The 144,179-nt window shown below is 40.7% G+C and overlaps 3 protein-coding genes and 1 long non-coding RNA gene across 8 annotated transcripts; 1 reads left to right on the plus strand and 3 right to left on the minus strand.

Annotated features, from left to right (window-relative positions):
• Positions 1-6,255: 6,255 nt before the first annotated feature.
• Positions 6,256-84,599, minus strand: LOC133835098 (trissin receptor). Of its 5 annotated transcripts, XM_062264972.1 has the most exons (10): positions 83,245-84,599; positions 50,483-51,086; positions 39,964-40,108; positions 13,382-13,541; positions 12,611-12,811; positions 12,089-12,412; positions 9,649-9,663; positions 9,307-9,557; positions 6,523-6,742; positions 6,256-6,447 (listed from the first exon to the last, which is right to left on the minus strand). In XM_062264972.1, the coding sequence occupies exons 2-10, from the start codon at positions 51,063-51,065 to the stop codon at positions 6,397-6,399; spliced, it is 1,950 nt and encodes a 649-aa protein (XP_062120956.1). In that variant the 5' UTR covers positions 51,066-51,086; positions 83,245-84,599; the 3' UTR covers positions 6,256-6,396. The 5 variants fall into 5 exon arrangements, with proteins under 5 accessions (XP_062120956.1, XP_062120957.1, XP_062120959.1 ...); XM_062264973.1 differs by lacking the exon at positions 9,649-9,663 and having other exon boundaries at positions 83,245-84,587; XM_062264975.1 differs by lacking the exons at positions 39,964-40,108; positions 83,245-84,599 and adding an exon at positions 12,895-13,300 and having other exon boundaries at positions 50,483-50,601.
• Positions 26,609-27,537, minus strand: LOC133850450 (uncharacterized). The gene has a single exon (XM_062286554.1). It carries the CDS (start codon positions 27,315-27,317, stop codon positions 26,721-26,723), a length of 597 nt encoding a protein of 198 aa, XP_062142538.1. The 5' UTR covers positions 27,318-27,537; the 3' UTR covers positions 26,609-26,720.
• Positions 34,300-35,086, minus strand: LOC133835103 (uncharacterized). The gene is made up of 3 exons (XR_009893514.1): positions 34,692-35,086; positions 34,455-34,624; positions 34,300-34,372 (listed from the first exon to the last, which is right to left on the minus strand). It is a non-coding gene; the product is annotated as an uncharacterized LOC133835103 (long non-coding RNA).
• Positions 84,600-89,601: 5,002 nt separating the features above from the next.
• On the plus strand, positions 89,602-94,323 carry LOC133836179 (uncharacterized). The gene is made up of 4 exons (XM_062266513.1): positions 89,602-90,423; positions 90,617-92,082; positions 92,163-93,574; positions 93,653-94,323. The coding sequence occupies exons 1-4, from the start codon at positions 89,602-89,604 to the stop codon at positions 94,321-94,323; spliced, it is 4,371 nt and encodes a 1,456-aa protein (XP_062122497.1).
• Positions 94,324-144,179: the final 49,856 nt, after the last annotated feature.

Raw genomic sequence — 144,179 nt, forward strand, 5'->3', positions numbered from 1 at the left:
TCTTTCCGCATTCTTTATATGGATGTATGCATCTGTTTCTTGATAAAAAAGGGCGTCATTCGATTTTGCGAGCACGTTAGATCGTCCGCCCCTTTAACATATGATGAACAGCATCCTTTCATCCTCCAATTGAACTGGGTGATTTCTCACCTCCTCTTTTCCATCCCGCACCATGTCTCCCTTCATGGAGTAAACAAACTGGTGATGACTTTCACTAGTCTCTGCAAGATTACGAAGGGTTATATGTATGATTTTGTGTGCTTTAACATCAAGGCAATTGTTTAAGACAGCGAAAAGGTTTTTGGAATCTTTTTTCCAGTTCCTGGCGCGGTAACGGAAAATCGTTCATCGGACTCTCTAGATGAGAATGTTGAGTGACTGGCAATTCTTATTCTTTTGCTGACATATAATGCACTCACACACATACGAAGCACTATAAGCTCCAGTGCACTATATTGAATTTGACCCGTTTTCGTGGCCAAAATTAAAATTTTTGAAATTAACAAGATTTTTGAATTAATTTGTATGATGATTTGTATAATGAAGGTTATTACTATAGTAAGATATTTAAACAAAAAAAATGGGAGTGTCAACGCCGCCCTCCGCCCACAGAAATCGAAAAAAACGAATATCTAAATTTGGTACAGATCGGATAATAAATATGGATTATTCAAGAAAAAAAATTTTTTTTTTATATTATTCTATGTATTCATTTTCAACTTCATCATTGTCATCAACTTCATTATTATTATAAAAAAAATATACATTGTCGTCTTCCCTTGCGTCGATATCATTTGCAGACTTATCTACAGATTCAACTTCACAAGCCAACAGCTGGATGACTTCTACTGGCAAAGGAAGTCTCTTGTGTTTTTGGATCCGCCTTTTCAAATTTTAGGATGAGATTATGGGGTCAGAAGTATCCATTGCTCTGTGGAAAACATCTGTAAGGTTGTTAATTCGGGTGTTTTTCCTTGCATGGTGGAGTCTGTCGGTTATATATGTATATATTATTTCTGGATTCAGCTGCTTCCACCAGAATAACCGACTGTAAGAACAGTGCTTTCCAATATAACTTTTGAGTGGACAAGAATCTGACCGTCGCTCTCATTGGCAGCCATGGATATTTGTCAATTATTAGGTGACCAGTTTGATGGCAAAGTTCTTCAAATTTTTCGGCATTTATTGGCAGCTGACAGGATAATGATATAAGTATATTCCTCATGCTAAAAATAAGTTGTGTATCGACGCTAGTTATTTCTGCGAAAGCTTCATGTTTCCTGAATGCACGGCATGCAGTTTCCCAACATTTGTGCTTCCGAATCCTCCCTGTTTAGGTTGGTCAACTTTTAGGGACAGCATTTCCCAAAACATTCGCTGAATATATTTTTTTTGTGCAACACAATGCTTTTATTGTCTTGGCTTGATATACGCCATTTTTTCACATCCATTTTATACCCAGCATGAAGTACGAATTCAGAAAACCTAATCCAATAATGTAATGGAATTAAACCGTGTTTTAGATTGTGGATAATAGGAACAAATTTCATGCACTTAAAATGTTTGTTACCAAGAAAATCTTTAGGTGTCGCAGTGCAGATTGGGTAAGCTTGGTAAGATTTCGTAGTTGTTAGGGCATTTAGCACTTTCCATCAATTACAGTCAAATACAAGCTAAACCTCACATTGTATACACATTGCCTTTCATTGAAATTTACTTTAATAGAATTTAATGCACTGATTTCCCTTTCCATACGTATGTTCTCATCTTTAATAACTTTTGTGGATTCTTTAAGAAACTGCAGTTTTAAGGGTCTGCAATATGCCAATTTGTCTGAGATATGCCAATTTGAAATTGCACCGCACGTGGTGTCCGCTTGCAACAGCTGTTATTTCAACACTAAACTATTAAGTTAACAATTTAGGTATACAATGTAGCAATTTGATCATTTCTCAATATGGTAACATTGAAAAAACGGAAATTTGCATACTCGCGAAAAAGGAGTTTTGGCCACGGAAACGGGTCAAATTCAACATAGTGCAGTGGTTTCAATGTCTTCTAAAAGTCTCCGCTGCCAAGCCGAGCGCCTCACAAGACTCGGCTCTAGGTGAGCGAGACGTCTTGTACTGTGTTTTTATTTAAAGCTATCGATAAACGAATTATTTTTAAAATTTAAATCTTTAGAACGCAATGCGTGGTAACATAGCCATGTACTATAGAAAAATGTTTTGGGATGCTTGCGCCACACAACCATGCACTAATAATAATGGGATATATAAATATATAATATATATATTTTTCACATTTATACTAAATTCAAATGCTTTATTAATTTAAGAAGATGATATATGCATATATGTATGATGTATATGCAAATGTGTATATAGGTTTAGGTTTAGGTAGGACCGGCTGCCCCTGTACGGGGCAAAGCATAGACCAGTGGAGGTCCGTAGCTGTACCGGTAGCTTATCTACGTCTCAGAAATCGCGCAGTATGGATGCATTTTTGGCAAAATCCAGCAGAATTCTAGGAGGTAGCCGTGAAACGTCCCGAAGATCGTTGTGGCACGGCGAATTAAGGTATTTCAACCGGAGTCGGGATAACGCTGGGCATCTACAGAGAAGATGCTCGAGTGTTTCCTTAACCCCGGGTTCGTTGCATTTCCTGCACTGATCACTGTTCGTGATGCCCAGCTTTACAGCATGGACAGCTGACAGACAGTGACCAGTTAAAATGCCTAGCATTAGCCTGCAGTCTTTCCTTGAATGCTGCATGACGAATTTGGTTAAGTTTTTGTTAGTAGAGGCACACATCAGCCTTGCAGTTTTGCACGAGTTGGCATTACGCCAGCTCGCGTCCCACTGAAGTCTAGAGCGCACCTCAATTTCACTGCCTAGAGTTCGCAGGGATGTCGGAACATTGCACATGTTACCGACATCGAGCCCCACTCCCTCTTTGGCGAGAGTGTCTGCGATCTCGTTGCCATCGATGCCCTGGTGGCTTGGGATCCAATAGATACGCACGACCGCAGATGCGTTCAGTGACTCTATTGCTCTTCTGCTGTCCAGGACAACTTTGGACTTGACCACATCAGAGTGCATTGATCTTATTGCAGCCTGGCTGTCAACAAAGATGTTAATAGAGGTGTGATTACGCTGTAAACCCCGAGCCAATTCGGCAGCCTTGCCAATGGCAAAAACTTCCGCCTGGAAGATGCTGCAATGGTCTGGGAGTTTATAAGATTGTTTGGAGACCGGGTCTGGGCAGTATACGGCCGCTCCGACAATATCATCCATCTTCGACCCGTCGGTGAAGAGGTTGAGGGCTTCGGGAATGCATAACCCTTCCCGCCAGCACTCCGGTTCCAAGAATATTGTGTTAATATGGTCAGTACTGGTAAGGGGGATAGTATAGTCCAAGTCTCTACTTGTCTCCCTACCAATGGCGCTGTGACCATAGCCTAGCAGACCCAGATTGCCAGTTGCGGCAATCCGTAGGGTTGGGCATTTCCCAGTTATCAAAATGCTTATGTCGTCAGCATAGGCAATTAACTTGGAGGCCCGTCTAGTAAATTTTAGAAATAGTAGGCTATTTCCGACCAAATTCCAAAGGAGAGGCGAGAGAACCCCGCCCTGGGGAGTGCCACCTCGCACTACCTTTGTAATGGCCGCATCGCCCCACGTAGCCACCACCCGCCTGTCGCAAAGAAGGCGGTTGACCCACCTGTGGATCGCTGGTGCCGTGTTTACTAAGGTAAGGCCCTTCATAATAGCGTCAGTAGTGACGTTATTGAAGGCGCCTGAAATGTCTAGAAATGCACCCAAGGCATATTCTTTAAAGTGGTCTGCTTTTTCGATGGAGCCTACTAGAGCCTCCTAGACTGGAGAGCAGACTGGAGAGACTGGAGAGCAGTCTCAATGGACTTGCCCTTTGTGTACGCATGCTGATTTGGGGACAACAGATGCATTGAGTTGGTTCTGATGTGCAAATCAAGTAGCTTTTCCAATGTTTTTAGCAGGAAAGAGGTTAGGCTGATAGGCCGGAAGTCATTAGGAACCACATGACTGCATTTGCCCGCCTTGGGCAGAAAAATGACTTTCGAGGTCCTCTAAAGTGTGGGGATATGACCCCATGCGAGGCACGCCGAATAGATTCCCGATAGCCATGGAAAAATCGTAGGCTTGCTGGCTTGCAGCATTGCTGGCAAAAGTCCATCATGAGCTGAGAGCAATGCTTCAAGAATTTTAGCACTGTTCTCCGTCCAAACTCTATCGCCCGACTTGAGCAGACTAGGACTGGAAGCCTGCTTGGACAGCAGCTTCCTCAGTCTGGAGGTGTCTTTAATATTGTCCAGGTCTGAGCAATAGGTTCTCCATGAAGACCTTTTAGAAGATAGGATCATCTTCTTGTAGGACTTCAGGAGAGACCTGTACTCGTCCCAGACATATTCGTTGTCCGCCTTCTTAGCAAGTTGAAACATGCTAGTAAGCTCTCCACGTAGCGATGAGAGATCTGGGCTCCACCAGGGTGGCTTCGATCTTCTCGTCGGTCTTGAGAGCCTACAAGATTGACGAAACGCTGAAAGTAGTTCTGCTGAGAGGACATTGACAGTAGTTCCTAGGTCTTGTACCGAGTTGATGTTACCCGGCGGACCAAGAGACTTGGAAACAAGGCTAGAGAATTTCGCCCAGTTCGTGTTACGGGGATTTCTGAACGGCTGAGCCGCAGGTACCCTGTTAAAAGGAATGGTAAATTGAATGTACTTATGGTCCGAGAAGGAGGGTCTTTCCAGGACCCTCCACTCTTCTACATTGGTACACTCAGTTGCAATCGTTAAGTCCAGCACATTACTGGAGGTGGGACCTACATAGGTAGATACCTCACCTCTGTTGGCTAGTCTAAGCTTATGGTTAAGGATAAAATCAAGAACTGACTCACCCCTGTCGTTGATGTCGGGACTTCCCCAGACGCTATGGTGGGCGTTGGCGTCCGTTCCGATTATAATATGCTTGTTGGAGGAGCAGACCATGTCCACCAACCTCCGCAGCTCGTCAGGTGGAGCCGGCTTGTCGTGGGCCATATAACAGGATGCCAGCAGCAAACATCCTTCACGGCTCTCCAGCACCACCACGGTTAGATCGTCATTGCTGTAATTAGGTAGTAGATGAGCTTTTAGCCCCTTCTTTACAAGGATGGCAGTTCTCGATCTGCTTACCAATGTCGGGACGTATAAGTCATAGTTATGCGACTTCAGCCCAGCCACCGTGTTGCCCGACGCTATCCACGGTTCTTGGACCTGGGCAAGGAGTAGCTCCGCCGAAGCCGTTTTGGATTTATGGAGGTTGAGTTGCAGCACACTCATTAGAGGTTAGCAAACTCGCGGGGGGCCCATCTGCATGGACAGTTCCTCTCCCACCTCCTCCGTCTTGTCAGTCAAGCTGAGGTGCTGGGTGGCGTCGGTCACGCTCTCAAGACCGAGATCTGCCTCAACCTCCCCTGACCTCAGCGTGTGTGTGTCCTGGTCGTGCCCCGCTGCGCAACCTTGGAGGTGCTGGCGATAGGCAGGGGTGACTGAAGGGGGAAGACGTTCCCCCTCCACCGTAGAAGTTGGCGCAGCGCTCTTTTGGTCCGTGTCGGTTAAGACCACAGCACCCGCGCGCACCAACCTCGAATTTTTGGTGGCAGTGTTGTTACAACTGCTACGGCCTGCTCCCGCCGCCTCAGAGGTGTGACCGCTGGCGAAACGCAGAGAGGATCTCTCCCCCCCGTGCCCGCCGGTGGTAGCAGTCACGCCTTCCACCGACGTTTGGGCTGACATCCCAGCCCGGGTTGAATGTTTAAATGTGTCCATTCTGAGACCATTTTGGCTAATTTTATTCTTGGGAGCCCCCCCATAGCGTTTTCAGTCTGACCGCCAGACACCTCGTACCATGGATTTTGCTACTTATCTCCGGACAGATGCCCGAAAGATAAGGAACAGAGTCCTCAGCTAGGATCTCCAGTTCCTGAAATATCGACGTATAGTAGAGATCTGCTACCCGTTGACAATGAGGTAATACAGATCCTACCCAGCCAGCACCCTCGGGGAGGGTTCAGCAGAGGATTTTTGCCAGCCAAATGTGTATATATGTGTGTATGTGTATGTGTATGTGTAATACTCACATATAATATTTTGCATGTTTCAACAATTGTGACTTTCAAAAATTTGTTTATTCGTAGTACACGTATCAATGATGGTAATATATACTAATGATTAAATTTAAAATTTATTAATCTTATCACGATGAAATTACGTCTAGTATATAAACTCTAAAATTCTACTTCTAATACTTCGAATGTGCGAATTTATTGCCGACGTCCAAATATTCTGATGTTCGTGGTCCAGCAGTTTGGCCATCATAGTTGGTCATTGCCGATGTTCGTGGTATCAGTGGGCAATGAATGGGTCTGTTAGAAGAGCACAAGTGAGATATGATTTTAATATGCGACTTAAAAAGGGAAGTGAACGAGAGACACGCTCACCTGTAATGCCTTACGCTTGTGATGCATCGATGAATTTGAGGATGACTTCCCTTTGCCCTTCTTCCATGAGCATAGCAGTAGCTCCTTCATCCCCTTTCGAAAATTGCGGCTGAGAAATGCATATAGTAGGGGATTAACACCCGAATTGAAATACGTGACCAGAAAAGTCAGCGGTGTTAACAGCGCATTAAAATTGGAATCACCGCGGTAGGAACGTGACCTGCAAAAATGTTAACATTTTAGCAAGCGGCTTATATTCATGCGCAAGTATGTAAATAAGACAATAATACGTTTTTCTAAAGACAATATAATCGAAATTTTGTAAATTTAATTTCATTCTGTTTTGGGAACACAAAAGAAAGTTTGATGTCCTTTTTGTCTCCATGGACTATAAACTTAAAAGATTTTCCTCAGATTTCATACTGATAAATCCCTGACGATGGCAAGAGAGTAATCAGCACAAAACAGCAATGTGAATTAGGTTGAAAGCGAGATACTCAGATTGTTTATTTGTTATATAAAATTATTTTAAAAATTTGTTTGCGACCCCCTTTATCGTCATTTCGATTGAAAAATTATTTTTAACCAACACATAATGAGAAGCTATACTCCCGTTATAAAAGATATCCTTTCGTTAGGCGTCTGCCTGTTTTATAAGATGATTCACCATTTTTCGGTTACTCTCGCAGATCCGTACCTCATAACTAATTAAATCCATATTGTGCTAATATTATTAAAATTATTTAACCGAACCACCACTCGCGTGAACATTACTAGGGGTCACCACTGAAAAATCCCTGACGAAGACAAGAATGTGAAATTGAAATACGATTAAAGATATTGGATCTGTTGAAACGTTTACGTTTAAATAAAAAATGTAATTCACATGCAATAATATTTTAATCTCGACCGGGATTGTTTATACCCTACAGAAATATATGCAATATTTAAAAATATTAAAGATCAATTTATTATTATAACGAAAATAAGAACAACTTTTAAATTAATTAGTAAGGTGGACTTTTAATCGCTTACATTAAAATTACTTTACGCTACTGGACAAGCTGCTAAAAGATTAAGTGCTGTAGGTTGGTGTCCTTAGCATTTTATTTTATTTACAATATACATAGTTAATAAATTAAGCTCTTATTACGAGTGATTTTTTAAAGAATTTTGTTGGTATTCATATTGCCTATTAACGCTTTTCAGAAGATTAAGATGAGAGAAACTGAAGAATGCAATTTTTGTAGGCTACATTATTAAACATTGCAAGAATAATATAGTTTGGTTTATGTACAACAATATAACAATGGTCAATGGTATTTCAACTAATAATAAAAGCGTATCGTGCTAAAAAGACAATTGGCCAATATGTAAGAATACATACATATGTAGTACATATTATGTACATATACATATGATATATGTAGGTACATACATATATGTTAAATAAGTAAGAAAGCTACAGTCGAGTGTGCTCGTCTGTGAGACACGCAATACCCATTTTGAATAAACGCAAAACAGTGCGGCATCGTTCTTGAAATAATACATATATAGTCAAACAAGTAAGAAAGCTACAGTCGAGTGTGAGATACCCATTACCCATTTTGAATAAAAACAAAATATTGCGGTAATATCTCAAAATAAAATATTAAAATTAAATATACATGTATTCTCGATCGGAATTTGAACTCGAGCACCACCGACCGGGTGGTTAAAAAAAGTTTGTATCCCGAGCGGGCTCGAACTTGAGCACCACAATATGTTCGGCTAGCAGTGCAAGTCTTTCACTCTACCACAACAGCTATCGCAGTGCCTCTATGCATACAGATACAAATATAGAGGCGAACATGTATATACGTATACACATACATAAAAATTATCGCTTTATCTCTTATAGTCTCTGAGATCCAGACTTTCATTGGTTGTGATCAGATAAAAATTGTCGAAGTTTTAGTGAAATACTTGGTATATACAATAATAACAATGGTGTTAGTGATTCCTGAAAATTTGATTGCGATCAGATAAAAATTGTTAAAGTTATTAAAGAAATATTTTTTATGGGCAAAAACGCCTTCTATGTATGTATGTGTTGTATGTATGCGTATACGTATATGCATGCTAGCCTCTGTATTTGTATCTGTATGCATAGTAGACAGAGGTAGAGTGCAAGCATATTCGTGATGTGGTACTCGGGGAACTCGGGTTCGAGCCCGCTCGGGGTACAAACTTTTTTAATCGTATTTACAACAATTATAAATAAAAATTGTGGATTTTATTAAAGAAATACTTTTGTATGGGCAAAACCGCATCGAGAATACATGCATATTTATTTTTAATATTTTGAGATTATTACCGTAATATTTTGCTTTTATTCAAAATGGGTAGCGGGTATCTCACAGTCGAGCACACTGTAGTTTTCTTAGTTGTTTTTTCATAATTTTGTGGTTAAAGGTTGTTTGCAATCTGAGCACCTGAGACACTTAAAATTGATCGTGGAAGCAGCAAAACAGAACTCGTTCAAATGTGAAAATACGTTATTAGTGGGCCCTCGCAATTTGACTTTAAAATAACAATCTATGACAATAAATGATTTAAGATGGAAGGGTGAGACATGGACATTAAATTTTAACAATATGGTTATATTGTTAAATTTTAATATCGTTGTAATATTCTTAGTTAAAGGTTCCCCTGAGTATAGAAATACATGTGAACTTAGTACAAAAGATAATAGCATTATATGATAATAATGTCGACGGGGTAGTTAATAGTAACTTAGCTCACCAGTATTGCCACATTTTCCGCGCATGATAGGGTAAATTGCACAGCGCAAATGTCAGCACAAAAATAATCAGCATACGAACGACTCCCCTTCGTGCTCGTAGGACATTATTTGAAGAATGCGACAAATGTGTTCCACCTCCTCCTCCTCCACTATTTGCACCAGTACAACGAGCAGTATACGAGTTCGATGGACGAGAAAAGCTGGACTTGTGGCAGGCAGTTACTATCGTCCGATCCGCTTCCAGTGACACCTGTATGAGTTACAGATGTGATATAATATTAGACTTTTCACCAAGCGGCACATACAGCTTGTAAGACTGATTGAATAATCAACATACCCACCTTGTAATTATCAAGCTTATTTTTGGGGTGTTTTTGTTGTTGTGTTAATAAGTAAAGAAATTGAGTTGTTAAAATATAATTAGGAAAGAATACAAAAAAATTAAATCACCAAGAAATAATTTAGTGCATTTATATTAATATGTTTACACTTTGCCCACGCTTCAGTGCAAAACAAGTAAGAAAGTGAGATACCCGCTACCCATTTTTTAATAAAGGCAATTTATTGCGGTATTATTTTCAAAATATACCGAATATACTGCAAAAATACTAAAAATATACCAAATGGTATATTTGGTATATCGATATAGTACACCATTCAAAATATACCATAGACGGCACAATATCCCAGATTGTCAGCCAAAGCAACTCAGACCCTAGAAGGTAGGCGCTTTTCCCCATACAAAAGTATTTCTTTAATAACTTCCACAATTTTTATCTGATCGCAACCAAATTTTCAGGAATTATAACTACTACAGTAGTTATTGTATATACCCATAGGGTAGAAGTTTATTATAACTTTGTGCCGACAGGAAATGTATGTAACAGGTAGAAGGAGGCATCCCCGATCCTATAAAGTATATATATTCTTGATCAGCGTCAACAGCCGAGACGATGTAGCCATGTCCGTCTGTCCGTCTGTGTGTCTGTCCGTCCGTCCGTATGAACACCTAGATCTCAGAGACTATAAGAGATAGAGCTATAATTTTTTTTCGACAGCATTTGTTATGTATGCACGCAGATCAAGTTTGTTTCACATTTTTGCCACGCCCACTTCCGCCCCCGCAAATCAAAAAAATCGAATAACAAGCGTAATTTTAAAGCTAGTTGCAAATATTGGTATATATAATAATAGCTATAGTAGTTATGATTCGCGAAAATTTGGTAGCAATCAGATAAAAATTGTCGAAATTATTAAAGAAATACTTTTGTATGGGCAAAAACGTCTACTTACTAGGGGTCTGAGTTGCTTTGGCTGACAATCTGGTATATTGAGCCGTCCATGGTATATTTTGAATGCGGTACTATATCGATATACCACATATACTATTTGGTATATTTTCATTATATTTGCAGTATATTCGGTATATTTTGAGAATAATACCGCAAAATATATTGCTTTTAATCAAATTGGGTAGCGGGTATCTCACAGTCGAGTACACTCGACTGCAGCTTTCTTACTTGTTTTATATATTTTTGCGTCTGTGGAACAGCCGATTTGATATTAACAATATGTATGTACATGTCAGTATCGGACTATGGATACGCTTTATTTATGTTGTACTAGTCTTTTTTTATTGATTTAATAAAAATTGTAAAAGTTTGAAAAAAAAATTTTACATGGAAAAAAACTACTGCTGCAATCTGGTATAAGCAGCTTCTATATAGCTTTCGATATATTTATTATTGGTGACTCCATTCTGACGTCAATTTTGTACGGTAGCAGCAAATTCAAATTGTATTGTTTTGAATGGTACTTACGAAATTATGTATTCAAAAAATGTTTTCATCCCAATGTTTTGGGAAATTTTATCAGATTTCCGGAACAGGATTAATTTTTATAACATTGTACCTTTAGCAAATAGAGGCAACAGACATTTTTGATCAGCATCAACAGAACTATAGAAGTAAGAGATTCATTTTTTCCACAGCATTTGCTATATACATCTCACATAACAGGTTACATATTTCCGAGTTAGAGGAAAGCTCGATGCAAAGTGAGGGAGATTTCTTAAATTCGGTCATGCGGCACCTTAAATCTCTCAAAGTTTGTTTTCATTTGGTTATCAGCGGCATATATATACATATAATCTTTTAATGTTCGATTTCGGTTGGAATTTGATTGGATTTAAATTACAGTATAATCCGGGTATAACGACTCCGTTTATAGTGTCCGACCGGTTACTACGACGAAAACTCGATGGCTTGGTTGGTCCCCATACAAACTTATATGAAAACGTCTCCGCTTTTAGCGAATAACCGCTTATACCGACGAAATTTTTCAGAATTCAACCGGATATTGTGACGAAAAAAAAAATCAGCGAAATAATGCCAACAAAATTTAAGCATCAAACGACGATGTTCGAAATGTATGTATTTAACAGTGATCGGCACTCTTGCTTGTGTTCGTAGGAGCGACAGGAAGGTTCTTATATTCTCACTACTCTCTGTTAGTTTTGGCTGACGCCTTAGCTTATGCTAAGGAACATGCAGGTATATGATTTATTATGTAAAAACGATGATATTAAATGAAATTTATAAATTTTTTTTGTTTTGTTTAAAAATTAATTTGTTTTATCTTAAAACCCTGTTACGAACATGGCAACCATAAAAAAAAACTAAAACTTGTTTTGCTCGTGCATTTTACTCTATTGTTTCGTTTTTAGGTTAGGTGTGAAAAGGAAAAAGAACATGCAGCTAAGCTGCTGGCTGGCTGACTCACCTGACTTTCAGCGATGCTGACGTCACGCTTTTCATATTTAGCACTATTTTGAAGTGACAAACACTGGGAATTGCTAGTGGAAGCGAGTGATGCTTCGCCAGCTGCCATTGTGGGTCCAACTCCCGTCGGCAGATTATGAAGTTCATGAAGGTGAGAGTGTGAATGATAATGAGTAGAATGGTAATTATGGGTATTTCGATGGTACATGCTGTTATGTAGACTCATGCTATTTTCTTCACTAGATAGTTGGTGCTGCTGGGACATATGAGGGGTGAGGCCACGTGAACTGCGCCACAATGCGATGGCTATTTTACTATACAACACCTGTCAAATACGAAAAAAAATTAAGTAATTCTCAATAACGAAAAACAAAAATGTTCCTTTAGGTAATCGGTAAATTGGTAAAATGCACATTTCTATGTATTGCAGTACATAGCGCCACATTTTAAGCATAAATCATCCTCAATTTGTTTTTACGTTAAATGTATACCAACTTATTTTCAATTTATTACGATTACTCACAGTCATTACAAGCAAGGGCATTACGTAGAGAAGTACAAAGTTAATCATATCCAGTAATTTGGAATTAAACATTTCACGATCTAACACACAAATCTCCTCCTCCTGACCATCCTCAGTGTGAATATTTTTTATAGTTTTGCTGAATACAAATTTCGGCGTAGAATACACCGCCGATGTAATCCATACACTGACAATAACCATCTGAAAAGAATGAAAAAATTTGTAGCGTCAAATGACAACACAAGTAAATACATTTAAATTGATAAGGCAATTGGTAAACTGACTATTCCTTATTTGCTCTAGTGTAATAAGAGTTCTAAGCGCCATTGACAATTAATAGCACGACTTGAATATCTTCTAAATTCCTATTCCTAAAATATTTATGTATGGTGTATGATGGTTATTTGATACAGGCCACGGCATCCCGAAAAACTTTTTCTTTTATTCTTATCAAACTTTCTTTCTTCAATGCTAATTAGGCCATTAGGGTTGGTCCGTATGCTTCAACTTTTTGACGTTAATTTAATAAGTTCCATTACAGTGAAAATCGAAATAAACTTTGGAAGCTATAGAAACAAACACATTTATAAAAAACTGGCAAATAAATATATATTCTAGATTAGCGTTAATTGTCGAAGCGATAACATCATGTCGCCCGTCCGTCTGCATGATTTCAAAGACCGCAAAAATCTACAAGGCTACAATATTCGTGTACGTAAATTAAAAAATCTTATTAAAATGTCGACTAAATTTAAAATTTATTGTACTTACTCTTAATCGTGTCGCAGTTAAAATTTGCCTGCAGGTTATTGGATGGACTATGGCAAAATAGCGTTCCATACATATGACAACGAGAATAAATATGGACGCAGTGTAGCTCAAGGAGTGGACAAATTGATACATACGACAAAGAAACTCTCCAAAAACCCAGCTGAAAGCATATAAAAAATATGAAAATCGTTTTATTTTATAAATCATATTTATATGTCGGAGAGTAAGTAATGCAGATTCGACACACTGACGTCACTGCGCAGCTGTGCGTGCGTCTCGGCACATTGCTGCGTAGTTATAGGTGCACTTTGGCATTTTGGCAATGCGTAGTTGCTTGTGCGTTTCGGCACATTGTCAATGCGTAATTAAGAGTGTGCATGTTAGATTGCATCATTCTTCATTTGCGCTTTGTCGGTTGTCCACATTTTGTCGCTTTGCCAAGTACAGTTATTGCGGGGCGACAGCGTTGAGACGCTGTCGCTGAGTGTGGTTCGATGGCTATGGCGTAGGCAGTAAAAGGATCGAGCGGTCAGTGTGCTCGTAGAATCGCCTGTGAGAGCATCGAAACTCGCTTCGCGATAATGAGTAAACAGACTTCGGTAGAACAGACTCCGACATCAGAAGTGGGATTCGGCCTTGATCAAAGTACTTCAAGGGATGTCTTTACGTTAATAGAGCAACAAAAATCGAAATTTTTTGGCATTGATTAAGATGCCGGCGAGCGAGTTGTAATAGAATAGTGAGATCTGTTTGCCGAATGTAGTCCAGACATTGCTGGTGTGGATGCCATGCAGTAGTCTGCAGCGGTCAACATAAATTTGCGAGAAAAAGTTATTAAGTGACAGTGCTCTTATAGTGGTGTTGAGTGAAGCTTTGGAGGGCTGGGCGGTGGTTGTGTCAAATATGTTACCCTGGAATAACCTGGCAACAGTTTCGGCAATCGTTTGTGCAGCGCACATTGGGATGAAAGGCCTTTATTTTGGCAAAAACCTAAAAAGTTCATGTTAATATATCAATAATGTTGCAATTATTTCAAGCTTAGAAATGTCCCTAGACATCGAAAATATTTAATTTGAATTTTATTGCGCAGCCCTCGTCTTGCACCAGCTGTTTAAAGTCAGCTGTTCTTGCCACGTGGTGCGTGCAAGCTTGCTGACTAGTCAAATTTCTTAATTTTGGCGTTGTCGTATTTTTAAACAGTTTGACTTATTAAAATACCTTAAATTGGAAAATGTGCTTCATGGTATGTAGAAAATATTTGTATAAGTTTTTAATTATATTTGTTTTTGTGTTGTCATGTTTTTAATGAAATACGTAAGCATTAGTTTTGTTGGTTCTAACCTTAAAATATTTGTGTTTCGTGGAGCATATCTAGCAAGATACAACAGAATTCAAATAACAACTTATGTGGTAGTATGAGTTATTATGTGTATATTCAGGTAGCATTTAATTAATTTGCGGGAATTTGCGGGGGGGTTAAATATTTCAATAGATACAAGCAAGGTTTCTCTTCGTCGGGGTGACTAACTAAAAATTTGGCTGGATTCAAATCGCAATGTCAAGGCCTCTTTTGACTGGGTAATTCCAAATGATTTTCCGGAAAACGATTTAGAGGTGATTAAAACCAAAAAAAATAAAAAATAAAAACTAAAAAAAACAAAAAAATAAAAAATAAAAAAATCCGAAATTCACAAATAATATAAGCAGCAAATTCTCCAAGTTTCAACTTTCTAGCTTTAAAATTACGGTTATGGCCAAAATAAAGGCATTTCATCCCAATGTGCAGCGGTATGAGACATCTGATACGCCAGCCGCCGTCATTGTGAATCTTTGAACAGTCGTCCAAGCAATAGTGAAAGTTAGCCTGTTCTTATGAGTTGTTGTGTGACAATACTGTGCACAAAGCTGCGAAATTTAAATTCCGATCAAATTACCATCGTGTTGGTTCTTGGACAGATGGCTAATTTCGATCGGCGTCTGCAGCGAATGGTACATACAACGCATGTAACCATTCGACGTGAATTGCAAGCGGAGTTGCAAGTGTTCTCAGCGCTAAGAGAACGTCGTTTTATATCAAACGGGGAACTAAAGGCCAAGCGTGCTAAAATTGTGGAAATTAAATGTTATCAGTGTGGAAGGCTTGGTCATGAAAAGCAAGACTGTAAAACTGGAATGAGTGTCCAGGTACCGGCAACTGAGAGGGTGTGGCGTTCGGAGCGGCCTCGTCATAGAAGGACAAATGTGGCTTGCTACAGATGTCGGGAGTTGAGCTGATTGTCCAGACGAGGTGGGAGTGCGATCGGAGGATAGAGTGGAGCTGTGAGCTATGGTGTAGCCTCAATCGAGTATGCGGGTGAGAGATTTCCAATTAAATTTCATTTGGAGCTGAGCGCTCATTATTTGAAGAAAGCGTTTTTTATAAGTTAGTTGGTAAGAGGCGTTATTCCTTGATAGAGGATGGGTAGCGCCAGTACTTACAGTGCCGCACAGGCTGAAATGGTGTCATGTTGGTTGTTTTGTTTCATATAGTACCAGTGGAAAAAAGTAAAATGATACTAGTATGAAAAATAATATTGTAATTGGTAGAGAAATATTGAATCAAGGATTATTAGTGGAAGTTTCTTAAGATTGTTAAGACTAAAGTTGTGAACGTGTGTGAAACCGTTCTACATGCTAATTCTGATCAGATTGAAACAGAAATGCTCGAAAATTTAAACAAAAAAAAAAAAAATAATAAAAAAGAAGTCTCAATTTTACTAAAGCAATAGTCAATATTTTATATCGAAGGATGACGCATATTAGCGGTTGCAACTTGTATTAGACGTTCTAGTCAAGGCAGATTCTCATTTAACATTCAAAATGTTTTTTTTCTTGAGATTGCATTGGTTATGGGATGAAGGCAGAGGAGATGCATTCAAGGTTGGAGAAGGTAGAGTTGCTAGTGTCGTTGATCGTAGGAACATGGTAGAGGTCGCTAGATGCGAGAAGACAGAGTTTGATAAGGGTAAGACTAAGATAATTTGCTTCTGTGTGGGTGACTTTGTGTTGCTTAAAAACAGTGGTAGACAGCAAACAAAATTAGACCCACAGTTCAGAGCACCCTTTTTTTTTGGTGGTCGAGGTATTGGACGGAGACCGATACATTTTAAAGTCTACACAGAACAATAGACGTTACAAGTACCTACACGAAAGTTTGCGAAAGCTACCGGATGTGCAAATCCCAGAAGAATTAGATGTAAATCATAAAGAGAAAAGTCTGTTGGAAAAGTCAATTGGAAAAATCTATTGGAAAAGTCTGTTGAAACAAAAGAGAATTCGTGAAGTCATGTGATTGGCGATGGACGAGAGTTGTTATAGCAATGCGATTGTTGATTTCGTGAAGCCAAGAGTTGGGCGATGGACGAGAAATATGGTTGATGAATTCGTGAAGCCAAGTATTGGGCGATGTACGAGAAATATGGTTGATGAATTCGTGAAGTCAAGTATTGGGCGATGGACGAGAAATATGGTTGATGAATTTGAGAAGCCAAGAGTTGGGCGATGTACGAGAAATATGGTTGATGAATTCGTGAAGCCAAGAGTTGGGCGATGTACGAGAAATATGGTTGATGAATTCGTGAAGCCAAGTGTTGGGCGATGGACGAACAGGGAACTTAATAAAATGAGTGAAGTCAAAGTTTTTTTTTTTTAATTTGTTTGAAGATGCGTTTGGCATTAGATTGAAGTGTTTTTTGAGGACTTTGCTTTTATTTATTGAATCTTCTAGATTTTGAGACTAACAATAAGTTTACGAATCTTAACATTAAAATTTAGCTAACAGTGTGTTAAAACTGCATTCTGGCTGCGCGTCCCTCAGGTCGGTCGCTGGGTAGGTAAGTCATTACGACGAAGACGTGATTGGTTGCTCAACCTTGTTAGACCTCTCGCCAGGTGGTTAGGGTGCAACAGTAGCTTGGTAAAGTACTTTTCCTTCTGTTCTGCGATCACTTCTTTGACTGGTAGGATGTTTAAGTCGCGTTGTATGTTTTCGTTGCGAACGTACCACGGTGCCCCGGTGATGGTTCTCAAGATCTTCGACTGAGCTCGCTGGACTATGTCAATATTACTATTGCTGGCACTCCCCCATAATTGGGAGCCGTACATCCATATAGGTTTTAGTACCGAGTTATACAGCAGGACTTTATATTCAAGGCTAAGGGGAGACCGAGCGTTGATAAGCCAATGAAGGCTGCTGGCTTTTAGCTTTAGGTGTGTTCTTTTGGCTTCAATGTGCCGGCGCCATGTGAGTCTTCTGTCGAGGTGTACTCCTAGATATGTCACTTCGTTTGCTTGCGGGAGTGGAGTGTTGTTTAACGTTAGCGGCGGGCAGTTTTGTCTGTTCAGGGTGAATGTAACGTGCTTGCATTTTTGTTCGTTCACTCTAATTCGCCAATCTGATAGCCATTTTTCAACATCGACCATATGAAGAGCTAGCTGCGCAGTTGCTTGCCTCGGGCATTTTGAGCGGCTAAGAATAGCTGTATCATCAGCAAACGTAGATGTTGTTATTCGTGTGCTTGTCGGGATGTCTGCTGTGTAGAGGACGTATAGTGTTGGCCCTAGCACACTACCTTGAGGAACTCCAGCTCCAACAGTGAAAACATCAGATATAGCAGAGTTGCATCTCACAACAAATTTTCTGTCGTAAAGGTAAGACTCTAAAAGCTTATGGGTGTTGCTGGGGAGCATTGTCTTGATCTTGTACATTAGACCTTCTAGCCAGACTCTGTCAAATGCTTGAGAGACATCTAAAAATATGGCAGTACAGTACTCTCGTTTTTCGAACGCGTTCCGAATTTCTGATGTTATCCGGTTGACCTGCTCAATTGTTCCGTGCTTTTCACGAAACCCAAATTGATGTGACGGGATTCCTTCCTGGAGTCTTAGGTACGTGTTTATCCGAATTAAAACGCATTTTTCAAAGAGTTTAGATAAGCATGAAAGTAGGCTTATAGGTCTATACGACGTGGGGACTGAGTGGTCTTTTCCCGGCTTTGCTATCATTATTATAATTGACTTCTTCCATCTCATTGGATAGTAGCCAAGTTTTGCGATGGTGTTGAAAAGCTGGGTGATAGTGCAAACGGCGCAATATGGGAGCTCGATGACCATTTTGGGAGTTATGAGGTCGCATCCCGGGATTTTTCGGATTCAGTTGATTTTGATGATGCTAACGATTTCATTTGGGCGAAATTCGATTGGCTCACGTTGAAGCTGAGGCTCATTTGATAAAGTCGGCAGAGTAAACGCACTCGTGGCAGGATTTGGTTGGAATACATTTTTAAGGTGGTTGGCAAACGTGCTGGCTCTGTCTGCATCGCTACGCGCCCAGCCTCCTGTGGGATTTCTTATAGGCATCACGGCTTCTTTCGGTGAGCTCAGAGTAGGGTGAGCTCTCCATAGTGAGTTTTTCGTACTAGAAGTACACAATTGCTCTATGTATTGGCGTTGGACATATGCTTCTTCTTGCTGTAGAGCTTTAGTAAGTTCACGTGAGGCATGTCTTAAACGTTGCTTAGAAGATGGCGATCTGTGGAATTGCCACTCTCGACGTAAGCGTCGCTTTTCGAGGACGAGCTGCTCGATTTGTAGATTTGTCTTCTTTCGATTGCTTTGTGTATTTATGGTTTGAGGTGTTGAAGCTTGGGCTGCAGAGACAAGTACAGACTCCAGTGAATTAACAAAGCTGTCTACGTCGGCTTCATTATTGAGATGAGGACTTAGCTCAATGTGTGAGCTTATATACTTTCTGTACTTAATCCAATTAGTTTTCTGTGAGGTCAATTTTAGTGATTGTTCCAATGTTCCTGGATGCCGGAGTAGAATAAACAGTATAGGCGAGTGGTCAGATGAAAGATCCGAAAGGCATTCGGCGCTTATCAGATTTTTTGGAATGTTTTTGGTAATCGCAAAGTCTATTAAATCGGGCAGTTTCTTTGAGTCTGCCGGCCAGTATGTTGGTGTGCCAGGAGAAACATAGTCGAGCTTGTTCTTGGCGTTGATAATGGCATTGTAGAGCTGCTTTCCTTTGGAGTCACGAGACGAGATCCCCAGTGTGTGTGCTTGGCATTGTAGTCTCCTGCTGCTATGAAGTGGTCTCCTAGTGAGTTGAAAAACTGCATAAACTCATCTTCAGCTATATTGAAGCGAGGGGGGCAGTATACGGCGGCTAGTGTAAGTTCGTTGCCGGTATTTAGTTTTATATTTATAGATGTGGCCTGTAGGTAGTTTTAGCAAATTTGTTATGATAATAGTGCTTAATACGGCTTCTGATTAGAATTCCAGTCCCACCATGTGCTTTACCGTCTGGATGATTTGTTCCGTAGAAAGTATATCCTCGAAGATGAAAATTGTATTTGTTTGTAAGGTGTGTTTCTGAAAGCAGCATTACGTCGATTTGATTGTCGAGTAGGAATTGAGCTAACTCAGTTTATGCTGTGAAACGCCGTTAGCGTTCCACGTAGAGATCCGTAGGGGAGTCATTATTTGGATTGTTGTGAAACCAGCATTTCAATCAATAGATTTTGGTTTCGCATTAAATCTTGCATAGTTGTGCGCATAAATGACATAAATTCTGTAAGGCTTTGTTGTAAGCTGCATATCATAGCTTCGAAGTTGCTTTTGACTGCTCCGGCGTTTGATGTTGCTGAGCCATGTTCGGTTCTTGGTATGGCTGATTGCAGAAATGAACTTTTTGAGGCAGGGATAGCCGGTCCTGATTTTAAAGCGCTTGCGTATGTCACACTTTTGTCAGAGTTAATAGGTCCTAGTGAGGATCTGGCTGCAGTCGAGAAGAAGACTTCAGGGTTTGATCTGGAGACTTTCAACGTTTTATTTTGGGTGCGGGCGATAATTCCTTTTGATGAATGCGGCTTTTCAGATCCTTATAAACTGGGCAACCTCTATAGTTAGCAGTGTGATTGCCACCGCAGTTGCCGCACTTTTTCGAGTTGCAGTCATCTTTGCTCGCTGGGCAGTGTGCGGAGTCATGAAGCTTCCACAAACTACACACACCGGGCGCAGTTTACAGTATGACCTTGTATGACCATATTCTTGGCAGTTCGCACATTGTACCGGACCATTGCGTTTGTGCGGTTCCTCAACTGTAATTCGGCGATGCAGCAGGAACTGAAGATTGTATATAGGGTGCACTTCGTATTTCTTCAGGGGCTTATTGTCTGGCTCGAGCTCAACCTTAAAGAGTGGCTGCGGCTTTCTATCCCTGTTAAGGATATTGAAGACTGTCTTTGCGCTAAATCCCTTCTCTTGTAGTGCCTTTGTTATCTCTGCAGGCGTTACTTCAGATTCTATACCCTTGAGTACGACTTGCAAACCCTTGCTGCTTTTAAGCTGATACGTGTAAAAGTTCTTTTTATTATCGGTAAGATATTTCGATAATACTCTGTAATTATCTTCAGACTTCATTTGAACTTTTGTTTCGTGAATGTTGCCCTTTACAAGGGGTATTATGTGGAAGTTATCCTTGCCAATAAGCTCAATAATTTTGTTGACGAGAACATTGGAACTTTTTTCTCGTATATAAATAGGCGGAGGCTTTGGCTTCCTTTTCTCGACTTCAGTAGATTCGGCCGCCTCAACCTCATAGGCGTCTGCCAAGATTTTGAATCGGTTCGAGTTCATGTCCGTTTCTATTGCAGCTAGGCTAGCATTGCCACGGGTTATTTTGCGTTGAGAATTTAGAGGGCTCATCTTTCTTTTAATTTGAATGTAGCGATCCATACCAGTCTGCACAGCCGGCTTAATAGGTTCATTGTTTTTGTTCTTTTTTTCGGGCAGCGCAGCGACATACTTAGGAATTGAAATTGGAAAGTGAGATTGAAATTGAGATAGTTATTATAGACACGAGGACGTGTATATGTCAGAATGGCCGTGTCGGAGAGTAAGTAATGCAGATTCGACACACTGACGTCACTGCGCAGCTGTGCGTGCGTCTCGGCACATTGCTGCGTAGTTATAGGTGCACTTTGGCATTTTGGCAATGCGTAGTTGCTTGTGCGTTTCGGCACATTGTCAATGCGTAATTAAGAGTGTGCATGTTAGATTGCATCATTCTTCATTTGCGCTTTGTCGGTTGTCCGCATTTTGTCGCTTTGCCAAGTACAGTTATTGCGGGGCGACAGCGTTGAGACGCTGTCGCTGAGTGTGGTTCGATGGCTATGGCGTAGGCAGTAAAAGGATCGAGCGGTCAGTGTGCTCGTAGAATCGCCTGTGAGAGCATCGAAACTCGCTTCGCGATAATGAGTAAACAGACTTCGGTAGAACAGACTCCGACATATAATTTAAATAACAATCTTGAATGATTGCTGCTACAAGCCTACAAGAACGGTAACTGAGACAGGACACAATACTTATCTTTCAGCTCAGATCTTTATTTTTTTTTATTGCCTTTGGTTTTTATTCGTACAAAACGTATTTATTAGTACAAAAATATTTTAACGTGTGGAAAAGCAATATATGTACATACATATTTCATAAATTCCACAAATTTTACAGCGACTGTTTTTGGCAACCATTATGACCATAAATTTGTCGAAGAAATGGTAAAAGCAAAAATTTATAGGTGTGCCTATAGCCTCAAGCATTTGCAAAATAAATAAATGCAATTATAAAAAAAAAATAAAACAAATGAAATCACGTCAATTGACTATTTCTATGGCGACCATATCCCAAGCACAAATTGTTGCATCTTGATTGCAATGTATTTTTTATTTTACATTTCATATATAGTCTTGCGACTCTATAATATTATTTAATATACTCTGCACGAGAAAATCCCTCCGACGTTTTCTTTCTTATTTTTTATTATTCATCGTAATGCTTCTCGTCACTTACATACTTACATTCCATTATTGGAGTATAAATACGCTTTTATGCTGGAAACTTCGGGGCAAAATATCATAGAAAACTAGTAAGAAAGCTACAGTCGAGTGTGCTCGACTGTGAGATACCCACTACCCATTTTTAATAAAGGCAATTTATTGTGGTATTATTTTCAAAATATACCGAATATACTGCAAAAATACTAAAAATATACCAAATGGTATATTTGGTATATCGATATAGTACACCATTCAAAATATACCATAGACGGCACAATATCCCAGATTGTCAGCCAAAGCAACTCAGACCCTAGTAAGTAGGCGCTTTTCCCCATACAAAAGTATTTCTTTAATAACTTCCACAATTTTTATCTGATCGCAACCAAATTTTCAGGAATCATAACTACTATAGTATTTATTGTATATAAATTCGCAACTGTAGCTTTAAAATTACGTTTGTTTTCGATTTTTTTGATTTGCGGGGGCGGAAGTGGGCGTGGCAAAAATTTGAAACAAATTTGATCTGCGTGCAAACATAACAAATGCTGTCGAAAAAAATTATAGCTCTATCTCTTATAGTCTCTGAGATCTAGGTGGTCATACGGACAGACACACAGACGGACATGGCTAGATCGTCTCGGCTGTTGATGCTAATCAAGAATATATATACTTTATAGGGACGGAGATGCCTCCTTCTACTTGTTACATACATTTCCTGCTGGCACAAAGTTATAATACCCTTCTACCCTATGGGTTGCGGGTATAAAAATCGAAAACCAAACGTAATTTTAAAGCTAGGTCTGGTGTATACAATAATAACTATAGTATTTATGATTCCTGAAAATGTTATTGCGATTAGATCAAAATTGTGGAAGTTATTGAAGAAAGACTTTTGTATGGGCAAAAACGCCTACTTACTAGGGGTCTTAGTTACTTTGATGGAGAATCTGGTATATTGTGCCGTCTATGGTATATTTTGAATGTGGTACTGCATCGATATAACAAATATACCGTCCGGTATATTTTTAGTATTTTGCACTATTTTTGGTATATTTTGAAAATAATATAATATATTTTGCTTTTACTCAAAATGAGTAGCGGGTATGTCACAGTCGAGCACACTCAACTCTCCTACTTGTTTTATATGTATGTATTTTTTTTCGCGCATTTGGGAACAGAACCTAAGGAATAATTTTAGGGCCATGTTGTTGCACCTCACGCATAATGACATACATTATAAATTATTACTCTGCGTGTGCGTTGAATTCGAATCCATTTTGGTATTTCATTTAATAAGTTGCGAATATATGTATAAAGTTTTGAGAACTACAAAATACAGCGGCTGATTATCAAATTAACACTAGAAAAATGTTGCGGACTGGTTGTCTTCCCTGGGGCCGCTCCGGCTGGCTCATCGGTACTCAGGTGGAGTTCCATCCCTGGCCCGCAGTCCGCACAATCGATAATACCACCGATATTAACAGCTGTTTTACACAACAGAAAAAAACACATCACTAACAAAACAAAACAGCTGCCGCGCAATTGAAAACTGCACTAAACAAACGAAAATCCAAAAAAAAAAACTTTTGACGACGGTAAGTACAAGGAAAAACAATAATAAATACACTCACTGATCCATTTATTATTTGAATAGGGCTACAGCTGGACCCCGGCGTACCCACCCTGCCTGAGATGGCCACATCAGCGCCATCTCCCTTGCGTTGGCCACTATATTAGTGGCTGCTCCTCATCCGGCGTAGCGCTGTCGAATTCTCCTCCCCCCCCCCTTAAATGGGCAACTCACACAACCATGTTCATCGTAATTACTATTGTATTATTCATGAAATTTTCTTAATAACTAACATTTCATTTATTTATTTTTTTATTTACAGATATCATACAAATATTTGGACAAAATGGCAAACGAGCAAGATCAAACAAAATCACGCAGTAGGACGAGCGAAACAACAAATAGCCACAACGGCGTAAAGGACAACTTCTTTTACATTCGGGCGGTTCGTATATATTTATTTACCAATTTATATACGTATGTTTTTAGAGAAGTATATATATATATATTTATCTGAGTCGCTTTATTGTCAACCTTAACCTACCTAAGAGCTCTTAGGATTGGTAAAGGGGCGATATGGGTGATGATAGAGAAAATGTGTGTATATATATATATAAATAAGTAAACATAAACATATAATCCCGCAGCAAGTAGATTTTTAAGAATGTATGTATGTATGTATGAAAGTGTTTGTCGTCCCTACTCTGTCATCTATTTACAAGAAAATAAATTTGAATTTACTTTAATTTATATCGTATTTCGAACTTTAGTTTGCTTTAATTTATTTTACTTTAATATAATTTTAATTTACTTCACAAAATTTATAATTCGCTGTTTATGCTTACGCAACGTGACGACAGTTGCGAGTATTTGGACGACTATGAAGATCCAAGCGTGCCCACGTTTGGATCGTGGATATTTCCCCAAAAAGTCTATATACAACTTTTGGAATGGGCGATCGGTGAGCATTTCCTTTCCAATGCTGGCCTCTGTAGAGTAATTCAATGCTTTCGTCTCCTTGCAGGTAGCACATCCTCGATCAATCCCGCCGTTAGTGAATCGGGTATCCACAGCTTCCAGCTCGCCTGGGTCGTCCCATCGTCAACCGACTCCTCCGTTACTCTCTTAAACAGCATGCCACTCTGTACTTTTACGTCTGGCAACCGATGTTGTTGGCTGGTGACCTCGTTGACCAGCTGTTTATAGTCAGTTGACTCGAACTCCGTCGTCTCCATCGCAAGAAGATCCTCCGGCGTCACACCCAACCCCTCTACGCTTCTCGACAATGTACCCGCAACGACATTCTCAGTCCCCTTTCTGAACTGCATCGTGAACGGAAAAGCCTGGAGTTCCAGTGACCATCTGGCCAGTCTCCCTGTCAAGTCTTTGAGACTCATGAGCCATTGGAGGCTTGCGTGGTCGGTGATCACGGTGAATGGCATCATTTCAACATACGGCCTAAATCGATGAATGGCCAACTTCGCGGCCAACCACTCATTTTCAGTCACGGTATAGTTGATTTGGTGCCGGTTCAGTTTGGCCGAAAAGAACGCGATCGGCCTCTCCTGCTGTTCATCGTCCAGTTGGAACAAAACAGCTCCGACTCCGAAGTTCGATGCATCACACTGGATGTAGAACGGCTTTTTAAAATTGGCGTGCACCAACACGGGCGCCGTGGTAAGTGCCTTCTTCAATTTGTCCACAGCGTCAACGGCCTCCCTACTCAGCTGAAACTTCCCGCTCCTTTTCTTAAGAGCATCCGTCAGTGGTACCGAGATCTCTGCGAAGTTCTTAATGAATCTCCGATACCAGCCAGCCGTACCCAAGAAGCTACGCAGTTCCTTGACCGTTCTTGGAGCAGGGATGTTATTGATGGCCTCTACTCTGCTCGGGTCCATCCGTAAAGTGCCTCCACCTATGATGAAACCTAAATAGTTGAGGTTCCTAAAGCAGAATTTGGATTTAACCATGCCAATGGTGAGATTCGCCTTCTTTAAACATTCCGCCACTAATTTTAAATATTTCAGGTGTGTGTCGAAATCCGCCGAGATGATTAAAAAATCGTCCAAGTACACGAATACATTGGACCTCAGGGACGTCGGGATTACTTTGTTCATGAGTCGGCAAAGTTGCTGTGCTGCATTGCATAACCCGAAGGGCATGTGGCGGAATTGGTACAGCGGTCGTCCCGGAACTGTGAAAGCTGTATAGGCTCTACTGCTTTTCTCCAGCTCGATTTGCCAGAAAGCAAACTTCAAATCTACACTTGAGATGAAGTGCGTCTCGTCGATCCGCGAGAGAATGCCTTTGATGCATGGAAGGGGGTACGCATCTTTCACCGTCACGCTGTTCAGCTTCCGAGCGTCCAAGCAAAATCGATTTTTGCCGGGTTTCATGACGACCGTCGTCCTATTGCTTCATGGACTGTTGCTCTCTTCAATGATGCCCAACTGAAGCATCTTATCAATCTCCTTCCACACGATCTCCTGTTTTGCTGGGGATAGAGGGAAATGTCGGTCCTTCACGGGTTCGGTTCCTTCAACTAACTGTATCCGATGCTGCAACAGGTGAGTCTTACCAATCCATGAATTTCAAATTGAAGAAATTCGCTTTTCACGGCTTCCAACTGACTCCTCTGCATCTCTTCCAGGTCCCACATCTCCAGATCAGACTCGATAACATTCTCGCCTCGGTAATAATCCACTTCCACAGTGGCTACTTCCGACACATCTCGGGGTGACTCTCGGTGGTCCAATCCTCCAAACAAATTCGGAGCGATGTTAAACGCTCTCCAGAAATCGATGCCCAAATAAATCTCCTGTTTTAAATCGGGGCACATGAAGAAAGCTATTTGCTCCGACTTGTCGCCTTATGACACCGGCAGATTAACTCATCCTAGGATCGGTCGGCTGGCTCCTGCAGCAGTGGTGACCTTGGACGCGTACGGCTGAACATTCCAGTTCATCTTACTGACCAGCTCTCGGCATCCTCGCCCCATAAGACTAACGCATGCGCCGGAGTCCAGAAGGCCTTTAAAAACTTGTCCACCGATGACGACGTCTACAAAAACTCGGGGATCGGTGTTCTCCACTCTCCGAACTGTTTCCACGATTTGCCTCCTCGTTATCCTTCGTGGACGAAAACGAGCGCCTGCCTTTATGACGCGTTTCGTGGCCAGTGTCATCCCTTCACACTGCCGCTCACCAAAAATTCTATTTCGGGCCGACATGTATGCCCGAACACGTTCTCCATATGGCAAGCCTCTTAGTGTTCTTCCTTTCACTAAGGTGTTCGTTTCTTCTTCATCCACTAAGTTTCTCCTTAACCTACTTGTTACACTACTAAACTTATGTTCTCCATTCGCAGTCTCATCCTCTACTTGCTCCTGTTTGCACGCCACTCCGGCTTCTGGTCGGGTCTCGCCTCCGAACGCGTCTGCCCCGGCTTCATCGCGTTCGCCCAGGTGTTTCCCGGATAATTTACGCATTGCGGGCTAAAAGTGTCAGGTTTGCCGCACCTAAAGCAAAAATGCTTCTCGTCCCGGACATACAGTCCCGGAAACCATGACCAGGTTTCCGGCAGTTCCAGCAGATCCGCTAACTCGTCTCGCGGGTCTTCGCTGCCACCTCTTCCACTTCCGGGGATGGACTCTCGTCGCGCTGAGGTGGGACTTCAACCTCATAAACTGACGGTTTGACTCCCCTGCGGATATCTGGTTTGTTGTCCTTGTGACGAGCGCCCTCGACGGCTCATGTATCGCTCCACTTCGATACATTCTTGGCGCAACTCGTCTACCGTAAGAATATCCATCGCATACACATATCGTGCAAAGCCTTCCTTTAACCCGCACTTTATTATATTCACCAGTTCCCGGTCTCGAAGAGGTGTCTGGAAGCGTGAAGCTAGCCGCCGCATGTGGTGGATGTAGTCGTCTACACCTTCGCTAGACTGCTGTTCCCTCTGCAGTAGCTCCTGCATGACGTCATGCTCGGTTTGGTAGCCCCGAAACCGGTCCAACATTGCTTGACGCAACTGAATCCAGCTGTCTACTCTGGAGTGCCTCACGTGCATCCAGTACCATTCCCTGGCTCTGCCCTCCAATAGAACATGGAAGTCGCGTAGCACTTCCCTCCATGGGCATTGGTATTGTCTCTGCAAGAACTCGATGCGGAAGACAAAATCCTCCACAGCGTGAGTGGAATCGGCACCATCGAATCGCACGTTCCAGCTTCAGGTAAGTGCGGTCCCCTCGACGACCTCGACGACTAATTCAGTCCTTCCGCCTCCAGCATCTGACCGCATGTTGTCGTGGGGATTCCGCCAGTTCCTTGCGTGCGGATCGTACACTTCTTCAGGGCTCGTTAAATAATCTAGACGCGGCAACGGTCCTCGCATGGTCTGCACTGGCGGCTCTGGCTCATGTTTGTGGACCTTCGGGATTGCTCCTGTCTCTGCCATCGACTTTAGCTGCGTAGAGGCAGGTCGGCTGCCACCACTGCCGTCACTCTGCGGTCGGGTGGTCTCCTGCATCAGCTTCATCAACTCCAGGGAGCCTGCGCGAATCTCATCGCGTATCGATGCTGCAATACCCTCCTGTAGTGAACTCCTGTAGGTCGCGTGGGCCTGTGCGAGAGCTGCAATCACCGTCGACTTGAGGACTGAATCCGTCGACTCCGGAGGATAGATATGTCGGCCCGTATCCGCCGAGTTGCTGGCAGTTGTGGTTCCCATGCCGGATGTTACTGCTGGTGGTTGAGTTCCCGGTTGCAAAGCCTCTTGCTCCAATCCTGCAAGTGCCTCAGCCGATGCAAACTGTACTTCCGGGAATCCACGAAAGTTCATCGGAGTCCTCGCCATACCTCCCACTAAATGCGGCAGGTTCCCCGGTGCCCCATCTGTTTCCCGACCCTCTGACATTTACAATTTCCTATCAATCTACTGCTAAATAAGAAAAACGACAACTACAAAAATAAACTCCTATAATAAATAAATAAACACCATAAATAAATACGTACCCTAATAAATAAATAAATAACTCAAACAACAACAAATTTTTTCCTTTCTATAAGATTAACAAACGGAAGGGAGAGAAAAACTTCACACTACGACCTAACCAACGCTTTCCTACACAAATGGAACAATGGAAAAACACTTAAGCACTAATCAGATGATCTATCCATCACTCTCGTGATGGATGGCATCCAAGGAGCGCTACCTGAGATCTATTTTGAATCCATCTCGCTTTTGACCACGATTGGTGTCCGCTGTGTGGCAGGTGCGGCGCAGAATCGATCCTGTATCTTTCTGGGTCACCTGTCGCCTATGCTGATAGCATCAGGCCAGCACACATCTAACGCCACTCAAAATGAGACGGAACAAATAGTGAACAAAAACAACAAAGAGAATCTACCTATACAACAATTCTAACCTAATATCACAATTCTATCACAGTATTTGTTCGTTGCTGCCGCCAGGCTACGATGACACGTTGCAAACTCTCTACAAACAAATCCTGCTACAAAAAAATGACATTAAGATTTGAATCCTGTCACCAAATGAAATCCTGATCAGAGCTGCGCATTTGTGGGTTACTACATCGTACCACATAAGACATCAGATGATCACAATTTCACTCGACAAAAGGACATACACTACATCGATGGAACTGTCTTTTTTATTTTTTTGAATTCAAATTTCATATAGGGCGCCATATTGTTGCGGACTGGTTGTCTTCCCTGGGGCGGCGCCGGCTGGCTCATCGGTACTCAGGTGGAGTTCCATCCCTGGCCCGCAGTCCGCACAATCGATATACCACCGATATTAACAGCTGTTTTACACAACAGAAAAAAACACATCACTAACAAAACAAAACAGCTGCCGCGCAATTGAAAACTGCACTAAACAAAAGAAAATCCAAAAAAAACTTTTGACGACGGTAAGTACAAGGAAAAACAATAATAAATACACTCACTGATCAATTTAATATTTGAATAGGGCCACAGCTGGACCCCGGCGTACCCACCCTGCCTGAGATGGCCACATCAGCGCCATCTCCCTTGCGTTGGCCACTATATTAGTGGCTGCTCCTCATCCGGCGTAGCGCTGTCGAATTCCCTTCCCCCCCTTAGATGGGAAACTCACACAACCATGTTCATCGTAATTACTATTGTATTATTCATGAATTTTTCTTAATAACTAACATTTAATTTATTTATTTTTTTATTTACAGATATACAAATATTTGGACAAAATGGCAAAGGAGCAAGATCAAACAAAATCACGCAGTAGGACGAGCGAAACAACAAATAGCCACAACGGCGTAAAGGACAACTTCTTTTACATGTAACGCATTCGGGCGGTTCGTATATATTTATTTATCAATTTATATACGTATGTTTTTATAGAAGTATATATATATATATTTATCTGAGTCGCTTTATTGTCAACCTTAACCTACCTAAGAGCTCTTGGGATTGGTAAAGGGGCGATATGGGTGATGATAGAGAAAATGTGTGTATATATATATAAATAAGTAAACATAAACATATAATCCCGCAGCAAGTAGATTTTTAAGAATTTATGTATGAAGGTGTTTGTCGTCCCTACTCTGTCATCTATTTACAAGAAAATAAATTTGAATTTACTTTAATTTATATCGTATTTCGAACTTTAATTTGCTTTAATTTATTTTACTTTAATATAATTTTAATTTACTTCACAAAATTTATAATTCGCTGATTAACAAAAAAGGTCGGCGGAAAAAAAATATATATCGAGGACTCGAAACCAAAGAATTAATTGCTGTTTATGCTTACGCAACGTGACGACAGTTGCGAGTATTTGGACGTACCGCACTGGCGATCGGGAATGGGGCGGGCTTGGAACTGACTCACCAGTCGGTTTCCTTCTCCTGCCTCAGTGTTGGCGGCGTTGTCTCGCCCACTATCCCACGTCGTGGATGCTGCTCAACGTCGTTGAAGCGCCGTGTGTCTTCTCGCGGCGACGGTTGCCCGCAGTTATCCAGCGGTGATTGTGGCCGCTGGTGTTGCTCGCCGTTGCTCTGGTTGTTGCTTTGGTTGCTCTCTGCTGGAGTTGACGTAGTTGTTGTTGCCACCGCCGCTGTTAAATCCTCATGATTGGCAATCTTCTTGCTTGCAACGTTATTGTTGGTATTCTTAATGTTGTTGGCAATGAGCGCAGCTGCAATCGAGCTACGCGATGCTGCAAGTCGTTGCTGCAGCTGCTGCTGTTGCTTCTGTAGTTGTTGTTGCTGCTGCTTCTTTTGTTGTTGTTTTTGTAGTGGTTGTTGCCGCTGCTGCAAATCTTTGTGCAGTTGCTTGTGTTGTTGATATGGCTGCTGTTATCGCCTTCTTCGCAATTTTCGCACAGACACCAATTTTTCCGACCTCTTTTTTTTCTCGGTGGACCGTCTCCAACCTCGATCGCAAAACAACTCCTCGCCCCAGCAAAATCCACATGCTCACCTCCCGTGAAAAAAACTGACGTTCCTTTTCATCTCCTATTTAACAGGAGGAGCAATTTTCAAATTTCCCTCCCCTGGAGTTGCCATTTCCTGCTTCCGATACATCGATTCGCGATATATCGATAACCCCCTAACATTGCTGGCACAAACGACATCCAAATAATATGTACCCTGAACTGTTCACGTCTTGCTTCTCGCAAACTTGTTTAAAATTTTATATTTTCAGATTACATGTTACACGCTCGAGGTAAATAAATCAACATTCAAACGGAAAAAAAAACAGAATAGCGAATAAAAATTGTTCACATATTTCTGAAATAATGCAATCGAAATCAACTTAAAAGAATAAAAGTGTTTCTTAAATAACTTATGCAATATTCATATAAACTGAACCAAATTTTTAGGAATCATAAATACTGTAGGTATTACTCGTGTTATTCGATTTTAGTCGATTTGTGGGGCGGAAGTGGGAGTGGTTCATATAATATAACTATAGTCTTTATGATTTTGATAACAATCAGAAAAAATAGAAGTTATATCGTTATTTATTTCGCTTTGAAAACGAAAACGAAAAAATTGGTGCTCCCGCTTTAACTTTCATAAGATTTTTTAGATTTACAAAACGAGCAAATTTGTCTTACCGAAATTAAATTAATTAATCTAAATTAAATCGGATTTTATTTGCAAAGGGGAAAATAAATAGTTGACTCATTGGTTTATTGTTGCTCTTTAAAGACAGCCAGAAGGTCAATTAGGCATGTCATTATTTGTAAAACAACTTATTTCTGACACCACCTCAAATTTGGAAATAACATTTTAAAAATCGGCTACAACAATTTGCAATTTGTTGAGCGACCATACTTTTCATAGAATGAAAAAGCAAGTTAAAAATACTTGTATAATGAAACGGGTGGCTTTAAATTTGTTGAAGTTTGTTAAAATGTTTTTTTTTATACACGCTACCCATAGGGTAGAAGGGTATTATAACTTTGTGCCGGCAGAAAATGTATGTAACAGGTAGAACGAGGCATCTCCGACCCTATAAAGTATATATATTCTTGATCAGCGTCAACAGCCGAGACGATCCAGCCATGCCCGTCTGTCCGTCTGTGTGTCTGTCCGTCTGTGTGTCTGTCCGTATGAAACACTGGATCTCAGAGACTATAAGAGTTAGAGCTATAATTTTTTTTCGACAGCATTTGTTATGTTTGCACGCAGATCAAGTTTGTTTCAAATTTTTGCCACGCCCACTTCCGCCCCCGCAAATCAAAAAAATCGAATAACAAGCGTGATTTTAAAGCTAGAGTTGCGAAATTTGGTATATACAATAATAACTATAGTAGTTATGAAAATTTGGTTGCGATCAGATAAAAATTGTCGAAGTTATTAAAGAAATACTTTTGTATGGGCAAAAACGACAGCTTACTAGGGCTCTTAGTTGCTTTGGCCGACAATCTGGCATATTGTGCCTTCTATGGTATATTTTGAATGCGGTAATATATAATAATTTAATATATTTTTAGCATTTGTGTAGTATATTTGGTATATTTTGAGAATAATACCGCAAAATATATTGCTTTTATTTAAAATGGGTACTTAGGGGGTATCTCACAGTCGAGTACACTCGAGTACACTCGACTGCAGCTTTCTTACTTGTTTTTTTTTTTAAGAAATGAATTTGTTTAATTTAATAACTTAAAATTGCATAAAAAAGTTGTCTAAATCATCGGAATGAAACCGGTTAAAAAGGTGACATCCTCATTTTTTTGTGGGAAACCGTTGATTGCCGTTTCACGGTTTTTTTTTAATGTAAGTTTTAAATCTTTATTTAAAAAAAAGGCAAATATGTTTCTTCCAGGCGAAAGCATAAATTATCTATGCAGGATGAAATCATACTTCTGCGAGTTCTATCCACGCCGGATGCTGTTTCTGCAGTAACGTTCAAATAGCAAAACGATGACCAAAAACTTTCGAAAACCACAGTTCGGATAATGAAAATCTTGGTTGAATACCGAAGAACGCATGTTAGTTAAATTTTTTTATTCAGGTGCCACAGAAATCACCAAACGTCAAACCACTAACTATATAATATATACCTAGATACTTCGCGGGGGGATCTTCCAACCAAACATCGCGAATTTTTTGTTTATACATTTGAGTCCTTTTTTTCGCAAATGATCACCGTACAAACAAACTTAGCTCAATAATAAGTTAATTTGAATGCAGAGATGGTAGCATTCCGATCGCTAAACGATCGCCAAACACTACCAAGAGTAAATAGTATTTTAGTATTTAAAATACAAAATTCGATTACGCTGGGCGGTGTGTAGTACACACCATGTCTCTATTGCCAATATTAGAGCATTATTGTTGGAGCATTAAATTTTTTTTATTTTTAGTCGACTTTAAATAAATATTTATTTACATGTTAATTATTATACAAAATAATATAATAACTAAAAGAAGGAAGTGCTAGCAACTAATGAAATCGGTTTTTAAATAAATATATAAAATAGAGTACTACAAACTATTTAAAATAGAACAAATAGAATAATTTTTTTTGTGTAATAGCCAACGTAAATAATAGCCCCCCTGCAGTTCTGAGCGCTAGTTCGTTGCTGGTGAAATAAGCGCTTACCAGGAGCCAGTCACTACTTACAAAGTGGCGTCTAGCCATGCGTTTTTTAATTTCCGTTTTTGTATGAAATGTCCACAAATAGGGTCAATCGCCACGGCCTCGATTACCACGAACTAGTGAAATAGTGCAACATATTAGGGTCAGTAAAATAAGTGCTTACATTAGACCCCATGGAACCGGTAAAATAAGTGCTTACATGGGACCCCATTGAAGGGTCAGTAAAATAAGTGCTTACATGGGACCCCATGAAGGGGTCGGCCATTATAAATTAAAAAAAATTTACAATTACAATTTTTATTTTTTTTCTTTATTTTAATAAGTCGCATACTTTTATTACTTTAAGGCACCTTGAGTTTTAAAATATCGTTTTTTTTTTTTTGGAGCTGCAAGGCCTTTCTCAACTGGTCCTCAGTTATTGAATCTGGAAATAAAAAGGATTCAAAAAGTTTTAATAGATTAAAGTGGATAATGATTTTTAAATAATTATCTTTTAAAATACTCACCGATCATAACACCAAAGAAATTGTCTTCTTTTTTTGGGCTGCATTCCCCTGTCATTATTTCCATAACGTAGATTTTCTGTCATAATTTCCACTTCCTCTTAATTAGGCACATTGTCGCTTTCCACTGTAGAACTATGCATTATACTAACTGCTTGATATTATTTTATTATCTGTTTATTTAATATTTTACACATTAAACATATAATGCATACATAAATTATTTTTTAAGTAACTCACCTAATAATTGATCGCGGATCCGCTTTGCACTTCTCAACTCAAATGCTTGCAATAATTTCATCATCTAGGAAACACAGCTGCGTTTAAGTAAAAGAGTAGCACAAAATAAAACAAAGACTCGTAAACAAACAGCGATGTAAAGCATAATTGAAGTTTTGTCTTTAAACTTGTGTATGCTTTTTCCACAAAATAACAAAAACAAAAGCGATGCTTGCCGTTATTTTGTACTTATGCTTTAATGCGCATATATTTCTTAACTAGGTGGTTCGACGTTCGATTACTATAGGGTTAATCTAGTAAGTACCCAGGTAGTGATCGACGAGGTAAGCACTTATCCAGGGCCAATCGCAAACTCGAGTCGACTCGGTGGTTCGACGTTCGATTACTATAGGGTCACTTTAGTAAGTACCCATGTAGTGATCAGCGAGGTAAGCACTTACCCATGGCCAATCGACACCAGACATCGTCACGGGTGGCAAATTTCGACACTCGACTCACACCCGTACTTTTAAGAGTGCGAGTGCTACTCGTGCACTCGCAAAACGAGTGAGAGATACACACTTATTCAAAATCATGCGAGTGCTGCGAGTATGAGTCATTGTCATACTCGAGCCTTTCTTGCACTCGGCTCGTACACACTCCTGTCTCGCGGGTGGTTGCTCTTCGTGCAACCGATCATTTTAGACACTCTTGACCATGATACAATAACACAAGGTAGTCTCGTCGCGTGCCTTAACGTTCGGCTTCGAGCCACTATCGTCAGTGCGCTCGTGCTTGTTGAAGCGAAAGGTTGTGCGCGGACGATTTTTTGTGAAGATTAACCCTTGTGTTAAAATGACATATTGCAATTTATGCCGAAAGCGCGTGGACGGTGTAAAATTTATAAATGTACCAAAATGTTTGAAGAGGAGGACACTGTGGCAGCAAATCCTTGGCTGCAAACTTGGTGAACAATTGTTATTAGCTGCTAGAGATATAAATATTAATTTAGTCATAAAACAATTTTACTTTAAGATGCGCATATATTTTAAAATTAAGTACCTCAACAAAAAATAAGTATACAAAAACAAAAACAACGATTACTATCGAATTCCAAACTATTAAAAATTAAATTATAAAAACATTTCAACTCTTTTTAATATAGTGGAACAATTAAACCCTATGCGCCATTGAAGGGTTAATCACAAAGCTCTACTGTCGATTCTTTCGCACTCACTAGACGCAGTCGTTTCACTCGCACTTATGCATGTGATAGATAAGGGGCAGCTTTTCCGACGAGACTACCTTGTGTTATTGTATCATGCTCTTGACGAAATGCTCTGACACTCGCGAGTGTTTTGCTCAGACACTCGCGAGTGTTTGATCAGACACTCGCGAGTGTCTGAGCAAATACTCGGGTGTTTTTCCCCACCTATTGATGCTTGCGTGTCGCGGCTCGCGGGTAGATTTTATGACTTTTGACTTCTTTGAATGATTTTTGGGTGTTTTTTTACTTTGACAAATGGTCAAATAAAATATCAGGTGGTTTTTCCTGAAATTTATGGAAATTGCACAAATTTGCAAAATACCCTTTTGTAATTATATAGGCATTTACAATAGTGTTATAAACAGGTAATAAAATTTCTGATTTTCCGGTTATTGATGAATATAAAAACCCAAAACTCATAAAACAGGTAAAATTTCACTTTACAAACCCCGGATTTTCCACATTTCCTATTGAATTATAATATTAATTAGGTATGAATGGGCGTTACATTTTGTCGGGTCAGGTCAGGTTGGTAAATTTTCAAGAAATAAAATGAGTGCAAGAACAGCGCACCAGCAATAACAAGAACAATACAAAAAGCCGACGGCATTTCTTGCATCTCAATATACATACACACAAACGTACATATGTATGTACATACATACAATCGTGCCGGTCCACTCATAATTTTTTACCCATAACCACCGGCACCGGCTTTACCCGAGTGCATAGAATCACCGATCGCAAATTGCCGAGTATGCCTCGGCACTCGCACACGCGAGTGTAAGGCTCGCGAGTGGCGAGTATGTCTCGGCGCTCGCACTCGCGAGTGTAAGGCTCGCGAGTGGCGAGTATGTCTCGGCACTCGCACTCGCGAGTGTAAGGCTCGCGATACACTTATTGCTCATGAGTATAAGGCTCGCGAGTGTGTGTATTTTTGGCCACTCGCACTCGCGAGTGTAAGGCTACCGAAAGGCACATGAGTAACGGGTGCACCGTTGAGTGTGTATACCCGTGCCGTTCTCTGATCGACACCTCCAGTTCTGCAGGGCTATAAATATCAAAATAGCCAAATCTGGCTAGAAATAGCTAAGTTGGTAACGATGCATTCGTTTGTATGTATCCGTCTATGTATCTAGTAGAGGTGGAGAACTATCGATAGCGAGCGATTGTTTTTCTCAAGCAATCGATAGTGTTATACAAATTAATAAAACATTTAATATAAGCTATTTTGGACACAATAACATTTTATTCTCCTTCAGTCGAGTTCGGCGATCGGAGACTATTTGTCCGGCATTGCTAAACAAAATCAAAAACTAATTTTTTTTCTATTGAAGTTGTAGCTTCCAATTCCACAATTTGTTTCGAGATTTGCTGAGATGCAATGAGAAGCTCACTTTCTAAAAGACCGAATGCCTGCTCAGCGAAATCCCATTTTTTTGAACCTCGGATTCAAAAGAGTTTCAATTCTGGTAATGCTTCTTTCTTTATATTTAAAAAGAATTTTTTTTATTGACTCCAACAAACATTCTTGCAGCATTTTCCATTCGGTCGTGTTTAACGATGGTGTCAGTTGGTCACCTTTTTGCGGTATAATCCGTTAACTATTGATATTATTAGAGAAAACGTGATGTTACATATATCAATATGTTGCGTATGTCCGCGAAAATAATAATTTCATTGGCAGAGGTGCATTTGCTGTGACCAATAAAACTTTTGATATTGCTTTGTTTGCTTTTATTATTCTCTCTATTCTAAAGTAGAGTCTGTTTCACCTAGTTGGCATTTCATGTAACAAGCTAAGCGATGTTTCGGATTCTTGGGCTTTTTTAAAGTTTACGTATGTAATAGTGCTTTGCTTAAAAAATTTAACGGTGGTCTTACATTTCGCAAACACAAATTGTTGTTTTCAATTTTTAAACCGTCTTGCACAACAAGATTCAAGCTGTGTGCAACACATGGCAAGTTACGAATCTTTAAAATCGCACAAATATTGAATTGCTCCAAGAAACCTTACAAAGTTTCAGCAATATTTTGTGCCGAATGATTCGTCGCATCTCGTAAATTTTTTTTGGGTTGAGTGACGCTGGCTAATGCACGGTCAATGTCCCCCTTCCGTCTAGAGTTGGTATCCCAAGAAATGACTCGTTTGAAGTAGGAAAAGATTGAGTGCATGCTCGATCTTGTGCTGCTGCTTGACAATGCAGGTAAATTTGATTCATCGATTCCCGGATTAAATCGTTTTAGGTGATCTCTCAAATTTGTCGTGTTGCCACTCGTCTTACATTTCTTTTTGCAATTCAGACACTTCACCATTTTCTTATCGTCAGATCGCTTTAAGAACTTCCATAACTTCGATATGATTTTCTTACGTTTGAGGGCTTCTTGATGTGTGCTGCTTGCGGCCGAGTCAGCGCAGCTGCATTCACATGCTACTTCAACGTCACTGCTAGGAGTAGTTGAGCTGCGTCGTTTTGCTTTAATTGAACATACATAAACGGTTTAAACACCTAAAATAAAACATACAAATACACTTGCATTTATCTTATTCCACTATTGTTAGGAACTTTTCTATGCTTTAAGTTTATTTCTTTTATTGCTTTCCACTTTCAAATATACGATTTTTATTTTGTGATGCGTAAAGAGTTGTGCAAAACTATCGATAGTGTAGGGCTACCATCGATGGTGGCTGGATAGCACCAAACCATCGATAGTGTCGATAGAGCCAGCTAGTATCTACATATGCGAGTCTTTCGTCGCGACAAAACAAAATTGACGTACGCTAGCTGTTTGTCTGCGAGTCCGTATCTGCTATTTGCTTTCGTTCATAATCTGGTATATTTTAGCTTTGTGCCGGCAGACAATGTATGTAACAGGTAGAAGGAGGCATCTCCGACTATATATGTTCTTGATCAGCGTCAACAGCTGAGACGATCTAGCCATGTCCGTCTGTCTGTCTATGTGTCTGTCCGTATGAAACACTGGATCTCAGAGACCATAAAAGATAGAGCTATACATTTTTTCGACAGCATTTGTTAAGTTTGCACGCAGATCAAGTTTGTTTCTGTTTTTGACACGCCCACTTCCGCCCCTGCAAATCCATAAAATCGAATAACAACCGTAATTTTAATGTTGCAGTACTATATCAATATATCGAATATACCATTTGGTATATTTTTAGGCTTTTGTAGTATTTCGGTATATTTTGAAAATAATACCGGAATATTTTGCTTTTATTCAAACTGTCACAGTCTAGCATACTCGACTGTAGCTTTCTTGTTTACTCTGTGATAAATTTTCAATGTAGTACACCGATAAAATAAATTTACATTTGGTATAATTAAATGATAATATGTATTGCTTTGTTTTTATTGATAACAGGTAGCGTTTAACTTACAGCCGAGGAAACTCAACTGAATCTTGGTAAATAGTAAATTTGATAAATCAAATTTATTAATAAATGTAAACTTAGGAGTCCTCACAATTAAATAAGACTCACAATTATCAAGACTGTATTGAGCTGGCGCCGAAATTATTTCTAATATTTCTTATCGTACTTCTAATCGTGCTAGGCATAACCCAATTCGTATTCTTTGTGAATATTGCAATTTATTTGTTATAGCATTAATTTTGGATTGCAAGTCAAGAGTAAATTTTATGATCGGTCGACGTAAATAATTTAAATATATAATATAAATATTATTATTTTAAGAATGGAATGTAATAAAAGTAATGAAAAATGTAATAGGTAATACATATTAAAATATTAATGCTGTATTTAAAATTAAACCATTAGAAAAACTACCCATCAGCTGTTTCAATAAAGATATTTATGTATGTATGTCTGAACAAATCGCTTATATCAAATAGTCCTATTAGGATAAAGAAGAAATAAAATTATTCTTATAATAATATTATTAATAAGAGTTATGGAGTCATTAAAAAATAGGCCCTAAGTAATATAATATAATAAACAATTATAATCAATGAATATTTTACTTTTATTTAAAGTTTGTATTCACTCACCTGTCTATTAGGTAGATTGACAGATTTTGCATAACGCAAAAGAGACCTACGCAAAAATCGGCGAATGCTAAGTTGGCCAGGAAAAAGTTAGTTATAGATCGCAGGCGACGGGAAAGCGTTACTACCAATATCACAAGTAAATTGCCTGAAAACAAAAGTTTACATCATTAGCAATAGATTCGAAAATTCTTGACATACATAGGTTCGATAAAAAAAATACAGAATGCTTAAGTTCTCACGTCAAGCACATTCGATAATCATTGCGAATACACCCAAATCGACCAATAACACTGTAAAGAATTAAGGAAGCTTGTGTGCTCGACTGTGATATACCCGTTACCCATTTTGATTAAACACAAAATATTGCGGTATTATTCTCAAAATGTAAATACTAAATACTAAAAATACACCGAATGGTAAATATATATATACTACTATAGTATCTGATCGCAACAAAATTTTCAGGAATCAATAGAAGAACTTTGCTTCTTCTTAATTTTGAGACTAACAATAAGTTTACGAATCTTAACATTTAAATTTAACTAACAGTGTGCTAAGACTGCATTCTGGTTGCGTGTCCTTCAAGTCGGTCGCTGGGTAGGTAAGTCATTACGACGAAGACGTGATTGGTTGCTCAACCTTGTTAGACCTCTCGCCAGGTGGTTAGGGTGCAACAAAAGCTTGGTAAAGTACTTTTCCTTCTGTTCTGCGATCACTTCTTTAACTGGTAGAATGTTTAAGTCCCTACGTATGTTTTCGTTGCGAACGTACCACGGTGCCCCAGTGAAAGTTCTCAAGATCTTCGACTGAGCTCGCTGAACTATGTCAATATTGCTATTGCTGGCATTCCCCTGAGAGCCGTGCATCCAAATAGGTTTTAGTACCGAGTTATACAGCAGGACAACATCAAGGCTAATGGGACCCCGACCGTTTATAAGCCAATGACTTTTAGCTTTAGGTGTGTTCTTTTGGCTTCAATGTCACTTTCTTGCGAGAGTAGTGTTGTTTAACGTTAGCGGCGGGCAGTTTTGAATGCTCAGGGTGAATGTAACGTGCTTGCATTTTTGTTCGTTTACTTTAATTCGCCAATCTGATAGCCATTTTTCAACATCGACCATATGAAGAGCTATCTGCGCAGTTGCTTGCCTCAGGCATTTTGAGCGGCTAAGAATAGCTGTATCATCAGCAAACGTAGATGTTGTTATTCGTGTGCTTGTCGGACGTCTCTTGTGTAGAGGACGTATAGTGTTGGTCCTAGCACGCTAACTTGAGGAGCTCCAGCTCCAACAGTGAAATCTTCAGATATAGCAGTGTTGCATCTCACAACACAGTTTCTGTCGTAAAGGTAAGACCCTAAAATTTGTGGGTGTTGTTGGGGTGCATTGTCTTGATTTTGTACATTAGATTTTCTAGCCAGACTCCATCCAAATGCTTGAAAGACATCTAAAAATATGGCAGTACGGTACTCTCGTTTTTCGAACGCGTTCCGAATCTCTGATGTTATTCGATTGACCTGCTCAATTGTTCCGTGCTTTTCACGAAACCCAAATTGGTGTGACGGAGTTCCTTCTTGGAGTCTTAGGTATGTGTTTATCCGAGTCAAAACGCACTTTTAAAAGAGTTTAGATAAGCATGAAAGTAGGCTTATAGGTCTATACGACTTGGGGATTGTGTGGTCCTTTCCCGGCTTTGCTATAATTATTATAATTGACTTTTTCTATCTGACTGGGAGCTTGATGATCATTTTGGGAGTTATGTGGTCGCAGCCCGGAGATTTTTCGGATTCAGTTGATTTTTGATGATGCTAACGATTTGTTTTGGGCGTAATTCAATTGGTTCATGTTGAAGCTCAGGCTCATATGGGAAAGTCGGCAAAGTAAACGCACTCGTGGCAGGATTTGGTTGTAAGACATTTTCAAGGTGGTTGGCAAACGTGCTGGCTCTGTCTGCATCGCTGCGCGAGTTATGTAAGATATGTAGTTGTTAACAAAATGTGTGTGAAAAAAAAAGAAAGAAAGAAAAAGAAACTATGTGCAAAAGAGGAATGTATACATAACATAATAATGAAGTAAAAATGTTGGACAGTGAGTACGGAAATATCAAGTTGTAATAAATGCCAAACAGTGAACTCTAAACAAAAATAAGTGAAACAAAAGTTGTTTATGTATGTGTAAAGTGTAATTTAGTTACAACGTCAATCGAGAAAATTGTGAGTGAGCCGACGCATTAGCCGCCGCACGAACGTTGTGCCAACAATTTGGTTTGATCATTTAGTGCAAATGTTCGAATCAAACTTCTTGTTGGATCCGATACGGTCTGACGCAGGTTCAGGGCGAACATGTGTCGACAGTTGGTGTGATACAACACGTTGTGAGGTTGGTGTTGGCTCAAATCACAACAAGTGCACAGCCATTTAGGGCAAATGGTTTGGAACTACTCGATGTCGTGTGTTGGGGTTGCTACTGCAGGTTCAGGGCGAACATGTATTACGCCGCTCCAACGCAACGACTGCGGAAAAGTTATTCAGTGCGAATATGCTATTTCTGTATGATGTTACATGTTCAGTGCGAACATAAGGGAACACAAGGTTTAATACAAAAGATAGGAAAACTCGATCGTGTGTAACACGTATGTTGATTTGTTCTAACCCGATACTCGACGTGTTTGAAGCCAGATGGTCTGTAGGCAAATCAAACATGCCCGCTGGTCTGTCGCTGCGTTGTTGGTATGCTGTGAATCATGTTTGATTAGCAATGTACACACATATGCACTTATGCGTTGGCGACAGATGAGCGGTTATTAAAAAAAAAAAATTTCAAAATTTTACCACCACTGCTTCTTCTCCTACCTCTGTCTCGCCTCCGCCCAACAAACCGCTACGAGCGACCCATATGGGTCACTCGGTATGTTAACATTGTTGCAACATTGTTGACATCCGCTGGATATGCTGATCCACGTCTGGACTATTTTGCCGACTAAGCGAAATAGCCCAACGGCAGCGATCAAGCCAGCTGCCTTTCGAAATCTGCCGACAATGCAGATTTCGATTCCATTCCATATTCCATGTACCATAGAACCTAAGCATTTTTATAATAAAGAATTATTCTCAACAAGCAATTCAAACGAGAAGGTTATCATATCTTGGGACTAAATCTCATAATTTTATTATAACTTGGACTCAAGACTCATAACTTGCGCCCTGCCAACTGTGGGATTTCTAATAGGCATCACGGTTTCTTTCGGTGGGTGAGCTGTCTATAATGAGTGTTTTGTAGTAGAAGTACACAATTGCTCTATGCAATGGCGGTGGACATATGCTTCTTCTTGCTGTAGAGCTTTAGTAAGTTCACGTGAGACATGTCTTTAACTTTGCTTAGCAGATGGCGATCTGTGGAGTTGCCACTTTCGACGTAAGCGTCGCTTTTCGAGGACGAGCTGCTCGATTTGTAGATTTGTCTTTTGATTACGTTATCTATTTATAGTTTGAGGTGTTGAAGCTCGAGCTGCAGAGACAAGTACAGACTCCAGTGAATTAACAAAGCTGTCTACGTCGGCTTCATTGTTGAGATGAGGACTTAGCTCAATGTGTGAGCTAATATACTTTCTGTACTTAACCCAATTGATTTTCTGTGCGGTCAATTAATAGTGATTGTTCCAATGTTCCTGGATGACGGAGAATAGAGTAAACAGAATAGGCGAGTGATAAGATGAAAGATCCGAAAGGCATTCGGCGCTTATCAGATTTTTTGGAATGTTTTTGGTAATCGCAAAGTCTATTAAATCGGGTACTTTCTTTGGGTCTGCCGGCCAGTATATTGGTGTGCCAAAAGAAACATAGTCGCGATTGTTCTTGGCGTTGATAATTGCATTATAGAGCTGCTTTTCTTTTGGAGTCACGAGACGAGATCCCCAGTGTGTGGGCTTGGTCTTCTATTGAGTTAAAAAACTGCATAAACTCATCTTCAGCTATAGTGAAGCGAGGGGCAGTAATTGTATATTTATAGATGTGGCCTGTAGGTAGTTTTTAGCAACGATTTGATTGTCGAGTAGGAATTGAGCTAACTCAAGTTTATGCTGCGAAACGCCGTTAGCGTTCCACGTATATATCCGTAGGGAAGTCTTTATTTGAATTGTTGTGAAACCAGCATTTGAATCAATAGATTTTGGTTTCACAACTTGCATAGTTGTGGGCATAAATGACATAAATTATGTAAGGTTTTGTTGTAGGCTGCGTATCATAGCTTCGAAGTTGCTTTTTGGCTGCTCCGGTGATTGATGCTACTGAGCCATGTTCGGTTCTTAGTATGCTGATTGCAGAAATTAACTTTTTGAAGCAGGGGTAGCCGGTCTTGATTTTAAAGGATTAAGGATCTAGCTGCAGTCGAGAAGAAGACTTCAGGGTTTGTGCACGAACGTCGTTTTGACTCATTGTAGTCGAGATTGATTTAGGTAGAGTTTTAATTGTTATGTTTTATATTAATTAATTAATCAATTGTAATTGTCAGGTTTTTATATTTTTTAATTTCGGTTTATTTCACAACTTGTTCTTTCTCTGCCTAACGTTCTCTACCTAGTGATCGCACTGTCGTCTCTCTATCGATAGATATTTAATCGATTAATTCTTAATGTTACCTTATGCTATATTTAAATCTAGTATTTACAATATTTACATTCGGCCGACCTGACTACAGATCGACCACGATCTACACACAAAGGGCAATTGTATCATTAACATCAGTGATCCAAGGCTTAAGGCGAGCAGGCTCTAAAATGCCTCTAAAGGGCAATTGAGTTAACTGACAGTCATCAATATCAACTACTTCATATCTGTCATGATCAAAAACACGGTTTATCTTGCCCCCAGTACTTTGGGGCAAATTTCTTATTAACTCCTGCTGTAGTATCTACATTCCGAATGGCTACATAGTCACCGACGTTATATTCTCTAGGAGCTCTATGTCTCTTACCATAAAACTGTTCATTTCTTTTCTGGGAATTTTGAATGTTGACAGATGCCTGCTCACGGAGTTTTACAATATCTGTATTTATTATTTATTATCCAAATATTCAGAAAGCTCATCAACTATAGGTCCCTTTTGTATTACTCCAAACAATAGAATACTAGGAGCTACTTGGGTGCTACTGTGTACTGCATTATTAATTGCTAATTCAGCTTTATTGAGTAATTTATACCAGTCGGACTGGCTCAAAGGTTCTGCTAATTTTCCTAGCATTGGTGTCCTTTTCCAGCTCCAGTGGCCACCTTTATATGTTCTATATCACGTTCTTGACAAAAGGTGGTGAACTCAAACGACGTAAAACAAGTACCGCGATCAGATATAATCCTTTAAGGTCGGCTATAAAAGTCAAAATATTTACTTAACGCATCTCTCGCTTCTCTAGTGCTAGTTGTATTTACAGGAAAGAGTTTCACAAACTTAGTAAAGGCGTCAATAACAACTAAAAGGTGCTTTCTCTTTGAAATTAAACTCGGTGGGGGGCCTAAATGGTCTATATGGAGTGTATGAAATGGGACACATGGCTTCGGGATACTGTGCAAGGTTCTATCATGAATAGATCTTGTCACTGAACGCAAAATGCACGAAAGGCAGTTTCTTATAAAACGCTCCACCTTAGTTCTCATATCTGGGAACCAATAAGTCCGTCTCAAATCCTTAACGCACTTGTCCGCTGCTAGGTGTCCTAATTTTTCGTGCGATATCCTAATAATCTGCTCTTCCATGCAAACGGGTACATACAAACAATAAGAATTATTTCCATTCTTTCTGCATACTAGTCCATCTCTCAACTCAAAGCTACGCAAGGTTCCATTTTTTAGTTTCTGTCTCAATCGAACTATTTCCTTATCCCTCATTTGTTCCGTTTGTAAAATCAAGTCTACATCCTCAGGTGTTGCCCCCACTACTCCAACTAAAGGTATTGATTTCAAAAACGCGTCCTCACGAAACTCATATTTATCAACTTTATCATCTCCCCAGGCTCTTTTACCACCGTCCATGTAATCTCTATTCACATCCTCGCAATTAACTCCACCGTTATCTAAAGAATCTTCACTAAGGTTCTCTTCCATTATAACTCGTAGTCTCTCTAAAGGAACTTCACAAAGGCTATCTAACAACGCACTATCCCCTGGTGTGTCTCTACGGATTTCTAAAAGGCTTTCTATAAGGTTGTCACTACTGATTCCCACAAGGTTGTCTCTACGGTTCTCAACTAAGTTTTCTCCATGGTTCTCTCTACGGTTCTCTATGCGTTCTTCCTCAAAGTTTTCTAACAAGTCATCGTCGCCACTAAACTCACTATTTTTTAGGGTCTTAACAACTTCTACCTGTCTGCTTAAAGCATCCACATGGGCCATATCAACACCGGGTCTGTGCATAATTGAATAATCATAATTTTCCAACTCAAGGGACCACCTAGCTATCCTAGGATTAATAGCTTTCCTACTAAGAGTTTGCACTAGCGAATTGCAATCCGCAATTATTCTAAACGGCCTATGCTCTAGGTATACTCTAAAACGGCGTAACGCATTAATTATCGCAAGCGTTTCCAACTCAAAACTATGGTATCTCGACTCTGCCGCTGTAGTTTTACCGGACTGAAAATCGTTAAAACGGGTGGGTTAGCTAAAGCACTTTTCAAATTTTCAAACGCCCTCAATTGCTCATCATTGAGTGGAAAAGGACCACCTTTCTTTAATAACTCAGTCAAGGGTCTAGCTATTCTCGCAAACGACAGGACAAAACGTCTAAAATACGAAAAAAAAAATCCTAAACATGAGTGAAGGGTATGGACATTCTGTGGCACAGGGAAATTTCTCAAGGCTACCAAATGTGTTTCGCTCGGCTTAATCCCATATTTACTAACATTGTACCCTAGGAACTCGCATTCTTTCTTAAGAAATACACACTTCTTCTTATTTATTTCCAAATTATTTTCGCTGGATCGAATCCAAAAGTTTTCCCAACATCTCCAACATCTCTCTCTACAGTCTTAGTGGCAATAACTATATCGTCCATATAAATAACTACTCTTTTTCCTCGAATAAAGTCTGAAAATGTTTCCGAGATAAATCTTTGAAACACTGCAGAACCATTCTTCAAACCAAAAGGCATCCTCAGGTACTCGTATTGTCCTTGAGGGGTAAAAAACGCTGTATACGGTACGGATTTTTCTTCGACCTCTATTTGATGAAATCCGCTTTTGAAATCAATCACAGAAAAACAACATTTCCCTTCCAAATACTCAAGGCAGTCTTCAATAAGAGGCAAAGGGAAATTATCTTTGACGGTACGTTTGTTCAAGCCACGGTAGTCAACGCACATTCGAGTTTCACCAGACTTTTTCTTCACAAGAACTAAAGGTGACGCATTGGGTGAAGCACTAGGACGTATAACGTTTTTCTTTAGCAAATCATCGACAATTTCTGCAACTTTCTCTCTCTTAAAGTAAGACAAACGCCTAGGGGAACAATAAAAGGGAGTGGTATCGATTAATCTGATGGACAGACGACACCTTCCCGCTATTTCAAGTCCAAACTCCGTTCCTATCTCAAAAGAGTCCTCTCTAAATGGTTCTATACACGCCAAGAATTTGCCCGCGGTATCGTCAACATCCAAAGATTCTCCAGAATTTATGTTATTTAAGCCTATGTTATGATTAGAATGATTATTATCCAACTTATGATTACTATTATGTATTTTATGTGTAGCATTTGCATTTACGGTGAAAAGAGAAGCACAGTTTGACTGATTAGTATTGATTTTTAATGAACTTAAGGGTGAATGATACTCAGCATTAATGTTTTTCTTATGAACTAATTGAACTTAAATGATCTTAAGTGAATCTCGCCCTAATAATACAGGTAATGGCATAATATTATCATCGACTATATTTAAAGATATTGAATAGGTTTTTTTAACAAAATTTAACAAAGCACTTCCATGTGTCCCAAACTGATATGGGATGTCCTCCTAGTCCATAATACTTCGATCTTTTCAAACTTAAAACAACATTATTCGGAATCAACGACTTATGAATAAAGCTTACGGGGCTACCGGTATCAAGCAAACTTACAATACGTATATATTTTCCCTTTTCACCTAGCAATCCTCATATTTCCAAAGCTTGGACCGCTGCCAATTCCTCCGAGCCAGATCCCTCATCGTCCTGCACTGCTGTTACCATAGTCGTCGTCTTTCGCCTGGGGCACTGCTGGTACTTGTGATCCACACTGTAACACTGGAAACAGGCTCCATCCGGTCTCTTAGGTTGTCGGCAATCCCCCTCGCCAAATGGCCCATTCCTCGACAATTATAGCAGCGAATAGCTTCAGGATCCTGCATATAATTGGCACGAGCTTGAGGCTTCATCATCTTAGGCTGCTCCTCTCCTTTCGACGGGCACCTTCTTTATTTTGTCATAAATCGTAATTTTTGTGCGCAGCTCATCCAACGATTCGCAATAAGCCATTGCAGACGCAGCTCCCGAATTGTCTCCTAAGCCTTCAACGACGAATCAAATTATATCCTCCGTTGCCACCTCGACTTCTCATTCTTCGACTTCTTTCTGGCTTCTAATTGCTTGAAGACGTCGAACACGGTGACCCTGAGATCGAACACAGCTATCAACTCCGCTCGCAGTACCGGCCAAGTGAGAGCAGCCGTCTCAATCATGAATGATCTGGCCGATCCTGTCAACAAACTTTTGGCGAAAATAAAACGTTTTTTCTCCGACACGCAGTATGTATCCATTATTTTTACAAAATCATCGATCCAGCGCGTCACAGGGTATCCAGTATCCCCCGAAAAAGGTTGGATTAGGGCATTTAAGTCATTCATGTCGATGTCTTCTCCTCGAGTTGGTTTATTCTGGTTCAACGCATTTTCCAAATCAGCGATACGTTTACGCGCAGCGTACAGCATCTCGACTTGTTGCAAATGTTGAATTTCTGCCTCTACGTTCGCCGCCACTTGATCACGATGCTGCATGTTCACGACCGCAATGTTCGAAACTTCCAGAACCTCGCCAGATGCCGCCGCACTGCCGCCATTTCTCGGAACACTATCGCTGTCTCTCTCACTCTCATGCCCAATAGGGGCAATTTCACCACCACCGACGCCAACGTGGTCCTCCGGACTTGAGAATGCCGCTCCTACAGGCGAGCCGTTGCTCAGCTCCCGCTCCTCCAGATGCAGCTCCTCCACTTTTCCTTCTTCCATATTTGCCATAACAACTCTCGCAGCCGCCCGCAATCGATAAATGGTAGCGTCTTCCTCGAAACGCACGTGTTTTCTCTCCAAAATCGCAACTAGCTCAGGTCTTGATTTTCTCAATATATCTTTATATCGCATCACACGGAGTTTCTCGTTTTTCGGGCCTTTACCCCACACCTGATATATAATTGTCAGCTTTTTATATTTTTTAATTTCGGTTTATTTCACAACTTGTTCTTTCTCTGCCTAACGTTCTCTACCTAGTGATCGCACTTTCGTTTCGATACACCTATCGATCGGGCTTCTAACTATCGATAAATATTTAATCGATTAATTCTTAATGTTACCTTATGCTATATTTAAATCTAGTATTTACAATATTTACACTATCAATTTAAACATTATCGATTTCATCGCAGAGAGCGTCTTTTCGCGATATTGTAGATTTATTGAACCAGTCACTGCACTTTTGTGATTTTATTGAATATATTTTCCCGGAAATAGTGTCAAAAAAAAAATATGATCTGCGTGCAGACATAACAAATGCTGACGAAAAATTATATCCCTATCTCTTACAGTCTCTGACATCTATGTAGGTGTTCATACGGACAGACGGATATGGCTAGATCGTCTCGGCTGTTGACGCTGATCAAGAATATATATATTTTATAGGGTCGGAGATGTCTCCTTCTACCTGTTACATACATTTCCTGTCGGCACAAAGTTATAATACCCTTCTACCCTATGGGTAGCGGGTATAAACAGAAAATTGTAAGATTAAGTTTCAGTTTAATGAGCTGTTTAACTTTTCTTGTTGTTTCTTGTTTTTATGTTTCGTAAAAGAATATTTAAAATAATATTAAAAAATAAACAACAATCTTGGGTTAATTGGCTTTACAAATGACAATCAATAATTGCAAACATGTACTCACACTTGCACGCGACACTAAACTCAAGTGAGTGTAGGAATAAAGGTTTTTAATGCAATGATCGCAACTAAATTTCAGGACTCATAAATGTTGTAGTTATTATTGTATGTGCCGTAAATAGACTATAGACTACTAGCTTTTGAATTATGTTTGCAATAGGGCTTTTCAATTCGAAAGAACGGAAGTGGCCGTCTCAAAAATCCAAAACAATCTAGAACTTGCAGAAAAAAATTATAGCTCTAACTAGTATATACTCTGAAATAACGTGTTTCATCATCACTATATGTATAACTTCGAAGATGTCACCTTCTGAAAAAAGGAGAAAATCCTAGTAAACATTATCTTTTCACTTACCAAAAAAGCAACAACAAAATACAAGGGTATAAAGGATGATGAATATAATCCGAATATCGGTGCGATCAAAGATATATTCACTGGTATAATCGCCGTCGGCAGTCTCGAATTCGTTGTTGTTCTTTTCGATCAACGACGATGCAGTAGTCGCTGGTTCATTTGAAAAGTTTCTTGTCTGATTAACGCGAAATAAGAGTTCCGTTCTGCTAATATTGAAAGTGAGGTGGTTGTTAACAGCCGCTGCTTTAGAGGAATCCACTAAGTTGATCAGCAGTATCAGGAGTGAGCAAGGAAGAGAGAATAGCAATGTGTGGGTGAGGGTGGTTATATATTTAACAGTTTCTTGTTGCTCCCACTCAGAAAAGGGTGTAGGTAAAAACTGAATTTTCCTTTTGCTGTGATTATATCGAGCGCTGTCGCTATCGTTAATATCATCATCATCTTCAGTTTCTGATATGTTTGTGCCCACACTATGAAGCAGTTGAATTGCTCGTCCTTTCATTTCCTGCCTTTTATGCCACCTTTGTCGACACTGCTTCTTCCATAATGTTACAGGCCGCAATTGCATAAGCCGGACGCACATAATGTTAAATTCTCGTTGCCGCTGCGAAAACAACAAAGAGAAATAAAAGTTAAGGATTTTCAGCTGGCTTCATAATAATAATTTATAGTAATTACTAAAGTTAGCAAAGTAAAGTAATAGTTAAACTTAACAAGTAAAACTAGAGGAAAGTGTGCTCGACTGCGAAAAAAAAACCAACGCTTAAACATATCAATATACTAGTCCGTTCCCATCTTTAATTGAATTTAAGAGGGGTGGGTCAAGAGTAAAAATGTAAAATATAAAGTATATTTTTCCTTAATAAGCTAAATTATTGTAATATTATAAATGTTCAGTCTTAAGTACCACGCGTTGTCTGCTATATTAATATGTATATACGTACATATGTATATACATATAGTGGCTTAACTACTACCACAATCATTTCTCGTATGTGACACATTCTCGTAATTATTCCCCTATCTTCCAAAAGGTCATATTGCATTCACATAAAGATCATATTCTACACATAAACTCGTCGCGACGGCGACCAATCGTCACAAACAAAAAGATCCACTTCACGCCACTTTCAAAGTTCAAAAATCAATTAAAATTTTCCATTGCAATTTGACGACTCAGCATTAAAACACTAAGACATACACAAAACATTACACATACATACATATGTTAGCTCTAAGTCGCAAAAAGAAGTTTCTTGTTCAAACTCAACATATTGTAAAGTTAGTTTTTAAAGACACTTTTCTCAGACAAGACGCGTATCCCGCTTTCTTGCAATCTCCATAAAAGTAAATTAAAATAAAATCGTTTGTTTTATTTTTTATTTACCCTTCGTGTAGCGCGAAAAACATAAACATATCATATGTATACATAAACATATCATATGTATACATAAACATATCATATGTATACATAAACATATCATATGTATACCGTGGCGAGCACATGTTTGTCACTTTTGACTTCAAGCTTTTTAAAAATTATCCTTTTTCAATAATCTTTATTTAAATATGTCTATAAATAAGGGCCTAAAAAATGTAATAGATAGATAGCTTATATTTTTAATATATTTATCAAATAACAATTAAGGAAGCGACAGTCGAGTGTGATCTATTGTGAGATACCCGTTACTCATTTTGAATTAAAGAAAAATAGTGTTGTATTATTCTTAAAAATATAAGAAATCAATATACCTGAAAAACTAAAATATAGCAACCGCAATTTTGATTATATGAATATAAACCTTTTTTCAAAATATACCAGAGTGCAAAAATATACCAGAGTGCAAAATATACCAGATTGCCAACCAAATCAATTATGACACGAAGTAGGCGTTTTTTTTTATTACAAAAGTATTTCTTAAAAAAAAACCTTTTACAATTTTTATCTATTCACAATCAAATTTAAGGAATCATATAACTAAGTAACAAAAATTAAGACTAGCCTCAAAATTACGCCTGTCATTCGTGTTTTTGTCGATTTGCAAGGTCGGAACGTGCGTGTGGCAAAAATTTGAAATAAAATTGATTTGCGTGCAAACATAACAGGTGCTGTGCTTTATCTCTTATAGTCTCTACGGACAGACAGACGGACGGACATACGAGCATGTCTATATCATCTCGGATGTTGACGCTGATCTTTCTATCTGTTACAGATATTTCCTGCAGGCACAAAGTTATGATACCCTTCTACCCTCTGTAGCGGGTAAATCTAAGAGTCTTCTAGAGATAGAGATCAAGTATTTTTTGACACGCAGATAAAGATTGTTTCGAATTTTGTCCACGCCCATTTTCGCCCATATAAATCGATAAAACTTGAAAAGCAATATTAATTTTGAAGCTAGAGTCGCGATTCCTGGTAGGTTATAACTATTTAACTATAGTCCGTCTGACTTCTGAAAATTTGATTGCTATCAGATCAAATTTTGTATGGGAAAATGCCTATTACTATATTTTGAATGTAGTACTATATCAATAAATGTACTTTAAAAAGTCTTTGGTATATTGCATTTTTTGTATTTGCTGTATATCAATTTGGTGTATTTAAAAATTATTACCGCACTTTTACCACACTAATTAATGTTTATTCCCTAGTCTTGGCTTGGCGGTGTGTCCGATCTAAAAGCTAGTCCCTAACCACTTTTTGTTGAACACTCATGGGATCAAAAATCGAAAATTTTAAAGTTAATTCAGGGTCTCGCTGCAGAAACTACCGAGAACCACTTCAATGACCGGCTATAAATTGCAGTGTGCAAGCTCAAAATAGGTAGCCCAACAGGGGTTAGGAATTGCTTTGCCGTATCATCCCAAGTCACTGCACTACGAACTAGCCACCAAAAAACGGAACGGACCGTGGTGCCTAAAAAGTAGGCGTACCTACCCTAGCGCTGGCAGTCGTGTTCAATGGTCAAGTGGACTGGAACATGCCCGCAATAGGTCAAATCAAGAGCACTGACACTGCCAAACGACACTACGAAAAGGTTGCGAGACAAAAGGTAAATGCCAGCAATAGAGGATTGTTCTTTCTCAGCGCACACTGCATCATCTACCATCAAACGCGAGTAAGGTGAAAGCCGTCTTGTTACCTTCGGATTAGACATCACCCTTCTCAGGTGGTGTTTTAAACCATATTTAAACGATTGACACATATCCATATAAAACTAGTACGAATAATACAACGATCTGAAATCCGAAATTCTAAACTTGAAATCAATAAAAATACCAAAAGCCGCCTGACCTACTACAATAAATCTCCTCACAAAAGCAAAGCAGAAAAACTATCGTGATATTGGAATAAGTAATACCTTACGAAACAAATTCCAAATACAGTAACAGAACATCAAAGAACTATCCCAATTTCAACCAACAAAAAATGATTGACCACAGGGGGACATTGTCTTCACTCCTCTAGTGTTTGTAGTAGTTATTATAAGAACAAGATGCAAATTCAAATAAAAGTCATTTATTTAAAAATAACGAGTAACTGGTTGGTTGGTTGGTTTAAACCTTAACTGGCATATTAAGGCCATTATCGTTAGCTTTATCAAAAGAGAATTTAAAGAGAATGAAACATATAACCAACAACAACATGAATGGTCTGTGTACGTATGACAGATGCAACGTAGACACTACATGGAAATCCCGATGAATACTACGAATACCTATAGACATACTGTTGAATATTTCAAATAGAATTATGCATAAAGGAATAAAAGCGAACTTCAACTTTAAACTTAATTATCGAAATAGGGATATAGCTATTTTAATAGATAGTGAAATTAGCACTTAATGCACACATGAATTGATGGAAAAACTAGCAAAACTAAGAGCATAGTCTTTGATTCGGCATATACCGATATTGTGAATCTGACATAGAACCTTCAGTTGTAGAATGCCATGGCTAGGTTAGAGAATTAAACAATAACTTAAGAACACATGTTCGGTGAAAAGGTAGTATATACAGAAGTGCCACAGAAAAAACTTCTACTCGAATATTACTTCAGTTTCACTTGTAAGTGCCACTGACCCACTTTTACAGTGGTTACAAAAACACTAATTATTTTGCCAGTGCATTTGCTAAAACAGTACAAAAAAAAACTCCACTTGGAAACAAACTTTATGAAAATACCAAATGCTGTAAAAAAAAAAATTGTTCTATTTTTTATAGTCTCTGAGATAAAAGTGCTTGTTTTCATACAGACAGACGGAAATGGCAATATCGTTTCGGCTGTCTATGCTGATCAAGAATAGATATACTTTATAGGGTCGGATATGCCTTCTTCTGCCTGTTACATACATTTCCTGCCGGTTTAAAGTTATAGTATCCTTCTATTCTATGGGTAGTGGATATAATAATTATTTATATTTTTTGTTTTATAGTAAATTTCAGAATCCCACAGTCGGCAACAGCGGTATTTGCTATATAAAATTATTTATTCTTAAAAGATTCTTCTTTCGAAACCAAATTTTGTTGACACTCAAACCCGATCATAACCAAAAAAAAGTGCCGCAATTATTTCAATATGAAACACCTAGAAAGAGTCTCAAAAATCCTCTACTGAACCCTCCTCTAGGATGCTGGCTGGGTCAGAGATACATAACCTCATTGTCATTGGGTAACATATCTCTACTATGCGCCGTTGCACGTACTGCCGATCATAGCTGAGGGATGTGTTCCTTGTTTTTCGGGTTCTTGTGGTCTGGACTCCCATGAATAAAAATTTACAATATGCCTCTGAATGGACCACAAAAACAATTCACTCGGGCTGGGATGTCAGTACAAACGTCGGTGGAATGCATGACTGCTGCAAAAATGCTGTCACAAACAACAATCCGAGGTTGATGCGCTCGGGTGCTGAGGCCTTAGCCGACTCGGACTAAGAGAGCGTATTATTTCTACGGCGGAGAGGGAATGTCTCTTTCGGTCTCCGTGGCCTATTGCCAGTACGTCTAAGGGGCAGCGGGGCACGGTGGGACTAAAGCAGAAGGCCAAAAATAAGGCGGCTGCACGCATTTATCTCGGGTTTATGCGCGGCGCGGTGGCGTAGCTTACCTGCCTACCCAAGACAAGGAGAAGCTCGCCTGGCCAACGTTCGGCTGTGTGTGAGAGTTCGAAGCAAGAGGCTCCAGTGAGCAAGACGCAGCGAGCACCTGGATTCACCAACAGCCCAAAAACGGATAGGAACAGAGGACAAAGACAGCGCACAGCGGTTGCTGAAACTGCCAGGCAACATCTCTCCGGATGAAGAACGCCCCAGATAGCCCAATGGCCATCTTCGAAGAATGAGGGCTGGATAAATGGTGTCAAGATCATGACATGCAAGATTGACCCAACATTGCTTTGGCTGAAAGTGACCGTCCCCAAGCTGGACGTCTTATGGGAGGGGCCGAGCTGTACAGGAATAATATTCCGTCCAATCCGCAGGCAAAGATCCTATTCCCCATAGTCGTTCAGGGGGGCACTTCAGTTGCTTACGAAGCAGAAGGTTGATGAACTTCTGCCCAATAATGGTGGGCAGCTCATGGCAAGCTTTCTGAATAAACCTAGACATCGTAAAAGATACCTCCAGACTGAGGAAGCTGGTGTCTAAGCAGGTTTCTAGTCCCAGTCTGCTAAAGACGAGCGACGAAGTGTGGACTGAGAGCAGTGCTGAAACAGTAAACTCTTAAAGCGCAGCTCAAATTTAATTTCCCAGGATATAGTGGAACAGAAAACAATACAGCTCAATGCATCTGCGGTCCTGCGCATCAATTGATCTCTAGCCAGCAGGGCATCGATGGCAACGAAATCGGAGATACCCTTGCCAAAGAGGGGTAGGGCTCGAAGTCAGCAAAATGCATGTGTCGATATCCCTGAGATCTCTAGAAAGAAAAATTTAAGTACTCTCCAGACTTTAGTGGGTCGTGATGTGGAGCACTACCAGCTCATGAAAAACTGGAAGGTAGATAAGTGTTTCAACAAACATTAACTTAGCCTTTCAAGGAAAGACTGCAGGATAATGCTGGGAATTTTAACTTTGTCGGCTGTTCATACGGAAAGCTGGGCATTACGCGGCTACCAGCCAGGATGCTGCTGGCTTTTGTCAAAATTGCATCCATATTGTGCGACTTCTGAAAAGAAGATACCTAATATATGCTCCCCCTCGTAGAGACAGCTGGTCGTCTGATTTTGATAAACAAAGGGACATATATTGTTAAAATACATATATACGTATACATAACTTTTGAGATTGGAGTGCTTCTGCGTTTTAATAATACCATTTAAAGCAATTTGAGAAAAGGGTGAGATAAATTAGCGAAGGCTTATGGAATCAAGTGGAAATATCTGCATAAAGTTGAAATATCTGCATAAATTTGAACCCTAAAGGGAAGCTGACTTTTGATAACTGACTTATTTTAAAGTAAAATAACTAGGCGTTAGCATATGCCATTATTCAGCCAGTGATTCCGTTTCTGGCAGAGTAAATTTTTACCAATTGGTATATAAGGTTTGGCCTTTGCAAATAAGCTCCTTAAAGACATAATTCCTAACCTAGATAAACCTTGGCCATGTTCTTGGATTTGATAGTGCTCTTAAAGAATAACTTTCTGAATCAACTGTCAAGTTTGCTATCCGTCTGCGAAAGTTGCAAAAATTACATGACGTGGACAGTTCAATATGACACTCAACTTAATGATGGGCGTTCAGTTGGTTTAATAATGAAAAAACATTTTAGTTTAGATGTCCCTGATGACTTTCAATATTATTATTATGTTTTGCGAAAAGATGAGCTATATTTAATATGCCATCACAGCCGAGTAAGTGAAGTAACGGTGTGGGGTGACTATGACAAATGCCTTATTTCAAATCCGAAAGTTAATATCTTGATATGGCTAACATATGCTCCAGATCTTAATGTAATTGAAAATTGTTGTGTCTGGTTGAAACAGATTGAAGATAAGGAAATATGGACTGAAGCTTTTAATGTGTCCGGATAACTGGGAAATGCCCAACCACCCTCATTTCTGTAATGGAACTTACTTTACGGGAAGTTAAAGCATGGGGCGAATCAGCCGGGCTCAGCATTAACGCGGACAAAACGGACCTTATCCTCTTCACGAAGAAGTATAAGGTACCTGCGCGGTCCCCCAAAAATAGGCTGCACTATGCTAAAGCCGAGCCAAGCAGTAAAATACCTATGTAGGTGTGGTCCTGGACAGCAAGCTGTCATGGAAGCTCAACGTGTTAGAAAGGGTGAAGAAGGCCACCGGAGCCTTGTACGTGGTGAAAAAGATGCTTATCTGCACTTGGGGCCTCTCTCCTAATCTTATGCGGTGGATATACATCTCTGTTGCTCGCCCTATCCTCACCTATGGTATTCTAGTGTAGTGGCAGGCTACGGAAAAAAGAACGTACCTATCCATCATGGAAAGGACACAGCGTCAAGCGCTACTGTGCGCTCCGTGCAATCTATAGCGGCAAAATTGGCCATTAGGATTGCTGCAACAGGCAATCTGGGTCTACTAGGTCATACTGGTCACAGCGCCATTGGTAGGAAGATTATACTATACTATCCCCCTTACCAGTATTGACCACATAAACGCAATATATGTATATGGAACCGGACTGCTGGCGGGAAGGGCAATGCATTCCCGAAGCCCTCAACCTCTTCACCGACGGGTCGAAGATGGACGAAGAAGTCGGTGCGGCCGTATACTGCTCAGATCCGGTCTCAGAATTACAATTCGATTAAGATCTTTGTTGACAGCTAGGCTGCCATAAGATCAATGCACTCTGATGTGGTCAAGTCCAAAGTTGTCCTGGACAGCAGAAGAGCAATAGAGTCACTGAACGCATCTGTGGTCGTGCGTATCTACTGGATCCCAAGCCACCAGGGCATCGATGGCAACGAAATCGCAGACACTCTCGCCAAAGAGGGGATTGGGCTCGATGTTGGTAATATGTACCGATATCCCTGCAAACTCTAGGCCGAGAAATTGAAGTACACTCAAGACTTCAGTGGGACGCGAGCTGGCGCAATACCAACTAAATAAAAATAACCTAACCAATTTCGTCATGCAGCTTTCAAGGAAAGACTGCAGACTAATGCTCAGCATTTTAAATGGCTACTGTCTGTCGGCTGTCCATGCTGTCAAGATGGCCATCACGAACAGTGACCAGTGCAGGAATTGCAACGAGTCCGGAGTCAAGGAAACACTTGAGCATTTTCTCTGTAGATCTCCAGGCTCCGAATGAAATATCTTGTTTCGCCGTTTCATAACGAACTTCGTGATGTTTCTCGGCTATCACCTAGGATGCTGCTGGCCTTTGCCAAAACGAATCCATACTGTTCGACTTCTGATACGAAGACACCCTCCACCGGTACAGCTATGGACATCTACTAGTCTATGCTTCGCCCCTAGCATGGGCGGCCGGTCTAGCCTAACCTAACGTAATGTGCTCGGAGTGAGTTTTCCTTGAACTACATAGAGTCCTTGTGTCATTCAATGAAGGTTATTACAGAAATTATTATTTTTTTATATTTAGTGAATCAAATTTTAACACCAACTAAAATTTTAAATTTTAAAAAATTACCTTATTTTAAGTAGGTTTAGGAAAATTTTTGTAAAACACAATTATATTTAAATTATCTTTAAATATCATATGTTTTTGCATATCTACTTCAACTATGCGTGCATCTAACCTAAAACCAGCAGTGTACAACAGGTATCAGTAGAATCAACCAGATCAGCTTTTTATGATGAATACGAGCCGAATGCATCAGAATGGAATTAGAAATTTGTGATGGATTATAGGGCGCTATGTAAAAATCAAACTTGGAAAATTGTTGGGCGTCATGTCGAGTAGCATTGGAAATATTCCCCAGTAATTAGAATTGGATCGATAAAAGCAACCATTGCTCTCACGATCAAGTTCACATTCCTGAATGTTGACATTGATGAGGAACTTTACATCAGAGTTTTATCAAATATTGAGCAGCAAAGAAAAACTAAATATCGCAACGGACCTGTTTGCAAGTTAAAAAGGCAATATAGGGTTTATAGCAAAGCGGTCGTTAATGTTATAAAAAATGCTATAAAAAAACTAGGCATCAAATCAGGAAAAAGCCTCCATGCGTGTACCTAAAGAAAGAAACGGCGCTCTACGTGAATGACCTGATCGTTGAAGCAATAAATAAGCAAATGGTAAATCAATTGAAGTCTGAATTGTCTAACAATTTTGGTGTATTGTCTAGTAATCAAGTTTTCTCAGAGCAAAGAAAATAATAGTTTTGCGATTTGCCAAGCATATACATAACGGACAGGCTGAAGAAGTTCAACATGGAAGAGTTAGAAATTATCAACCGAAATGTATCCAAAACAGAAGAAGAGAAATCAGAAGGATCGAAGGTCACCTAGCAGAGCTCAGTTGGTGCCTTAATGGGGTTGTCGGCTTCGAAGCGTCCTGATACTCCGCACGTAGTTAGTGTCTTGAGCTTAAAGGTTTAATTTTTAAATTGGCAAATGCATCAATCTCTTGGGAATGCAGAAAGCAGCGTACAGTTGCATTGTCTAGCACGAATGCAGAATACATGTGTAATGCTCGGGTAACAGAAGCTGTTACCAATATAACTTTTACAGTGCCACATGCGCCCTGCAGTGAGTGCTACGGTATCGTTTATCGTTTATCGATATCGTACGATATGCGGTGACTAGAAAAGAAGCGAAAAAGGAAATCACGCGAAAGCGAGATCTTTTTTTAAAAAGTGTACCTAATTATAATTTAATCGAATTTCAATATTAAAATAAATATCCATAATTACAAATACAAGCCTACACAAAGCCATCCCTTCACACATGGCTGTGTGACTCGTCAAAAGAAGCGAAACCCCTACGAAGTCTTCTACAAGAGAAATTGGATAAACTGTCCACCACTCTGTACTCTATAGCACCACTATCAAAGTCAAAACATTACTTCATGTACTACATACAACACTAGGCATTAATAACATTAATTAGTAGGGTGCCATCTGAGGGGATTTGTTACATATGCATCTGGTTATCCTACAATAAATATCGATAGTGCAATACAAATGTGTTAAGAACTGAGTCTCTTTTAAGTGTTGACCATAACACAACAACTTGCAACTACTTTCAATAAGTCTCTAAATAAATCAGATTACATCAACAATGTTCCAATTGAGTATAATCTTATGGATGTGTGCGTTCGTTTACGTATTAGTCGAACAATAATTTTAACAACCAAATATGACTGAGTAACCGGATGTATTCCAATTAATTCGAAAATCTAAAAACATGATTAAGCAACTCAAAAAGCTATGGTTGAGATAGCTGCTACCCATTTTGATCAAAGTAAAACAGTGCCGTTTCATTATTTAATATTCTAAATGTACCATAGAACACAAAATATACTAGATTGTTAGTCAAAGCGACAATGTCTCGACTGCACCAGGTTTTTGGTTTTTTGAAATACAAAAATATTTCTTAAATAACTCAAACACCTTTTATCCGATAGCTACCAAATTTTCAGGGATCATTAATACTGCAGTTCTTATAAAAATCTCGATCTTCAAAATTAAGCTTGTTACTCGATGCTTTCAATTTTCGAAGCTAAAAATGAACGTGACAAAAATTTGAAATAAACTTGATCTGTGTGCAAAAAATTGTAGCTCTACCTCTCGTAGTCTCGAAGATCTAAATGTTGCAGGTACAAAGTCATAATACCCTTCTAACCTAGCGGGTGGCGGGTATAGGTTTACAAACTATTTTAAATTTTTATCGAGCCTGAAATGTGTCTCGTAAATAGTTGAAATATTACGGGAAATCGTGGGTGTATGAAGAATTAATTTATTGATGTCCACATTTGGGCCAAATGTTGCAATGTAAAAAATTTCACTTTGCTTTAGACAATAATTCCCTCGAACCTTTTATTGGAGCAGCAACAACGAGTTTCACCCCGCAGCCAAGGTATACCCTGCAGGTACCTGTTGCTTGATGCTTGTTTTATACATTTACTCCTCCCGCTGGCCACCCCATCGAGCATATCCGATTACGCATGATCCAATAAGAATTGTTTTGCATAATCCCATTAGAGTGCGAATACGCACTAACACAATCACACACAAAGCAGTGTACATAGGTCCGTGTCAAAACCCTCCCTTTCGCTAAACGTTTGTTCATCTTCGTCGCGTCTTTCGTGTTCTTTCTTTTCGCACAACGCACAGAATTCTTACGTTAGCTGGAGTAGTGTGACTACAAACTATTACAGTCAACGCTGGAATAGTGAGTACAGTGTGACTGTGCCAGCATTCGTTTCACTTACACCGTTCATCTCGTTTTCTAGCGCTTGTGCAAAGCACATAATTTTCCCGTTAGCTGTAGAAGTGTGACTACAAACTACTACAGTCGACGCTAAAATAGTGTGTACAGTGTGATTGCGCTAGTGTGATTACACACTAGCAACCGTTTCATCTACGCCGCGCGTCTCGTTTTCCTATCATCCGCGCAAAGTACAGAATTCTTCCGTTAGCTGTAGTAGTATGACTACAAACTACTACAGTCAACGCTGGAACAGTGTGTACAGTATGACTGTGCCGGTGTGCTTACACGCCAGCAACCGTTTCACCCACGCCGCGTGCCTCGTTTTTTTTATCGTTCGCGCGATACACAGCATTTTCCCGTGAGCTGTAGTAGTGTGACTACAAACTATTACAGTCAAAACCGGAATAGTGTGTACAGTGCAACGTTACCAGTGTGATTACCCGCTGACAGCCATGGCATCCGCGCCGTACTCCTCGTGCTTCTTCGCCAAATAACTATAGCCAAACCCAACAACAACAATTAAACAACATCTTCTGCGTTTTTCATAGTATGAATAATACAACGATCTGAAATCCGAAATTCTAAACTTGAAATCAATAAAAATACCAAAAGCCGCCTGACCTACTACAATAAATCTCCTCACAAAAGCAAAGCAGAAAAACTATCGTGATATTGGAATAAGTAATACCTTACGAAACAAATTCCAAATACAGTAACAGAACATCAAAGAACTATCCCAATTTCAACCAACAAAAAATGATTGACCACAGGGGGACATTGTCTTCACTCCTCTAGTGTTTGTAGTAGTTATTATAAGAACAAGATGCAAATTCAAATAAAAGTCATTTATTTAAAAATAACGAGTAACTGGTGGTTGGTTGGTTGGTTTAAACCTTAACTGGCATATTAAGGCCATTATCGTTAGCTTTATCAAAAGAGAATTTAAAGAGAATGAAACATATAACCAACAACAACATGAATGGTCTGTGTACGTATGACAGATGCAACGTAGACACTACATGGAAATCCCGATGAATACTACGAATACCTATAGACATACTGTTGAATATTTCAAATAGAATTATGCATAAAGGAATAAAAGCGAACTTCAACTTTAAACTTAATTATCGAAATAGGGATATAGCTATTTTAATAGATAGTGAAATTAGCACTTAATGCACACATGAATTGATGGAAAAACTAGCAAAACTAAGAGCATAGTCTTTGATTCGGCATATACCGATATTGTGAATCTGACATAGAACCTTCAGTTGTAGAATGCCATGGCTAGGTTAGAGAATTAAACAATAACTTAAGAACACATGTTCGGTGAAAAGGTAGTATATACAGAAGTGCCACAGAAAAAACTTCTACTCGAATATTACTTCAGTTTCACTTGTAAGTGCCACTTTTACAGTGGTTACAAAAACAATAATTATTTTGCCAGTGCATTTGCTAAAACAGTACAAAAAAAAACTCCACTTGGAAACAAACTTTATGAAAATACCAAATGCTGTAAAAAAAAAAAATTGTTCTATTTTTTATAGTCTCTGAGATAAAAGTGCTTGTTTTCATACAGACAGACGGAAATGGCAATATCGTTTCGGCTGTCTATGCTGATCAAGAATAGATATACTTTATAGGGTCGGATATGCCTTCTTCTGCCTGTTACATACATTTCCTGCCGGTTTAAAGTTATAGTATCCTTCTATTTTATGGGTAGTGGATATAATAATTATTTATAATATTTTTTTGTTTTATAGTAAATTTCAGAATCCCACAGTCGGCAACAGCGGTATTTGCTATATAAAATTATTTATTCTTAAAAGATTCTTCTTTCGAAACCAAATTTTGTTGACACTCAAACCCGATCATAACCAAAAAAAAGTGCCGCAATTATTTCAATATGAAACACCTAGAAGGAGTCTCAAAAATCCTCTACTGAACCCTCCTCTAGGATGCTGGCTGGGTCAGAGATACATAACCTCATTGTCATTGGGTAACATATCTCTACTATGCGCCGTTGCACGTACTGCCGATCATAGCTGAGGGATGTGTTCCTTGTTTTTCGGGTTCTTGTGGTCTGGACTCCCATGAATAACAAGTCAGAAAGTTACAGTCGAGTGTGCTCGACTGTGAGATACCCGCTACCCATTTTTAATAAGGGCAAAATATTGCGGTATTATTTTCAAAATGTACCGAAAATACTAAAAAAATACTAAAAATACACCAAATTGTATGTTTGGTATATCGATACAGCACACCATTCCAAATATACCATAGACGGCACAATGTACCAGATTGTCGGCCAAAGCAACTAAGGGCCCTAGTAAGTAGGCGTTTTTGCCCATACAAAAGTATTTCTTTAATAACATCCACAATTTTTATCTGATCGCAACCAAATTTTCAGGGATCATAACTACTATAGTAATTATAGTATATACCAAAATTCACAACTCTAGCTTCAAAATTATTCGATTTTTTTGATTTGCGGGGGCGGAAGTGGGCGTGGCAAAAATTTGAAACAAACTTGATCTGCGTGCAAACATAACAAATGCTGTCGAAAAAAAATTATAGCTCTATCTCTTATAGTCTCTGAGATCTAGGTGTTCATACGGACAGACGGACAGACACACAGACGGACAGACGGACATGGCTATATCGTCTCGGCTGTTGACGCTGATCAAGAATATATATACTTTATAGGGTCGGAGATGCGTCCTTCTACCTGTTACATACATTTCCTGCCGGCACAAAGTTATAATACCCTTCTACCCTATGGGTAGCGGGTATAAAAATTTACAATATGCCTCTGAATGGACCACAAAAACAATTCACTCGGGCTGGGATGTCAGTACAAACGTCGGTGGAATGCATGACTGCTGCAAAAATGCTGTCAAAAACAACAATCCGAGGTTGATGCGCTCGGGTGCTGAGGCCTTAGCCGACTCGGACTAAGAGAGCGTATTATTTCTACGGCGGAGAGGGAATGTCTCTTTCGGTCTCCGTGGCCTATTGCCAGTACGTCTAAGGGGCAGCGGGGCACGGTGGGACTAAAGCAGAAGGCCAAAAATAAGGCGGCTGCACGCATTTATCTCGGGTTTATGCGCGGCGCGGTGGCGTAGCTTACCTGCCTACCCAAGACAAGGAGAAGCTCGCCTGGCCAACGTTCGGCTGTGTGTGAGAGTTCGAAGCAAGAGGCTCCAGTGAGCAAGACGCAGCGAGCACCTGGATTCACCAACAGCCCAAAAACGGATAGGAACAGAGGACAAAGACAGAGCACAGCGGTTGCTGAAACTGCCAGGCAACATCTCTCCGGATGAAGAACGCCCCAGATAGCCCAATGGCCATCTTCGAAGAATGAGGGCTGGATAAATGGTGTCAAGATCATGACATGCAAGATTGACCCAACATTGCTTTGGCTGAAAGTGACCGTCCCCAAGCTGGACGTCTTATGGGAGGGGCCGAGCTGTACAGGAATAATATTCCGTCCAATCCGCAGGCAAAGATCCTATTCCCCATAGTCGTTCAGGGGGGCACTTCAGTTGCTTACGAAGCAGAAGGTTGATGAACTTCTGCCCAATAATGGTGGGCAGCTCATGGCAAGCTTTCTGAATAAACCTAGACATCGTAAAAGATACCTCCAGACTGAGGAAGCTGGTGTCTAAGCAGGTTTCTAGTCCCAGTCTGCTAAAGACGAGCGACGAAGTGTGGACTGAGAGCAGTGCTGAAACAGTAAACTCTTAAAGCGCAGCTCAAATTTAATTTCCCAGGATATAGTGGAACAGAAAACAATACAGCTCAATGCATCTGCGGTCCTGCGCATCAATTGGATCTCTAGCCAGCAGGGCATCGATGGCAACGAAATCGGAGATACCCTTGCCAAAGAGGGGTAGGGCTCGAAGTCAGCAAAATGCATGTGTCGATATCCCTGAGATCTCTAGAAAGAAAAATTTAAGTAAAAGGTTAAAGACTTTAGTGGGTCGTGATGTGGAGCACTACCAGCTCATGAAAAACTGGAAGGTAGATAAGTGTTTCAACAAACATTAACTTAGCCTTTCAAGGAAAGACTGCAGGATAATGCTGGGAATTTTAACTTTGTCGGCTGTTCATACGGAAAGCTGGGCATTACGCGGCTACCAGCCAGGATGCTGCTGGCTTTTGTCAAAATTGCATCCATATTGTGCGACTTCTGAAAAGAAGATACCTAATATATGCTCCCCTCGTAGAGACAGCTGGTCGTCTGATTTTGATAAACAAAGGGACATATATTGTTAAAATACATATATACGTATACATAACTTTTGAGATTGGAGTGCTTCTGCGTTTTAATAATACCATTTAAAGCAATTTGAGAAAAGGGTGAGATAAATTAGCGAAGGCTTATGGAATCAAGTGGAAATATCTGCATAAAGTTGAAATATCTGCATAAATTTGAACCCTAAAGGGAAGCTGACTTTCGATAACTGACTTATTTTAAAGTAAAATAACTAGGCGTTAGCATATGCCATTATTCAGCCAGTGATTCCGTTTCTGGCAGAGTAAATTTTTACCAATTGGTATATAAGGTTTGGCCTTTGCAAATAAGCTCCTTAAAGACATAATTTCTAACCTAGATAAACCTTGGCCATGTTCTTGGATTTGATAGTGCTCTTTAAGAATAACTTTCTGAATCAACTGTCAAGTTTGCTATCCGTCTGCGAAAGTTGCAAAAAATACATGACGTGGACAGTTCAATATGACACTCGACTTAATGATGGGCGTTCAGTTGGTTTAATAATGAAAAACATTTTAGTTTAGATGTCCCTGATGACTTTCAATATTATTATTATGTTTTGCGAAAAGATGAGCTATATTTAATATGCCATCACAGCCGAGTAAGTGAAGTAACGGTGTGGGGTGACTATGACAAATGCCTTATTTCAAATCCGAAAGTTAATATCTTGATATGGCTATCATATGCTCCAGATCTTAATGTAATTGAAAATTGTTGTGTCTGGTTGAAACAGATCGAAGATAAGGAAATATGGACTGAAGCTTTTAATGTGTCCGGATAACTGGGAAATGCCCAACCACCCTCAGTTCTGTAATGGAACTTACTTTACGGGAAGTTAAAGCATGGGGCGAATCAGCCGGGCTCAGCATTAACGCGGACAAAACGGACCTTATCCTCTTCACGAAGAAGTATAAGGTACCTGCGCGGTCCCCCAAAAATAGGCTGCACTATGCTAAAGCCGAGCCAAGCAGTAAAATACCTATGTAGGTGTGGTCCTGGACAGCAAGATGTCATGGAAGCTCAACGTGTTAGAAAGGGTGAAGAAGGCCACCGGAGCCTTGTACGTGGTGAAAAAGATGCTTATCTGCACTTGGGGCCTCTCTCCTAATCTTATGCGGTGGATATACATCTCTGTTGCTCGCCCTATCCTCACCTATGGTATTCTAGTGTAGTGGCAGGCTACGGAAAAAAGAACGTACCTATCCATCATGGAAAGGACACAGCGTCAAGCGCTACTGTGCGCTCCGTGCAATCTATAGCGGCAAAATTGGCCCTTAGGATTGCTGCAACAGGCAATCTGGGTCTACTAGGTCATACTGGTCACAGCGCCATTGGTAGGAAGATTATACTATACTATCCCCCTTACCAGTATTGACCACATAAACGCAATATATATGGAACCGGACTGCTGGCGGGAAGGGCAATGCATTCCCGAAGCCCTCAACCTCTTCACCGACGGGTCGAAGATGGACGAAGAAGTCGGTGCGGCCGTATACTGCTCAGATCCGGTCTCAGAAGTACAATTCGATTAAGATCTTTGTTGACAGCTAGGCTGCCATAAGATCAATGCACTCTGATGTGGTCAAGTCCAAAGTTGTCCTGGACAGCAGAAGGGCAATAGAGTCACTGAACGCATCTGTGGTCGTGCGTATCTACTGGATCCCAAGCCACCAGGGCATCGATGGCAACGAAATCGCAGACACTCTCGCCAAAGAGGGGGTTGGGCTCGATGTTGGTAATATGTACCGATATCCCTGCAAACTCTAGGCCGAGAAATTGAAGTACACTCAAGACTTCAGTGGGACGCGAGCTGGCGCAATACCAACTAAATAAAAATAACCTAACCAATTTCGTCATGCAGCTTTCAAGGAAAGACTGCAGACTAATGCTCAGCATTTTAAATGGCCACTGTCTGTCGGCTGTCCATGCTGTCAAGATGGCCATCACGAACAGTGACCAGTGCAGGAATTGCAACGAGTCCGGAGTCAAGGAAACACTTGGGCGGCCGGTCTAGCCTAACCTAACGTAATGTGCTCGGAGTGAGTTTTCCTTGAACTACATAGAGTCCTTGTGTCATTCAATGAAGGTTATTACAGAAATTATTATTTTTTATATTTAGTGAATCAAATTTTAACACCAACTAAAATTTTAAATTTTAAAAAATTACCTTATTTTAAGTAGGTTTAGGAAAATTTTTGTAAAACACAATTATATTTAAATTATCTTTAAATATCATATGTTTTTGCATATCTACTTCAACTATGCGTGCATCTAACCTAAAACCAGCAGTGTATAACAGGTATCAGTAGAATCAACCAGATCAGCTTTTATGATGAATACGAGCCGAATGCATCAGAATGGAATTAGAAATTTGTGATGGATTATAGGGCGCTATGTAAAAATCAAACTTGGAAAATTGTTGGGCGTCATGTCGAGTAGCATAGGAAATATTCCCCAGTATTAGAATTGGATCGATAAAAGCAACCATTGCTCTCACGATCAAGTTCACATTCCTGAATGTTGACATTGATGAGGAACTTTACATCAGAGTTTTATCAAATATTGAGCAGCAAAGAAAAACTAAATATCGCCACGGACCTGTTTGCAAGTTAAAAAGGCAATATAGGGTTTATAGCAAAGCGGTCGTTAATGTTATAAAAAATGCTATAAAAAACTAGGCATCAAATCAGGAAAAAGCCTCCATGCGTGTACCTAAAGAAAGAAACGGCGCTCTACGTGAATGACCTGATCGTTGAAGCAATAAATAAGCAAATGGTAAATCAATTGAAGTCTGAATTGTCTAACAATTTTGGTGTATTGTCTAGTAATCAAGTTTTCTCAGAGCAAAGAAAATAATAGTTTTGCGATTTGCCAAGCATATACATAACGGACAGACTGAAGAAGTTCAACATGGAAGAGTTAGAAATTATCAACCGAAATGTATCCAAAAACAGAAGAAGAGAAATCAGAAGGATCGAAGGTCACCTAGCAGAGCTCAGTTGGTGCCTTAATGGGGTTGTCGGCTTCGAAGCGTCCTGATACTCCGCACGTAGTTAGTGTCTTGAGCTTAAAGGTTTAATTTTTAAATTGGCAAATGCATCAATCTCTTGGGAATGCAGAAAGCAGCGTACAGTTGCATTGTCTAGCACGAATGCAGAATACATGTGTAATGCTCGGGTAACAGAAGCTGTTACCAATATAACTTTTACAGTGCCACATGCGCCCTGCAGTGAGTGCTACGGTATCGTTTATCGTTTATCGATATCGTACGATATGCGGTGACTAGAAAAAGAAGCGAAAAAGGGAAATCACGCGAAAGCGAGATCTTTTTTTAAAAAGTGTACCTAATTATAATTTAATCGAATTTCAATATTAAAATAAATATCCATAATTACAAATACAAGCCTACACAAAGCCATCCCTTCACACATGGCTGTGTGATTCGTCAAAAGAAGCGAAACCCCTACGAAGTCTTCTACAAGAGAAATTGGATAAACTGTCCACCACTCTGTACTCTATAGCACCACTATCAAAGTCAAAACATTACTTCATGTACTACATACAACACTAGGCATTAATAACATTAATTAGTAGGGTGCCATCTGAGGGGATTTGTTACATATGCATCTGGTTATCCTACAATAAATATCGATAGTGCAATACAAATGTGTTAAGAACTGAGTCTCTTTTAAGTGTTGACCATAACACAACAACTTGCAACTACTTTCAATAAGTCTCTAAATAAATCAGATTACATCAACAATGTTCCAATTGAGTATAATCTTATGGATGTGTGCGTTCGTTTACGTATTAGTCGAACAATAATTTTAACAACCAAATATGACTGAGTAACCGGATGTATTCCAATTAATTCGAAAATCTAAAAACATGATTAAGCAACTCAAAAAGCTATGGTTGAGATAGCTGCTACCCATTTTGATCAAAGTAAAACAGTGCCGTTTCATTATTTAATATTCTAAATGTACCATAGAACACAAAATATACTAGATTGTTAGTCAAAGCGACAATGTCTCGACTGCACCAGGTTTTTGGTTTTTTGAAATACAAAAATATTTCTTAAATAACTCAAACACCTTTTATCCGATAGCTACCAAATTTTCAGGGATCATTAATACTGCAGTTCTTATAGTATATAAAAAATCTCGATCTTCAAAATTAAGCTTGTTACTCGATGCTTTCAATTTTCGAAGCTAAAAATGAACGTGACAAAAATTTGAAATAAACTTGATCTGTGTGCAAAAAATTGTAGCTCTACCTCTCGTAGTCTCGAAGATCTAAATGTTGCAGGTACAAAGTCATAATACCCTTCTAACCTAGCGGGTGACGGGTATAGGTTTACAAACTATTTTAAATTTTTATCGAGCCTGAAGTGTGTCTCGTAAATAGTTGAAATATTACTGGAAATCGTGGGTGTATGAAGAATTAATTTATTGATGTCCACATTTGGGCCAAATGTTGCAATGTAAAAAATTTCACTTTGCTTTAGACAATAATTCCCTCGAACCTTTTATTGGAGCAGCAACAACGAGTTTCACCCCGCAGCCAAGGTATACCCTGCAGGTACCTGTTGCTTGATGCTTGTTTTTATACATTTACTCCTCCCCGCTGGCCACCCCATCGAGCATATCCGATTACGCATGATCCAATAAGAATTGTTTTGCATAATCCCATTAGAGTGCGAATACGCACTAACACAATCACACACAAAGCAGTGTAGGTCCGTGTCAAAACCCTCCCTTACGCTAAACGTTTGTTCATCTTCGCCGCGTCTTTCGTGTTCTTTCTTTTCGCACAACGCACAGAATTCTTCCGTTAGCTGGAGTAGTGTGACTACAAACTATTACAGTCAACGCTGGAATAGTGAGTACAGTGTGACTGTGCCAGCATTCGTTTCCCTTACACCGTTCATCTCGTTTTCTAGCGATTGTGCCGCTTGTACCGTTTCACCCACGCCGCGTGCCTCGTTTTTTTTATCGTTCGCGCGATACACAGCATTTTCCCGTGAGCTGTAGTAGTGTGACTACAAACTATTACAGTCAAAACCGGAATAGTGTGTACAGTGCAACGTTACCAGTGTGATTACCCGCTGACAGCCATGGCATCCGCGCCGTACTCCTCGTGCTTCTTCACCAAATAACTATAGCCAAACCCAACAACAACAATTAAACAACATCTTCTGCGTTTTTCATTTTTCCATCGACACCTCCGCCCCGGTCAGGTACGAAGATTGGTCTCACACCTTGTGATACTCGATTTGTAGGGTTTCAGCAAACACAAATTTCCTGTTATGTCGACCCCTGCAATGCGCTAGTTACCCCTGCGTTGTGACGGTTCGTTACAGTGTCATACTCTCTCAATCGTACAGATTCGACTCCTTGTGTTCCTTGCGCTCACTCAATTTTATTGTATTCGAAAACATTCAATTTCCATGACAATATGACATTTCGACTAGACCATCAAAACAATACTGGCATGGGAATAGGAAAACAGGCCAAAAGTCACCTTAGAACGTATGCAAGACGAATTGAAGATGGGAATGGATTGGGATTAAGTCAATTATTTTAAGAAGTGCGTAAGTATGAAGAAAATTAATCTTCATCATCCCAGAATCTTTTGATTAAGATGTGACTCTCGCCCAGGACGCGTTAGTCGTAAGGTAAATAGGCTTGTCAACTGAGTTTCTACGAATTCCAACTCCTTATTCCAATTACAGTAGGTAAGAATATGCATAGTTCTAAGGGCTAAACTTTATGTACATTTAATTTCTCAATATGACAACAAACGCCGACGGTACCGCTATGCGAGAGTAGGAATACCAATGATTCAGTAAGAAACAAAAATCGGTGTTTAAAAAATAAACACTGTTCTCAAATAGACAAACAGACGAACATTGGTAGCATTACTGGACTGCGAGATGTCTAAAGTACCTTGTCCTCGATACAACGCAAATTAAGCATTGGAGCTCGCTCAATTCACAAAGAACAGAATAAAGATGTTTGTGTAAGTTGATAAATACAGTATGCAAATTCAAGAGGCCCAAGCGACACCAACCCTAAGGAATAAACCTTGGCCCAAGCGGCCGCGCACAGTGGGCGATTTGGTCTCGCTAGCGGCATTTAATTCAATTTTTGAAATTTAAAAAGCGTTGATATTTTTTCACAAGTCGACAACAGATGGTTTGATTAGATTTATCAAAGCGTTTTATAAGCTCTACGATCAACTGATCATCACCTGTGAACGGTCAAACACAACATATGATTTTGCAAAGAGCTCTAGAAAATTATTTCTTTTTTCGCGCATTGATTTCGAGTTCCTCGGAAAATTACAATTTTTATTGAATTTGATAAAAGTTTGGCTTTTTATTATCTTCAAGGTATGTATTACAAAAAAAATCAATATTTGTGTCCGGTCTATAAATGTGTAGCTCATAAAACGTAGTGGTAATTCAGTGTAATAACAACGTGTCCGGATTAGCGCACACCTGTCTTTCGTGGAGTCGAACTTACTGGATTCAAGTGGATTCAGTCTAACTCTTTTATTAGCCGAATGTGTGAATCAGTGGGTCCAAAATGTGTAATATGAACTGCTATTACCTGCTAGCCTTCAAACTATGGTACTTTTTAGGAACACTGTTAATACCAACAAGTAAGACAGCTACAGTCGAGTGTACTCGACTGTGAGAAACCCGCTACCCATTTTGAATAAAAGAAATATATTTTGCAGTATTATTCTCAAAATATACCAAATATACTGTAAAAATACTGAAAATATATCAAATGGTATATGTGGTATATCGATATAGTACCGCATTCAAAATATACCATAGACGGCACAATATACCAGATTGTCAGCCAAAGCAACTACGACCCCTAGCAAGTGGGCGTTTTTGCCCATACAAAAGTATTTCTTTAATAACTTCGACAATTTTTATCTGATCGCAACCAAATTTTGAGGAATCATAACTACTATAGTTACTATTATATATACCAAAATTCGATTTTTTTGATTTTCGGGGGCGGAGGTGAGCGTGGCAAAAATTTGAAACAAACTTGATCTGCGTGTAAACATAACAAATGCTGTCGACAAAAAAAAATTATAGCTCTATCTCTCGTAGTCTCTGAGATCTAGGTGTTCATACGGACAGACACACAGACGGACATGGCTAGATCGTCTCGGCTGTTGACGCTGATCAAGAATATATGTATATACTTTATAGGGTCGGAGATGCCTCCTTCTACCTGTTACATACATTTCCTGCCGGTACAAAGTTATAATACCCTTCTACCCTACGGGTAGCGCGTAGAAAAAGGGATCTTTTTTAGTATTGCACTCAGAAGTTATGATATATGAAATTTGTTAATTAAAGTTTAAAAAAATAAAAGTAAAACAAAATTTTATATCTAACAAATTTTTTTTAATTACAAAAATAAAATAAAATAAAAATGAAAAGAAAAATTTATTTAACTTAAACAAATCTATGATTTTTCTCTGATCAGTGAAAAAAAACCTTCTGAAGACATCTATTTTAGTATAGATATTATTAATTAAATGCCGATAGCGAGACCAAATCGCCCACTGTGCCGCGGGGAGTAGTCGTAAAATAAGCGACGCAAATCGCGTTCTGACAAGAAAGAAAGAATTAGAAGATTAAACAAGTAAGAAAGTTACAGTCGAGTGTGCTCGACTGTGAGATACCCGCTACCCATTTTTAATAAAGGCAAAATATTGCGGTATCATTTTGAAAATATACAGAAAATACTTAAAAAATACTAAAAATATACCAAATGGTATGTTTGGTACATCAATATAGTACCGCATTCAAAATATACCATAGACGGCTCAATATACTAGATTGTCGGCCAAAGCAACTCAGACCCCTAGTAAGTAGGCGTTTTTGCCCATACAAAAGAATTTCTTTTATAACTTCCACAATTTTTATCTGATCGCAACCAAATTTTCAGGAATCATAACTACTATAGTTATTATTATATATACCAAAATTCGCAACTCTAGCTTTAAAATTACGCTTGTTATTCGATTTTTTTGATTTGCGGGGGCGGAAGTGGGCGTGGCAAAAATTTGAAACAAACTTGATCTGCGTGCAAACATAACAAATGCTGTCGAAAAAAAATTATAGCTCTATCTCTCGTAGTCTCTGAGATCTAGGTGTTCATACGGACAGACGGACGGACACACAGACACACAGACACACAGACGGACAGACGGACATGGCTATATCGTCTCGGCTGTTGAAGCTGATCAAGAATATATATACTTTATAGGGTCGGAGATGCCTCCTTCTACCTGTTACATACATTTCCTGCCGGCACAAAGTTATAATACCCTTCTACCCTATGGGTAGCGGGTATAAATAGACAGGTGCGGATGTAAATTTTTAACGAATGAAGGAAGAAATTTTTTAAGACTTAAACAAGTAAGAAGGCTACAGTCGAGTGTGCTCGCCTGTTAGATACCAACGACCCATTTTGAATAAAAGCTAAACGTATTATTCTTAAAATATACTAAATAATAAGAGATTTAGGTGATTTGGGCAGTAATCATAATCAATTTATTAATTATTATTATTAACAAACAAAATATGCTTGAGAAATTAGTTAAAGTAGACCTAAGTTTCATAAATGCTACCAGTATGAGAGAAATTATTGAAAACCACAAATATCGCAAAAAATTAGTTATATTTTTCTGAAAAACTATTGAAATAGCGAACAATTTACATATAATTCTATAGTTTTTCGCCATAGATTTACTTTTCTTTCTACGGAGATTATATATTATTAAAATATGCCTTCAAAAGTCATTGACCCTAGTGATAAATCATAAAATCTCGGCTGCTACCGAAGAACTCTATGTGGACCTGATAAACCACCACTTAAAAACGTAATTGCCTGACTATTGTTGACATTTTAATTTTCATAAGATACAATTAAAGGATATAAGCAAGACTTCCGCTGAGTTTGAGCACAATTAAAACACCACCTTAGGTTTTTAGAGAACCTAATCCGACAACGATTTATATAATTTTAAGGTTTTATAAAGTCTAGACTTCAAATTTTTAAGTTTGTATGTTGCTTTGAGAACCAAGGTGGTTTAGTAGAACTTCGGGGAAACTTAAATAAACTACAACTAAAATAAAGATGTAAAATAGATTGGATTATTAGAGCAAAAATACAAATTATTGCAATCTATTCGATTAAAAAGTTGGAATTATTTTAATATTTTTGTCTTTTGAAAACTCTATTTTCTCTCGAACTCTATCAGCGAATTTGTTTGGTTTACGTTTTTTGGTAAAGATTCGTTAAGAATGCAGAGTAAGATGAGAAGGGTCTTAAGGATATGCAAGTCGTTATGATCTAGACAGAATTTCAATGAATGGTTTCAAAAAATCACAAATCTATTTGACGGTAAAGAGAGTTTGTATATGGTAAACTAAGCCCAATAATATATCAAGTATGATAGGCAAACGTCTTGAATAATTAAACTGGATATTATTGGGATTGGTAAGTTTTTACGAGATGTACGAGCTTAGCCCGATCGCTAGCTTTGGCTTTCTACTCTTTAAAAACCAGGCCAAAAACGGAAATCGACAAAGCTTTGGTATATGGGTAATTCTCTGAGGGATGTGCCACCAGGCGTTTTTGCCTATACAAAAGTATTTCTTTAATAACTTCCACAATTTTTATCTGATCGGAATCAGGACTCATAAATACTATAGATTTTATTGTCTACACCGAAATGCAATAGCTTTAAAATTACGCTTGTTATTCGATTTTTTTGATTTGCGAGGCGGAAGTGGGCGTGGCAAAAATTTGAAACAAACTTACATGCAAACATACTGAAGAAAAATGTCGAAGAAAAATGATAGCTCTATCTCTTATAGTCTCTGAGATCTAGGTGTTCATACGGACAGACACACCGACGGACAGACAGACATGGCTAGATCGTCTCGGCTGTTGATGCTGATCAAGAATATATATACAGGGTGCGCCATATAGACAGGACCTAATGAATTGTTGAATAACTCCTTCATTTTTTAGCCCATTTTGGAAAATAAACAAGATTCATTTAGGGTATAGAATGCCATTTATTGACAATTCACTCAGAATACAATATCGATCAAATGACCGCCTTCATTACAAAGACAAAAAGCGGCCCTTTTTTGGGCATTTCGCATTGTATTTGACATTTCGGGCGTAATAGCAGCAATTTCCGCTTTGACATTAGCTTTTAGTTGTTCAATAGTCTTCGGTTTGCTGACATACACCTTACTCTTCAAGTAGCCCCACAGAAAAAAGCCCGGTGCCGTCAAATCCGGCGAACGAGGAGGCCACTCCAAATCACCCTTTTTTGACACAACGCGTCCCGGGAACAGTTTTCACAATTTGCTTTCGATGTACAGCGCTACAATTTCAGCCCGATTTTTTGCTGTGAGTCGATCCATGTCTAAAATGGCATAGGCTGATGTTTCAGAATCTGGCTGGCTTGTCAAAATAGGCTGAAAAATGGCTGAGTTATTAAACATTTCAATAGGCCCTGTCTAGATGGCGCACCCTGTACTTTATAGGGTCGGAGATGCCTCGTTATAACTGTTACATACATTTCCTGCCGTCACAAAGTTATAATACCCTTCAACCCTATGGGTAGCGGGTATAAAAATAAAATATAAGAAAGAGCGATAGAAGTCAGAGCAGAGATTGCCAATTACGGAATTCTGTCAATTGAGAGAGGGAGAGAGAGTTCACTGCAAGCAGGAACGAATACACAAGGAAATACGCAAACACAACCACAAAAATAAAGCTGCAATGTTCACTTTATGAATCGAATCACAAAACACTTTTTAAAGTTCCTAAAGGGACAGAGTCCTAATGGACTGCTACTGTAGCAAACGGCGATAAGAGTCCAATACGTCTTAACTTGTTCCCATTTTGTGGACATACCACGGTAAACCCACCCATTCCACTCACTTCACAGTCAAACAAGCTAAACACTAGGCCAAGTTATCACTCGGTGCACTCGGCACCCCTAGTTCTTATGATAATTTATGAATATTAGGAATCTTGAATCTGTAACATTTATTGCTATTGTTATTGGCATAATATGAAGTCTAAGTAGTGACTAGCTCTTTATACCCGTACCCATAGGATAGGAGGGTATTATAACATTGTGCCGGCAGGAAATGTAGCAGGTAGAAGGAGGCATCTCCTATAAAGTATATATGTATATTTTTGATCGACTGAAACTTTATATCTTGATTAGATACAAATGCGACGAACTTTTTAGCTAACAAACTCAAAGCCTTTTGCCACGCAGTTGATTTACAGTAGAAAAAGGCCTGGAAAAAGAGCTATCTGTCTCTCACATACTCGCTTGACTGCTCTGTCGCATATAATTTTTTTAAGATCAATTGTCCTGATTAAGGTTTATTCATTTGTGCTATTGCTGTGGTTGGCATTTTAGTAAGCAAAGGAATGAGTAGATCAATTATATTGTTTAGGTTTTGGGCTTTTGCTAAAACTTCGTGCATTGTATTAGCAAAAACAAAATTTGAAGGGTAAATTAAAGAATTGACGTACGGCCATTTTCCTTTTTTAAAAAATGCGTAATTTCTTATTGTATACATACATATATAAATCGGACGCTTATAATTGTTAACGGAATCCGATACTGTCCAATTTAATTAAATAATCACCGGAACGAAATCGATTTAAAATGTGGCATTCCCTTTTTCGTGGGAAAGAGTGGAGCGTTCTACTTTTTTTATACCCGCTACCCATAGGGTAGAAGAGTATTATAACTTTGTGCCGGCAGGAAATGTATGTAACAGGTAGAAGGCATCGATTTAGTCATGACCTTCTGTCTGTCCGTCTGTTCGTAAAATTGTGCCGCCTATGATATATTTTGATTATACCATTTTAGTATTTTTGTTATATGTATATTGAAAATAATACCGCAATATTTTGCTTTTATTCAAAATGGGTAGCGGGTAGCTCACAGTCGAGCATACCCGATTGTAGCTTTTTTACTTGATTTCTAATGAAAGTTACAAGACTTTATTTGTGAAAAAGAGAAAACACAAAGCATAAATCATTTATGCAGGATGAAATCATCGTTATGGGAGTTCTATCCAAGCAGGAATTTGAAAGGAAATTTTTGTTTTCTATGTTTACTTCTCACCAAAAGTCAGCTGTTTCAGCAGTAAGGAATGAAACGTTCAAAGAGCAAAACGATGACCAAAAACTTGGTAAAACCAGAGCACCTAAGAGCGAAAAAGTCGGTTTTGGTCCCAAAACTAAAATGAAAATTGAAAACCGGATAAGATAATTTTTTTCGGCATAACTTGCTAAGTTTGTTTCAAAATTTTGCCAAGCCCACTTTCGCTTCGCAAATCGACAAAAATCGATTAACAATTAATGTTACGGCGAGTACTTTAATACCTACAATAATACCTATAGTCTTTATGATTCCTGAAAGTTTGATTGCGAGCAGATAAAAAAAAGTAGAAGTTATTGAAGAAAAACTTTCATTTGGGAAAAAACGCCTACTGCAGTGCGGTTTTAGTTGCTTTGACTGACAATCTGGTATATTTTTCACTATATGGTATATTTTGACCACTAACCAGATAATACATGTCATGAAGTACATTCATGAACGTACATTCGAAAAAGCATTATTGCGTCCCCAGAAGAGCCGAGCGCTGCTATTAGAGCCCCAACGCACCAAGCGCACGTCAGACATTCAGTTCAGTCGCGCTGTGCTTTCGTTTGTATGTATGCGTTTTATATCTACATGTATATGTATGTAAAGTTTTGCAAACGTCAATTTTATTTTAACGCGACGAAAGTCTCGAAGATGAAGTCGACAGCAATTGCTCGTATCTTATATGATTGTAGTTAAATGGCGCCCGCACGAGAACTGCATTAGATCTGATGATAATTTGCAAGCCGAACATATTATTGTGTTCGAGTTCGATTCCCAGTCGAGAATACATGCTTATGTTTTTTAAAAATGCGATTTACATTTTTTATTCGCTTTCTAGCTTACTGACGGAAGTTTTAAGAAGATTTAAAATTTAAAATATTAAAATGAAGCCGTAATTCTGTTTTACAAACACCATTTAAAACTCTTTTAAAAAAAAAAGTTTGAATTTTTCATGTCAACCTTATTATCAATAATATATTAAAGTTTGTGTTTGCAAGACGACCAAGAATATATTTTTCGATGTTTTCAACGTCTGATTTCATTGAGAGAAGTGGCATCAAATTTTGTTTGCGGAGTGAAATTGCGTCTTCCAAAACGTTGATAATGTTGCAGAAAGCCTTTCATACGATGTCGCAGAAAAAATTTCTATATGGCACATGGTCGTTAAAAGCGACTTGGAGCGCTCCGGACGACCTACGACGTCAACGGATGACTAACATGTTAATGAAGTAAATTAATTGGTGCTCAAAAATCGTCGGTTTACTTTACAGTAAACCTTACCAATAAAAACACCTTAGAAATATCAGAAGGATCTGTAAAATCGATTTTGAAAGATAAAGGATTTAAAAAACCTTGGTATAAGTGTATTTTTTAGGTAGGGAATTACATAAAGGGATGAAATTGATTTAGAAGAATAAATAAAGATTTTAAATTTTACAAACAAATTCATCTTTCTTTTTATCCAAAGTCTATCATCATACCAAATGATGTTTAAATACTTACATATTTAAAACTTACCAAATGGTGCTATTCTTATGTATACAACTTATTAACGACCGCTAGAACGTTTGTTCATTTAACATGTTCATGTATCTAGTACATTTAATAAAATTTCAAACAGTTCTAAGCATGATCATACTAACCGCATCTGCTTAAAAACTTCAATTAGAAGTTAGATTGGAAGTGCTTACATGACAGTTTGCGATCGATTTTAAATCATTCGTGACGAAAAAATTTTAAAATTCAAAATTTCGAAAAAATATTTTTATTTTTTTTTTTTAATTAAAAGGTTGTTAAGCATGGGCAAGATTTTTTAAATTGCGAAAAAGATTTATTGTTTGAAAAGGATGGAAAAAAAAATGTTTCTTGGCTAAACAATTTCAAACGATGGGCAACGAATTTTTTATAATATCATAATTCACTGGACCCAGCTTCTCAGAGTTTTAAAAATTGTGACGTATGGCACCAAATTAAAAATAAAATTTCATTAAGTTTAATTTAATTTGTATTAACCACTATTTATGGGGAACGGTTCAGTGCAGCACCGCATTATATTCCTTGAATTTATGCGAAAACTAAAAGATATCGCCAATGGTTGTTTGTCTACGTGATAATTATTTTAAAATCTGTTAAAAATAAGAAACATTGTAAGATAAAAACGACATTATCGAATTTTTAAAATGTATTATTTATTGAATTCAGCACAAATTTAAATGAACATTCACAGGCAAGCGACTAACTTTATTTGTTAACTAAATATTATTTCTGTATTAAGATTATTATCGCTTTATTATTGTATTTACGATTTTAAAATTTATAAAAGAAAACTCTACTAGTCTGAAAATAAAGATCATATTTATATTTTAAGACATTTTTTTTCTAAATGGTCAACATTTTTCTTTGGATCACGCTTTAAGTATTACTCCATCAAAAAACTCAAAGCATTGAAATCTCGCACGATTTGATTTAGAAGATTGAAAATATCCATCGCTTAGCACAAGGATTTGCTCTCGTTTGGTAATAGCTTACGTGGTATATTTATACAGTGTTATTGTTTCGATTAGTAACAAATAAAAAAACTACAGTCGGATGTGTTCGATTGTGAGCTATCCGCTATTAATTTTCAATAAAAGCTCAATAGTGCGCTATTATTCTATAAATATATCAAATTATATTAATATACCAAAAAAAATACTGAAATATTCCGAAGGCTATGTTGATATACTATTATATTCAAAATATTAGATTGGGAAATGTAGCAAATTGTCAAGCAAGTCAACTGAAACGGACTCCAGCAGCCGTTTTTAATACCCACTACCCATAGGGTAGAAAGGTATTATCATTTTTTACCTGCAGGAAATGTATGAAAAGTACAGTAGAATCCGGTTATAACGACTCCGCTTATAGTGTCCGGCCGGTTATTACGACGATGGCTTGGTCCCCATACAAACTTATATGAAAGGGCCTCCGCTTAGAACGTCTCCGCTTTTAGCGACTAACCGCTTATACCGACGAAATTTTTCACAATTCAACCGAAAAAAAAAATTCAGCGAAATAATGCCAACAAATTTAAGTATCAAACGACGCTGTTAGAAATGTATGCATGTATGCGGGTATCTCACAGTCGAGCACACTCGACTGTAACTTTCTTACTTGTTTTTAATAATTAAACACTTTTTTCACTTCGGCTAATTCAATATTTTAGCGAATATGGATAATAACAAATGAAATTGGGTGGTTTATGAACAACTTTGAAATAGCTGTGCCTATAGAAAAATTTAATAAATTTCAAAAAATCTTGTAAATACCTAAATCCTTTTACATTGCGAGTTAAATTCGACCTTATAATTTGTTGTGTAGCCTTTATTGGTTATTAGAGCGTCACACCTACGTGGGATAGAGTCCACCAAGTCCTCGCAACGATTGCAGGGATTCTTAGCAACATAACGCTTGAAGTGCTCCTTCAGTTCCCAATCGGATTTAAATCCGGAAACTGTGTTGGCCATGACGTTACATTAATTTTTTCTTGGCCAAACCACTCGTTGACCAGTTTGCCGGTGTGTTTAGGAGGATCATTGCTTTGGTGAAAAGTCCATATTGAGGGGGCATTTCATCCTGAGAATACTTCAGCATGACGTTTCTCAATATATTTTCGTAAACTTGTTGGCCTATGATCCCATCGATCATATTTATAGATCCCACACCACTGTATGAGAAACATGTCCATATCATGATTTTAAGGCCACAATGGTTAGCGTCTTAAGGGTATGGTTTAGGTCGTTTTCGGTGTCTGGTGGTCAACCTTTCCACCAAATAACATCAGTTTAGACTCATTTGACCAAATGATATTAAGCCATTTGGTTATTGACCAGTTCAAGTGACGCTTGGCAAACTCCCACCTGGCTTTGAGATGTCTTTTTACCAAGTAATGGCACCTTTCCTGGACTTCGAGTACTCAAATTTATATCCACCAGTCTTTGGCCAATAGCCACATCACTGATTTCCCAACTCAGCACTGCTTTAATATCCGGATGCAAAAGTATTAGTTTAACATAGCTGAACAGCACTATGCATCGCTCCTCTAAAATTGTGGTTTTTCGTATCGCACCACTGTTTTCGGGATCCGATTCATAATTTATGTCACTGAAAACCATTTTCGTAAAATATTTTTTATACAATTTTTCCTCTTTCCTAAGCTCAAGAAAGGACCTTTTTACCTTGGACCAGTGAGATCCTTTACACACTAAAATTTATTTTTTTTTATGTTATAGTGTATTGTCGTAGAAATTACAATAATAAACCAACTTAAACTCACTTTTCATAAAATTAAAAACAATTTCGCCTTTTTTCGTGGAAGAAAAGAAAAATCTGCTATTCCAAAGTGCAGCCCTATGTAAAAATATCAAAATTTCTGAAAAATTGAACAAATCGCACGGGGTTTTAGCTTGTTTCCTATCTCTAAGCTCCATTTTACAACAATAATGTGCTGAGGATCAACTAACAAAAAGAAATATGCTTAAAATCCGTTTAGTTTTTTTTTTTTGTGTCGCACTACTATTTCAAAGTTCTGTATGTACATATGTATGTATATGGATTGTCTGTCCGCACTATTTGTTTGGTTTGTTTTTGTATTTTTAACAATGTTTTGTATAGTGCATTCTCACATTTGTAGCTCACGTGTTTATCACGTCTGTATTAAGAAACGGCTAAAGCAAAGAAAAATGGAATCCTTTCACACAGTATCACAATCTTTCAAATCACATGCAATGTTTAAAAGACAACGCAAGAAGTTATGCGTACTGCATAGTTTGCTACTTAAAGTATTTTTCCAAAGTTGTGTCGAGTATTAAATTTTACACTACTCACTCACCACGAAGAGTGTTTTTTTTTTGTAAAGTGCCGAAAGTCTTAGCTACACTCTTTAATTGCTGTCGAGTGTGCTTTTCGTGTGTGCTTTGTAGGTTGAAGATTAAAAACTTTGCTAGTTAATTCGAATTTTTGTCAGCGTTTTCTGCTTGTATTTTTTTTAATACTTTGCATTTTTAGGTATACTAATAATTTGACATTCAAAATAGATTTTCACAACAGCTTTGATTTAAGTTATCTGCTGATTTAAGTATGTTAACGTAGTTAAATTCATTTTTATTTCGATTGACAGTAAATTTAATTAATTTAATTTAATCATGTGAAACATTTACATATGTATTCTAATTATATATCATATCTAATTATTTTACAATTTGCAGTCACTTATCGCATGATTTATTTAAATTTGTTGTGCAGTTTCCAATGCATTCTTTATTGGAAGCAAATATTTTTCGGCGATGCATAATAAACGGTATATAAAACGCAAAAAAAATGTTGAATATTTACTTGAACAAATGTGGATTTAAAATTATGACGATTACATAGTATATTTTCGAAAAATCTGCAATTTGACATGCGCTAAATTTATTTGCAAATATATATCAAGGGCATCAATTTCCATTGTTAAATACAAATGAAGCGTTAAAAATCGATTGAGCTACAAACATTTAACAATATTGCCCAATTTTGAGCATCACTAATGATACAAATTATGTTATAATTATTAACATTTAATCGGACATTTTTGGCATTTCATTATTTATTCACATAAACTAATGTAATATTTACGTAATGTTGGCAATTTTTTGTTTATAAATTTTATGTAATTAAATATTTTCTTAGGTGTGTTTATTAAATAATTTATTTTTTTTTACGTATTTAATACTAAACATTTAATTGATGTTGACTGATTTTAAATATATTTATTGTTTGCGTTTTTTTATTTTTGAATTTTGTGTATATTTATATATATATATATTCCTTTAAATTTTTCACATTAATTTTGTTTTTATCTTTTTAGAGTAGATTAAAAAATTATCCAGCGGAAATTTTAATTTCGTAGGAAATTTCCCTTGATTTCTAATGACACTTCCTCGACCGATACATTTCAGATCCCGAAACATACTAAATCGCTGTAATTTGATGTTGATGTCATGAGAAGTCGACTTCGGCAGTGACGAGACAACATCCCGAGTATAAACGAATTTTTTGTTAACATTGAAATGTCGGCAACAGCGTTGACGACAGTGCTGTTAATAGTTCGTTTGTTGTGGTTGGCTTCGTTTTGTTATTTCATTGAACTTGAACTACTATTGTTGTCTCTGTCATTTCTTATCTGTCCTTTAGACCTGTTCATTTTCGAAAGAAATGAAAAAGTTGTATTAAATATTTTGAAGCCGAAACTTGATTTATGGTAACGAAGTTTGTTATTTGGTTGATTTATTTTAGCACATTGACAAACTTCCTAATAACCAGTTAAAGTTAAAAAAGAATTTTGAGGATCAAACATTGGAATAATTGTTTGCCACTATGTTTGCGTTGAACTCTTTTTGAAATTTGAGTTGTACTTTGCAACAGAATTTGTATTACTTGTTAGAACAAAACTATATACTGTAAGTGTCCACATGTAAAGTAAACATGAAAATATAATACAATTTTATGTTATTACTCTTGATATATTTTTTCTCTGGGAATAACACAGAACACCGAACATAAAGAGGTGTATTGCAGTGAGCACTTGCCTATAAATATGCTACTTGCTTGTTGTTGGCTATATCTGTGCTCACTACGCATGCGCTTAAACGGTTCCTTTGTTCAACTTACACTCTCTGTAAATTTGTTCCAGACCTTGTCTGTATTTCATTTTGTTGACTATACATATGTACATACATGTATGTACATACATATGAATTTCGAAACAGTGAAATGCTGGCTGTGAAAGACCTGTTTATTTATTTTTATATGTTAGAAATTCTGAAAAATACATTCAAGAGACTGAATAGGTCTCGGTCTTTATAATATAATAAAACAAGTAAGAAAGCTACAGTCGAGTGTACTCGATACCCGCTACCTATTTTTAATAAAAGAAATATATTTTGCGCTATTTTTCTCAAAATATAACGAATTTACTGCAAAATACTAAACATATACCAAATGGTATATTTGGTATGTTGATATAGTTGGCACATTATCGTTTTTCACTGTAAATCTATACTTTATGCTAACTGCTTGTCGTACCTTTATTATCTGTTTATTTAATATTTTACACATTAATCATATAATACATACATATATTATTTTTTAAGTAACTCACCTAATAATTGATCGATTGATCCGCTTTGCAATTCTCAACTTAAATGCTTGCAAAATTTCGTCAGCCAGCAAACACAGCTGCGCTTGAGCAAAAGAGTAGCACAAAATAAAACAAAGAAGCGTAAACAAACAGCGATGTAAAGCGTAATCAAAGTTTTGTCTTTAATCTTGTGTATGCCCTTTCCATAAAATTACAAAAACGAAAGCGATGCTTGCCGTTATTTTGTACTTATGCTTTAATACGCATATTTATTAACTAGGTGGTTCGATATTGGTTTCCTATAGGGTCACTTTAGTAAGTATTCATGTAGTGGTCGGCGATGTAAGCACTTACCCATGGCCAATCGACACCTCCAGTTCATCATAATTAAGATTTTAGTTAAATCGCTCTGATTAAATACAAATGGCTTCTCACTTTTTGATGCTAGTGGTGTCCTGGCCTGAAGATGATGTAGTTATTCTTCATAGAACTGATGGGATCTTTCTTCTTCTTAACACTGTGTCTCTGATAGCCTACGGGTTGCACTTGTCAACCGCCGCAAACTTATAATTATAATTATTATTGTTATTATTGGGATCGGAGGCATTGTTTTTATGGCAATGCGTCTGATCGGCTTTAACTTGGCAAAGCCGAGCGCGATCCATATATACGTGTCTCAAGCATCTCACCGCCTCCTCGCGGCGACCCTGGCAAATAAGCAGCTATCATCCGATAGCTTCTTAGCTAAGGTGAGAAGGCGTACTGGTGCCCACGCCCAGAAACGAAAAATCCAGCACGCGTCTGTTCCCGAGTCGGGCGGCACACTGGTTAGCGTCTGCTCCACATTGGACGGCTATCAAACATGTCTTTCTCCGGATCGGGAGACACAAAAGAAGATTCGCTCGCTGATAACCAAGGCAATCTTTCACTTCAGTACCCAGCTTGAACCCCTGGCGAAATGGCTGATGGGCAAATGCCAAGGTTAAAACGTAGCGAGTCTTTACGTACGTTCGACTCGTGATTATCGTTGATTTGATAGTACAGGTGCAGTTGAGTTTCACTCCTGCTTAACGCCGTCCTGGCTCTGAATACGAGTTCCATAAGAGCTCGCATTAACCCATCGCATGGAGCTCACTGCTTGCAAAGGGACCCATGGCTACGAAACAAGGTAAGTGTACATACGTGAGGAGATAGCGGCCTAAAGTTTGGACCCATATAGCACGAACATACAAACAACAAAAACCACACAAACAAGACAGAAAGAGATGGAAGAAAATATCTTCAACAAAAACACGAAAACAGCGAGAACACCACCTAAGCAGGCTGACACCATGGAAGCAAACAAAGCTGACTCCCTGAGCACGAGCAAGCCCAAACTACAACAAAACGATGATAGCACACCTAGAAATGTTCTACTCTCGAGGCTAGGTGACATAGGAACACCAAGGATTCCACACGATGTAGCACCACTCACAGCGCAAAAAACAAACACAAATCCAGCGCAACAAACAAGGATCAACTCTTCCCCACGGCAAGAATTCATACAAAAGATGCGACGGGAAGAAGAAAATGCACTGCAAGAGTGCCGGCGGGTTTTGCGGAACATGAAAGCCGCAATGAAGATCCAAAAAAACATTTCTAGAGATGTTAAACAAGGAGTCGGCGAACTCGATGAAATCCTCGACCAAGTGGAAACATACCGACGAAACTGGCTAATCCAGGAGGCTGAAGGTAAACGCATAAGTGACATTAAGAAAAACAATGTGGATGAATCGACTACGCCGAAAACCTCTGCCGCTCCGCAGTCAAAACGGCACCTCCCAAGCCCAGTGGACGTACCGACACACCAAACACAAAGAAACCATGCGCCACAAGCACAGGCGCAAACTGGCAGGTTGTGCAGTCAAAGACTGATAAAGCACACAAGCAAAAATCCAGCGCTCCCAAACAAACAACTGGCGGCGAACAAAATAAACCCTCAGGAGTCAAGCCAAACTCAGAGAAAGGCAGCACTCAAAAAAGACGGCTAAAAAATGAAGCCCTTCTTGTGAAACCAAACGAAGGACACACCTATGCAGACATACTTAAAGGCCTTAAGGAAACTGTGGACCCAAACGACGCTGACATTAAAATTCATGCAGTTTGAAAAACAATGTCTGGAGCGCTACTACTAGTGTTGATGCCAGATGACTGCAGGTGTGACCACTCAGGCCAGCTGACAGTGTGGTCGCGATCGAAAGTTATCGATAGCGACAAAGTTAGTATACTGTGCGTGTGACCGTGTCATACGCACAGACACACTTTTCTTGGTTTTCCTCTGAAGATGGTCACCCTGCCTTTTTTTAGTGCTTTTTCCTACTCCGCCTTATTCTGATGTTCAAATTTTCTTCTACGCACACACCACATGTACTTTTTTCCAAGTGAAAATAAAATACCACAAAGTTCAAGTTTATAATAATTTAAAAGTGAAAGTGTTATTATTTCATCAAGCGTCGCCCCCCTAAACATTTTTGGTCCTTCGAGCCGGATTGGATATCGCTCGACCCCAGCAAGCAATTGGTTGACAAGATAAGTAATACACTTTTTCATCCCTCATACATTTGTGCAAGTGTCGTGTCCGCGCCATATTTTTTTTTTCCTTGTACCTTATATGTATATATGTGACACAGCATATATATAAGTACATAAGCGTTCGACCGGCATTTTCTCAGCCAGCTTTTCTACTGTGTGTATACTTGGCACAGTATATATATATATATATATCCTTATATATATATATATGTGTAAGTATCTATACAGTTTAAAAGAGTTCGCTAATATTTTCCGATTTGGCCGCGGTTGTGTGTACTTTGCTACTTTCTTTGCTGTCGTATCGCGTTTGTCTGTTTTTAACACACTCCTGTGTATGCAGTCTCTCTTCATGTTGTTATATTCAAAATAACAAGAGAGTTGTTCTTCTGATATCAAACGCGCGTAGATCCACTACACTCCATACATATATATATATATATATATATATATATATATATATATACACATACATATACATACGACATATATACATCCACACACAACACACATACATACACGTACATTTCCATACACGACACTTACACACATATACACTCCGTATATGGTCCATACATACGTATATACTCAAGTCCAGTATTACTCATAATATATATATATTATATGCATACACATACAGATACGTATACTGTTTCACATACATACACACTACGTATACGTTCCTCATATATTGATACTATACAGTATATTCAAGTCCATTGTTGCATATAATATATATATATTATCAAATACATACACGTGCACTTCCGTACACGTTACATATACATTCCGTATATGCTCCTTCTATATATATTTTATATACCAATCCATTATTACACGTACACATATATTATCCATTTCCGTATACGTATATAAACAGCAGCAATCACACCGAGAAATAAAGATTCACGCTGCTGTTTGTGTTTTACTTAAACATTTTTGTTTTTTCCAACAGCGATTTTGTTCCTCGTCTGTTTTCTTGTGTCGGCTTTGCTCACTATCCTGTGGCAGCCGAAGTTCTTTTCCATTTGTGCTTGCTTTCGGCTGTCCGCTTTACCGTGAGTCTTTGTTGAGAAAAGACTCTAAAGTGACTGCCGAAGCATAGTATGTCCAAGAGCCAAAAGAGCGAAAAGGATTCAAAACACTCGTTAAAGCTTCCGACCACATCTCGTCGCCTGTCGTCCGCTTCGCCCGCTCCTTCGGGGTCCAAATCCGCCACACCTGCCGCTCAACTCCGAGTAAAGGTCGATCGTCCGTCGCCGTCTGCTTCTGCAAAGACTCCGCTGTTGCGTACATCTTCGACTGCTCTACGTAGTCAGGCAACTACCCGTTCCGTCCAAGCTAAATTTAGCAAAACCCGTGCAATGGCTCTCAGCAACTTCGTCGCCGTCTCTGACAGACTGGTGCACTTCGAGAGTCGGGTCAGAGGGCCTGCAGCCGAAGATGACAATGTACACACGTACGAAATCCGTCGTGACCGGCTGCAAGTCCTCTGGGACAATGTCGAAGCCGCTTATTCCACATGCGCTGATGCACTGCATCAAGACGGCCCGTGTTAAGGGGCAAATTACCCAGGTTTCCGGGTCCAGCAGGAGTGAAGCATCCGTTCCTCCTGTATACTCCAGTGGCTGCCGGTTCCCTCCAGTCGACACCGAAGTGTTCCGTGGGGATTACTTGCGGTGGCCGACTTTCCGTGACCTTTTCACGGCCATCTATGTCAACAATCCAAGGTTGACTCCGGTTGAGAAACTTTTCCATCTGAATTCGAAGACCGCAGATGAGGCCAACGAAATCGTAGCCAAATTTCCGCTGACAAACGATGGTTTCGCGTCAGCTTGGGGTGCTCTTTGCGAACGATTTGAAAACAAGCGCTTGTTAATCACAAGCCAGTTGAAAATCCTGTTCAACCTGTCCACGGTTACCCAAGAGTCGGGAGCAGCAATCAAGGAGCTGCAGAGCACGATCCAACGTTGCTTGACCGCTCTTGAGCATTCAGACATTTCCGTCTGTAGCCCGTTCGCAGATTGCATCCTCGTTTTCCTCTGCTCGGCCAAACTCCCCAAGCTCACACTCTCGTTGTGGGAGCAATCTTTGGTGGACAAAGCAAGAATCCCCGCATGGCAGGACATGAGCACGTTCCTCAATGAGCGCTATCGTACGCTCGAAGCGATTGAGGACGTGAAACAGACGGCCAATCCACAGAACGCGACTGCAGGACCATCCCGTCCGCAGAATTCCAAGCGGGTCAACTCCTTTGAGGCCCGAGTCACTCCGAAAGGCAAATCGTGTGACTTGTGCTCAAAGGAGAATCACCCTGTCCGGGTGTGTCCGCGTTTTTTGCAAATGTCGGTCAATGAGAGAATGGCATACATCAAACAGAAAAGTCTCTGTCTAAACTGTTTCGCAAGAGGTCACCAACACCAATTGCTTTACATGCAAAGGGCGGCACAACACTCTTCTCCATCGGGGTGACAGTGCCCACAATGGTGCCTCTTCTTCTTCTTCCAATATACAGTCCACTCCAAATCCAACGGCAACCAATGTGCAGAATTTCTTTACCAATAATGCTCAGAATGTCCTTCTCGGCACGGCGGTCATCAATGTTTGCCACTTGGGCACTACATATACCGCACGTGCGCTAATTGATTCCGGGTCCGAAGCGACCTTCATTTCTGAGCGTTTGTTCCGACGCATTAAGTTGCCTTTCCAGTCCGTGCGAGCCCAGGTATCCGGGCTAAATCACGCAGTTGCGGCCCAATCGCAGAAGTTATGTCACTCCAGCATTGGTTCTCCGACGAAGCCGAGGCTCCATATCGAGACTTCGGCATTCGTAATTCCACAGTTGGCAGGCAAACTGCCCTCCTTCGATATGCCGCGAACTTTCCTAAAGGATCTACCAGCGATAGAACTGGCAGATCCACACTTCTACAAGAGCGCTCAGATCGATATTCTAATTGGCGCGGATATCCTTCCGTCGGTCATCTTGAGCGGCTCCCGGCCAAACATTTGTGGCTCACTCCTTGGGCAGGAAACCGTGTTTGGCTGGATTCTTACCGGCCCCGTCTCCCAGGGTATGTCGACAACTGTTTCTGCGTTTTCGACAAGAGTCGCCCTCCAAGCAGAAGAACAGCTCGACAGCCTACTTTCCAAATTTTGGGAGGTGGAGGATATTCCAGCGAAGCTGATCAAGGAGTCAGACTTCGTTTGCGAAGAAAACTTCGTTAAGACTACTTCTCGTAGCAAATGTGGCAGATATCGGGTGACTCTTCCATTCCGGAAGCCCGATGGCATTGAACTTGGTCATTCCAGATCTATAGCGCTTGCTCAATTTCTCAAGAACGAGAATCGTTTGTCAAGAAACGATTCTCTAAAGGAACAGTACAATGCCGTTCTCCAGGAGTACGTGGACTTGGGTCATATGACACCCATATCGCCTCAGGCGATTGTCACGACTCCTAATTTCTACCTGCCTCACCACGCCGTGTTCAAACCAGATAGCACCACAACGAAGGTGCGGGTCGTCTTCAACGCATCTTGTCCATCCTCAAATGGCAAGAGTCTGAATGATATCCTTCATTCAGGGCCCATTCTCCAATCGGATCTCACGTTGCAGATCCTCAGATGGCGATACTATCGATATGTGTTCAATGCGGACATAACGAAGATGTATCGCCAAATCCTCATGGACTCAAAGCACACACCGTTCCAACGAATTCTGTTCCGCACGTCGGACGGTGAGATCCGTGACTTTGAATTGAACACAGTGACATTCGGTGTCAACTGTGCGCCTTTCCTGGCTCTACGAGTCCTCCAGCAACTTGCTGATGACATACGCTTGGAGTATCCTCTCGCAAGCCGAGTCATTTCCAACAACATGTACGTGGACGACGTCCTAGTGGGGACACACACAAGAGAAGAGGCCATCCGGACCATTGCGGAAGTGTGTGCAGCCCTGAACAGCGCTGGCTTCCCGCTGAGGAAGTGGACGTCGAACCATAAGAGCGTGCTGAAGGACATTCCAAAGGACCATCTACTTCGTGAAGATTTCCTTGAACTCGAAGACTCCAGTACGGCGAAAACTCTGGGCATCAGGCCTATCCTGCTCTGGGAAAGATCCGGATTCCAAGATGGGTCCAATTGCAGACACGAGTGAAGCTCCAGTACCACGGATTCTGTGATGCATCAGAAAGGGCGTACGGAGCAGCGATCTATGTCCGTGTGGAGACGGCGAACAAGGTTTCCACACATCTCCTTACTGCGAAGACAAAGGTGGCTCCTGTCAAGTCTCTCTCAGTGCCACGTCTGGAGCTTTGTGGCGCAGTCCTGTTGGCTGAGCTATCTGCAGCCCTCCTCCTGAATCTGCCAGCAGAAAGTTTCCAGACTTTCTTTTGGACCGACTCAACAATTGTTCTCGCCTGGTTGAACAAGCCACCCTGCCGATGGACAACCTTTGTGGCCAATCGTGTGACCAAGATTGTCCAAGCCAGCGACGCCAAGAACTGGTCGCATATGCGATCCGAGCACAATCCGGCAGATCTTGCAAGCCGTGGTGTCCTGCCACAAGAATTGATTCGTAATTCTTTGTGGTGGCATGGACCAGAGTGGCTTCATCTCCCGTCGGATCAATGGCCAACATCTCCAAGTCCCATTCCGGAGACTCTGCTGGAGCAGCGGATTAAGTGCAACGTCGCTAAGCTACCTCCGACTCCCGACTTCCTGAGCAAGTTCTCTGAGTTTGGCAGGGAGCTGCGCACGTCTGCCTATGTTCTCCGATTCATCGATAGGAGTCGGAAGTTGGCAGTTCCAAGCTCTACCGTGGTCCAGGCGGATGAGCTGTCACGGATCCAAGAGCGGCTAATCGTCATGGCTCAACGACACACTTTCCAACAGGAATACCAATGTCTGCAGTCCAAGCAGCAGGTTCCTTCCTCAAGTTCAATCCGAAACTTGAACCCTTTCCTCGATGGCAAGGGGATTCTACGGGCCTGTGGGCGTCTGAGGGCGTCCCACTCGCTGCGTTACGATGAGAGTCATCCAATCATCCTCTCGTATTCCTCGTCCTTTGCACGACTACTAGTTCGTTTCACCCATCGTATATCCTTACATGGGGGTAACCAAGTCGTCATGCGGCTGATCCGTTCCAGATTCTGGATTCCAAAGTTGAAGGTCCTCGTTAAATCCACCATCAACTCCTGCAAGGTTTGCGTCATCTACAGGAAGAGATTGCAGACCCAAATGATGGGGGACTTGCCCAAGGAAAGGGCGTCCTACTCGAGACCTTTCACGCACACTGGAGTCGACTTCGCCGGCCCATTCGAAATAAAGAACTCCACTGGCCGAGCCTGCCTCATCACCAAAGGATATGTCTGCGTCTTTGTGTGCTTCAGCACGAAGGCGATCCACTTGAGGCAACATCGGATCTCACGACGGAGAAATTCCTGGCCGCATTCTCCCGTTTCATCGCACGGCGCGGGTGTCCACACCAAATGTACTCGGACAACGGAAAACCTTCGTTGAGCTGACAAGGTGATCTCCAACGACTTCTTGGAAGCGACGAGGGAGTGCATCATCGCACAACACGCCCACAAGAGCCTATCCTGGCACTTCAACCCGCCGGGCGCCCCGCATATGGGTGGATTATGGGAAGCCGGCGTAAAGAGTTTTAAGGCACTCTTTTACAAGGCGACATCCACCTCGAAATATACGTTCGAAGAGTTGTCCACTCTTCTCGCTAAGATCGAAGCCTGCCTGAATTCGATGCCGATTTCCCCTATGTCCGAGGATCCGTCGGATTTACTAGCGCTCACTCCTGGCCATTTCCTCATAGGTGGCCCTCTTATTTCGGTGTTGGAACCACCAATTAATCAACCGGCCACCTCCATCCTCAACCGATGGCAGCGACTGAAGGCTCTTCACCAACAATTTTGTTTCCGTTGGAAAGATGAGTACCTGAAGGAGCTGCACAAACGGACGAAATGGCAATCCCCTACCCGGAACCTTCGGATCGGTGACATGGTCGTCATAAAGGAAGACAACCTCCCCTCTAACGAGTGGCGCCTAGGACGGGTGCTGACGACGTGTCCAGGCACCGACGCCAAGGTCCGAGTGGTAGATGTGCTCACGGCGCGGGGTACCATCCGAAGACCCGTTGCCAAACTTATCCTACTCCCGATGGACAGCAAGACAGACCCCTCCACGTCAGAAGGACTGAAGGACGAATAACATCCTATCCTGTACTCTTACTCGTCGTCCTGTGTTGTCCTATGCTGTCCTGTTCCGTGTGTCATTGACACTGCAAAGAGGCTATTACAATAATCGTTTGTTTCTTTTTTTTCATTTCATGTAGTATGCCATCACACACATCCACCCACCAGAACCGCCCCGCTGGCACCAACTCGTTCCTGTGTCGCGTGTGCCGTGGGATCCACCCACTCCGGAAATGTCAGCGATTCCTGAGGCTGACAGCGGAGAAACGGTTGAGAGCAGTACTCATCAACAAGTACTGCTCCAACTGTCTGGCCCACCAACACTCCGGGCAATCTTGCCGCAGCGCGGGAAGGTGCAGGGTGTGTCGGGGGGACCACCACACACTGCTGCACTTCAAGGAGACACGCAGCGCTCACCCCAACCGTCAGCGACGAGGCGAAGACCAACCGGTCTCCATCCGGTCCCGAACCCCAACAAGGCCACGCTCGCAAAGGCCGCGCTCGCCAAAGCCGCGCTCGCCACGGCCACGCTCGCCACGGTCACGCTCCCGCTCGCCGTCACCCCATCGTCCGGCCTCGCCGACGTCCGAGGAGGCCTTTCCGACGTCGCTCGCATCCTTGCTGCAGGACAAGGCTGTGAGCATACTTCCGACGGCCAACATCCTGATCGACACCGGATGCAAGACATTTGAGATGCGAGCGCTGATCGAACCGTGCGCGGCGACCAGCCGTATCAGCGCATCTTTGGCAACAGCCTACCGGCTATCCGTCACCCGCGTTGGTACGGAAGGCGTCTGCACGGCGATCATCCGCTCACGGACATCCGAGTTCCGTCGAAAGGTGCTGCTGCAGGTGGACTCGCAACTCTGCAGCCGCACCCCCCTCCGACCCGTCGATGGCGAGAACTTAGAGCAATTCCGCAGCATCACGCTCGCCGACGAACGCTGGTTCCAGCCATCGATGGTGTCCCTGGTGCTCGGCACTGATGTGTATCCTCACATCATCCTACCTGGCCTCCTGCCGAGCACCAACGGTTTGCCAATGGCCCAGAATTCCACCTTGGGTTGGATTCTGTCCGGTCCATTTGGTCAATGATACCGTTTTGCAACTCATTGCAAGGGGGGGAGGATGTTGATGCCAGATGACTGCAGGTGTGACCACTCAGGCCAGCTGACAGTGTGGTCGCGATCGAAAGTTATCGATAGCGACAAAGTTAGTATACTGTGCGTGTGACCGTGTCATACGCACAGACACACTGTTCTTGGTTTTCCTCTGAAGATGGTCACCCTGCCTTTTTTAGTGCTTTTTCCTACTCCGCCTATTCTGATGTTCAAATTTTCTTCCACGCACACACCACATGTACTTTTTTCCAAGTGAAAATAAAATACCACAAAGTTCAAGTTTATAATAATTTAAAAGTGAAAGTGTTATTATTTCATCAAGCGTCGCCCCCCTAAACATTTTTGGTCCTTCGAGCCGGATTAGATATCGCTCGACCCCAGCAAGCAATTGGTTGACAAGATAAGTAATACACGTTTTCATCCCTCATACATTTGTGCAAGTGTCGTGTTCGCGCCATATTTTTTTTCCTTGTACCTTATATGTATATATGTGCACAGCATATATATAAGTACATAAGCGTTTGACCGGCATTTTCTCAGCCAGCTTTTCTACTGTGTGTATACTTGGCACAGTATATATATATATATATATCCTTATATGTATATGTATGTGTAAGTATCTATACAGTTTAAAAGAGTTCGCTAATATTTTCCGATTTGGCCGCGGTTGTGTGTACTTTGCTACTTTCTTTGCTGTCGTATCGCGTTTGTCTGTTTTTAACACACTCCTGTGTATGCAATCTCTCTTCATGTTGTTATATTCAAAATAACAAGAGAGTTGTTCTTCTGATATCAAACGCGCGTAGATCCACTACACTCCATACATATATATATATATATATATATATACATATATATATATACACATACATATACATACGACATATATACATCCACACACAACACACATACATACACGTACATTTCCATACACGACACTTACACACATATACACTCCGTATATGGTCCATACATACGTATATACTCAAGTCCAGTATTACTCATAATATATATATATTATATGCATACACATACGTACGTATACTGTTTCACATACATACACACTACGTATACGTTCCTCATATATTGATACTATAAAGTATATTCAAGTCCATTGTTGCATATAATATATATATATTATCGAATACATACACGTGCACTTCCGTACACGTTACATATACATTCCGTATATGCTCCTTCTATATATATTTTATATACCAATCCATTATTACACGTACACATATATTATCCATTTCCGTATACTTATATAAACAGCAGCAATCACACCGAGAAATAAAGATTCACGCTGCTGTTTGTGTTTTACTTAAACATTTTTGTTTTTTCCAACAGCGATTTTGTTCCTCGTCTGTTTTCTTGTGTCGGCTTTGCTCACTATCCTGTGGCAGCCGAAGTTCTTTTCCATTTGTGCTTGCTTTCGGCTGTCCGCTTTACCGTGAGTCTTTGTTGAGAAAAGACTCTAAAGTGACTGCCGAAGCATAGTATGTCCAAGAGCCAAAAGAGCGAAAAGGACTCAAAACACTCGTTAAAGCTTCCGACCACATCTCGTCGCCTGTCGTCCGCTTCGCCCGCTCCTTCGGGGTCCAAATCCGCCACACCTGCCGCACAACTCCGAGTAAAGGTCGATCGTCCGTCGCCGTCTGCTTCTGCAAAGACTCCGCTGTTGCGTACATCTTCGACTGCTCTACGTAGTCAGGCAATTACCCGTTCCGTCCAAGCTAAATTTAGCAAAACCCGTGCAATGGCTCTCAGCAACTTCGTCGCCGTCTCTGACAGACTGGTGCACTTCGAGAGTCGGGTCAGAGGGCCTGCAGCCGAAGATGACAATGTACACACGTACGAAATCCGTCGTGACCGGCTGCAAGTCCTCTGGGACAATGTCGAAGCCGCTTATTCCACATGCGCTGATGCACTGCATCAAGACGGCGACAGTGAAGGCACACAGGCGATGGAGGCAAAATACGATCACTGCTATGCAGTGTACGAGCGGTGTCTCGCCTGTGTTAAGGGGCAAATTACCCAGGTTTACGGGTCCAGCAGGAGTGAAGCATCCGTTCCTCCTGTATACTCCAGTGGCTGCCGGCTCCCTCCAGTCGACACCGAAGTGTTCCGTGGGGATTACTTGCGGTGGCCGACTTTCCGTGACCTTTTCACGGCCATCTATGTCAACAATCCAAGGTTGACTCCGGTTGAGAAACTTTTTCATCTGAATTCGAAGACCGCAGATGAGGCCAACGAAATCGTAGCCAAATTTCCGCTGAAAAACGATGGTTTCGCGTCAGCTTGGGGTGCTCTTTGCGAACGATTTGAAAACAAGCGCTTGTTAATCACAAGCCAGTTGAAAATCCTGTTCAACCTGTCCACGGTTACCCAAGAGTCGGGAGCAGCAATCAAGGAGCTGCAGAGCACGATCCAACGTTGCTTGACCGCTCTTGAGCATTCAGACATTTCCGTCTGTAGCCCGTTCGCAGATTGCATCCTCGTTTTCCTCTGCTCGGCCAAACTCCCCAAGCTCACACTCTCGTTGTGGGAGCAATCTTTGGTGGACAAAGCAAGAATCCCCGCATGGCAGGACATGAGCACGATCCTCAATGAGCGCTATCGTACGCTCGAAGCGATTGAGGACGTGAATGATGTGTATCCTCACATCATCCTACCTGGCCTCCTGCCGAGCACCAACGGTTTGCCAATGGCCCAGAATTCCACCTTGGGTTGGATTCTGTCCGGTCCATTTGGTCAATGATACCGTTTTGCAACTCATTGCAAGGGGGGGAGGATGTTGATGCCAGATGACTGCAGGTGTGACCACTCAGGCCAGCTGACAGTGTGGTCGCGATCGAAAGTTATCGATAGCGACAAAGTTAGTATACTGTGCGTGTGACCGTGTCATACGCACAGACACACTGTTCTTGGTTTTCCTCTGAAGATGGTCACCCTGCCTTTTTTAGTGCTTTTTCCTACTCCGCCTTATTCTGATGTTCAAATTTTCTTCTACGCACACACCACATGTACTTTTTTCCAAGTGAAAATAAAATACCACAAAGTTCAAGTTTATAATAATTTAAAAGTGAAAGTGTTATTATTTCATCAAGCGTCGCCCCCTAAACATTTTTGTTGATGCCAGATGACTGCAGGTGTGACCACTCAGGCCAGCTAACAGTGTGGTCGCGATCGAAAGTTATCGATAGCGACAAAGTTAGTATACTGTGCGTGTGACCGTGTCATACGCACAGACACACTGTTCTTGGTTTTCCTCTGAAGATGGTCACCCTGCCTTTTTTAGTGCTTTTTCCTACTCCGCCTTATTCTGATGTTCAAATTTTCTTCTACGCACACACCACATGTACTTTTTTCCAAGTGAAAATAAAATACCACAAAGTTCAAGTTTATAATAATTTAAAAGTGAAAGTGTTATTATTTCATCAAGCGTCGCCCCCCTAAACATTTTTGGTCCTTCGAGCCGGATTGGATATCGCTCGACCCCAGCAAGCAATTGGTTGACAAGATAAGTAATACACTTTTTCATCCCTCATACATTTGTGCAAGTGTCGTGTTCGCGCCATATTTTTTTTTCCTTGTACCTTATATGTATATATGTGACACAGCATATATATAAGTACATAAGCGTTCGACCGGCATTTTCTCAGCCAGCTTTTCTACTGTGTGTATACTTGGCACAGTATATATATATATATGTTGCAGCGCCGCTATTTTCCGACATCGTAATAACACAGCGAGTTTCGGTTTTGCATACACGACGATCTATACGCAACTGCCTGCGTCGTCCTTTCTTCATTCTATGCTTACCATCGAACCACACTCGGCGACAGCGACACTACGCTGTCGCCCTGCTAAAACGACACTTCTTAAAGCGACAACATACACACACAATAAATCACGGCGCAATTAGTGACTGATGCAATATTCCTATAATGATGAAATTAAGCCTCTGGTGAAATTCCTACAACAGCATACCCACACACTCACACCAACATATACACACACTATTAGTGTGCGCCGACACGGCCATCCTGACCATTATACGACCTCGTGCAATTTTTCCAAAAATGCTTTGTTACCATTCAATCAACTTATAACAATTTATTCAAATAAAACTTTTCATTTCTCGTCTAACGTTATAATTTTCATTACAAATTACATCTTCATTTTTCTGTGTTTTTTAACTAATACAAATTCTTTTCTTTGACATACATAGCTCATTTTTACATTATCATTAACCATTCAGTTTTACATTATATTATCTAATGCGCCACACGCCATGATCAAAACAATTGTTTTGCACTTGTGCTTACATTATTATTACAAATTTCATTATTAACCGTTAAGGCACCTGTACTGTCTCTTGCAACAGTTTCTCTTTACATGATTTCATTACTGTCTCTTTCAACAGTGTCTTTTTCATTACTGTCTCTTTCAACAGTTTCTTTTTCATTACTGTCTCTTTCAACAGTTTCTTTTTCACTACTGTCTCTTTCAACAGTTTCTTTTTCACTACTTAAATCCTTATTACAACCTTCAAATTCAACTGGTATTTGTCCATCCGGCATTTTTCTTATGTCATCATGAGCATATTTATACTTTCTATTATTTGTCAAAGACCTTACCATATATCTATCCCCCTCTAACAATTCAGTTATTTGAAAAGGCCCCCTAAATTTTGGACTCAACTTTGTTTGATGCCTCTCTTCATTTTTTAACAATACGAAATCTCCAACCTTACATCCAACAACTTTAGCCTTGTTTCTATCAAATTGCTCCTTGTTATATGCTGCTGCAGTTAAAATATTTTGACCTGCTCGTGCTCTCACTTCTGCCAAGTCGACCTCTTCTAGCATATCGCAGGGAGGAAGCAATCCCAACGGGCGGGCAACTTTACCGATAAACAATTCTAAAGGGCTTGCCTTTGTCACTCGACTAACCGTACAGTTCAAAGCTAATTGAACTTCTCCTAAGGCATCTTGCCAAGATCGATTGCTAGTTTCAACGGCAGTTAATAAGTTCTTTAAGGTGCTCATAATGCGTTCGACTTGTCCATTCGCTCTACTCGCACCTGTCGCAATCAAATGCAATTTAATTTTTTGTTGTGAACAAAACTCACTAAATCTTGTGCTGGCAAAACATCTGCCTTGATCCGCTATCATGCGGTTTGGTACTCCAAACAGAGAAATAGCTGACGTGACAGCATTTATGCAATTTTCAGCATCAATTTTAAGCGTGTGGGTTAAATAAACAAATTTAGTAAAAGCATCCACCTGAACAATGATATACTCTTTTTGATCAGACTTGCCACTCAACTTCCCAGTTATGTCGATGTGAATAGTGTGCCAAGGTATATTTACTTTTGGTATTGGATGAAGACCTACTTGAACTTTACCCGAAGAAGACTTTGACATTTTACACGTAATACAGTTCTCAACGAACTTCCGAATGTACTTGGACATGTTATCAAACCAGTAATAGTCATAGGCCTTATCTAAGGTCTTCTCCCATCCCAAATGCATGATGGACTCATGGATCTGATTTATTACGGACCATCTAAATGATCGAGGAACAATTGATAAAGATCGAGTTCTACCATTTCGCTGAATTTTTCGATATAATATTCCTGCTCTCAGCTCATAAGTTTTAGCAATGTCATCAGCAAGAGAATTTTCTTTCAATTTATTTACAATATCAACAATTTCAGAATCTTGACGCTGTTCGGCCAAAAGCCAATTGTCCGATATCTCTGCCAAATTAACTCGTTTTTCCGGAATTTTGCAAGTCAACTCGGCTGAAGGCAGATTTCTTGAAAAGAAGTCAACATGAGACATTCGTTTACCTTCTTTATATTGTATATCAAATGTAAAGGACTGTAAGTACGCCCACCATCTTTGTACTCTAGGACATAGATCCTGTTTAGTTCTTGATGCCTTAAGTGAGTTACAATCAGTGAAGACAACAAAATTTCTACCCAATAAATAATGGCGAAAATGTTTTATAGATAAAACAACAGCAAGAGTTTCTAATTCATAGGAATGATATCGTGATTCAGCAGGAGAAGCAGCCTTACTGAAATATTCAATGACATGAGACTTGTTGTTGATTTTGTGTAACAAGATGGCACCGTATCCCCTAGAACTTGCATCGGTATGCAACTCAATAGGATGGTGAGGATCAAAAATTACTAAAACTGGCTTTTGTGTAAGAATAGAAATAACTTTCTGTCTAATTTCTTCATGTTCCGATTTCCAAACAAAATCATTCTTCTCCGAAGTCAAAAGGTACAACGGTTTCATAAAACAGGAAAATCCTTGCATGAATTGCCTGAAATAAGACGCTAATCCAATAAATTGGCGTAAAGCAGAAACTGACTGAGGAGGTGGCAAGGTAGTTAACGCTGTAACTTTAAGCGAATTCGGTCGGATTTCACCTGCACTCACTTCATATCCTAGATATTGAACTGTCGACTTAAGGAAAGAACATTTTTTTATATTGAATGAGAATCCAGCATTCGTAAGACAATCAAGAGTAATTTGCAACCTTTCCAAAGCCTCACTTTTGTTGCAGCAGCCACCATTACGTCATCCATATAAACGACAACAAACGTATTTGCAAGGTCTCCAAGTGCTTGCAAGACTGTGCGTTGAAATACTGAAGGTGCGTTTCTGAGACCAAAAGGCATTGCCAAAAATTCATATTGCCCGTCTGGAGTGACAAATGCTGTACACTCTACCGATTCTTTGTGCATGGGAATTTGGTAATACCCGCTTGCCATGTCTAAACATGTAAAATATTTCGCTCCATAAAGTCTGGCTATCTGGTCCGATATGAGGGGCAAGGGATATCTATCTGCAACTGTATTAGAATTTAATTCACGGTAATCAACACACAAACGATGAGTGCCGTCTTTTTTGTTAACCAACATTATGGGACTTGCGTATGGCGAGCAACTTGGCTGTATAATTTTACATTGTAATAATTCATTAATCTTGTCTCGTACCAATTCTCTTTCATTTGGGCTGAGCCGATATGGTCTTCTTTGAACAATTTTTCTTGGGTCTATTAATTTAATTTTCATTTCACCCGAGCTAACTCTAGTCGAAGGAATTCCATTAATAAAAGATTTTGAATATTTTTCCAACAAATCTTGTAATTTATCTTTATCTTCCCCAACAAGATCAGTATTTAATTCACAAAATTTCTCATCATTTGAACAATAGTTTACAGTTTTTGATCTAATTATTTCGAATTTTCCCAATGATATTATAACATTAAATCCAGGGGACAGTACTTCTCGACCAATAATAATGTCATTCTTCAAATGTTCATTATCCAAAACATGAAACAAGATTTCAATACAATGTTGATTAATTTTTACGTTACTAAGTATTTGCAATGTACTACATATGCCGCCACTACCAATACCCTTCAGCATCACTACATTGTTAATTCTTTTACCAACTAATTTGTGACTTATCTTTTGTTTTATTAATGAACATTCCGCTCCAGAGTCGAACGTTGTTATAAACGTCTCACCTCGATGAACCATCTCTCCTTTGGGCTCAACAACTTCGCAAAGCTCCACTCTTGTGTATCCTTGATCTTGTCCACTTTAGGCTTACTGCAATGTGTTGAAATATGGCCAAGTTCACCACACTTAAAGCAGGTTACATTCGCTTTTTGATGGTGGCCAGATACACTCCTGCCGCTACTGTTCGTAGCATGAGAAGACGGATTTTGCTGCTGCTTAGCTCGACATTCCATCATCTTGTGGCCTAATTTTCCACAAAATGACATTTTATTGTTGAAAGTTTCGAACGCTTTCTGTCAGGTGACGATATTTCTTCTTGTGAATTTTTCTTCCTCTTGTTGAACGCGAATGCTTTAAGCTCAGTTTGCAATTCACTTCTGGTGCGCATATTCGAAGTAAAGGTTAAACGCTGCAATCTGTTATCAACATGAGCCATCTTCGCAAGAGTCTACGTTCATGTCACGCCATTTCGTGATAAGTGACGTCACCATACGACTAGCATAATTGGAGAGACATTCGCCATCGGTCGGACAATTAGCTAGCATTGACAAAAACATGGCCGCTGGCGTTTCTACAATGCCAAAACGCTGCATGAAAAGTTCTTTAAATTCATCCCAAGTTATCTCTGGATAACATATTTGCGGAAGCCACTGTGACGCACTACCTTCCAACTATGCACTCAAAGCCATTACCAACTCGCTGCCTTTTATAGTATTTTCTGCCAAAATTATGTTTACGGTTGAACACCAGGCCGACGCGTCGGCGCCATCAAGGTCTGCGTTGAATTTTGGAAGCACAATTGTTTTTTTGTTTGTTGTTTCAGGTGTCGCCGATTGTACAGCTTTAATAAGCTCGATCAAGTTTTTATTTTGCATTTCCATCAAAATTCGCCATGGTCCATCTGAATCGTTAGGTAGCGAGCCAGATCCCACTTCTGATGTTGCAGCGCCGCTATTTTCCGACATCGTAATAACACAGCGAGTTTCGGTTTTGCATACACGACGATCTATACGCAACTGCCTGCGTCGTCCCTTCTTCATTCTATGCTTACCACCGAACCACACTCGGCGACAGCGACACTACGCTGTCGCCCTGCTAAAACGACACTTCTTAAAGCGACAACATACACACACAATAAATCACGGCGCAATTAGTGACTGATGCAATATTCCTATAATGATGAAATTAAGCCTCTGGTGAAATTCCTACAACAGCATACCCACACACTCACACCAACATATACACACACTATTAGTGTGCGCCGACATATATATATCCTTATATATATATGTATGTGTAAGTATCTATACAGTTTAAAAGAGTTCGCTAATATTTTCCGATTTGGCCGCGGTTGTGTGTACTTTGCTACTTTCTTTGCTGTCGTATCGCGTTTGTCTGTTTTTAACACACTCCTGTGTATGCAATCTCTCTCCATGTTGTTATATTCAAAATAACAAGAGAGTTGTTCTTCTGATATCAAACGCGCGTAGATCCACTACACTCCATACATATATATATATATATATATATACATATATATATATACACATACATATACATACGACATATATACATCCACACACAACACACATACATACACGTACATTTCCATACACGACACTTACACACATATACACTCCGTATATGGTCCATACATACGTATATACTTAAGTCCAGTATTACTCATAATATATATATATTATATGCATACACATACAGATACGTATACTGTTTCACATACATACACACTACGTATACGATCCTCATATATTGATACTATACAGTATATTCAAGTCCATTGTTGCATATAATATATATATATTATCAAATACATAAACGTGCACTTCCGTACACGTTACATATACATTCCGTATATGCTCCTTCTATATATATTTTATATACCAATCCATTATTACACGTACACATACACATATATTATTTATTTCCGTATACGTATATAAACAGCAGCAATCACACCGAGAAATAAAGATTCACGCTGCTGTTTGTGTTTTACTTAAACATTTTTGTTTTTCCAACAGCGATTTTGTTCCTCGTCTGTTTTCTTGTGTCGGCTTTGCTCACTATCCTGTGGCAGCCGAAGTTCTTTTCCATTTGTGCTTGCTTTCGGCTGTCCGCTTTACCGTGAGTCTTTGTTGAGAAAAGACTCTAAAGTGACTGCCGAAGCATAGTATGTCCAAGAGCCAAAAGAGCGAAAAGGACTCAAAACACTCGTTAAAGCTTCCGACCACATCTCGTCGCCTGTCGTCCGCTTCGCCCGCTCCTTCGGGGTCCAAATCCGCCACACCTGCCGCTCAACTCCGAGTAAAGGTCGATCGTCCGTCGCCGTCTGCTTCTGCAAAGACTCCGCTGTTGCGTACATCTTCGACTGCTCTACGTAGTCAGGCAACTACCCGTTCCGTCCAAGCTAAATTTAGCAAAACCCGTGCAATGGCTCTCAGCAACTTCGTCGCCGTCTCTGACAGACTGGTGCACTTCGAGAGTCGGGTCAGAGGGCCTGCAGCCGAAGATGACAATGTACACACGTACGAAATCCGTCGTGACCGGCTGCAAGTCCTCTGGGACAATGTCGAAGCCGCTTATTCCACATGCGCTGATGCACTGCATCAAGACGGCGACAGTGAAGGCACACAGGCGATGGAGGCAAAATACGATCACTGCTATGCAGTGTACGAGCGGTGTCTCGCCCGTGTTAAGGGGCAAATTACCCAGGTTTCCGGGTCCAGCAGGAGTGAAGCATCCGTTCCTCCTGTATACTCCAGTGGCTGCCGGCTCCTCCAGTCGACACCGAAGTGTTCCGTGGGGATTACTTGCGGTGGCCGACTTTCCGTGACCTTTCACGGCCATCTATGTCAACAATCCAAGGTTGACTCCGGTTGAGAAACTTTTCCATCTGAATTCGAAGACCGCAGATGAGGCCAACGAAATCGTAGCCAAATTTCCGCTGACAAACGATGGTTTCGCGTCAGCTTGGGGTTCTCTTTGCGAACGATTTGAAAACAAGCGCTTGTTAATCACAAGCCAGTTGAAAATCCTGTTCAACCTGTCCACGGTTACCCAAGAGTCGGGAGCAGCAATCAAGGAGCTGCAGAGCACGATCCAACGTTGCTTGACCGCTCTTGAGCATTCAGACATTTCCGTCTGTAGCCCGTTCGCAGATTGCATCCTCGTTTTCCTCTGCTCGGCCAAACTCCCCAAGCTCACACTCTCGTTGTGGGAACAATCTTTGGTGGACAAAGCAAGAATCCCCGCATGGCAGGACATGAGCACGTTCCTCAATGAGCGCTATCGTACGCTCGAAGCGATTGAGGACGTGAAACAGACGGCCAATCCATAGAACGCGACTGCAGGACCATCCCGTCCGCAGAATTCCAAGCGGGTCAACTCCTTTGAGGCCCGAGTCACTCCGAAAGGCAAATCGTGTGACTTGTGCTCAAAGGAGAATCACCCTGTCCGGGTGTATCCGCGTTTTTTGCAAATGTCGGTCAATGAGAGAATGGCATACATCAAACAGAAAAGTCTCTGTCTAAACTGTTTCGCAAGAGGTCACCAACTCCGAGAGTGTACGAGTGCGCACAATTGCTTTACATGCAAAGGGCGGCACAACACTCTTCTCCATCGGGGTGACAGTGCCCACAATGGTGCCTCTTCTTCTTCTTCCAATATACAGTCCACTCCAAATCCAACGGCAACCAATGTGCAGAATTTCTTTACCAATAATGCTCAGAATGTCCTTCTCGGCACGGCGGTCATCAATGTTTGCCACTTGGGCACTACATATACCGCACGTGCGCTAATTGATTCCGGGTCCGAAGCGACCTTCATTTCTGAGCGTTTGTTCCGACGCATTAAGTTGCCTTTCCAGTCCGTGCGAGCCCAGGTATCCGGGCTAAATCACGCAGTTGCGGCCCAATCGCAGAAGTTATGTCACTTCAGCATTGGTTCTCCGACGAAGCCGAGGCTCCATATCGAGACTTCGGCATTCGTAATTCCACAGTTGGCAGGCAAACTGCCCTCCTTTGATATGCCGCGAACTTTCCTAAAGGATCTACCAGCGATAGAACTGGCAGATCCACACTTCTACAAGAGCGCTCAGATCGATATTCTAATTGGCGCGGATATCCTTCCGTCGGTCATCTTGAGCGGCTCCCGGCCAAACATTTGTGGCTCACTCCTTGGGCAGGAAACCGTGTTTGGCTGGATTCTTACCGGCCCCGTCTCCCAGGGTATGTCGACAACTGTTTCTGCGTTTTCGGCAAGAGTCGCCCTCCAAGCAGAAGAACAGCTCGACAGCCTACTTTCCAAATTTTGGGAGGTGGAGGATATTCCAGCGAAGCTGATAAAGGAGTCAGACTTCGTTTGCGAAGAAAACTTCGTTAAGACTACTTCTCGTAGCAAATGTGGCAGATATCGGGTGACTCTTCCATTCCGGAAGCCCGATGGCATTGAACTTGGTCATTCCAGATCTATAGCGCTTGCTCAATTTCTCAAGAACGAGAATCGTTTGTCAAGAAACGATTCTCTAAAGGAACAGTACAATGCCGTTCTCCAGGAGTACGTGGACTTGGGTCATATGACACCCATATCGCCTCAGGCGATTGTCACGACTCCTAATTTCTACCTGCCTCACCACGCCGTGTTCAAACCAGATAGCACCACAACGAAGGTGCGGGTCGTCTTCAACGCATCTTGTCCATCCTCAAATGGCAAGAGTCTGAATGATATCCTTCATTCAGGGCCCATTCTCCAATCGGATCTCACGTTGCAGATCCTCAGATGGCGATACTATCGATATGTGTTCAATGCGGACATAACGAAGATGTATCGCCAAATCCTCATGGACTCAAAGCACACACCGTTCCAACGAATTCTGTTCCGCACGTCGGACGGTGAGATCCGTGACTTTGAATTGAACACAGTGACTTTCGGTGTCAACTGTGCGCCTTTCCTGGCTCTACGAGTCCTCCAGCAACTTGCTGATGACATACGCTTGGAGTATCCTCTCGCAAGCCGAGTCATTTCCAACAACATGTACGTGGACGACGTCCTAGCGGGGACACACACAAGAGAAGAGGCCATCCGGACCACTGCGGAAGTGTGTGCAGCCCTGAACAGCGCTGGCTTCCCGCTGAGGAAGTGGACGTCGAACCATAAGAGCGTGCGGCGAGCAAGGTTTCTACACATCTCCTTACTAGAGTTGGGCGCGTGTCGTGTTAATTCTCGTGTCACATCGTGACACGACTCAACACGCGTGTTCGTGTTGCACGCAATCAAATTTCGCGTGTTCGTGCGTGCTCGTGCTGCGCACTCCAACACGACAACACGAAACAACACGACAACACGAAGCAAAAAAATTTGATTTTTTTTGCCTTATTGGCAATATTGCTCGACTGCACTATTTTTTAGTATATTTCCTCAGCAAGAATTGGCCACACTGTAGACCACATACGATCACATTGTTTCTTTGAGCTGGATGCTAGAAAGATAAAAATGGAGAGGCGCATTCAAATTCAAGAAGCGATTGCCAAAGGGGACGAAAAATACAAATTAATTAACAATTCGAAAGCCAAAAGTCTTATTTGGCAGACGTTTAATTTAATTGAATGCTGTGGTGAGATCCTAAACTTTGTGTGCTGCAAAAAGTGCAAAGTTGTATTCGCATACACGCCGAAGACCGGAACCGGCGTATTAAATCGTCACAAATGTGCCGTTCAAGCGGACGCACGCCAACCTACTTTGCCGTCTTTTGTGCATAAAAAAAGTTCCGCAAAATGTCATAAATAACCTGGCCATCAAACAGTTGGCTTTCGTGGCTAAGGATTTACAGCCTCTCAGCGTCACCGAAGGTGAGTTAAAATATATGCAATATATGTACACATATACATTTACACACATTCATATGTACAGTGCCGAGTTTATTTGTGTGAATATGAGTGTTAAATTAGTGGTACCCAAGCTCATAACTCGCTGTTTTTGTATCATCGGATCAATGTTTTTATTTGTGTGTATTGTGGAAAAGAGCTACTGAGCTTGGGCACCTGTGGATTAAATATTAATTAATATGTATATATATGTAATTACTTTTTATTTTGTTTAGGCGAAGGATTCCAGGAGTATGCTCAAGCCCTTATAAATCTAGGAGCTGCATATGGCGTTCAAAAATATAAGGATGTATCCGTATCGAGAAAAACTCTTACTTACTCCGTCATGATAAAGGAATACGAGCGTATACATATGAGCTAAGCACAGCGCTTATAGAACAACAATTAGCCTTCACAACGGATATGTGGACCGACTCGTACACGCAGCGGAGTTTTGTAAGCTTAAGCGCTCATTATATATGTGCTGAATTTAAGTTAAATGTTAAAATATTGGGTGTTAAAGAATTCGAGGCAGAGAAAAAAAACCGGAGCTAATATTTTATTGCATGTAACCGACATTTTAAAACAATTTAACATCGATAATAAGTTGATAAACTCTGTAATTGTCACCGACAACGGAGCAAATGTTGTTTCGGCTTTTAATAATTTTAAGAGACTATCGTGCGCATGCCACAATTTGAATCTTTTAATGACCGATGTCCTCGAAAAGGATCCAATTTATGAAATTAGGCAGCTTATTGATGCGTCGAAGAAATTGGTTAAATATTTCAAGCATTCAGAGTTGAACAATAAATTAAGCAAGTCACTAAAACAAGATGTACAAACTAGATGGAACTCGGTGTATATTATGCTTCAAAGTATATTTGACGTTAAGGATGAAATAAAATATCTTTTAAGTGAAAAAAAATCAATCGAATCGAATTGCTGATATTGACTTTGAAATTATAAATCAAGTTCTAGAATTCTTAAAACCTTTTAAAGAATGTTCTGAAAAATTTAGTTCCGAAAAAGAACCCACCATACATATTTATGTTCTTTGGTACAACAAATTAAAATCACACTGTAATCAAAAAATGTTAGATTCATTTGTTATATCTCAACTTAAAACTAATACTCTCTTACAACTTGATAAGCGTCTTAAGCCAACCAACCTGCATTACGTCGGTCTTTTTAAACCCGCCGTTTAGGCAGCTTAATTTTTTAACAGAAACGGAAAGAAATGACACTTTTGCTACGATCAAAGGCATATTATCTGAATATTCAATTGAAAATACCAGTCCTGAGAAAAGCACATCGGCTAATGAAGCCCAGGATTTTTTTGAATTTAGAGATGAAACCAATGCTAAAAGGTTAAATTAGTGCGCAGCGCTGTCGACATTGAAATAGATAACTATTACAAATGCGGCAAAGAAAATGAAAACAATGTTTTAGAGTTTTGGAGAAACGCTAATAACCTTAAGTGTCTTCAAAACTGGCAAAGCAAATTTTAAATATACCAATCAGCTCAGCTACGAGCGAAAGAGTGTTCTCAACGTCTGGCATGGTTCTGTGCGAGCGCAGAACAAGATTGCTCAGCAGCAATTTGATAAACTGGTATTTTTATACAAAAATATGAATTAATTTTAATGTTTTTTATGTTAACTTTCGCCATGCGCATTTACCTTTAATGTAATAAAAAGTGAATAAAGTACCATTACTTTTAATAAGAAATTTAGCGCGTCTTTTTATTTATCCGGGCTCCAACAAAGGTTATTGTTAATAAAAGCTCACTGACTCAAAATAATCATTACATTGTAATGTAATATGATACAAAATTGAAATAAATATGAAAAAAAAATTTCGTGTTGTTCGTGCGTGTTTCGTGCGTGTTCGTGTTGGACCAAAATCGACCGTGCGTGTTCGTGTTACACAAAAAAAAATTTTTCGTGTTCGTGTTGTGTCGTGTTGAAAATTTTAGACACGCGCCCATCTCTACTCCTTACTGCGAAGACAAAGGTGGCTCCTGTCAAGTCTCTCTCAGTGCCACGTCTGGAGCTTTGTGGCGCAGTCCTGTTGGCTGAGCTATCTGCAGCCCTCCTCCTGAATCTGCCAGCAGAAAGTTTCCAGACTTTCTTTTGGACCGACTCAACAATTGTTCTCGCCTGGTTGAACAAGCCACCCTGCCGATGGACAACCTTTGTGGCCAATCGTGTGGCCAAGATTGTCCAAGCCAGCGACGCCAAGAACTGGTCGCATGTGCGATCCGAGCACAATCCGGCAGATCTTGCAAGCCGTGGTGTCCTGCCACAAGAATTGATTCGTAATTCTTTGTGGTGGCATGGAACAGAGTGGCTTCATCTCCCGTCGGATCAATGGCCAACATCTCCAAGTCCCATTCCGGAGACTCTGCTGGAGCAGCGGGTTAAGTGTAACGTCGCTAAGTTACCTCCGACTCCCGACTTCCTGAGCAAGTTCTCTGAGTTTGGCAGGGAGCTGCGCACGTCTGCCTATGTTCTCCGATTCATCGATAGGAGTCGGAAGTTGGTAGTTCCAAGCTCTACCGTGGTCCAGGCGGATGAGCTGTCACGGATCCAAGAGCGGCTAATCGTCATGGCTCAACGACACACTTTTCCACAAGAATACCAATGTCTGCAGTCCAAGAAGCAGGTTCCTTCCTCAAGTTCAATCCGAAACTTGAACCCTTTCCTCGATGGCAAGGGGATTCTACGGGCCTGTGGGCGTCTGAGGGCGTCCCACTCGCTGCGTTATGATGAGAGTCATCCAATCATCCTCTCGTATTCCTCGTCCTTTGCACGACTACTGGTTCGTTTCACCCATCGTATATCCTTACATGGGGGTAACCAAGTCGTCATGCGGCTGATCCGTTCCAGATTCTGGATTCCAAAATTGAAGGTCCTCGTTAAATCCACCATCAACTCCTGCAAGGTTTGCGTCATCTACAGGAAGAGATTGCAGGCCCAAATGATGGGGGACTTGCCCAAGGAAAGGGCGTCCTACTCGAGACCTTTCACGCACACTGGAGTCGACTTCGCCGGCCCATTCGAAATAAAGAATTACACTGGCCGAGCCTGCCTCATCACCAAAGGGTATGTCTGCGTCTTCGTGTGCTTCAGCACGAAGGCGATCCACTTGGAGGCAACATCGGATCTCACGACGGAGAAATTCCTGGCCGCATTCTCCCGTTTCATCGCACGGCGCGGGTGTCCACACCAAATGTACTCGGACAACGGAAAACCTTCGTTGAGCTGACAAGGTGATCTCCAACGACTTCTTGGAAGCGACGAGGGAGTGCATCATCGCACAACACGCCCACAAGAGCCTATCCTGGCACTTCAACCCGCCGGGCGCCCCGCATATGGGTGGATTATGGGAAGCCGGCGTAAAGAGTTTTAAGGCACTCTTTTACAAGGCGACATCCACCTCGAAATATACGTTCGAAGAGTTGTCCACTCTTCTCGCTAAGATCGAAGCCTGCCTGAATTCGAGGCCGATTTTCCCTATGTCCGAGGATCCGTCGGATTTACTAGCGCTCACTCCTGGCCATTTCCTCATAGGTGGCCCTCTTATTTCGGTGTTGGAACCACCAATTAATCAACCGGCCACCTCCATCCTCAACCGATGGCAGCGACTGAAGGCTCTTCACCAACAATTTTGTTTCCGTTGAAAAGATGAGTACCTGAAGGAGCTGCACAAACGGACGAAATGGCAATCCCCTACCCGGAACCTTCAGATCGGTGACATGGTCGTCATAAAGGAAGACAACCTCCCCTCTAACGAGTGGCGCCTAGGACGGGTGCTGACGATGTGTCCAGGCACCGACGCCAAGGTCCGAGTGGTAGATGTGCTCACGGCGCGGGGTACCATCCGAAGACCCGTTGCCAAACTTATCCTACTCCCGATGGACAGCAAGACTGACCCCTCCACGTCAGAAGGACTGAAGGACGAATAACATCCTATCCTGTACTCTTACTCGTCGTCCTGTGTTGTCCTATGCTGTCCTGTTCCGTGTGTCATTGACACTGCAAAGAGGCTATTACAATAATCGTTTGTTTCTTTTTTTTCATTTCATGTAGTATGCCATCACACACATCCACCCACCAGAACCGCCCCGCTGGCACCAACTCGTTCCGGTGTCGCGTGTGCCGTGGGATCCACCCACTCCGGAAATGTCAGCGATTCCTGAGGCTGACAGCGGAGAAACGGTTGAGAGCAGTACTCATCAACAAGTACTGCTCCAACTGTCTGGCCCACCAACACTCCGGGCAATCTTGCCGCAGCGCGGGAAGGTGCAGGGTGTGTCGGGGGGACCACCACACACTGCTGCACTTCAAGGAGGCACGCAGCGCTCACCCCAACCGTCAGCGACGAGGCGAAGACCAACCGGTCTCCATCCGGTCCCGAACCCCAACAAGGCCACGCTCGCCAAGGCCGCGCTCGCCAAGGCCGCGCTCGCCACGGCCACGCTCGCCACGGTCACGCTCCCGCTCGCCGTCACCCCATCGACCGGCCTCGCCGACGTCCGAGGAGGCCTTTCCGACGTCGCTCGCATCCTTGCTGCAGGACAAGGCTGTGAGCATACTTCCGACGGCCAACATCCTGATCGACACCGGATGCAAGACATTTGAGATGCGAGCGCTGATCGACCCGTGCGCGGCGACCAGCCGTATCAGCGCATCTTTGGCAACAGCCTACCGGCTATCCGTCACCCGCGTTGGTACGGAAGGCGTCTGCACGGCGATCATCCGCTCACGGACATCCGAGTTCCGTCGAAAGGTGCTGCTGCAGGTGGACTCGCAACTCTGCAGCCGCACCCCCCTCCGACCCGTCGATGGCGAGAACTTGGAGCAATTCCGCAGCATCACGCTCGCCGACGAACGCTGGTTCCTACCATCGATGGTGTCCCTGGTGCTCGGCACTGATGTGTATCCTCACATCATCCTACCTGGCCTCCTGCCGAGCACCAACGGTTTGCCAATGGCCCAGAATTCCACCTTGTTGGATTCTGTCCGGTCCATTTGGTCAATGATACCGTTTTGCAACTCATTGCAAGGGGGGGAGGATGTTGATGCCAGATGACTGCAGGTGTGACCACTCAGGCCAGCTGACAGTGTGGTCGCGATCGAAAGTTATCGATAGCGACAAAGTTAGTATACTGTGCGTGTGACCGTGTCATACGCACAGACACACTGTTCTTGGTTTTCCTCTGAAGATGGTCACCCTGCCTTTTTTAGTGCTTTTTCCTACTCCGCCTTATTCTGATGTTCAAATTTTCTTCTACGCACACACCACATGTACTTTTTTCCAAGTGAAAATAAAATACCACAAAGTTCAAGTTTATAATAATTTAAAAGTGAAAGTGTTATTATTTCATCAAGCGTCGCCCCCTAAACAACTAGAAATAAAAAAAGGCACTCAAGTGAGCACCGATTTCATTAACAAAATCAAAGGTGCCCTACAAAAAACAGCGGAAGTAAAGGAACTCAAACCGACGAACACGCTGGAAATCTGGGATCTAGACGCACTCACTACAGCCAACGAAGTCGAGGAAGCCATACAGAAGATCCTTCCGGACATGGGGGACCGACTAAAAGTAGTGGTGATAAAACCAAATAGTCGGGAACAAGTGAGAGCATATGTCACACTCCAAACTGAAGCTGCAGAGACCCTTCTCAAAGCAGAAAGAATAACTGTTGGCTGGATTCGCGCCAGAATGCGCATGCAAACAATCCCCACGCGCTGCTTTAGATGTTTCGAGTCGGGTCACACCCAAAGAGAGTGCAAAGGCCCAGACAGAAGAAACCTTTGCATCCGGTGCGGCGAAATTGGACACAAGCACAAGGAATGCAAAAATCCTCCAAAATGCTGCGTGTGCGTCACTGCCGGACTGAAACCAGTTGACCACATCCCTGCCTCCAGCAAATGTGCATCGGTAAGAGCCCAAACATGAAGATCCTCCAAGCAAACATGCACCGGAGCAAAACAGCCGACTCGCTTCTCTCAGCTCGTGCTAGAGAAGGCGGTTGATGTTGTCATCATCAGTGAGCAGTACAAGATTCCCAACAATGGTACATTCCTAACTGACAACACCGGGACGGCAGCCATCTGGCTGCCAAACATAAACAACTTAACCGTCACAAGAAGTGGAGCCGGACAAGGCTTCGTATGGGCACAAACTAAAATCTGTACAATCATGAGCTGCTACCTTACGCCTAGTGACAGTATAAATGAATTTAAGACGAAGCTAGACGCAATAGAAGATCACGCACGGCAGCTTGGCGGAGACTTGATCATCGCGGGTGATTTCAACTCTAGAGCCATCGAGTGGGGCATGCCGACAACAAACCCCCGGGGCAGACGGGTATTTGACATGGCTGCCAGGCTCGGGCTAGTGGTCGCAAATGAAGGGTCCACACCCACTTTTTGCAGACCAGGATGCGAGGGTACAATCCCAGACATCACTCTGGTGACAGAAAGAGCAGCGAGCAAACTACAGGAGTGGGGTGTATTGGAGGACTACACGGGCAGTGACCACCAGTATATCTGCTTCTCCATAAACTCAAACCATAGACGTCGGCCCGATCATGATAAGAAAACCACCCGAAGGTGGAACGCGAAAAAACTGGACATCGAGAAACTCATCGAAGTACTCGACGCAAGTATGGAAACAGCCGTAGACCCTAGGGACGCAAGAAGCGTAGTACGCCGCACCATGCGCGCCATAGAGCATTCTTGCGCCACAGCGATGCCCAAAACGACAAACTTCCTTAAAAGGAAAGCTGCCTACTGGTGGAACGAGCAGATCGCGGAGCTCCGAAGAGCTTGCCTACGTGCGAGAAGGAAAATGACTAGAGCCAGATCTCGAAGCAGCGGTACGGCGGAAATCGAGGAGCACAAACAAGCTAGAAAGCGCCTTAAACTTGCCATTGTCCACAGCAAAAAGAGCAAATGGGGTCTTGGCTACAAAATCGTAACGCGCAAGTTAGGAGCGCAAAGGCCGACTCCGCAGCTCAACGAAAACGTCATGACCAATATAGTAAACACGCTCTTCCCACAGCACGAACGACGCACCGACCCAGAGACGCCCGCCCTCGAAGAGCCTCCTTTCTTTACAGAGAATGAACTCAAATCGGCAGCAAAATCTTTGAAAAACAACAAGGCACCCGGACCCGATGGGATTCCATCCGAAGCACTAAAAGCCATAACAGACGCACGCCCGAAAATCCTGCTAAACATGTATAATGCTTGCTTGATGGAAGGAATTTTTCCAGAGGTGTGGAAGCGACAGCACCTAATGCTAATAGACAAAGGGAAAGGAGACCCAGCTACCCCAAGTGCATATCGCCCGCTATGCATGCTTGACACAGCGGGGAAACTTCTAGAAAGATTATTAAAACCTCGGTTATCTACAGCCATAGAAATGGCAGGTGGCCTATCAAACCGACAGCATGGCTTTCGACCAGGTAGATCGACAGCTGGAGCGCTGCAGTGCGTCATAGAAGCGGTAAGCGATGCACAGAGAGGAAACGCCTACTCTAGAAAAGTAGTGCTCCTGGCCGCTCTTGACGTTAGAAACGCCTTCAACAGTCTGCGATGGACTAACGTCATCGACGCGTTAGAAAAACGCTTCGGAACACCAGCTTACCTGATGCGCATGGTCCGCAGCTACCTAAGCAAACGAGAGCTGATATACCAGACGCAAAGTGGGACCAGGCGAAAGACCGTCACTTCGGGTGCTGCACAGGGCTCTATCCTCGGCCCGGACCTGTGGAACGCTAGCTATGACAGCATATTTTCAATAGAAATGCCAGACGACTGCAACCTGGTCGGGTTCGCCGACGACATCGCCGCCATCATTAAGGCACGCGACATGACGGAAGCGCAGCGGAAGCTAAACCAAGTCATGATGCGAGCAATGGCTTGGTTCGAAACCCATGGTCTAAAGCTCGCCACAGAGAAGACTGAACTAATAATCTTAACAAAACGGCACATCCCTCTCGAAGTGAACATGCACGTAAGCGACGACATAATAAAAACAAAAATATTACTCAACTACTTAGGCATCCGTATCGACCCAAGAATGACTGTTAATATGATAGCTGAAAAGTTTAATTTTGTCTGCCACCGGTTCTTGATACCAGTAACAATTTCGTTGCCGCAATCTGTACTTGAAACAAATTGAGCTCGGAGAAGTGAATACCACGAGTGTTCGTTGAGTACTGATTTTATTGTGGAATATGCAGGGTTTATATATACAGTATCTTAAGAACTAATGTTTGTGGTCAAATTCTTATCTGTTTATAGTTTACAATGGGTAGCCTGATAATCTATAGTTATCTCATAGTTTAATAGTCTGAACAGTTGTAAAGTAGGATAACCTTATCTTATATCGCTTAAGTTTATGACGCATGCAGATCAAATATCCGTGCTGACAGATGATGTGAAGTCGTAAATGCGCAGCGGTGCCTGTTTGTATAGGACTATCTGTTATCTATCTGCAGCGCACGATTTTCTGCTTGTCTCGAAATCGTACATCCTCCCGGCCGTTGAACGCAGTTTCAACAATCATCGATGTTAATGGTGAACGGCGGACTCGAAGTCGTATCAGTTTTCCTCATTGCCACCGCTGGTATCTGGACTTGATGTGGTCGGTTGTCTCTCTTGTAACATTTTCTTACCCAGTGAATGGTCAATATTAATATGATGAATGTTAGGCCGATGTACATTGCGATGTGGTGATGCTTGATCGTCTCAAGTCTATGTGGTAGTCTGAGTCTACCAGATCCAGTAGTTCGGTATAACCAAATTTATTTGTTTTCCTGGAGATAATATTTTGTCTTTTAATCGTTGTATTGTTACCATCGATTTCTCCAAAACGGGCGTATGAGGTGAACGTCGATGTTTCTATACCAGTTTGACTGATTACTGTTATTAGGGAGTTGCGTATGGTGCATCCTGCTTTTGCTGTCAGTAGCCCCGTGTTGCGTAACCAGATATCTGATGTTCCATCGGTGCAAACAGCTGAGAGTTTTATTGGCGTCCTTGTCGCAAAAATCCATTGATTCCTTTTATGCATCTCTTGCCAAATGAACGTTTTATTTGTGATTTCCAGATGACATGAAGTGTCTGTTGTATTATGGAATAGTTGCATTTCGCAGCTCATTTTTGTAGAGAACATTAATTGCTTGCTGTGACAAATGAAATCATTTATCGATCTTGGACGACAATTTGCTATGTCTTCCGTCGTCATATCAACAAACTTATCTCGATAGTTGTTAATTGCAATGAATGGTGTTTTAATTTTGAACAGATGAAATCCATATATATTTGCAGCTGGGATCGGTATTAATTTGTATATGTCCAATACCTGTGCCGATATTAATGGTACTGTTATTTTTATAATCACATGATTATCTACTATGGTGCCTTCAGCTTGCATCAGTTTGTATGCCATGAGTATGTTTTCTTGGCTAATAGGTAGCATTTGATCAGGCTTCAAATGATCCCTTATTTGATTACATTGCTCCTTTAGTTGTCGTGGTGATAATAGAAGTGGACTAATAGTGTTGTGGCGCACGTCTGTTAACACTTTGATGATTTCATTCTGTATTCGTTGTAAATTAGCAGCGAGCAACGTAAATTGTGATGTCAGCGTGATGTACCAGTGATATTTATCTTGTATTATTGCATTCATTTGACTTTCAATTAAGTTGAGTCGTTTTGCGTATGCAATTTCATCTCGTTTCACTATGTTTATTGTTGAATCAACTAAGGATGTTTGGTTTTGTAATAACTCCAAAAGATGATCTTCATTGTCCTTGACCTTCGATATTGTTTTCGACATGTCTTGTGCATATTCAGAATCTAATACACCAAATAGACTGCTTGCAATGTTTCCCACGATGTCCAATGGTGCTCGAACTTTCCGTGATTTGGCCAATAGCATATTTTCCATGATGAGTTCATTCTCTATGTGTCGGAAGTATTGGTACATTCCTTCACATGAGTGGGCGTCATTAAGTGTAGCGCACATTTCACCAATTTTTGTTGTTCCTTTTGAAAATGTAGCCATGTCACTCCAATATGGCTTGAGATCGAAGTAAGCCACTATGGTCCAGTCAGCCACTGCTAATTGGGTTGTACCAATTTTCTCGAAAAATATTCCTGGTTTTGATCCAAACTGAGTTATTTGAATCGATTGGGCCCAGGCTAATGGTAGTAATAATAGCATGACAATCATAACACTGGTTATCGAAGCGTGATTTGGTTGTTTCCTTTTCCTCAGCTGTCGGTCTTCAACTGCTTTGTTTTCTTCTTCCACTTCATCTTCTTCAATTGGATGTTTGTCAGTAGGTTCTTCTTCATTAAAGAGTGGAGCAACATGTTGAATCTCACGTTTAAAGATCCCTTTGGTCGTTTTAACTTCAACCACTCGTGCAAAGTTGTCCTTCCCGTAGAACACTCGAACAATTCTTCCCATCGGCCATTGTAATACAGGAACATTGTCTTCCTTTATTATTACTAAAGTGCCTTCCTTTATGTTTGCTGAGGATCTTCTCCATTTTGACGTTGCTGCAACTGTTGTAGATACTCCTGCGACCATTGTTTCCAGAATGCATGTTTCAGTTTTGAAACGGCCTGCCATCGATTACCTAACGTTTTTGGTTGCACCGATGGTTCACAATCAGCTTGTGCAGTTAGCGGCTCTCCAATTAGGAAGTGTCCAGGCGTTAGTGCTGTAACGTCATTTGGGTCATCGGACAGTGGTGTTAATGGTCGAGAGTTCAATATGGCCTCTATTTCGACTATAACTGTTTCCAGTTCTTCATAAGTAAGATCGGCTGTCGTCACATTTTTCAGTAATAAATGTTTTGCCGACTTTACTGCAGCTTCCCATAATCCTCCGAAGTGTGGTGCACGAGGTGGAATGAATTTAAATTGAACTCCCTTGTTGTTACACTCCTGGAGAATTTGGGTTTTCGCATTATCGGAGAATATAGCCTCCTGTAATTCCTGCAACTTGTTTTTTTGCTCCCACAAAATTTGTTGCGTTGTCGCAGTGAAGAACTTGGCATTTCCCCTCGCCGAGCAATGAAACGACGAAGTGCTGCCAAGAATGCCTCTGTTGTGAGATCGCTAACCAGCTCGAGATGCACAGCTTTAGTCGTGAAACAGCAGAATATGGCAATGTAAGCTGTGCTAGGCTTCTTTCCTCTCACTTTGTAGTGGATTTTAAATGGTCCACAATAATCGACGCCAGAGTTGAAAAATGGTCGAGCTTGCGTTACCTAAGTGGTGGCAGATTTCCCATGATCTGCTCCATTAATTTTGGCTTAGCTTTAGTGCACTTGACACAGGCTTTTACCGTGCTCCTAGCCATAGTTTTTCCTTTAAGAATCCAGAATTGCTGCCTTGATGTAGTCAATAGAGCCTGAGGTCCGCAATGCATGTTGTCCTTGTGTATTTGCACAAGAATCATCTTCACAACAGGGTCGTTGTATGGCAGAAGTATCGGATGTTTGGAGTCGAGTGATATATTTGCCGCCTCCAGTCGACCTCCTACACGCAAAATTCCATTCTGATCTAAGAATGGTGATAGTGAGTTGATTGAACTGCCCTTTAGTGTCTCCCTTTGCCTCTTGAGATGTTTGATGTCATCTTTGAAGTCGATATTTTGAATGTTGCGGAAAACAATTTTTCGGGCTTCCATTATTTCTTCAAACTCAATGGTGTGGCTTATGTATTTCTTCTTACGTCGGAAGCGCATCATGTAAGCTATTACTCTGAGTAGCTTTTTAAACGAATTATTATGCTGTATTGTGTATATTATGTCTTCCTCTTTTGTGATAGTCATCACGGATGGTTGACTAACCTTTGGCGGATTCATAATTATTAATTCCTCGTTGGTAGCAATAAAAGGAGCCGGCCATGTGGATGATGAACCATGTAGGAACATAGGGCCGTAGAACCACATGGCATGTTCCGCGAATTTTGAAGCCGTCATTCCTCTGGAGAGGACATCTGCTGCATTGTGTTCTGATGCAACATGTCTCCACTGTTTTGGTATGGATAGCTCATGTATTGTTGCAACTCTAGTGGCAATGAATTTATCTCGAATGGATGATGAGCAATTAATCCATGACAGTACAATCCGTGAATCAGACCAGTAATATGTGGATGCATTTTTCATGGCCAAGTCTTCCTTTATTTTGGAAGTCAACCTAATACAGCAGCCTTAAGCTCCAGACGCGGTAGCGTTATTGTATTTATTGGTGCTAAGTGAGATTTTGCACATAATAACTGGATCGTTCTTCGCTTGTCCTTATATGTTGCTCGGATGTATACAGCAGCTCCATATGCTTTCTCCGAGGCATCAACAAATGTGTGGATTTCTGCCGTCACAGGTGTTTTTCCTGAGTATACGTGACGTGGTACTTTTATGGTGTTCAGAACCTTTAACTCCTCCCTGTAGCGTTTCCATTCCTCCTGAAGATGAGCCGGCAGATCGTCTTTGTACCCATAACCCTCCTTTGTGAGGTGTTGCATGAAAATTTTTGCTTTCATTACAACTGGGGAAAATAAACCAAGAGGATCAAATATCCTAAAGATTTCAGACACAACATCTCGTCTTGGCCTTTGTTGCTATCTCCGTTTTCCCACAAAGGTGATCTGTCGTTGGTGTCCAGGTGATTCCGAGGGTCTTAATCGTGTAGTCCTCATATAAAGTCTCCTCCAGTTGTACATTTGAAGTGATGTCTTCCCTCGGAACTCCTTGTAGAACTTGGAAATTGTTAGTACACCATTTTCTTAACTTGAATCCAGAATTTTGCAGAAGTTTGTTAAGCTGTTGTTGCCTCTGTAGAGCTTCTGGTATAGTTTCGGCTCCGGTTAAGCAATTGTCTACATAGAAGTCGTTTTCCAATGCGGCAGCACCATTAGGGTATTCCTTTCTGCCTTTTTGTGCTATGTGCTGCAAGCATTTTGTGGCTAAATATGGTGCAGCTTTTGTTCCATAGGTAACCGTTTTTAATCTGTAGTATCGCAAATCCTTAGATGGATCATTGCGCCAAACAATTGTTTGGAAATATTGGTCCTCGGGATTTATCCAGATTTGACGGTACATTTTCTATGTCCGCCGTGAAAAATATTTGTGAGTCCTAAATCGCAGCAAAATTGAAAATATAGAGTTTTGCACCGTAGGTCCTTTGTGCAGTAAGTCGTTGAGCGATTTTCCTGATGACGTAACTGCAGATGCATCGAAAACCACTCTTAATTTGGTTGTTGCACTTTCAGGTTTGAGCACACAGTGATGTGGTATGAAGTACCGTGCTTTTGTTATTTCATTTGTGTGCATCTCCTTCATATGCCCAAGAGCTTCATATTCTTTCATGAAATCCACATAACTTGCCTTAGTTTGTGGATCTCGCAATAGCCGTTTTTCCAAGGAAAGGAATCGTCGTGTCGCAAGATCACGACTCTCCCCCAGGGCTGAAGCATTATCCATAAATGGGAGACTAACAATCGGTTTCTTATCAATTGCAGTCTGAATGTTCTGGAGAAAATGCATTTCACATTGTTTCTCCAGTGGTGATAGACATGGTGTATCGGTTGAGAATTAATCCAGTTTCCAAAATTTCGTAATTTGTTGGTCTACCTTATCTTCTTCGGTTAGAGCTGCACAAGTAGTTGATCTTGATGAATTATGTTTTAACTTTCCAGCCACAATCCATCCTAGTTTGGTTTTCTGTAATCTTGGCAGTCCTTTACCCAACGATAAATGCTTGTTCTGCATTATGTCGTAGTAGTGTTCTGCTCCTAAGAGTAGATCAATCTTTCCTGCTTTGTCAAAGTTAAGATCTGCCAATTCAATATGCTTTGGAAGTTTCCAACAAGCAATATCAATTGACTGTCCTGGTTGATCTGCAACAATGTGAGGCAATACAATAGCCTCCAATCGAGAGTTGAAATTGTTATGCTGTGATTTGAGCATAACATTAACACGTGCCTTCGATGTTTGTGTTCGTCCACCAATTCCATTTATTTCTAGCTCTGATTTTTTAACGTTGAGAGCTAATATATTTAATGCTCTTTCAGAGATTACATTGACTTGAGAACCTGAGTCAAGTAAGGCTCTGAATTCGGCCATTTGTCCATTATTGCCTTCAATAATAACTCGAGCAGTGGCTAAAAGTACATAATTGGTTTGTACTCCACTTGCTGATGCTGCTGTTTTGGATTCAGGTATCAATTCCAAATGTAGAAGAGTGTTATGCCTTTTATCGCATTTAAAACAATTTTTCTTCTGACATTCCTTTGCTGAATGATCGCGTTTGAAACATTTTACGCATAACTTGTTCCTTTGAATCCAATTTAGTCGTTCAGCTGTTGTTTTCTTCAAAAATTCATTGCACTTGTATATAATGTGATTGGTTTTGTTACAGAAATAACATGTATATTCTGTACCAATCTGAGCGCATGTGCCTTTTTTGGTGTGATTTATCTTATCACTGCCGGTAGCCTCCAATGTAAGGAACCGATGTTCCAAGAAGGTCAAAAACTGATCCAGTTTCTGCAGCTTCTTTGAGTCTACAACTGATTGTTCATATAACATATGAGTTTGACGATCCAATTTCCTTGTTAAACTACATAACAGTATTGGATCCCAGTTTTCGGTTCGAATTCCAATGTTATTTAGTGCAGATAATGTTTCTTTGATATTATCATGCATTGCTTTTATAGACTTGCCATCATTTGTTATTGATGGTTGGTCCAATATTTTTTGTATTAATGCGTTACTTAGCACTCTTTTGTTGCTAAAACGCTCTTGTAGCATATTCCAGGCTGTTGCATAATTTCCTTCGGTTAAGGATAGATGGCGTATTAAACGCTCAGCATCTCCAGTGATGCTAGTTTTTAAGTACCACATCTTTTGAATGATGGGTAATGATGCTTCATGAATCATATTCTTGAAGATGTCATGAAATTGTTGCCATTTTAAATAATCCCCATCAAATTTGGGAATTTCAACCTTCGGCAACGGCAATGAGGCATGCATTTGGGGTATGTTAGCAGGACGGGAGACACTTTCTTCACATGTCATAGTTTGGACTCCTATGACGGCGTCTTCAGCTGCTAGATATCTCTGGTCGACATATCCAAGTTTTGCAGGATCCTCAAATTTTTTTATAAATTTCTATGTGGATCATTGTTATCTTATTCCAATACTGATTTATGATTGGCATAAATCCTTGACGTGTTTCATTCGTCATTTTGTTCATGATGCGTTCCAAGCTATCCAGCAGAACCCTTTGTTCACGAATCATTGGCTCCAGTTCTGACTCTTCTTCATTGGAAGTAACCGATCCAGTATCCATTTGTATTGTGGATAATTGTTTATTAAATTCTCCTTTTGTCTCCAAATCCCTTATTTGATTGAAGTAATCATTTTTAAAGTAATTGTGCTCAATTTTAGCACCTTCTGTTTTACTTTTTATATTTGAATCCTCTTTAGAAAATGTTTCCCACAGCTTAGCTAACTTCTCAATGCGTTTTTGGAAGTAGTCATGCTGTAGTTTTCGCTCAGGCGAGTCCTTTTTGTAATTCCTTATTACGTTTTGGATCTCTTCGCCTGTTATTAATTGCCTGTCCAGCAATGCGGTGATATTCGATGATGCCATTTTTTTATTTAAAGTAATACCTGACCCGTTGGAGGTATTTTGTTTTGTCGCTTTGACAGGTTGTGCCTCTACTCACAACCAAATAGGCGGTCAAGGTATACTTTTAAATATTACGGCTATGGAGCTTGATTTTCTCCTTCTTTGTTTCTGCCAAGTTGACTATCCAGTGATGTCCAAGATCGCCAAGTTGATCAGTTGTTGGTTTTTTGAAATTGGTCGCCCAGTTGACCAATTATACGTGTAGGATTCTCCAAATTAATCCTGTGTCCAGATGTCGGGGGTCACCAAATGTTAATATGATAGCTGAAAAGTTTAATTTTGTCTGCCACCGGTTCTTGATACCAGTAACAATTTCGTTGCCGCAATCTGTACTTGAAACAAATTGAGCTCGGAGAAGTGAATACCACGAGTGTTCGTTGAGTACTGATTTTATTGTGGAATATGCAGGGTTTATATATACAATATCTTAAGAACTAATGTTTGTTTAGGTCAAATTCTTATCTGTTTATAATTTACAATGGGTAGCCTGATAATCAATAGTTATCTCATAGTTTAATAGTCTGAACAGTTGTAAAGTAGGATAACCTTATCTTATATCGCTTAAGTTTATGATGCATGCAGATCAAATATCCGTGCTGACAGATGATGTGAAGTCGTAAATGCGTCAAGGGCAGTGGCATCACTCAGTAAGCTGATGGCAAACGTTGGTGGCCCAACTGAGAGTAAGCGTAAACTGCTGATGTCAACAGTAAACTCAATACTGCTTTACGGGTCTGAGGCATGGGCAGACACCCTGACCATAAAACAAAAATGCAAAACACTGTTGGCCGTTCAGAGGACGGCGGCACTTAGAGTAACGTCCGCATACCGGATAGTGTCGACAGCAGCAGTCTTGGTGATTAGTAGCGAAATCCCTATAGATCTGAAGGCCAGAGAGCGACGGCGCACCTGGCTAAAGCGCCAAAATAACCAAGAATCTGACACCGACCCCAGAGAGGAAACTATGCAACAGTGGCAAGATCGCTGGACAAACGAAGCAACCGGTAGGTGGACTGCCAAGCAAATACCTGACGTAAAAATATGGAGCAACCGAGACTTCGGCGAAGTAAACTACTATTTGACGCAGCTGCTTTCTGGGCACGGATACTTCGGAAAGTACCTACACCAAAGAGGACTACGCCAACAGCCAAGCTGCGTGTATGGCGATGCCGATATAGATGACGCAGAACATACTTTTTTCTCATGCACTCAGTGGCAAACAGAAAGAGAGCTGCTTGAATCGCAGATCGATGGAATCTGGAGGCCACAAAACGTTGCCAAACTGCTCGTAAGTAACGAGCAAAACTGGAAAATAATAACGATACACGTCGAGAGAATCCTCCGACGCAAAAAGAGGCGCCTGGACGCAGGTGAAACGATGAGCTAAGAACACCAGAGCGCCCAGCCTGAAGTTGTGCGCACTCAAATGCGGTTCCGGGCAGGGAAATTCCGCCCTGAAACAGCGAAAGGGGAGTTTTAGCGGGTCAGCATGCATATGCGATCCCCGCACAGCCATAGTTTGAGACGTCGCTATGGTGGTGGGTAGACATTTTCTTCCCTACCTCAAAAAAAAAAATTATTATGATTATGATTATTATTATTATTATTATTATTATTATTATTATTATTATTATTATTATTATTATTATTATTATTATTATTATTATTATTATTATTATTATTATTATTTTTATTATGATTATGATTATGATTATGATTATGATTATGATTATGATTATGATTATGATTATGATTATGATTATGATTATGATTATGATTATGATTATGATTATGATTATGATTATGATTATGATTATGATTATGATTATGATTATGATTATGATTATGATTATGATTATGATTATGATTATGATTATGATTATGATTATGATTATGATTATGATTATGATTATGATTATGATTATGATTATGATTATGATTATGATTATGATTATGATTATGATTATGATTATGATTATGATTATGATTATGATTATGATTATGATTATGATTATGATTATGATTATGATTATGATTATGATTATGATTATGATTATGATTATGATTATGATTATGATTATGATTATGATTATGATTATGATTATGATTATGATTATGATTATGATTATGATTATGATTATGATTATGATTATGATTATGATTATGATTATGATTATGATTATGATTATGATTATGATTATGATTATTATTATTATTATTATTATTATTATTATTATTATTATTATTATTATTATTATTATTATTATTATTATTATTATTATTATTATTATTATTATTATTATTATTATTATTATTATTATTATTATTATTATTATTATTATTATTATTATTATTATATTATGGGGTCGGAGGCATTGTTTTTATGGCAAAGCGTCTGATCGGCTTTAACTTGGCGAAGTCCAGCGTGATCCATACACACGTGTCTCAAGCATCTCACCGCCTCCTCGCGGCGACCCTGGCAAATAAGCAGCTATCATCCGATAGCTTCTTAGCTAAGGTGAGAAGGCGTAAATCCAGTATGCGTCTGTTCCCGAATCGGGCGGCAAACTGGTTAGCGTCTGTTCCACATTGGACGGCTATCAAACATGTCTTTCTCCGGATCGGGAGACACAAAAGAAGATTCGCTCGCTGATAACCAAGGCAATCTTTCACCTCAGTACCCAGATTGAACCCCTGGCGAAATGGCTGACGGGCAAATGCTAAGGTTACCTCCGCCCTATTAAAACGTAGCGAGTCTTTAGGTACGTTCGAACCGTGATCATCGTTGATTCGATGGTACAGGTGCAGTTGAGTCTCACTCCTGCTTAACGCCGTCCTGGCTCTGAATACGAGTTCCATAAGAGCTCGCATCAACCCATCGCATGGACCTCACTGCTTGCAAAGGGACCCATGGCTACGAAACAAGGTAACTGTACATACGCGAGGAGATAGCGGCCTAAAGTTTGGACCCATATAGAATGAACATACAAACAACAAAAACCACACAAACAAAACAGAAAGAGATGGAAGAAAATATCTTCAACAAAAACACGAAAACAGCGAGAACACCACCTAAGCAAGCTGACGCCATGGAAGCAAACAAAGCTGACTCCCTGAGCACGAGCAAGCCCAAGCTACAACAAAACGAAGATAGCACACCTAGAAATGTTCTACTCTCGAGGCTAGGTGACATAGAAACACCAAGGATTCCACACGATGCAGCACCACTCACAGCGCAAAAAACCAACGCAAATCCAGCGCAACAAACAAGGATCAACTCTTCCCCACGGCAAGAATTCATACAAAAGATGCGACGGGAAGAAGAAAATGCACTGCAAGAGTGCCGGCGGGTTTTGCGGAACATGAAAGCCGCAATGAAGATCCAAAAAAACATTTCTAGAGATGTTAAACAAGGAGTCGGCGAACTCGATGAAATCCTCGACCAAGTGGAAACATACCGACGAAACTGGCTAAGCCAGGAGGCTGAAGGTAAACGCATAAGTGACATAAAAAAAAACAATGTGGATGAATCGACTACGCCGAAAACCTCTGCCGCTCCGCAGTCAAAACGGCCCCTCCCAAGCCCAGTGGACGTCGACTCACCAAACACAAAGAAACCATGCGCCACGAGCACAGGCGCAAACTGGCAGGTTGTGCAGTCAAAGGCTGACAAAGCACACAAGCAAAAATCCAGCGCACCCAAACAAACAACTGGCGGCGAACAAAACAAACCCTCAGCAGTCAAGCCAAACTCAGAGAAAGGCAACACTCAAAAAAGACGGCCAAAAAATGAAGCCCTTCTTGTGAAACCAAACGAAGGACACACCTATGCAGACATACTTAAAAGTCTTAAGGAAACTGTGGACCCAAGCGACGCTGACATTAAAATTCATGCAGTTCGGAAAACAATGTCTGGAGCGCTATTAATAGAAATGAAAAAAGGCACTCAAGTGAGCACCGATTTCATTAACAAAATCAAAGGTGCCCTACAAAAAACTGCGGAAATAAAAGAACTCATACCGACGAACACGCTGGAAATCCGGGATCTAGACGCACTCATTACAACCAACGATGTCAAGGAAGCCATGCAGAAGATCCTCCCGGACATAGGGGACCGACTAAAAGTAGTGGTGACAAAACCAAATAGTCGGGAACAAGTGAGAGCATATGTCACACTCCAAACCGAAGCTGCAGAGACGCTTCTCAAAGCAGAAAGAATAACTGTTGGCTGGATTCGCGCCAGAATGCGCATGCAAACAATTCCCACGCGCTGCTTTAGATGTTTCGAGTCGGGTCACACCCAAAGAGAGTGCAAAGGCCCAGACAGAAGAAACCTTTGCATCCGGTGCGGCGAAATTGGACACAAGCACAAGGAATGCAAAAATCCCCCAAAATGCTGCGTGTGCGTCACTGCCGGACTGAAATCAGTTGACCACATCCCTGCCTCTAGCAAATTTGCATCGGTAAGAGCCCAAAGATGAAGATCCTCCAAGCAAACATGCACCGGAGCAAAACAGCCGACTCGCTTCTCTCTCAGCTCGTGCTAGAGAAGGCGGTTGATGTTGTCATCATCAGTGAGCAGTACAAGACTCCCAACAATGGTACATTCCTAACTGACAACACCGGGACGGCAGCCATCTGGCTGCCAAACATAAACAACTTCACCGTCACAAGAAGTGGTGCCGGACAAGGCTTCGTATGGGCACAAACTAAAATCTGTACAATCATGAGCTGCTACCTTACGCCTAGTGACAGTATAAATGAATTTAAGACGAAGCTAGACGCAATAGAAGACCAAGCACAGCAGCTTGGCGGAGACTTGATCATCGCGGGTGATTTTAACTCTAGAGCCATCGAGTGGGGCATGCCGACAACAAACCCCCGGGGCAGACGGGTACTTGACATGGCTGCCAGGCTCGGGCTAGTGGTCGCAAATGAAGGGTCCACACCCACTTTTTGCAGACCAGGATGCGAGGGCACAATCCCAGACATCACTCTGGCGACAGAAAGAGCAGCGAACAGACTACAGGAGTGGGGTGTCTTGGAGGACTACACGGGCAGTGACCACCAGTATATCTGCTTCTCCATAAACTCAAACCATAGACGTCGGCCCGATCATGATAAGAAAACCACCCGAAGGTGGAACGCGAAAAAACTGGACACCGAGAAACTCATCGAAGTACTAGACGCAAGAATGGAAACAGCCGTAGACCCTAGGGACGCAAGAAGCACAGTACGCCACACCATGCGCGCCATAGAGCATTCTTGCGCCGCAGCGATGCCCAAAACGACGAGCTTCCTTAAAAGGAAAGCTGCCTACTGGTGGAACGAACAGATCGCCGAGCTCCGAAGAGCTTGCCTACGCGCGAGAAGGAAAATGACTAGAGCCAGATCTCGAAGCAGTGCTACGGCGGAAATCGAGGAGCACAAAGAAGCTAGAAAGCGCCTTAAACTTGCCATTGTCCACAGCAAAAAAGAGCAAATGGGAAGAGCTACGAAACGACATAAACACCAACCCGTGGGGTCTTGGCTACAAAATCGTAACGCGCAAGTTAGGAGCGCAAAGGCCGACTCCGGAGCTAAGCGAAAACGTCATGGCCAGTATAGTCAACACGCTCTTCCCACAGCACGAACGACGCACCGACCCAGAGACGCCCGCCCTCGAAGAGCCTCCTTTTTTTACAAAGAATGAACTCAGATCGGCAGCAACATCTTTGAAAAACAACAAGGCACCCGGACCCGATGGGATTCGCACGCCCGAAAATCCTGCTAAACCAACGTGGATGAATCGATTACGCCGAAAACCTCTGCCGCTCCGCAGTCAAAACGGCCCCTCCCAAGCCCAGTGGACGTCGACTCACCAAACACAAAGAAACCATGCGCCACGAGCACAGGCGCAAACTGGCAGGTTGTGCAGTCAAAGGCTGACAAAGCACACAAGCAAAAATCCAGCGCACCCAAACAAACAACTGGCGGCGAACAAAACAAACCCTCAGCAGTCAAGCCAAACTCAGAGAAAGGCAACACTCAAAAAAGACGGCCAAAAAATGAAGCCCTTCTTGTGAAACCAAACGAAGGACACACCTATGCAGACATACTTAAAAGCCTTAAGAAAACTGTGGACCCAAACGACGCTGACATTAAAATTCATGCAGTTCGAAAAACAATATCTGGAGCACTACTAATAGAAATGAAAAAAAGGCTCTCAAGTGAGCACCGATTTCATTAACAAAATCAAAGGTGCCCTACAAAAAACTGCGGAAGTAAAGGAACTCAAACCGACGAACACGCTGGAAATCCGGGATCTAGACGCACTCACTACAGCCAACGAAGTCGAGGTAGCCATACAAAAGATCCTCCCGGACATAGGAGATCGACTAAAAGTAGTGGTGACAAAACCAAATAGTCGGGAACAAGTGAGAGCATATGTCACACTCCAAACTGAAGCTGCAGAGACCCTTCTCAAAGCAGAAAGAATAACTGTTGGCTGGATTCGCGCCAGAATGCGCATGCAAACAATCCCCACGCGCTGCTTTAGATGTTTCGAGTCGGGTCACACCCAAAGAGAGTGCAAAGGCCCAGACAGAAGAAACCTTTGCATCCGGTGCGGCGAAATTGGACACAAGCACAAGGAATGCAAAAATCCTCCAAAATGCTGCGTGTGCGTCACTGCCGGACTGAAACCAGTTGACCACATCCCTGCCTCCAGCAAATGTGCATCGGTAAGAGCCCAAACATGAAGATCCTCCAAGCAAACATGCACCGGAGCAAAACAGCCGACTCGCTTCTCTCTCAGCTCGTGCTAGAGAAGGCGGTTGATGTTGTCATCATCAGTGAGCAGTACAAGATTCCCAACAATGGTACATTCCTAACTGACAACACCGGGACGGCAGCCATCTGGCTGCCAAACATAAACAACTTAACCGTCACAAGAAGTGGTGCCGGACAAGGCTTCGTATGGGCACAAACTAAAATCTGTACAATCATGAGCTGCTACCTTACGCCTAGTGACAGTATAAATGAATTTAAGACGAAGCTAGACGCAATAGAAGATCACGCACGGCAGCTTGGCGGAGACTTGATCATCGCGGGTGATTTCAACTCTAGAGCCATCGAGTGGGGCATGCCGACAACAAACCCCCCGGGGCAGACGGGTACTTGACATGGCTGCCAGGCTCGGGCTAGTGGTCGCAAATGAAGGGTCCACACCCACTTTTTGCAGACCAGGATGCGAGGGTACAATCCCAGACATCACTCTGGTGACAGAAAGAGCAGCGAGCAAACTACAGGAGTGGGGTGTGTTGGAGGACTACACGGGCAGTGACCACCAGTATATCTGCTTCTCCATAAACTCAAACCATAGACGTCGGCCCGATCATGATAAGAAAACCACCCGAAGGTGGAACGCGAAAAAACTGGACACCGAGAAACTCATCGAAGTACTAGACGCAAGAATGGAAACAGCCGTAGACCCTAGGGACGCAAGAAGCACAGTACGCCACACCATGCGCGCCATAGAGCATTCTTGCGCCGCAGCGATGCCCAAAACGACGAGCTTCCTTAAAAGGAAAGCTGCCTACTGGTGGAACGAACAGATCGCCGAGCTCCGAAGAGCTTGCCTACGCGCGAGAAGGAAAATGACTAGAGCCAGATCTCGAAGCAGTGCTACGGCGGAAATCGAGGAGCACAAAGAAGCTAGAAAGCGCCTTAAACTTGCCATTGTCCACAGCAAAAAGAGCAAATGGGAAGAGCTACGAAACGACATAAACACCAACCCGTGGGGTCTTGGCTACAAAATCGTAACGCGCAAGTTAGGAGCGCAAAGGCCGACTCCGGAGCTAAGCGAAAACGTCATGGCCAGTATAGTCAACACGCTCTTCCCACAGCACGAACGACGCACCGACCCAGAGACGCCCGCCCTCGAAGAGCCTCCTTTTTTTACAAAGAATGAACTCAGATCGGCAGCAACATCTTTGAAAAACAACAAGGCACCCGGACCCGATGGGATTCCATCCGAAGCACTAAAAGCCATAGCAGACGCACGCCCGAAAATCCTGCTAAACATGTATAATGCTTGCTTGATGGAAGGAATTTTTCCAGAGGTGTGGAAGCGACAGCACCTAATGCTAATAGATAAAGGGAAAGGAGACCCAGCTACCCCAAGTGCATATCGCCCGCTATGCATGCTCGACACAGCGGGGAAACTGCTAGAAAGATTATTAAAACCTCGGCTATCTACAGCCATAGAAATGGCAGGTGGCCTATCAAATAGACAGCATGGCTTTCGATCAGGTAGATCGACAGCTGGAGCTCTGCAGTGCGTCATAGAAGCGGTAAGCGATGCACAGAGAGGAAACGCCTACTCCAAAAAAATAGTGCTCCTGGCCGCCCTTGACGTTAGAAACGCCTTCAACAGTCTGCGATGGACTGACGTCATCGATGCGCTAGAAAATCGCTTCGGAACACCAGCCTACCTGATGCGCATGGTCCGCAGCTACCTAAGCAAACGAGAGCTGATATACCAGACGCAAAGTGGGACCAGGCGAAAGATCGTCACTTCGGGTGCAGCACAGGGCTCTATCCTCGGCCCGGACCTGTGGAACGCTAGCTATGACAGCATCTTCTCAATAGAAATGCCAGACGACTGCAACCTGGTCGGGTTCGCCGACGACATCGCCGCCATCATTAAGGCACGCGACATGACGGAAGCGCAGCGGAAGCTAAACCAAGTCATGATGCGAGCAATGGCTTGGTTCAAAACCCATGGTCTAAAGCTCGCCACAGAGAAGACAGAATTAATAATTTTAACAATACGGCACATCCCTCTCGAAGTGAACATGCAAGTGAGCGACGACATAATAAAAAACAAAATTATCACTCAACTACTTAGGCATCCGTATCGACCCAAGAATGACTTTCTGGACCCAAATAAACCACACAGTGGAAAAAGCGTCAAGGGCAGTGGCATCACTCAGTAAGCTGATGGCAAACGTTGGTGGCCCAACTGAGGGTAAGCGTAAACTGCTGATGTCAACAGTAAACTCAATACTGCTTTACGGCTCTGAAGCATGGGCAGACACCCTGAACATAAAACAAAAATGCAAAACACTTTTGGCCGTTCAGAGGACGGCGGCACTTAGAGTAACGTTCGCATACCGGACAGTGTCGACAGCAGCAGTCTTGGTGATTAGCAGCGAAATCCCTATAGACCTGAAGGCCAGAGAACGACGGCGCACCTGGCTAAAGCGCCAAAATAACCAAGAATCTGATACCGACCCCAGAGAGGAAACTATGCAACAGTGGCAAGATCGCTGGACAAACGAAGAAACCGGTAGGTGGACCGCCAAACAAATACCTGACGTAAAAATATGGAGCAACCGAGACTTCGGCGAAGTAAACTACTTTTTGACACAGCTGCTTTCTGGGCACGGATACTTCGGAAAGTACCTGCACCAAAGAGGACTACGCCAACAGCCAAGCTGCGTGTATGGCGATGCCGATATAGATGACGCAGAACATACTTTTTCTCATGCACTCAGTGGCAAACAGAAAGAGAGCTACTTGAATCGCAGATCGATGGAATCTGGAAGCCACAAAACGTTGCCAAACTGCTCGTAAGAAACGAGCAAAACTGGAAATTAATAACGAGACACGTCGAGAGAATCCTCCGACGCAAAAAGAGGCGCTTGGACGCAGGTGAAACGATGAGCTAAGAACACCAGAGCGCCCAGCCTGAAGTTATGCGCACTCAAATGCGGTTCCGGGCTGGGAAATTCCGCCCTGAAACAGCGAAAGGGGAGTTTTTAGCGGGTCAGCATGCATATGCGATCCCCGCACAGCCATAGTTTGAGACGTCGCTATGGTGGTGTGTAGACATTTTCTTCCCTACCTAAAAAAAAAAATATTATTATTATTATATAATGGGGACAGAGAACCCCTTGATAGACACTTTGGTAGATATGTTATAAATTTCATAAATAAAGAATGGTTACGTCAAGGGTGCTCGACTGTGAGATGCCCGCCACCCATTTTGAATAAAACCCAAACAGAGTACCGCAAAAACTCTAAAAATGTACCAAAGGCTGCATTTGGTTTATTAATTTAGTACTACATTCAAAATATATCATAGAGTGGAAAAAATTTACCAGATTGGCTACATGCTTAAGCATTTATACAATTACTATCTGATTGCAACCAAATTTTCAGACTCTAGCTTCAAAATTAGTGGGGGAGGAAGTGGTGGTGGCAAAAAATTCAAATATTGCGGTCGACAGTTTTTTTGGTGTATCAAACTCTATGGTTTGACGACCTTTGTCATGAAACCAGTAGAGTTCTGGCAATCGAATACCGGGCGCAGTACTCTCTAACACATTCTAAAATGGAGGATTCGAGTAATTTGTCTTCTCTAAATGCTTAGGCGCGATTGATTAGTATATTTTTGTTTTTCATAAAGTTTCACTAAAAGAAATTTTCAAATGATTGTCACATTGAAATTTATCCATCCGCTGCGGATACCACCGACTATTTTAATTACCACGTAAGCTATTTAACTATTGTTGAGGCGAGCGCATAGTAAGTGAGTGGGACTCTCTCTGCTACATTGGTTGGGATTGTATTGAGCTGCGGCCATAAGTACTTCTAGTTTAGATATTGTAACGAAATTTATACCAAAATTCTAAAAAATATTTTAATTGTTTAGTAAAACAAGTAAGAACGCTACAGTCAAGTGTACTCGACTGTGAGATACCCGCTACCCATTTTGAATAAAAGAAATATATTTTGCGGTATTTTTTCAATATATACAGATTATACTGCAAAAATACTAAAAATATACCAAATGGTATATTTGGTATATCGACATAGTACCGTATTTAAAATATACCATAGACGGCACAATATACCAGATTGTCAGCCAAAGCAACTAAGACCCCTAGTAAGTAGGCGTTTTTGCCCATACAAAAGTATTTCTTTAATAACTTCGACAATTTTTATCTGATCGCAACCAGAAATTATAACTACTATAGTAGTTATTATATATACCAAAATTCGGAACTCTAGCTTTAAAATTACGCTTGTTATTCGATTTTTTTGATTTGCGGGGGCGGAAGTGGGCGTGGCAAAAATTTGGAACAAACTTGATCTGCGTGCAAACGTTATGTTTGCTGTATGCTGTCGAAAAAAAATTATAGCTCTATCTCTTATAGTCTCTGAGATCCAGTGTTTCATACGGACAGACGGACAGACACACAGACGGACATGGCTAGATCGTCTCGGCTGTTGACGCTGATCAAGAATATATATACTTTATAGGGTCGGTGATGCCTACTTCTACCTGTTACTTACATTTCCTGCCGGCACAAAGTTATAATACCCTTCTACCCTATGGGTAGCGGGTATAAAAATAGGCCATAGGAACGATAGGATAGAAATAAGTATGTTTTCAAGATATGTATACCAAACTTACAGATTGTACTCTGGAACCAGTTTTATATGTGTTTGCCAAATATAGTTCAAATCGGAAAACTACATACAGCTGTCATAGTAAAAATTGTAAACACAAATAAGTAAAATTCAAATACTTTAATAATAAGACACTTTTGTAAACAAATTAGAGCCATAACAAATAAAATAAAATAAAATAAAAACATCAATTAAATAAAAAAAAACAAAAGAAAAACATAACAGTTAATCAAATTCTTCTAAGAAATCTAACGTTGATTTCATTAAATTGGATTTAAATTTGCAAAGGTTATTTCCTTAGTCCTGTAATAAAAGGATCAGAAGACAAAAGTAGTCTATTAATGAAATCCGTATTTGTGGCAATTCGATATATGATATTTTCTTGTGTTCTTTCTATATAGTTTTATGTCTTTGTTTCGCGACTCTGCAGCTTCTTCCGATAATTCTCAAATTGAAATAAGAGCAAAATTAATCACATCTGCACCATGGATTAACACTTTGTGCACTGAGAGTGGGAAGTAGTACCAATCATACAAACATACGTTGGTGTCACCTTCTGCACAAAAAAGATTGAAAAAAATATAGAGGAATATAGAGGAATCTCCTAAAAAGTGAATTTCATGAAATAAATAAATAAAAATATTTCAAAAAACATTACAAACACGAGCGACGAGGACAAAACAAAAGCACAATAAGGAAAAATTTTCCCTTGGCAAAAGCTAGATAATCGATCTAAAATACACAAAGAAAATTTAATTAGTCAGATAAATTTCATAAAACCAATTTATTAAAGTTAATACCTTCAATGTTGAAATGCATTTTAAATAATTAAATTTGGTGAATTTTTGCGAACGTCCGATTACTTTGAACTTCACTTTTGTTTTGACAAAAAGCTCACTAAACGCAGCTGCAGCAGCAAAATTGAAGACGTGTTCACACTTTGCATTCTATTTTTAGAATGTCCCGTTAGATTTCCGGAAAAACTAGCTTGCAATGACAAAATGTGGACAATTTAGAGACAAATTCTTTACATTTTGACCAATTATTTTTAAGTCGATTTTTCGATTTATGGCCTACGGGCGCAACCACTGTGCAGTACTTCCAGTCTCTCTCTCCAAAAACTCTCCACGGCCGAGCCGAACATCTCAAGGGGCTCAGCGCTAGATGAGCGTGAACTTGGCCCTAGTATCGACTTCTAACTCTGTGATAGCAGGCTAATTTAATTATTTTTGAAGTGTAATTCAAAAACAGGCGTGCTCTGGTTTTCACTTTTCATTTTAGTTTTTGGGTGCTCCGACTCACAACTGCTTGGTCATTGTTTTATTATCGAAATTTTTAATTTCTCATCATTTGCTATAGCTGAAACAGCTGATTTGTGCTTTAATCAGAAGTCAGCAACGCGAAAAAATTTCGTTCCATTCTGTATCGCGATACCTTGCTTCTGTTATCAGCTTTCAGTTCAAGGATCATTACATTGGACGAATCACATTTGGAAAAATTCTGTACATATTTACTCTGTTGCTGAACAGGCCTCTAGGTCAGATTATGATTTCCCTCCAGACGTCTAGCCAGCAAAAGCAGAAATCTTGCAATTACTTCTTTAGCAAATACCAACTGCCAAGAATAGTCTGAATAGCCTGAGTGGATTAAACTATTATAAGAGTTTTAACCCTGTAAACAACGCCTTTTTTTAAATAAAGGAATATTACAGAATGAACGCTATGGTTGTAAGTAGAATGTCTAAATTGGTTAAAGTTACGTTAAAATCTTATTTTTTCTATAAGTTTGCAACTATAATATGGAGATCATCGTATGGAACCATTCCAACCTAATGAAATTTTTGTCCAAAACTAATAGCGGATGTTGTGTTTTGGCAGAGAGTTTCGTCTTAACAGGAACGTAGAGATCAAGACGTGTCAGCATAGATTTAATTTAAGACATGTGGAAGCCTTTTACATTATCTACCGGACAATTGAAGTGCTTAAAGTCCGTTTTCGTTGTTTACAACGATGTAACATGTAAGAAAGTTACAGTCGAGTGTACTCGACTCTAAGATACTCGCTACCATTTTTAGTAAAAGCAATATATTTTGCGTTATTATTCTAAAAATATACCAAATATACTAAAAAATACTAAAAATATACCAAATGGTATATGTGGTATATCGATATAGTACCGCATTCAAAATATACCATACCATACCATACCAAACAAAATCAAAGCTATTGTTGATACCCAATACCAAAAACGTCAAAAGAAATCAAATCATTTCTAGGTTTTCGCGATCAACCTCTTGCTGAGTGCCTACTCAAGCATTGTCTTTTGTTCAAAGTCTTTTCGAATACAACAACATTTCTTATCAGCGGTGCACTGCTGCTTTTGGTTAATAAAATCGCTCGATCGATCCTGCGCAAACAAGTAAATAACTGTTCTGGTGCGCATGCGCAAAACAAGTGGCTTTTCTTAAAGCACCTTTTGGTGTCACCACCGGGTGAGATGTGTGACGAAGGCGTGGCGTGCGGCAGAGACACTAGCCCAGTGTTATGGCAAGTAGTTTCACCCAAACGTAAAGAAAGAAGCCCATCGATTAACGAAAGAAGAAAACTAGCCAGACACAATAGAAGCCGCTCATCAACGATCTCGATAACGGACAGTGACGATGTATAATCTGAACCTACTCTCTCAAAAGCCAAGCTATCACTGGACGGTAAGATGGTATCTTCTCAGATAAATTCATCCAACAGCTTTGCTATGCTGGCTACTCAGGACATCGACCCGAACCAAGCTGCCTCACCATCAAATCAAACGCCATTCGTTCCGCCTATACCCAAGCCGCCGCCAATATTTATACCAGTTGTTGCCAACATAATTGAAGTGCAAAATGCATAACCGATCTTGTTAGTAGCGATGGCTATATCTACAAAGCTGGTCGGGACGGTCGAGTCCGAATAATGGCTAACAGAGAAGCAAACTATAGAAGCATAGTCAGAATGCTTACGCTAAAGAATGTGGAGTTTCACACTTATCAGCTCAAGCAAGAAAGAGCTTGTAGAGCAGTCAAAAGAAACCTCCATCACAGCACACAAACACATCACATCAAACACGCACTGAGTAAAATTGGCCACTCTGTCCGCCACATAACCAACGCCAAGAATCACATCACCAAGGCCCCGATTGCTATGTATGTTCTTCATCGATTTGGATCTAGCCACCAACAACAAATCTATATTCGATGTCAAAAGACTGTGCAACGCAATTGTCAGCATTGAACTCCCAAAGAAGTGCAATGACATCATATAATGCCACAGGTGTCAAGAGTTTGGCCACACTCAAAGCTATTGTCATAGCTACTGTCATAGTAAAAATTGTAAACACAAATAAGTAAACACAAATGATTTGCGGGGGCGGAAGTGGGCGTGGCAAAAATTTGGAACAAACTTGATCTGCGTGCAAACATAACAAATGCTGTCGAAAAAAAATTATAGCTCTATCTCTTATAGTCTCTGAGATCCAGTGTTTCATACGGACAGACGGACAGACACACAGACACACAGACACACAGACGGACATGGCTAGATCGTCTCGGCTGTTGACGCTGATCAAGAATATATATACTTTATAGGGTCGGTGATGCCTCTTTCTACCTGTTACTTACATTTCCTGCCGGCACAAAGTTATAATACCCTTCTACCCTATGGGTAGCGGGTATAAAAATAGGCCATAGGAACGATAGGATAGAAATAAGTATGTTTTCAAGATATGTATACCAAACTCACAGATTGTACTCTGGAACCAGTTTTATATATGTTTGCCAAATATAGTTCAAATCGGAAAACTACATACAGCTGTCATAGTAAAAATTGTAAACACAAATAAGTAAAATTCAAATACTTTAATAATAAGACACTTTTGTAAACAAATTAGGAGCCATAACAAATAAAATAAAATAAAATAAAAAACATCAATTAAATAAAAAAAAAAACAAAGAAAAACATAACAGTTAATCAAATTCTTCTAAGAAATCTAATGTTGATTTCATTAAATTGGATTTAAATTTGCAAAGGTTATTTCCTTAGTCCTGTAATAAAAGGATCAGAAGACAAAAGTAGTCTATTAATGAAATCCGTATTTGTGGCAATTCCATATATGATATTTTCTTGTGTTCTTTCTATATAGTTTTATGTCTTTGTTTCGCGACTCTGCAGCTTCTTCCGATAATTCTCAAATTGAAATAAGAGCAAAATTAATCACATCTGCACCATGGATTAACACTTTGTGCACTGGGAGTTGGAAGTAGTACCAATCATACAAACATACGTTGGTGTCACCTTCTGCACAAAAAAGATTGAAAATATATAGACGTGTAAATACATACTTACGGGAATCTCCTAAAAAGTGAATTTCATGAAATAAATAAATAAAAATATTTCAAAAAACATTACAAACACGAGCGACGAGGACAAAACAAAAGCACAATAAGGAAAAATTTTCCCTTGGCAAAAGCTAGATAATCGATCTAAAATACACAAAGAAAATTTAATTAGTCAGATAAATTTCATAAAACCAATTTATTAAAGTTAATACCTTCAATGTTGAAATTCATTTTAAATAATTAAATTTGGTGAATTTTTGCGAACGTCCGATTACTTTGAACTTCACTTTTGTTTTGACAAAAAGCTCACTAAACGCAGCTGCAGCAGCAAAACTGAAGACGTGTTCACACTTTGCATTCTATTTTTAGAATGTCCCGTTAGATTTCCGGAAAAACTAGCTTGCAATGACAAAATGTGGACAATTTAGAGACAAATTCTTTACATTTTGACCAATTATTTTTAAGTCGATTTTTCGATTTATGGCCTACGGGCGCAACCACTGTGCAGTACTTCCAGTCTCTCTCTCCCAAAACTCTCCACGGCCGAGCCGAACATCTCAAGGGGCTCAGCGCTAGATGAGCGTGAACTTGGCCCTAGTATCGACTTCTAACTCTGTGATAGCAGGCTAATTTAATTATTTTTGAAGTGTAATTCAAAAACAGGCGTGCTCTGGTTTTCACTTTTCATTTTAGTTTTGGGTGCTCCGACTCACAACTGCTTGGTCATTGTTTTATTATCGAAATTTTTAATTTCTCATCATTTGCTATAGCTGAAACAGTTGATTTGTGCTTTAATCAGAAGTCAGCAACGCGAAAAATTTCGTTCCATTCTGTATCGCGATACCTTGCTTCTGTTATCAGCTTTCAGTTCAAGGATCATTACATTGGACGAATCACATTCGGAAAAATTCTATACATATTTACTCTGTTGCTGAACAGGCCTCTAGGTCAGATTATGATTTCCCTCCAGACGTCTAGCCAGCAAAAGCAGAAATCTTGCAATTACTTCTTTAGCAAATACCAACTGCCAAGAATAGTCTGAATAGCCTGAGTGAATTAAACTATTATAAGAGTTTTAACCCTGTTAACAATGCCTTTTTTTTAAATAAAGGAATATTACAGAATGAACGCTATGGTTGTAAGTAGAATGTCTAAATTGGTTAAAGTTACGTTAAAATCTTATTTTTCTATAAGTTTGCAACTATAATATGGAGATCATCGTATGGAACCATTCAAACCTAATGAAATTTTTGTCCAAAACTAATAGCGGATGTTGTGTTTTGGCAGAGAGTTTCGTCTTAACAGGAACGTAGAGATCAAGACGTGTCAGCATAGATTTAATTTAAGACATGTGGAAGCCTTTTACATTATCTACCGGACAATTGAAGTGCTTAAAGTCCGTTTTCGTTGTTTACAACGATGCTGTAACATGTAAGAAAGTTACAGTCGAGTGTACTCGACTGTAAGATACTCGCTACCATTTTTAGTAAAAGCAATATATTTTGCGTTATTATTCTAAAAATATACCAAATATACTACAAAAATACTAAAAATATACCAAATGGTATATGTGGTATATCGATATAGTACCGCATTCAAAATATACCATACCATACCATACCAAACAAAATCAAAGCTATTGTTGATATCCAATACCAAAAACGTCAAAAGAAATCAAATCATTTCTAGGTTTTCGCGATCAACCTCTTGCTGAGTGCCTACTCAAGCATTGTCTTTTGTTCAAAGTCTTTTCGAATACAACAACATTTCTTATCAGCGGTGCACTGCTGCTTTTGGTTAATAAAATCGCTCGATCGATCCTGCGCAAACAAGTAAATAACTGTTCTGGTGCGCATGCGCAAAAACAAGTGGCTTTTCTTAAAGCACCTTTTGGTGTCACCACCGGGTGAGATGTGTGACGAAGGCGTGGCGTGCGGCAGAGACACTAGCCCAGTGTTATGGCAAGTAGTTTCACCCAAACGTAAAGAAAGAAGCCCATCGATTAACGAAAGAAGAAAACTAGCCAGACACAATAGAAGCCGCTCATCAACGATCTCGATAACGGACAGTGACGATGTATAATCTGAACCTACTCTCTCAAAAGCCAAGCTATCACTGGACGGTAAGATGGTCTCTTCTCAGATAAATTCATCCAACAGCTTTGCTATGCTGGCTACTCAGGACATCGACCCGAACCAAGCTGCCTCACCATCAAATCAAACGCCATTCGTTCCGCCTATACCCAAGCCGCCGCCAATATTTATACCAGTTGTTGCCAACATAATTGAAGTGCAAAATGCATAACCGATCTTGTTAGTAGCGATGGCTATATCTACAAAGCTGGTCGGGACGGTCGAGTCCGAATAATGGCTAACAGAGAAGCAAACTATAGAAGCATAGTCAGAATGCTTACGCTAAAGAATGTGGAGTTTCACACTTATCAGCTCAAGCAAGAAAGAGCTTGTAGAGCAGTCAAAAGAAACCTCCATCACAGCACACAAACACATCACATCAAACATGCACTGAGTAAAATTGGCCATTCTGTCCGCGACATAACCAACGCCAAGAATCACATCACCAAGGCCCCGATTGCTATGTATGTTCTTCATCGATTTGGATCTAGCCACCAACAACAAATCTATATTCGATGTCAAAAGACTGTGCAACGCAATTGTCAGCATTGAACTCCCAAAGAAGTGCAATGACATCATATAATGCCACAGGTGTCAAGAGTTTGGCCACACTCAAAGCTATTGTCATAGCTACTGTCATAGTAAAAATTGTAAACACAAATAAGTAAACACAAATGATTTGCGGAGGCGGAAGTGGGCGTGGCAAAAATTTGGAACAAACTTGATCTGCGTGCAAACATAACAAATGCTGTCGAAAAAAAATTATAGCTCTATCTCTTATAGTCTCTGAGATCCAGTGTTTCATACGGACAGACGGACAGACACACAGACACACAGACACACAGACGGACATGGCTAGATCGTCTCGGCTGTTGACGCTGATCAAGAATATATATACTTTATAGGGTCGGTGATGCCTCCTTCTACCTGTTACTTACATTTCCTGCCGGCACAAAGTTATAATACCCTTCTACCCTATGGGTAGCGGGTATAAAAATAGGTCATAGGAACGATAGGATAGAAATAAGTATGTTTTCAAGATATGTATACCAAACTTACAGATTGTACTCTGGAACCAGTTTTATATATGTTTGCCAAATATAGTTCAAATCGGAAAACTACATACAGCTGTCATAGTAAAAATTGTAAACACAAATAAGTAAAATTCAAATACTTTAATAATAAGACACTTTTGTAAACAAATTAGGAGCTATAACAAATAAAATAAAATAAAATAAAAACATCAATTAAATAAAAAAAAAAAAACAAAGAAAAACATAACAGTTAATCAAATTCTTCTAAGAAATCTAACGTTGATTTCATTAAATTGGATTTAAGTTTGCAAAGGTTATTTCCTTAGTCGTGTAATAAAAGGATCAGAAGACAAAAGTAGTCTATTAATGAAATCCGTATTTGTGGCAATTCCATATATGATATTTTCTTGTGTTCTTTCTATATAGTTTTATGTCTTTGTTTCGCGACTCTGCAGCTTCTTCCGATAATTCTCAAATTGAAATAAGAGCAAAATTAATCACATCTGCACCATGGATTAACACTTTGTGCACTGAGAGTGGGAAGTAGTACCAATCATACAAACATACGTTGGTGTCACCTTCTGCACA

The sequence above is a fragment of the Drosophila sulfurigaster genome, chromosome 2L (assembly GCF_023558435.1).
Source record: "Drosophila sulfurigaster albostrigata strain 15112-1811.04 chromosome 2L, ASM2355843v2, whole genome shotgun sequence".
NCBI classification, from domain to species: Eukaryota; Metazoa; Arthropoda; class Insecta; order Diptera; family Drosophilidae; genus Drosophila; species Drosophila sulfurigaster.

Excerpts from the sequence above, each read along its gene's own strand:
- LOC133835098 (XM_062264972.1), bottom strand. The coding sequence starts at position 51,065 with ATGTGCGTCCGGCTTATGCAATTGCGGCCTGTAACATTATGGAAGAAG. Across the intron at positions 13,542-39,963 it reads TCAATCTACCTAATAGACAG|CTGGGTTTTTGGAGAGTTTC; the intron begins GTGAGTGAATAC and ends ATATGCTTTCAG. Across the intron at positions 6,448-6,522 it reads ACAAGCGTAAGGCATTACAG|ACCCATTCATTGCCCACTGA; the intron begins GTGAGCGTGTCT and ends CTCTTCTAACAG.
- LOC133850450 (XM_062286554.1), bottom strand. The coding sequence starts at position 27,317 with ATGCGTAAATTATCCGGGAAACACCTGGGCGAACGCGATGAAGCCGGG.
- LOC133836179 (XM_062266513.1), top strand. The coding sequence starts at position 89,602 with ATGTCGAAGCCGCTTATTCCACATGCGCTGATGCACTGCATCAAGACG. Across the intron at positions 90,424-90,616 it reads AGGAGAATCACCCTGTCCGG|TCCACTCCAAATCCAACGGC; the intron begins GTGTGTCCGCGT and ends TCCAATATACAG. Across the intron at positions 92,083-92,162 it reads GCTGGCTTCCCGCTGAGGAA|ACTCCAGTACGGCGAAAACT; the intron begins GTGGACGTCGAA and ends TTGAACTCGAAG.